Below are 144179 nucleotides of genomic sequence, written 5' to 3' on the forward strand. Positions count from 1 at the left end.
AAAGATCTAAATATCTTTTGAAAAAGAAAAATCTTATTTAGCGAACTGAAGAACCATGTCAGCAAATATCAATAATGACAACATCACTAGAAGATTACATTTTCTCTTTCAAAGTCAATATGGTTAGCTGCAGATGAGCTATGGATGTGGCAAATACTTGATAAGTTCACTGATATTTGTGACAAATGTTCTCGGTTAAGTGATGGGTCATGTAACTAAACACATCACCTGATGAGTGGGAGCTATTATAGAGTAAAAATTGGAAATAAGTAGAATATAATAATGGTAGCACTGATGACACCTGGAAACTTAACATTAATATTTATTCATTTTTGCTAACTTACTGAAAGCTCAGTAAAAACTAGCTATCATTTATTGATTAGCTAATATATCCCTGGCAATGAACTAGGATCTTTACCTACAAATAAGGCAAATGGCGGAGGAAGGGGCCAATTCCACATATTACAGACCATCAGTCTCAGGAAGGTGAAGTATTGTCAGAGCCTCACTTAGCCCATGAGTGGAGAGTCAAAACTTACATACAAAACACGGCAAATCCAAACTCAAAACTCTTAGCATTTTGACATTTTCTTTCAGAGCTAAACAGGCAACATTCAAACTACTAAAATGAGTAAATGCAAAAGTGCTTGTATTTATTAGATACTTAGTAGTACATAAATAAGCTATAACAATTGTCTATCAGTGTATATATAGAAACACAATAATGACACATTTTTTTCTGGAAAACTGACACCCCAAATCAGGTGGTTTTGGCCTAAGGAAATGAACCAGAAGCCACATGCATCTTTTCATCGGATCACCAGCAGGTTATTTCTGCTTTGTCTGTTTCATCTATTTTGATGTCGTATAATATTTCAGTTGTAAAAAAAGAGTTCGCATATTGATGCCATCACTACTTGTATTATCTCAGGTAAATTGCATCTATATTTCATCACCTGAAAATTGGACATAATCATGGTGTTGATCTTAAGGGTGTTGTAAGGATTAAATAATATAACACACGCGGAATGTTTAGAAAGTGCCTGCTACCAAGTGCTCCAAATAGCCAGTAATTTTTATTATTATAATATGTGTTACTATTGCTTACTGCTTAGTGTTACACTACACTCTGGCAAGACAATCATTAGATTTATAGAATTACACTTATGTAATATATTTACGCTTTTATTATAAAATGCTAAAATATTAATCTTCACGTTTCAACCAGTTTTCATCCTGATTAATCGATATGTAGAATTCCTACTTTCAGTTTAGTTTTGTAAAAATGCTTACTTTTGTAAAAATATTCTGAGAAAATACCTAGTGTGTAGATGATTAGAGATAGTGCAAAATATTTCTGAAATGTGCAAACTAAAAAAGTGATTATTATAAATTGGTGAAAAGTGCATACAACATTAAATTTTTTAGAGTTATTATGCCACATTACAACAGATTCAAGTCTGTTCTTTTATTCAAACTAGTTCTTTTATTCAACTTATTTACTTTCAACAATAAAGGAATAAGGAAAAATGCTTCAATATTTTGACTCAACCATTACTATAAAGGGAAAAGTTTGGTTTTGTGTTAAGTTCAGAAGAAACAAAATTCACTCATCACTCTGTGAACTACGCAACAGAGGACGATTATTTCTCTTATCAAAATCTAATACATGTATTTTTATGATTAACGCACGTTTGGAATATGTGTATTTTTCGTTTCCTAACAATTCAGAAACAAGGCCTCGTTCATTCGGTAGGTTGCTCCTGAGGACACCTCCGGGCAGGTTGGACACTGCGCGGACCCTCACAGCCTGGGGCAACTGGCTGGTGCTCCTGCCGCAAAGTGAGCCAACACAAACCCAGAATTACAAACTTCATCACACGCAAGTGGTCCAGGCAGCAGCTGTTACAAATAGCACAGCTATGAACAAGTGTAATAGGAAGGACTGATTGGATCATGGTGTGGTAAGTACAGTGCAACACGAAAACATACTGGTCATTCTCCGCGGGTAAAATGAAGAAGCAGTAGGATAATCAATTAGAGATGTTCTCCTAACTGGTTGTCCTAGTCCATTTGGACCGTTGTAACAAAATACCACCAGCTGCACAACTTATAAAAAAATAGAAACCTATTTCTCACAGTTCTCGAGGCTGGGACATTAAAGATGAAGATACTGGAAGATTCCATGTGGTGGCGGGTGAGGGTCTTCTGCCTGGTTCATAGGTAGAGCCTTCTTGCTGTGTCCTCATGTGGTGGAAGAGGCAAGGGATCTCTGTGGGGTCTCTCTTATAAGGCACTAATCCAAGTCTGGAGGGCTTCAGGACTTCCCATCAGCCACATCTCCTAATGCCATCGTGTTTGGAGATTAGGATTTTACCACATGTATTTTGAGGGGGACACAAACATACAGACCACAACGTTGGTTTTGTATAACTCTTTTAGTCAAAGTTTCTCAACCCTGGCACTATTGAAATTTGCAGCCAGATACTCCCTTGTTTCGGGGGGGTCAACCTGTATGCCACTGTAGGATGTTTAACAGCATTTCTGGGCTCCTCTACTCACCAGAAGCCAGTAGTACTTGGTCGTGACAATTCAAAATGTCTCCAGATATTGTCAAATGCCCTTTTACAGGCAAAATCCTCCTCCTCCTCCTCTCTCTCTCTCTCTCTCTCTCTCTCACACACACACACACACACACACACACCAATTGAGAATCATTGCTCATTGTAGTAAAATGTAACTTACAGTAGTTGAAATCAGTAGGATTTATTTTGCTCACCTGAGAAGAGGCTACTGCTTGCGTTGGTTCAGCAGCGTCACTCTGTCAGGCTTGGGGACTCTAAGATTCTCTTGCATTTTCTCTCACGCTTATAGGATGACTACCTTAGCATCAAGCATCAGGTCTGCATGGGAGGGAAGAAAAAGAAAGTGTGACACAGTGCAGTTGTACCTTTATAAGGTGTGAGATGAGATATGAGTACAGTGTATTTTTAATTTACAATGGTCCTAGCTATTATTTTATTATATTATTATTTAATTTTGAACTTGTTTCCAGATTTTTATCAACTTGATTTTTAGCCCATTCTTTTACGAAAAATCATCCCTGTGTCTATGTATATCTTCAACTAAATGATATCCTCTGATCAAATCCACCCAGATGAAATGTAGATCTAAATCTCTGAAATCTAAATCTCCCCCGTGGCCTGAGTTTATTATTTTTACCACAAACTCTATGCATATCATTTTTACTTAAAAGGATATATTTTTTACACTTCTTTCAATTCCAAGAAATTAAGCACTTTCAATAGCAAAAATAACGTCTCACAAAATGCAGTCTGTGACCTATTGCATAGTAAGGGATCAATATAATCAATGGAATGAATAAATAAATGAGAAAGACTAGAAAAAATCCGCTTGACCGATAGTAGAAGTCTTATTTAGTTATTTTTAAATGTTTATTTATTTTTTGAGAGATAGAGAGAGACAGAGCATGAGTGGGAAAGGGGCAGAGAGAAAGGGAGACACAGAATCCAAAGCAGGCTCCAGGCTCTGAGCTGTCATCACAGAGTCCAGTGTGGGGCTCAAAGTCATGGACGATGAGATCATGACCTGAGCTGAAGTCAGACGCTTATCCGACTTAGCCACCCCGGTGCCCCAGAAGTCTTCTTTTTTTTTAAAAAATGTATATATTCTATTTTTTAGAAAGCACATGGCACCACTGTTGAATCCTAATGGTACCACTTCATAAAATCCAAAACTCTTCATCCAGTATCAAATCCTAAAGCAAGACCAAATGCTGAAAAAGAAACAGGCGAAGTTATATGTGATAGAGAATGTCCTGAAATACAGTAGTACCTTCCTGATTAAAGGCAAAAAGGAGATTGGGAATAATGCAAACACCCTCTTCCCCAGAAGGAAACATTTTGTCAGATAAAGCAACTACTTAGAATGGATATAAAAGATTAATGCTTCCACCAGCTTTCACCACTCAGTATTCCCTCCCATCTTTATGGAGCGATGGAAAAAGAATGAGCAATACACCAATCAAAGGGACTCTGTGAGATGTAATAAAAACATTCCTGAGTTCTTGATTACTTCCTTTTTTTTTAAATGAAAGACAAAGGCTTCCTTTCAGGTGTGTAGGCCTGAGCACCCACTGTTGAGTCCGTCTTACACACTCTGGTGCTGGTCTGAGGATCAGGAAGAGTCTCTGCTGGCATTAAGGTGTTGACAGAGAGATATTTTGTGGAAATGATTCTTTGGCTGGTAGATTTTCTTCAGCTGCCTCTTTTCTCCCGAGGAGAAATTCCATCAGGCCACAAATGTGGAAATAGAAGATGAGGGGGAAAAAAATCTTGCTTTAAGTAATTTTAATTTTGGGTTTTGTGGGTGTTCTTGAAATGTACTAGGGACATACATGCCTGGCTTCCCTGCTGAGCCTCTGCCCAACAAACATCAGAGCAAAAAGGCACTGTTGCAGGGGAAGCTTCTCAGAATTTCCTTGGTCCACAGTGGGGGCCCAGAGGAAAACGGATTAAAGTCCACTTATATATATATATATACACTTTGGTATATATGGATGTAGAATCTTGTCAAAATGCATGTCTCTGACTAGAAAGGCATCTGACATTAATAAGTTTAACATAAAAGGAGTACAAACCCTGGAGTGGCTTTCAATCCATTCGTTCTGCTCTGATACACAAGACCGGTAAAACTCGTACTCGGTATACCAGCCAAAGTCATGCTCTGTATCCAGTGAGAGAGTGATAGGACTAGAAATAATCTCAAATCATTCTTGTTTAAGAAAAGGTAAATCATTTGCAATTTTTTTATGTTTTTAGTTCTCATAACAAAAGACACATAACTTACTCCACCATTACCTGACACATCGGTGAGACTGGAGTAAGATACAGAGCATGGTATCTTGAAGCAACTCTACAATTGACCGTTCTAGTTTCTTCTGGAAACCATAGCCACTCTTGGAAACTCCCAATGACAACCCATGCATCATGCTTTTATTATAAAGGTCAAAGTGGGATTTTGCTTCTGTCCATCAGGCTATACCCTTTCTTCTGGAACGTTAGAGTAGTATGCTTTGCTAGCTTTTTCTGAATCCTGTAGTTACGTTTCTTCTCTGTTAACGTTGTTCCATGACCCTACCTGATAGCCAAGAATGCTTATGGCTTTCTACATTTTTGTATTTTTAAATTTTCTCAAAGTTGCTGTGTGTGCGTGTGTGTGTGCACTCACGTGCATGTGTTTCTTTTCTTTTTCTCCTCGTATGGAGTGCTTTTCTAGAGCATTGAAGAAAATAACTACTTCATACTGGAAACTTCAACCTGGAAAAGTTTTACTCTGGAATTTATTTTTGTTATGAAAGGGAGACATCCATATATTAGATAATTTATTAACATCACACGTGTTTGTGACAGTACCTCTATCATATACCAAGTTGCACGTCTATAAGAATCTGTTTCTAACCCAGACTTCATTACCCCATTTTTCTTCTAAGTGCCAAACTGCAGTGTCTTCATTAGATTCTTGATATAGTCTCTCTTAATGTCTACAAGTACAAACTCCATATCTTTGCTTACTCTTTGTCAACATTATCTTGACTATTTTTGGCACTTTTCTGTTTCATGTGAATTTGAGGGATGTCTTGTCAAATTCTAAGAAAAATAAGGTGTTATATATTTTTATAATTGTATTGAATTATAGATTAATTTTGCTATAATGACAGCTTTATAACTCATTAACATGGTATATCTCTTCATTTTTTCACATCTCTTTGTGTCCTTCAATAATTTTTTATAAAATTTTTTGTCAAGAATTTGCATGGTTTTCTTATGTGTTTTCTAGTTACATTATGCTCTTGTTGCTACTGGAAATAAGAATTTTTTAATTTTACTTTTCCTAGTTGGTAACTAATGATCTATGGTAGCCTAATATTTCTAGGTGAATCATGAGATAAGAATGCTTGTGACATTTTTATTTGAATTATTATAATTTGACACAAGACTGTCTAGCATTTTTATATGGTCATAATATCTGACACTAAGTAAAGTTATTCTCTTCTATCCACATGTTATTTTTCCCTTTTATTTTTCAACCTTCCTTCATTATTAAGTCTTCAATAAAAGAAAGACATTAGCCATTAATTAATCATACTAAAATGGATGTACAGAAGTCATAGGAAAAAGTGTAAAAGATTTTTCATGCTCAGATTATGCTGCAAGCAATATTTAACTTTAGTTCATATTTATTCTTAAAATTATAATTTCCTTCTCTGTCCTCCAGTCAAATTTTTAATTCCATCTCAGACAATTGAGTTGCTGGTGGAAAACTTTATGGTTAATCTTTGTTCTCTCTGAACATTCAGTCCCTGTTCAAATCTGACCGAATCATTGTCACTCAGCTCAGATCCTTACGACTCTCCAAAACTTCTCTGATGTTCTCAGACCAACGTGCTTGCACTCTTTTGAATTTTTACAGCAATAATTTTCTAGGCAGTCCTGTTGAATATTAATTACGCATGATATTAAACAATTATTCCATTGGAACAGCGATATTACGTATAAGTTGTAACTTAAATATTTTTACTTTAACATCTTGTTTCTCAAACCGCTTTCTGTTGTTTTTGTTGGGGGAGGGCAAGGGAGAAGAAGAGAAAGAATCTTTTTTTAACATTTATTTATTTTTGAGAGAGAGAGAGAGAGACAGAGTGCAAGCTGGGGAGGGGCAGAGAGAGAGGGAGACACAGAATCCAAAGCAGATCCAGGCTCTGAGCTGTCAGGACAGAGCCCTACGTGGGGCTCGAACCCACAAACCACGAGTTCATGACCTGAGCCAAAGTCGGACGCTTAGCTGACTGAACCACCCAGGCACCTGGAAGAGAGAGAGAATCTTAAGCAGGCTCTGTGCTGTCAGTGCAGAGCCTGTCATGGAGCTCAATCTCACGACCCTGAAATCATGACCTGAGCCAAAATCAAAAGTTGGTCAATTAAGCTACTGAGCTGGCCAGGTACCCCAAACTGTTTATTTTAAAGGTCTTGAAGTTACAGACTGTTCTTTGTTTACTTCCCACTAGGTGAATGAAAACTGTGATTTTCTCGAATGGATACTCATCACAGGTGGAGAGACTTCTTCCACATCTCCACCTAGCTTTTCAAGGATGGAGCCTACTGGAGCTCTAGGGTTCTGGATCCGGGTAGGGAACCACCGAGAACTCTCCCTAGGGTGACGCTCAGTGAACAAAAGGGCAAATTTGCCCTCAAAAGTTCAAACCTATAGAGTCACAAGTGTTAGATTCCAGCCCAGAAGAAACACAGGCATGGGATTCCAAACTATAAGAACCACAAACAGGCTGTGCTCAGAATTAAAGCTTTGAGTTGGGAACTGCCCGAGGGTGTTCTGAGGGAGGATCCCCATCTCAATGTGCCCAGAAAGTAGAATCATAGCTTTGGTATGTTCAGAGGGCAGGACTCCCCACTTTAGTGGGCGTTAAGGCTTTGGAATTGTTCATGGCCTGTTATCCCTCCCTTTTGGAATGGAATATCTATCCAATGGCTGTCCTGAAGTTGTGTTTTAGAAGCATATCACATATTTGATCTCATAGTTTTGCAGCTTAGATTCTCACGCATATCTGGTTCAAGTGATATTTAAATGAGACTTTGGATGTAGACTTTTGAATGATATATGAGAAGGACATGATTTTGGGGGGACCAGAGTCAGAGTGCTATGGTCTGAATGTCCCCCTAAAATTTATGTTAAAATCCTAATACCCAGTGCAATGTTATTAGAAGATGAGGACTTTGCCAGGTGCTTGAGTTGTGAGGGTAGATCCCTCATGAATGGGATCAGGGCTCTTATAAAAGATCACAGTACCCCATACCCCCTCCATGTGAGGACACAGCAAGAAGTCACTGGAAAGGTGGCACTTGACAACTGGGAAGACGGTCTTCACTCAAACTTGACCATTCAAGCACATTGGTCTAGGACTTCCAGTCTCCAGAGCTGTAAGCAGTAAACTTCTGCTGTTTATAAGTCATTCAGTCTGTAGTAATTTATTATAGCAGCCAGAACTTACTAACACAATTTCCCACTGGGCAAAGACTGTGATTTGTTGAAACACTCACCACATGTGTAGATATTTCTTCTGTATCTTTCACAAAGCTTTTCCAGAGGTCTTCATAAATGGTGGAGTGTTGAGTAAGTACTTCTCTAGCTAAACAGACAGACTCTTTTCTTATTTTCATAGGCTAAAATTACTGGTAGTTTCTAAATACATGAAACTTTGCATTTCTAAAAATTATTTTGAGCATGGGATTTATGACAATCTAATCTAGAAGTAGATAATTTTTTCAACTAGGTGGGAGACTTTTTCAAAGAGAAGGATTTACTCCATGTGCTTCCATTTCTACTCTCAAGTTCCCTTCTTCTCTCTCAAGGGCTTTGTGGAAACAAACAAATACATATTTACATATAAATATAGCCAACAAGTATCTTAGTTTCAGTTGATCTCACTTTAGTGTGTGACCAAGTAAAATTAAAAAATATAAATATATTCCAAAACACATAGGAAAATTAGAAGATTCTTGTGTAAATAGGGTTAAAAAAACAGCCTTTGCAGCCCCTAAACACTGCATTTTGAATTTCTTTCAAATAATAATATGTAGCCCAGGAAAAAATAAGTAAGAAAACAAATTAGAACTTTCAAAACAAGAAAAATGTCAGGAGTATAGGAAAAAATGTAATGGTGTATGGCAAGCAAGGTAAAAAAGGAAACTGGGCAAGGAAATAGTGAAGGACAAGTAAGTCAGGAATGAAGGAGTGGTCAAGAGATCAAAACTGCCAAATGAGAAACATTTCAAAAGTGACTTCTTGTTTTTAAATGTGAGATAATTTGGGTGTTGTTATGTGTGTATCGAATTCTGTTCCCTCTATGGCAGGACCCCGGAATTCCTTCCATTTTATGTGAACAGTGGTGTTGTTTCACTGTTGTCAAAAACGAGAGGAATTATTTTGAGTTTCTGGCAAGGTCTTGTGACTGCCATAAGTTATAAGAATTTTGAATCTTCCCCAGACACCCACACACACACACGCACGTGGGCGTGCGCACACACACACACGCACACACACACACATGCACATGTGCATGCACACACACACACTCCTGTTTGTATATATTTCTAATATGATAAGTGCAGCTAATTTGGAAGATACCACTAGAATATGTCAATTCCACTGATTTTGAAACTTCTATCAAGAGATTATATTTGATCATATTAAATGGATTCTGGAGAAATCCATTTTTTTTTTCATCTTGATGAGAACAGGACTTTTGAGTTGTGTTTTAAAGAATATAGTTTGAAAACTTCCAGAGGATTAAATGTGAATTACCAGATGAAGAGAAATTATAACTAAGTGATGAATCTAATGAAACATAAGCCAGAGGAACCCTTCTCATTCATTCATGCTCTGGTTGTTTAACCAAAAGCCATGTTTTGATTTGCACTGCACCTTCGTTTATTTCCTTGTTTAAGTGAAACCTTATGACACAAATGACAGCTCAGTCCCTCTGCACACCAAAGCCATGAGAAGAGAGAGAGCGGTCTGCCACATTCCCGACAGTGCTGATTTAAGGGTCTAGGTGCCTGGCGCGTTTTTCCTTCTTTTCCCTTTGTTTTAGTTTCCTGGCTACAAACTGACATTTTCCACTCGTTTTAGCCTTCGTGATATTGGCACATATGCTACACAAACCAGTAGCCACAGCTTTAACACATCAATCTTCATTTAATATGAAGCCTTTAAGGGTAGAAATAATATGTTCCAAATTTGCCGTTGAAGAAATGATACTAATATAGTTCTTTTTAAATTCTGAGAGCTAGAAAAGCTTGGGAATGATTTTATAAATTTCACAACTATGTTTTTTTTTTTACTGTGGAAAATAAGAAAAATCTCAGAGCTGATCTCAATTTCCCTTTCTCCCTTCCTCTATTTCTTCCTTGAGAGAGTCCCAGAAGTGCTGAAAGAGACTCCCTCTCACATCTTAGCTTTTTGAGTTTAAAATGCAAATGTGAGGATTAGTACAAATAATGCAGTTTACAAAATTGTTCTTTTCTAATTTCCTAGGAAAAGGTAATTTACGTTTATATTTATTTGAGAGCTAATGATCAGAAAATATGGATGACTCTCTGTAGGAGATGATATTACATGTTCCAAATCCTAAAAGTTAAAGTTTCAATTAACAAATAGATTCTTACTGTTTTCCTATTCTGAACAACTGGCCTGAGACATTTATAGATTCTGTATGTTTCACTCAACAGATACCATGAATTTTCTCAAATATATGTTAGTAATATTTCTGAATTGCCATTTTAAAGTTTTAATTTTTTTTTTCAAAGTTTAGCTTATGCTACAATTTTGAACTTTTCCCCTGGCAAGTGTCCGGGGTACCTTCTCTCCCCAGCTAGTTCTCTTAAGTTCTCTCCCCCTGATGACGGCAAGATCATTTGTGAAGGAGATCCTAGATAATGCCATGTATTACAAAAATCCTCTAACTTTGAGATAGAACTAGGCTGGTGTGATGCTCCCTGGCCCCTGGCTGACAATCTCCCCATCTTAATTCCTGCAATACAGTTTTTACAAATGACAATATCGATCACTTTTTAAAAGACCGTTTAAGAGGAATTTTAGGCTCACAACAAAACTGAGGGGATGATACAGAGATTTTCCATATAACCCCACACATGCACAGCTCCCCCCATTCTCAGCCTCCCCTACCAGAGTGCGATGTTTGTTACCACCGATGAACCGACACTGACATCTCACAATCACCCATGGCACAAAGTTGATGACAGAGTTCCTTTCTGTGTTGTGCATTCTGTGAGTTTAGGGAAAGGTGTAATGACATGTGTACATCATTATTAGTATCATACAGAGTATTTACATTGCTTCTAAAATCCTTGGTGTTCTGCCCATTAGTTTCTTCCCTCCACAAACCCCTGACAACCACTCATCCTTTTATGGTCTCCACAATTTTCCCTTTTCCAGAATGGCATATAGTTGGAATCCTACAGCATGTTGCCTTCTCAGATTGGCTTTTTTTCACTTAACAATGAGCTTTTAAGATTCTACCGTATCTTTTCATGGCTTGACAGCTTTTTAGTGCTGGCTATCTCATTATTTGGACATACTCCAGATTATTTATCCATTCACCTACTAAAAGACATCTTGATTACTTCCAAATGTTGACAATTAAAAACAAAGTTGCTATAAACATCAATGTTCAGGTTTTTGTATGGACATAAGTTTTCAACTCCTTTGAGCATCAAGGAGCGTAACTGCTGGATCATATGGCAAGAATATGTTCATTTTTATAAGAAATAAAAATCCTGACGTGGGGCTTAAACTCACAAACTGCAAGATCATGACCTGAGCTGAAGTCGGATGCTTCACCGACTGAGCCACCCAGGTGCCCTTTAAATATTTTTTAACGCTTATTTATTTTTGAGAGAGAGAGAGAGAGAGAATGTGAGTGGGGAAGAGGCAGAGAGAGAGGGAGGCACAGAATCTGAAGCAGGTTCCAGGCTCCGAGCTGTCAGCACAGAGCCTGATGTGGGGCTTAAACTTATGAACTGCAAGATAATGACCCGAGACGAAGTTGGTTGCTTAACCAACTAAGTCATCCAGGTGCCCCTATATCTATTATTCTTAAGTGAAGATTTTGTGCTTCTGTTTTTATTCCCCTACAACATTAGCAACATGACAATGAACAATGTTTCCTAATGGTGGAGTCCATTTTAATTTTCCTTGTGTGTGTGTGTGTGTGTGTGTGTGAATGCTTTTATTTTTTATTATTTTTTTTTAATTTTTTTCAACGTTTATTTATTTTTGAGACAGAGAGAGAGACAGAGCATGAACGGGGGAGGGGCAGAGAAAGAGGGAGACACAGAATCGGAAACAGGCTCCAGGCTCTGAGCTGTCAGCCCAGAGCCCGACGCGGGGCTCGAACTCACGGACCGCGAGATCGTGACCTGAGCTGAAGTCGGACGCTTAACCGACTGAGCCACCCAGGCGCCCCGAATGCTTTTATTTTTAAAATGAGTTTTATTTTATGTTAAAGATATCCATATGTTTTCATGTTTGTGTCAAATAGTTTCTATTTATTGAAGACCTACTCTGATGGCTAATCTTATGTGTCAACTAGGTTATGGTGGCCAAGTATTTGGTCAAACACAAACCTAGATGTTGCTGGGAAAGTGGTGTTTAGATGTGATTGGAAGAGGGGTTAATGAAAATACATACTTAAAGTAATTCACAGTATTCAGGATTTTTTTGTTTGTTTTTTTCAGCCTTGCACCATCTCAGGGTTTACAAAGCATATTTGTACATTCGTTAATTGCATTGAACTTCAGGAGTACTCTGCAAGGTAGGCTTGGTAGATAGAGTCTCTAGTTTTTACAAATGGAAATGCATTTCAGAGAAGAGAAATGAGGTTAGGATCACACAGCTAATAGATACTAGAGCTAGTATTTTCCACAATTTACTTAGTGTGAAAGAATTTATTAAATATTGCTTAACTCTTAAATAATGCTTATGTCCTTTAGCGGACTTATGAGACAAATAGTTATCTATACCTATTTATATCTTTAAGGGTTTATATGGTAAAGAAAGAGAGGTTTGAAAATGCTAGCTTCATATCGGAATCACCTGTAAATCTTTAGCATATAAACACATTGAAAGCTTTCCCAATGTGCAGTCTGGCGTTGTATGCTGTTTAACTCAATAAGAGTTAAAGGCAGCATTTTACCTCATAGTTTATTTTCCTTCCTGAAAAAAAAAGTAATTAGAAATAACATTATTGGGGGTGCATGGGTGGCTCAGTTGGTTAAACGTCTGACTCTTGGTTTTGGCTCAGGTCATGATCTCATGGTTTCATTGATTCGAGCCCCACGTCAGACTCTCTACTGACAGCATGGAGCCTACGTGGGATTGTCTCTCTCTCCATCTCTCTCACCCCCTCCCCCACTCATCCTGTATCTCTCTCAAAATAAATAAATAAACTTAAAAAAATATTATTGGGAAGAAAAGTGGAGTAAGAGGAAAAACTGACAATCCAATTGAAACAGCAGAATAATGCCTATCTTGAATTGAAGATAGCATATTAATGCTTCCACTGGAATTTATTAAGTAACTTGAAAATGAATAATGAGGGCACTATTAATAATCTACATATAAGTGATTTCTATAACTTAGCTTGAAAAATATTAATTTTCATGAGTTTTTATTGTATTGAATGGTTTCTTACATATACGATAAATCTTGGGATCCTTCTCTCCCCCTTTTCCATGGTTAAGCATCATGGCTCTATGAGGCAAGACATAATTCATGGTGGTTTCTATTAGGTTTCCTCACTGAAAAGTAGAATAGAACAAGTGACACTTTGGGTCTTTTTGCACAAAGGCAGCATCTAAACACCGCTGTTTTTCAAGGCTTGATTTTGAGCTGTCATTTATAAAATTTCATATATTTAACTAGAAATGACTTAATGTTTCCTGGCTGCCTATGTAGAAGGGTCTTTCTTTTGTTAGGCAGGAAAAAGAAGTTCAGTGTGGTCCAATTTATTTTCAGGGACACTGAATCATGTTTTCTTGGACACATTTATCTATGCTCCAATTAGACAGGCAATGATTTGTACACTGAGCACTTGATCAATTTGAATTATCAACGGGGGATGTGAATGTTCTACTCCTATGCCTTTCTTTTGCTTTCTTTCTAAATTAAAAAGAAAAAGGATTTTTATGAATTCTAAATATCATAAGGAAGTATATGTTTAGAGGAATATCTTCATTGCTTATGACTGAACTTAATTCTATTAGTGAAAAAGAAAGTACTTAATATTTGGGGCATATAACTTCCCAGTCACTTAGTAAATTACCTCTCCCAGTGAAATCACCATCAACTTATTCATCAAATGTTTATGCAATGTCCATTATGTGTGAGTCACTGTATGTATAAGTCACAATGAATGTTATAAGGAACTGAGTGTACAAATTAGATCTTGCACAATTATAAAAGATCTGTGGAATTTAAGGTCTGGAAAAATAACTGAAGGCTGTTTTTCTTTTTTTTTAAATTTTTTGAACGTTTATTTATTTTTGAGACAAAGAGACAGAGCATGAACGGGGGAGGGGCAGAGAGAGAGGGAGACACAGAATCGGAAGCAGGCTCCAGGCTCTAAGCCATCAGCCCAGAGCCCCACGCAGGGCTCGAACTCACGGACCCCGAGATCGTGACCTGAGCTGAAGTCGGATGCTTAACTGACTGAGCCACCCAGGCTCCCCTGAAGGCTGTTTTTCAAGTCAATCAGAGAATCCAAGCTCTTTCAGCTACCAAAGTGGAAGAGGGAAACTCATGGGGAAGTCTACAGGAAGCTGTTGACCTTCTGTAGGTGCCTTTTCTGTGAGCCCCAGTCAAGCTCCTGGTGATGGTCCTAGGTTTGCTGTGGTCAACTTGGCTGGGAGTTAGAAAGAAGAGTTAGAAGAGGGGCAGAGGAGAATGATGACAGCCAGAAATTTGAGGGGCATCTTTAAATTTGTTCATCACTGAATCTGAATATGATGGTGTTGAGAGTAATGGTAGCTACTTCACTTTGCCTACCAACCCTGTCTTAATTGTTGACTAATTCTGTTGACTAATTCTGACCAAGAACCCTCTAGGAAATGCCTTCATGAAGAATTATTTTACACGTGAGATAAAAAATATCCCCATTAAACAATTTGTTTATTTTGTTCCTCATATCTTATTTTAGATTGGGTTTCCCAGGGTAGTTTTTAGAAGCGAGATTTGAGAGTGATTTGCTAGGAAGTATCCACAGGAAAACCTGGTAAGGAAGTAAAAAAATAGAGTGAAGAAGAGAAGGTCAAGAAAGTATGTGACATCACTCTAAATTACATAGTGGCACCCCCTGGAGGCGAGCATTGGAGAAAGTAAGTCATATTTCCAATTCTGACTAGGGACAAAGGAATGAGGGTGATTTTATTTCTATCTCAATGAGATAATTCTTAAAGTATGCTTGTGTAAAGGATGTGATATACAATTTATTCCGCATTTACATAAATTCAGGAAAAATGCACTCTGAAAGTTTGAGGTAGTCCTCTAACAAAGAGACACATAGATGTTGCTATTGAAACTGCAGCAGGGAACACAGACTGCGTAAAAATGGCAAAAGGATCCATGGGGGAATGCACAAAGCATCTTGTATACAAGTGACTCTAAATCAGAAGTATATCCACGGTTATATAAATATAAAAAAAATTAAGCATACCTACATAAGAACAAACAGGAAGTTGAAAAAAAGGAGGGAGAAGTACTGTTTTAGTTATTGAAAAAATATGATTTTTAAAATTTCTGTAATATGTTTAATATATCTATAAAAATAAAAAGGGGGGAATGGAGACCTGGGTGCGATGGTGCAAACTTTTCTGAGTATGTGCGAACAGACTTCTGGAGTCCAGGTGAAGAGCTATGCTGCCCCAGCCACATAATGCTCCGGTCAGTCTGCGTATACTGTCAGAACTTCAAGTATAACAGTGTAGTGGCTGTTGATGGTCTCTTAGCACCTGAATATACACACACCTTCACGTAATTCCATCTGGTACTCCGATTATTTGATCAGTTATTACAAGTCTTTGAGCAAAAAGAAGAAAAAAAAATGTTAAAGGAGATCCTTGTCAATCCATTGATACCAAAGCTATCTGGTTGATTGACCCTGATTATTTTAGGAGATAACATTCTACTGGTCTAGGACATTGCATTGAAAACCAGACAAAAATCTAATCGTACTAATCAGATTAAATGTGAAAGTGGAAATCGGTACTCCTTTGAAGCATATTTGAACTTTTTGAAGACTGATTTTATAATTGCTATTCTCATGGAAGTAACATGCGATGCCAAAATTCTAAAAAAGAAAAAAATTGTAAAATTTATGCGACACAATCAAAAACGATTTTTACAGCATGATGATTCTAATGACAGTGTAGGTATCCTACTTGATAAAGAGAAATTGCTATATTCGAAGCACATTTTGGCACGTGGAAGTAGGACTGCCCTAAAAGAGGTTATCAACACATGCACATATGTGTGTGTAGATAATCACATATATGTTATATGTGATTTCAAATCCACTTAAGTGAAGTTGTTGTAACTCACTTGTTTGTGACAAAGACAAACAAAAGTCGTTTTTATCCAAAAAGTAATTAAGTTGTGTTAAGATGTCATCATCTTATGTTCTTACTGATAAGAACTCAGTAGCTCAGCTGCTAAGGGTTGCCACGGGGCTTACCAATACAAGACATAGGAAGAAGCAATGATGACAGGGGACACGTAGGCTGGATACCGAGAGTTTGTGAGGACCATCCTAGAGCGTTTGGTCTAGCCAAGGAAACATTTTGCGGATTCAGAGAGCTCTCCGAAGACCTTGGACAATTAGCTCCTGTCAAGGGAAGGCGATTCTTACTGGCAGTGGCAATAGCCTTGCAGAGGCCCCTCAAGGATCATCTTGCCCATTAATACCAGTGGTCTTATTTCTCTATCATGCTCTAGCTACCAGGGACTTTTACTTCTGCCCTGGCAGCTGGATGTTAGCTCTTGGTTGACTAAGCCATCTGTCCTGAGCTCCAGCTTGTATAAAGGTACACCTCAGCTAAATATGGACTTTATTTCTTTCATCTCCCCTTGCCTGGAACAATAGTGTGATTAATCTATCATTGGTTTGGAGTATGTTATTTCGTAATTGGCTTACTGAGGGACATCATCCTGTATGCTATAGGCTGGTGAAATTTCCACAGTGAACCTGTGTTAAGTAAATTGCTGGCAAAGAAAAACTCAGTCCCTGAGCATAATTTTGCCCCTCCCCCAAGCCCCCAAAACAAAACAACATGTGAAAATAAATAGCCAAAATTTATTTATATAACTTGGAGAAATATATCTTAGTATGTTTGGGCTGCCATAACAGAATTCCATAGACTGCATGGCTTATAAACAGCAGAAATTTATTTTTCACAGTTCTAGATACTGAAGTCCAAGATCAACTTGGTGGCAGAATCAGTATCTGGTGAGGACTGGCTTATTTGTTCATAGAAAGCCATACTCCTGCTGTGTGCTCTTATGATGAAGAAGCAAGGGCACTCTCAGGGGTCTTTTTTATAGGAGCACTAACCCCATTCACGAGGTCTCCACCCTCATGACCTAACACCTCTCAAAGTCGCACCTCCCATGCCATTGCATTGGGGATTAGGTTTCAACATATACATTTGGGGGAGACACAAGCATTCAGTCTATAACGACACGTAAATATGCTGTAAGTATTAAGAGCTCTATTATTTCCCTTTAATGGCACATATTTTTAAAGTTTTAAATAAGTTAGATTAATATAATTTATCTTGAAACAGTTGCTTGCTTTATTGGGATTTTAAAAATGAGATTTAAATTTGGGGAAAACAAATCATACATCTGAAATTTCTAAAGATTTGCCAACATGTTAGGAAACCTGATGGTAAAATTATGATTATATGTCAAGTTTTTACATTTGGATGTAGTGAAGCATTCAGAAAACCACTGCAAATTTAGTTATTTCATTTAGAGAGGGAGATAATTACTTCTTTTAGAATGTATACATAGAATATGGCTTGGCATCCATGATTTACATATACTATTTCATTTAATGTTCATTAGAACATAGGTCTTGCTCATTATAGCTAATACAAATATGATACAAAATTTCAAGTTATAGTTTCTTCACGTTGGAGCCCAAGTTTGAAATTATTTTAATCAGACACCAAACTTAGGACATTTTCATGTAAAAAATTCCTTGATAATCCATGAATCCAATTCTCTTTTTGTTTCTTCCTGCAACAAATGTCTGTTGAGTGTCTAAAATGTGCCAGGTAATAGTCAAAAAACAATAACAACAATAACAATAAACCAAAAAAAACAGATGCACCTGCTTTCACACACACAAAAGTTGAGACTAATGGAGGAAACAGATGGTAATTTAAAAATCAAAAATCTATCATTACAAAGTTTAGTATGTACCTGGCTATATCAAATAAACATGTAAGAAAAAGATGTTCCCTATCCTTTGAAGACATAAAAAAAAATCCCTCTAGAAACAGGGCAAACTTGGGGAATATGTGGGTGAGCCTGGTGACAATCTGGGCAGATAAACTAGAAAATGCAGAGCCCTTGGTGCAGCTTGAAAACTGAGTGTCCATGTGGATGTGACAAAGGAATGGGTCATGGTTGATGAGACGGTGTAGAGTAGCAAGGACTGACAAATGGATGCATTATATGACATACTGAGGATTTTTGCCTTAACCCTACGAAAAATCAGATACTTTAAGTGGATCAAGCTGGAAGAGAGAGTTTCATTTTGAAATTGCTGCATTTTAGATGCCTTTGAGAGATCCAAATAGGGTTCAGTTAGATTTGTCAGTTAGATATGTTGTTCTGGAGACCGGAAAAGAAGTAAGGAATGAAACAATCACAGAGAGTTAATATAAATATAGGTGGCTAGTTATGTATTTAATAAGCATGTGATTCATATACATATTTAACACACATATCAAATTGTTTTGGTGAATATACCTGTGCTGTGCTAAGAGACATAATTAGGAGAATTTCAAAGCAAAACCACTTTTTCAGTATAATGCTATCGTATGACAGATGAATCAACAATTTTATATGATTCTTTTGTTTTAAATACTTTTAAATGTTTATTTAGTTTTGAAGGAGAGAGAGACAGAGCATGAGCCAGGAAGAGCAGAGAGAGAGGGAGACACAGATTCTGAAGCAGGCTCCAGGCTCCGAGATGTCAGCACAGAGCCTGACTCAGGGCTCGAACTCACAAACTGTGAGATCATGACCTGAGCTGAAGTCGGACGCTCAACTGACCCACCCTGGCGCCCCACCAATTTTACACAATTTTTAAGGTTTGGTATTCTGAGCAAAAATCACAGAATATAATGGGTCTTATACATAGTAATATATTTCTAATATGTCATCATTTTATATCTTATACAAAGTGTTGTTTGGTATTAAAGAGTAACATTTGGAACCCAGTTCACGGCACACTAGTATGCATGAGAATAGTTTAGACTACATATGCTTATTTTACTATAATAAAAGTGCTACCAAATATCTACCAAATATCTACCAAATATCAGCTTTGGAAAATATGCTTTTAATAAAAAGAAACAGTCCCGTATATACAGAGGTAGGTATGAGCATTCAAACTGCCAAAAAAGTGTGCTTTCGCTTGGTAAGTACTACCAGTAATGTTAAAAAAATTGCAACTAATTTATCATAAGTATATGAACTAACATTGTGTATTTTGTAAAAGATATTGTAAGAGGCTTCCACTTCTAGAATGTAATAGATCATAGGAGGCTAATGCTTCTGCTGTACCTACTGAAAAAAAAGTTGGATATTTGTTTGTTTTGTTTAAAGATATCAGGGGTCCCGGGACATGCTACCTTCCAGAAATGACAGAGACATTACAAGGTGAGCTGCAGATTCCTGAAAATTCTTCCACTCATGAGGCATTTGGGATTTTAGGGACAGGTAGGAAGCTGCTTCGTGAAATTGCTACCTCCATGATGCTTTTATGCTTTCACTTTACCCTTTGAGGTAAAGTTAACAGCTTTATATCCAGTTAGAAAGTTCTTTATATTAATTTCTTTTTGTTCAAATAACTGCTGTGATTTGTATCTCCTAACTAGAGTGTTACTAGCACAAGTGGGGATTCCGTATGTTGTTTTTAAAATCAGGAATGGTATATCATGGTGGAGGTTGAAGATAGGATCCTGGTGGGTTTCTGTAGTTGTGTATGCTCCCTACTGAGAACATTAGACTTTTACAGAATTAGCCAGACCAGGTGATTAGTGCATAGTGTTTCATAAATTTTCTTCTGTAAACATTTAGCCAAATGTTAGGATTATCACTAGAAGTGACCAATGTTCAGGTGTGTTTGAAAGAAACTGTTCAGCGCTTGTGTAAGGTTCTGGCCCATACTGCGGTATTCTGGGCGTGAGAAAGAGAGACAAGGAAGAAAACTTGTAAGGCAGGAAAAAAGCCATTCTAACATTTAAGTCAATGTATTAATGTAAATACCATTTGAATCATATTCAAAGGAATATTACAAGCATTTTAATTATTATAAATTGCTATACTATTTATTGGTCCATATTGTGATCCACAATGAGTATTGAAGACAATATCCTGATATAGCCTGTATCTGGAGTGTAAGCTTAAGGATGTCTATACATCTATATATCTATAGAACTATAGATACATAGATGTATATATATATTTAAGACTGTAGAATATAGATGCAGAAAATGGGAGAATAAAGACTTTTCACTCTGTTGTATTTACCTTTCCTTAGAAATCGCTTACATAGATTTTCCTGAAAGCATATTTTCAAAATCGTATATTCCTAACTTAATTTTCCCTTCATACCAAACCTCGTCAACTGAAACAATTCCTAAATTTCTTTGCAATATTTAAAGTAGTCAAAGAGTTATTTGTCACCTCTACATTTTTTCCATAAAATAATAAAAAAAATTCTATTAAAATAGAAGAAATCTATGAGCCAGAAATAAAATATGGTTAGCTGTGAGGACTAAGTAGAGAAGCCAATTTTGGCATCCAAGTGACTGAGCTTTCCAGCATATGTTCCAACATCTCATGACTTGTTACTTACAGAACAATTCACTTCACTTGCCCCCATCATAAAAATGAAAATATATAAATCATTCATCTTTCCAGATTTTCAGACATAAACCTGGAAACATCTGTGGCTTTTTGGTTCACTATGCAATGTTCAGACTAGTCATTCAGTGTTTGACTTTTTTTTTTTTTTTTCATCCTGGAATCTGTTTCATAATCACTACTACCTGCTACAAACCCGAATATTTTGACAGAGTTTTTGGTTCCTTTCGTAGTTTTCCCGTGATAAGTTTGACTTTTTCCTCAGGATTCTTAGCTAATGACAACTCTGACCTAAGTGCAGTGAAAAGCACCAGAATGATATTTGAAGCTGATACAACTGCTAGAGAAAAAGCCAAAAGAAAATACAAGATATTTCGCCCTTGAAGAAAATGCAAGTCCTGGGATTATAAACTCTGCTGATGGTAGGAGGTGAATTTAGTTTTAATTTTAGTTTAGTGCAGTTTAGTTTTAAATTTATTCGTGATGACCCTATTCACTGTCCCGAAGTCAATGAGTAACTTATTCACAGAACCTTTTTGCAACGTGGGTATGAATTTTATTTTGGGGTGTTTTAAAGATGGGGGCAGAGAAGCTATAAAAAATAGTAAAAATCCGGGGCGCCTGGGTGGCGCAGTCGGTTAAGCGTCCGACTTCAGCCAGGTCACGATCTCGCGGTCCGTGAGTTCGAGCCCCGTGTCAGGCTCTGGGCTGATGGCTCAGAGCCTGGAGCCTGTTTCTAATTCTGTGTCTCCCTCTCTCTCTGCCCCTCCGCCGTTCATGCTCTGTCTCTCTCTGTCTCAAAAATAAATAAATGTTCAAAAAAAATTTTAAAAAAATAGTAAAAATCCTATTAAAAGCATTTTTCTTTTAAAGAAGATTGCCTTAATGTTGGGATCTTAATGGGATGAAGATAATATGTTACCATATGGTCTGAATTGCTGTTAGGAGTCCTTTTTTTAATCAGCTATTTATTTTGAAAGAGCAAGTCTGAATAAAATAAGGAAATGCTTTCAGATTTTTTCCATTATTTCTTCTCTCAAAATCTCAGCTGTAAATCTGGTTATCTCTCCTAATGAGGCACCCTACAGATTCAAACTTTAGTAAAGATTTCCAGTAAAAAAAAAAAAATAGAAGAGGGTCACCACAGGCAAATATTGTTACTTTTATTTGTCTTATGTTGTCTGAGTCTTAAATGGAAGCAACTTTTCCTCCAAAATTGCAAGCCAGGAAGACCAAGTTTCCAGAAAGTCATGGCGAATGTTTCATTTATACATCATACATTAAAATTTTCAACCAGCGCAACGAACCAACGTTTCAAAAAACACATGATAAGAGCTGAATTTAAAAGATGAACTCTCCCTTCCCTAAAGGAATTCTTATAGAGAAAAGCGATATGCAGATGGCCAGTAAATTATTACACACATCAAAAGAAAGCTGATTATAAGGTAAAGCAGGAGAATAAAGGATATATTGTTGAAGACCTCCCTGGGATATATGATAACAGTGCCTAACTTCAGAGGTAATACTTAACTGAGTCTCTGATGTTGTTTTGAAGGATGGCTAGAAGGTCACCAGCCAAACAAACCAAAGATATTTTGTTAGAGGAAAGGTATATGAATAAAACCAGAAGCATGAAGTGGGATGGCATATTAACAGAACTGAATATTTCTTTAAACTCCTGTCAGATCAGGGGTCAAACACTACTCCCTGTTGGCTGGCCATATCCAGCTGCCACCAGTTTTGATACTTTTTGGAATGCAGCCATGCCCCTTCAGTTACTACTGTTTATGGTTACATTTTTGTTACAAAGGCAGTGCTAGGTAGTTGAGACAAAGAACATAGAGTCCAAAGTATCAAATATTTACTATCTGGCCTTTCACAGAAAAAGCAATTGCTGAGCTTAAGTCAGAGCAAATGCATATATAAAAAAGAAGGCAAAGAGAAATGGCCATGGCCTTGATGCCTGAGAGCATGTAAGCCACTGAGTAATTTGGGTGGAAATGTGTTTCCAAGAGATCCATAGCAGCCATCAGCCATCTTGCTGTTTTCCTCCCTCCCTCTCCTTCTCATTCCTAACTTAATTTAACACCTCTTTACATGCCAAAGACCTATATTAAACAATTGAAGGAGAGAAACCCATTCATGAATTAGTAATGACTTGTACAGAAGGAATTCAAGGAACTTTTCTGTACTTTACAGCATTTGATCCTCATAATAATCTGCGAGCTCAGGTATTGTTGCCTCTATTTCACCGACTGAACACTTGAAATACTGAGAGTTTAAGTATTTTTTTTTTTCTGAACTCAGATAACTGATAAGTCGTTTCAGTATAGGTCTTCAGATTCCCAGAGCACTGATCTGGGAATCTGTGCTCTTTGTCAACACAAAGCAAGGTTTTAGAGCAAGCCTATTCTCTTGAAGACTAATCTAGCCCTACAGTTCTGACCCTTAATTTAAGTTGAATGTAAGGGTTGCTTTTGTTATTTTATCTTAGCCTCGTTGTCCCAAAAGCAGAGCCTGAAAAAGGCTTATGTGTAGGCAGTTTACTTTGAAGTGATTCCACAGAGCAGGAGTGAGGGACAAGGTCATGAAAAAGAGAAAAATGGGAAGGCAATCAGAAGATATGTTTCTGAGTTGACCACTGGCAGTGTTGAATTTTCCCCTGAGTTCTGTGCTCTTGGCAAATAGCCATGGTCAAGACATCTCCAACTTGTTGTGTTTGGGAAAAGACTTACTACAAAAAACAATCCTTCCCTATACAACTTACCTAAGACTTCTGGATGGCTCCTGTGTTTACCTATGACAAGGCCAGACACAGACCCTTCAAATTCCCATTCTTTGTCTCATAGATAGTTGGGTGAGCTGTTTGTCTACACTCACTAATCTGAACAAAAGGAACACTGACCTGATTCAACTTTACTTAAGTTTCTTTTCTCACCTCGGGCCCCTGACCTTTGGATCACCATTGGAAACAAGGTCTTCTTCATAGCCCCTCCTGAAAACGGACTGACCTTAAGGGGAAACACTCTGATAAACTCTTTGATTATACTGCTGGTTCAGCGTACTCCCCTATAGCCAGTTCTTTCTAGCTGGTTCTCAGGAGGGTTTTTATTTGACACCATGTGTGTGGGCTACTAATGTTGTATCTAATGAGATGTTCCGGATAGTCATGTGATATTCTTCTCAAAACTCTCTTCCAGTGAGATAAAAGCAAGGAGAGCATTATTCATCAGCTTCATCTTCCACTGGTTAAGGGTGTTCCTGTCAATGTTAACTCCACATTTCCCAGTTCACATTGGAAAGCATTGTGAATTCACCTCGCTACCACAGTCTCCCTTCCCCGACATTTTGGGGTTTGAATGGGAATATGATGGGAGCCTAAACTTCTACATTTTATAAAAGTTAGATGGTGGTGTTAATCTCATAACTCCTTCTGGGAGACAGTATTGTTTCTGATATACTATGTTGCCAAGGGACTGCAGAAGTCAGTTTTAGGGTCCTCTATTTTACCCTTTCTGCCAAGAATGTCTCACTTCACAGTTTATAAAAACAATGTGATATTTTTTAAACTATTAAATATACCTATCCCAATTATATGCTTGGGTGCTAGAAAATAGAGACAGGATTAGTTATGAATGTATTAGACCCACTGTACAATGGACTTGAGTCAGACTCCGTCTATCACCTCTACTCCTTAAATCATCATTCTATCTGGAAAACCAAGACGGCACTTTCAGTCCCTTGGTATCAGTGCAAATTCAGACACCATGTCCAACAGTGTCCAGTTCAAAAAGTTTGGATATTTACTTTCGCCCCATACATTACAAGGATTTTCCTCTAGAAACTCAGCTTCCTCATAGGTGGACAATGGCTCTGAGGCAGGGAATATTACGTTTAAAAACTGGTTGAAAGGTTGACATGATCACTAATGTCAACTTTTGACTCACTAGCTCTCATTTCTTTTTTCTTAGTTATTCAAGTCAAGTAACACCTATTTTTAACTGTCTATCTTTTCAGGACAAAACACCCGGATCCATTAATCATCTTCACAGATCCTGCAGGTTAAAGCAACATAATTACCATTTGGCCCTTGTGATCCATGATGGTCATTAATCCACCTTGTCCTTGCTCATGGAGTGTTGCCATCTGGCTTTTGCCATTCCAGAGTTTACCATCTCCCATTCAAAATAGGGGTCCCAGTCAATAGGTATATCCCTACATTTAACCTTGCCCTGGAGAAGAGTGCTTTCACCAAGATTTTTTTAAGATGCCACTACTCCTCTTACCTATACATTTCTCACTGCTTTAGCAAAGGGGCCATTCTCCATTTCCTTCCAAGAGACTGATTTTTATTTTCTTGAGCCTTCTGACTCCTTCCTCAATAATCTCTTAAGCCATCTTCACTTTATTTACTGTAGGCTGGTGTTTCTTAAACTTAAATATAATACAAACTATCTGGAAGCTTCATAAAATACATATTCTTACTGAATACATCTGAATTGACTTAAAATTTGTATTTCTAATATGCTCCTGTGTGATATCCATGCTATTGGTCTACAGATAACAGTGCCATAACAATGCTACAGGTAGACAGTTATTATGTTCACGCTGCAAAAAGCCATCTCATCTAAGACAGATTCTAAGTGCTTCAAGACCAATAAATCTTTTAAACTTGTACCCATTGGGCCAATACCCACAAGACCCATTCCACATTTTTTCTTGTTTCTTTCTGATATGTATTGTTGGTTTGCTAATTTCTTCATTATGTGAACAATTTCCTGACAGAACAGAGACCATATTTTTCTGTTCCACTATGCTGAGCCTGGGTCTCTTGAAATAGGAATGAAGAACAAAGATGGGGCACCTGGGTGGCTCGGTTGATTAAGCGTCCAACTTTGGCTCAGGTCATGATCTCACTGTTTATGAATTTGAGACCTGCGTCAGGGTCTATGCTAATGGTTCAGAGCCTGGAGCTTGCTTCAGATTCTGTGTCTCCCTCTCTCTCTGCCCCTCCCCCATGCCCTATCTCTCTCTCTCTTTCTCAAAAATAAATAAATATTTAAAAAAAACTTAAAAAAACAAGGAATGAAAGACAAAGAGAGCCAAACAGAAAGAGAAAAGCCAACCAGTGCTCAATGCATTGTGATCTTTGGAGGAGCATTATGAAATGCTTCTCAGACCTTTGCACTCCAAGAAAGAAATAATTTCTTTTTAAATATGTGCGTGATATCTCCGTTCGTTTGAACTTCCCTGAACTTCTGACGTACCCAGGTATAAAGGCTGACGAGGTTTCAGTGGGCATCCCATGCCCTGGCTTCAGAGAAGCCCGGGGATAAGAGGTAAGGAGCTGTCACAGTGCACAAAGCTTTCACAAAACGAGCCACTGCAGTACCGGCTGACGCAAGAGATGAAGCCAGAGTACTTGAAATGGCACAAAACAGTTGTCCATTATATCTTCCATCTATCTTTCTGATCCCACCTCCCTGTTTGTGTTCCTCCCTCCCCATTCTTCCTTTCTACTCACTGCCCAGTGTCATCTGCCAGCAGCAGTCAGTTGATTACCAGATACAGTCTCTTAAATCTCTCTTTTTCTAACAAGGAGCCTGCAACTTCCAGCCTTTGCACTCAGAAAATGAGTTCTTAGCTAATCCTGCTGAATCAGAGGTCTAGATACCAAAACCTGCAAACCTGCAATCCAGCCCAATTCTACCTCTCGTTCTCTGGGCTTCAATATATTATTCTGTGTCCTCATCTGGAAAGCAAGGGCAATGATAGTACTTGCTAATGTGCAGACATTTCACTGTGACATGTGCAAAACTGTTCTGAAAACAGCAGAGTCCTAAACAAAACATAATCTGTTGCTTTTATGTGCTAACTAATTCATAATACCTAATGAGAAAGGCCTATGGAATGCTTAAAATACATATTCCTCCCAGAATTATTTGCATTTCAAAGGAAAAAGTCTAATCAAAATGAATAACTGCTTAAAGGTAGAATTTCTAACATTCTGATGGGATCTTCTGCTGCTTGTTCTTTTGTTTTTTATTAGCTTCTGAGTATCCGTGCATATGTATAACAACCCTCTTCTGAACATTCACGGGTTGCCATGACCCTGCTGGCTGCTTTAAAGATCTTATTGTAGGGGTGCCTGGGTGGCTCAGTTGGTTAAGCGGCTGACTTCAGCTCAGGTCATGATCTCATGGTCCGTGAGTTCGAGCCCCACGTCAGGCTCTGTGCTGACAGCTCAGAGCCTGGAGCCTGTTTCAGATTCTGTGTCTCCCTCTCTCTGACCCTCCCCTGTTCATGCTCTGTCTCTCCTTGTCTCAAAAATAAATAAAACATTAAAAAAATTTTTTTAAATAAAGATCTTACTGTATTTATTCCTCCCTATAAGCCCAAGAGATTGGTGTCATTATGGTTCCATGTAACTTATAATAACCACTGTCTTTAATGTCTTAAATTACGTTATAGTTAAAGCAGAATCAGTAAGTGCCATGGCCTGGGTTCAGATCCAGGTTTGAATGAAAAGTCTTCCAAGCTCTTTATTCCACTGGTTTGATTATACCTTTTGAACTGTCTTGGATTTCATGCCTGTTATCCTGGTCTAATTATTAATAACCCCATTCACTCCCTAAATTATCCCAATTTTCACGATAAGTTACTCAAAGATGTTTTGTCTTATTGGTAAATAAAGATTACCAGTATAGCAAATACTTCATATTTTTCATTCTGCATTTTAAAATTTTTTAAAATAATTTTATTTATTTTTTAACATAATTAACAATCTCATCCTGTAAATCTTACACACTATGCTTCCAGTGAGCAGGCACTTGGCTTCTTAGGCTCACTCGTGCATGCATCATGCTACAAAAATACTTGGCATAAAGTAACGGGCATAATTGATATCTTAAAACAGTCAGCCCAGGTCTGGTGATGAAACAACACCACCATGACTGATAACAAAAACTAAAACAGACAAAACCCAAATCAACACATTGATATAACTCATATTTCTAGTACTTACATAAACTTCTCACATTCCTCCAACATTCCTCTCTAAATTTGTTAGTGCAAATATTCAGTGATGACAAGTCAAGGTTTTTTTTCAAAGCTAAGCATTTCTATACAGGTTTGTTTCAAAAAATCTTTTAACTATAAACAAAAGAGTTTGGTGGGCACTTGTGGATGATCCTTCATTTGAGCTCACAGTATGCTATTATCTTGGGAAGAATTCAAAGGTTTCCACAGCATGTTCAAAAGCCAACTTTCTGCTAATGGCTAATTTGTGTAGCCAAACCCCAAGCATGATTTGGGGGCTTCTGAATCATTTTGATGAGCATCCTGATAGAGGGGAGAAATATTAACAGATTATTCTTTTTCTTCTTTGTCATCTGTAAATGGATTGTGTCTAGTAAATTCTGGTTTGCAACTATTGATTCCAAAGACAGGTGATATCAATAGATACAGATGGTTAACTCAAGACTTCAATCGAGAACTCTTAGCTATTGTATTGTGTTAGTCATTTGGACCTGAATTAAATTGAAGAAGAGACCTGATTAGAAAATGGACACATTTTATGGATATTTAAATTCCTATGGTACAAAAATTGCCAACATTTTTACTTGGATGATGAAATTAGGAGTACATATTTCTTACATGTTTCGTGATAAATGTATTTAAAGCATTTAGTTAAAAAGAACCTCTATAAAATAGATTGATTATATTTTTAATACACTGCTAACTTAATATATATATTGTGCCATTTTAACTTGGTATAAGATATATTGGAATTTTTCAATTTGAATAAATGTTTTCTATATAGGCTCACTCATAATGTGGTCATTTGTATCCAGAAAGTGAAAATGGAGGATAGTAGCAAGTAATCTTATCTTATAAAAATATCTAGAATTAATCTCCATCGAAGCATTGCTATTAGCTTTAGTTGTTCCTTTGTTTTAATATATAGTTTCTTATTCCAACAAATTTCCCTGGTGATGTGACGGTACATTGATCGTAAATCTTTCATTGCAAATAAATTTTAATTAAAAAAATCATCATGAACAGGTCTCCACTTCTGCCCCCACCAAATGGATATTTTAACAAAATGGGCATGGACTGACCTTCAGAAAAACTGATTACTGCTTCTGACTGTCCCACTGCTACTTACCAAATGTATGACTACAGACAAGTTCTTTAAGACTCTGGGGTTCAGTTTCATCTTTGTAAAAGTCCATGACGTTGGTCTAGATTCCTGGAATTGCACTTTCCAGTCTAAAAATTTAAGCTCACTCTTCCATTACTTTATTTTAGAAAATAGGGCAACTCTGATTATTCCTTTCCTGACAAACTTTTATTTTAGGAATATACTAAAGGATCAAAGACTTCAGAAATAAATGTTCTTGGGACATCTGGCTGGCTCAGGTGGCTGATGTCTGACTTTTGGTTTGGGCTCAGGTCATGATTTCAGGGTCGTGGGATCGAACTCTGCATTGGGGTCCACGCTGAGCATGCTTAAGATTCTCTCTCTGTCTCCCTCTACCCCTCTCCCCTGCTCTCTCTCTCTCTCTCTCTCTCTCTCTCAGATTAAAAAAATAAATAAATAAAAGAAAAAATGTTCTTCCTCTCTCCAAGCTTTAGGAATGATTTAACATCTAAGCTATACCCTAAAAGCCACATTTGTTTAGAATCAATCTTAATTTTACAACCTCCATTCATAATTAGTGTCGAAAGGATAAATTATATGTAGTAGACCTGTAAACCTCAATTTATATCTTGTGAATAGTGAATAGCATGACTCAGTTAAATGAAATGAAAACCCAAATCAAAATGTCGTGGGTATACACAGAATAATGACCTTTCAAAGATGTCCACAACTAATTTCCAAGCCCGTGAATGTGCTATTACGTGGCAAAGAGGAACGGAGGTGGCAGATGGAATTAAGGTTGCTAATCATATGATATTAAAATAGGGGAGATTATCTTGAATTATTTGGCTATGTACCATGTGATCAAAAGGGCTCTTAAACATGGAAGTTAGGAGGCCGAAGAGTTAGTCTAAAAGTGATACAATGTGAGAGAGTTTTGAAAGCAGTTGCTTCAAATTGTTTGAAGGTGACAGGAGACCATGAGCTAAGAAGGGGGGCAGCCTCTAGGAACTGGAGAAAGCAAAATCTGGGATAATCCCCTAGAGCCTCCAGATTAAAACCTAGCCCTGACAACTTGATGGCAGCCTATCGAGATCCATAGACTTCTGACCTCGAAGACTATAAAATGCCAATAAATCTGTGCTGTTTTAAGCCAATAAACTTGTGCTAATTTGTTACAGATGTCATTGGAAACTAATAGTCATTAACGGAAAACGAATACAGTCACTGCTGAACAGCTACTTTGGTAGCGTACAATAGGATGTACAGTGAATTTTTAAAGTGGGTTTTAAACGTTTTTCCAGTGTCATAATAATCTTTTAAAAAATTGTAACACACATCTCATTACAACACATTGTGTATGCAGCAGAATGAAAATCATGAAGACTTTAGAAACATGGAAACTATAAATACACGCATAAAAAATACAAAGCAGCATGCATTATTATTGCAAATCTATAAATATGAGTGTATGTGAAGAAGGTTTGGGAAAGAACATAAAACAAATGCAATGGAAAGGTTGAAATATCAGTTTTTAAATCTTATGTATTTTTATTGTTAAACTATATTGAGGTTGTTATTTGCAAAACTGGCATGAAAATAAATAGGTTGGTCCAGCAGGGAGCTAAGCCTCCGCAGCCACCCGACATCAATGAGGCAGTATTAGGTGGTACGAAGTGGATCAAGACTCTGCTGCCCCCTTTCCAGATGTTAGCCTGGCCCGGTGGGGAGCTGCTCTTTTACCCAACCCAGTATCAACAAGGTGGAATGAGGCAGTTCAAGGTGAGCATAGTTGGCATTCCACATTTCCCTTCCATTCTAGTCTGCTTCACTCTACATCTGATGCCAATGGGACCCAGTAAAGTGTTGAGTTTCCATGTCAGGCGGGCAGCAACAAAATAATGAGAATTTGCTTTCCACTTACTCTCTCCCTGGATTTGGAGGGCCTGTGTAATGAGGAGCTGCAAACTGGCTTTGCACTCTCTCTGGGAAGGTATCAGCAGGGCTGAGGGGAGACGAAATATCACCACATCTGTGTGCACTGAGGCACTGTGAGTCAGGGGCTCTACTCCTGTCGAAGTGTGTGGGTACGGTGGGAAGTTAAACATATGAACCCACCTGATCCTTGCACCTCACTTCCACAAGGAAATATCCTGCTTAATAATAGAAAGAATCATTAAATCTGATCCAGGGTTTCCTACTATAATATCCAACATGTTTAGAATATAACTGGAACAGTGTTCATTATACCAAGAACCAGGAAAATCACAATATGAATGAGAGAAGATAAACAGATACCAATAGCGAGACAAATCAGATATCAGGATTATCTGGCAAATCTTTTAAAACAGCCACCATGAAAATGCTTCAGTGAGCAATGTAAACTCTCTTGGAACAAATAAAAAAATAGCAAATTGCAGCAAAGAAGTAAAAGTTTAAAAAAGAGCCAAATTAAACATATATAACTGAAAAATAAATCACAAATAAATAAACAAACGAATCTCACTGGTGAGCTTCAGATGATGACATTAATGAACATAATGACAGCAATAGAATTTGCTCAATCTGAATATCTGAGAGAAGAACAGCCTGAATGAAGTTAGTGGAGTCTCAGGAACCAGTGAAACAATAACAGAAGTCCCATTCTGATCATTGGAGTCCCAGACGGAGAGATGGAAAGAGTAGAACTGAAAAGGTATTCAAAGAAATAATGGTTAAAAACTCCTCCAAGTTGGCAAAACACAGAATTTACAGATTCACAAAGCTGAATGAATGCCAAAGAGAATAAAGCCACAGAAGCTCAAGCAAGAGATATAATTGGACATCTGAAACTAAAGACGAGAGAAAAATCTTAAGAGTAGCTGCAGATAACCAACACATTACTAATAGGTAAGAATGAAAAATCACTGGTTCAAGGATGGAAGATTTTGCATCTAAAACCCTGGAGGCCAGAAAGAAATGGCACATTTTGGAAGCAGTGAAAGAAAAGAATGATGAGCTCTAACTTCTATATCTGGACACAACGTCCTTCAGGAATGAAGGGAAAATAAAGACGTTTTCTGATAAGGAAAAACCGAAAATTTGTAACTAGCAGACTTACCTTTAGAGAATAGATAAAAGTAGTTCTCTAAATAGAAAAAAAAATAAACAAAGGCTTGAAACTTCAGAAAAGATGTAAGAACCCCAAATGGGTAAAACTAGGAGTAAACAGACTATCCTACTTGTAATAAATTTCTTAAACCATATTTGATGGTTGAAACCAACGTTGAATGAGGTATAATACCAGTTTGTTCAATTATATGTAAAGAAAATACTTAAGACAGTTGTATTTAAAAAGTGAGAATGACAAAAGGACCTAAATGGAAATATTTTCTACGTTTCATACAAAGTGGTAAAATGTCAATACAGGTATACTATAGTAAGTTAATTAAGCAAACCTCAAATACAGTAAAGCCAAAGGAATCTATGCCAAGAAATATCAAATTAAACTTTTTTTTAATGTTTATTTTTGAGAGAGAGAGAGAGAGAGAGAGCACAAGCAGGGGAGGGACAGAGAGAAAGGGAGATAGAGAATCCGAAGCAGGCTCTGTGCTGTCAGCATAGAGCCCAACATGGGGCTGGAACCCATGAACCATGAAATCATGACTTGAGCTGAGGTTGGATGCTCAACTGACTGAGCCATCCAGGTGCCCCAAATTAAACCTCTGAAACTGAACACAGAAAAAATAATCTCAAAAGTAGTAGTAAGCGATACACATGGTAATGCCTACAGCAACCACTAGAAAAACTACAAAGCAATAATATACTCTAAAACATAATAATTAAATCAAGATGGAGTCTTAAAAAATGCTCAAGTAACTCACTGGAAGATTAGAAAAAGAGAGGGAGAAACAAAGCAAAGCAAAAAAAAAAACCAAAAAACAAAAAATATTATTCCAATGAAATAAGAACTTACGTTTGCACACACACACACACACACACACACAGACACGCACACACACACACACAATATAGGGAGGTTCATAGCAGCTTTATTTGTAGTAGCCAAAACTACAGACAAGTTTTAGTGAATGCTTAAGACAAATTGTAGTGTATTCGAACTATGGAACACTACTCAGAAATAGAGTGAAAAAGCTAATGCTGAACTGTTACCTAATATATGATTTCATCTACCTAATATTCTTGAAATGACAATGTTACAGGCATGAAGAAGAGACTGGTTGCTAGTGGTTGTATGTGCATGGGGTGGTGGTGAAGGTTATGTCTATCAGCAGGTAGCACCAAGGATCCTTATGATGGAGTTATTCCGTATGTGACTATGGCAATGGTCCCATGAATCTACAGATGTGATAAAATAGGACTCCAAGCCACCCCCCCGCCACCACATGCATGCAAATGAAGGCATCAAACCAGGTAAAATTTGAACAAACTCAACAGATTGTATCAATGTTAATTTCCTGCTTGTGATATTGTACCAAAGAAATGCAAGATATTAATATTGGGTAACACCGGGTGAAGGCTCTGTCTATATTATTACTTAAAATTGCATGTGAAGCTTTAATTATCTCAAAATGAAAAACTGAAAAACATAATCCAGGTAGGTTAAATTAAGAAAAAAAAAACGCTATCTCTTAAAATAGAATGGTAACATTTTAAGATTAAAATATCTTCAACAGTTGCTTGAATAAATGTAGTGATTGTCTATTATGTACTAGGCATTACACTTATGATCAATAGAAATGGAGTTTGTCACGATAATATTAGAATTATTTTCTCAAGAAAACTTGTCAGTGCTCCTTCTAAACATAATCATGTAATTCCCATAATCTTCCAAAGACAATGATTTATATGCATTTTCTTGTTTAAATAGTTATTTAATAGATACTGTGTTGAGGTTATTTTTCCACCACGCACACACACACATGCACACACACACACACACACGCACACACACATGCACACACGCACACACACACACACACGAGATCATGGTACGTTTCACTATTTGGCTTTAACTTTTCAAGGCAGTCCTGGCAAAATGAAGACAGTGGTTTTGAATTCTTGCCATTAGTGGTTGTTAATACATTTTGGGTAAGCATATTTATTATGCTTAAGAGACAACATTTCCTTTCTGTCCATTGAACCAGCTCCTCCCACATTCCTTTCACCTCAGTAAATGGCAATTCCATTTGTAAATTGTTCCATTTCTTCATGCCAGAATCTTTAAATTACCTTGATTTCTTTCTTTCTGTTTTATTTTTTAAATTATCACTTAAATTTTTTTTAATGTTTATTTATTTTTGAAGGAGAGAGAGAGACAGAGTGCAAGCAGGGGGAGGGGCAGAGAGAGAGGGAGATGCAGAATCCGAAGCGGGCTCCAGGCTCTGAGCCATCAGCCCAGAGCCCGACGCAGGGCTCCAACTCACCAGCCAGGCCGTGAGATCATGACCTGAGCCGAAGTCGGACGCCCAACTGACTAAGCCACCCAGGTGACCCTTAAATTATTTTTTTTAATGTTTATTTATTTTTGAGAGAGCAAGGGACAGAGAGAACAGGAAAGGGGCAGAGAGAGAGAGGGTGTCAGAATCTGAAGCAGACTCCACAGTGTCAGCGCAAAGCCCAGTGTGGGCTTGAACTCAGGAACTGTGAGATCGTGACCTGAGCCCAAGTGGGATGCTCAGCCAACTGAGCCACCCAGGCGCCCCTCTCCCTTTCTCTTATTTTCAACAACAACAGCAACAAAAAAACAAACCCGGTAGCTCTGCCTTTAAAACAACTTTCCATCACTTCACCTGCCACTTGAGTCCAAGCCATCACCATCTCAACACCAGCTCTCCCAACATCATTACCTAATGTATTTCAAGTGTACCAAGGTGACAGAATCTCTCATGTTCAATGACGCCTGAAGGAATTAGAGTAACAGGATAGTTTCTGGCCTTGAACAGCCTCTTGCTTTTCTCCTGTGACACACAGACATTCTTAATTTCTATATGGGCTTCCTGCAGTGGAGAAGATTGGGGATAATTGGGGTGAGTCTATTACAATAACTTTTAACAGTTTTCCTGTTGTATATACTGCCTTCCTCCATTGTATATTGCACAGAGAAAATAAGATATTTTTTTATAAAGCCAGAGTCAAATAATAACTACACCTGCACAAATACTCCACAGGCTTACTACCTGTTATGGCTCTGCAAAATTTGGTTCAGATGTGGGGTGCTTGGGTGGTTCAGTTGGTGAAGTTTCTGATTTCGGCTTGGGTCACGATCTCACAGCTCCCGAGTTCGAGCCCCATGTTGGGCTCTGTGCTGACAGCTCGGAGCCTGGAGCCTGCTTCGGATTCTGTGTCTCCCTCTGTCTCTGTCCCTCCCCCACTCGCCTGTGCTCTCACTGTCAACAATAAACATTAAAAAAAAAGTTTAAAAAATTTTGGTTCGGATGTAAACACTGATGGTGCTACATGCACCAAGAGAGTTGAAAAAGGTTTATCAGTCACATAAAGAGGATTTCTGGAAGAGCAGAAATCCCAAGGGAGTTTGAAAATATCTTGAAAGAGCAGCAAAAGGAGACTGGCTTGGAGTTTTGTGGCAATAGGGCCGGGGTGAGGACTTCTGCTTGCAGATAGGGGTTTGTGTAGTTTGGCACCTCCTGGCACCAAAAGAGAGAAGCTGTCTTATCAACTTGCCCTGATGTGAGGCAGAAGGGGAAGAGAAGGAGCGAAGCTAACAAACTCTCAGCAAATTAAAAAAAAAATGGAGTCGGATTTTTCCCTACCTCATCTTACTGAAACTCTTTACCACAGCCTCGCATACCCTACAGGCTCTGTTCCCTGCTCCGTCCCTGAACCACATTCACCCCCTCCGCCATCATCCACTCTGCCTCACTCACAGGGGCCTCCTGTGTCTCCAACAAACTACGCAATCTCCTAGCACCTAGGATATGCTTGGTAAATATTTGTTGAGTCAAGAAACACAATCTTTTTTTCTAACAAAATTAAATTTATTCAGTCCACCTCTTCTTCTCTCAAACAGAATAAGATTCTTGCCAAATTTAACTATTTATGAAATTTGGGTCTATCACGGTTCTAATTAATGGCCTTCGGCAAGTTAATCATGAAGTTATGATTCTAGTTTCTAGTTTATATTTGATATTTAACTAAAAGAGATCATAGATTTTACCATTTGCTGAACACCCAGTTAGGTTTCTGCCCTCCATTTCTTTTTCTTAAGATTTAGTTAGTTCTGGAGCACCTGGGTGGCTCAGTCAGTTGAGCATCTGACTTCGGCTCAGGTCATGACCTCAGGGTTCATGAATTTGAGCCCATAGCACAGAAGCCTGGAGCCTGCTTGAGTTCTGTGTCTCCCTCTCTCTCTCTGCCCCTCCCCTGCCCTTGCTCACACTCTCTTTCTCTCTCTTTCTCTCAAAAGTAAATAAACATAAAAAAAAAAACAAATTAGTTCTTACCTAAGTAGTCCCATATTAGCTCTTCAGCAACATCTGTCCAGATACACAAATAATAATCTCTTCATATGCGTACACAATTTTGAAAAAGTTTACCTACACTTTTGTAGTGTACTCTTTTGTGGCAGTAATTTTCCGTAAACACTTTGAAAGGATATTCTTTATCTTCCATGTGTTGTTTCTGATGAGAAGAGAGTTTGCTAATTATTGCTCAGTTGGAGGCAATCCATCTTTTCTATGTAACGTTTCTTTTAAGAGAAGGATAGGTATCAATTTATTTGTTATTTGCTTTTAATCCATATCTACTTTTTTAAAAAAAATTAATGCTTATTCATGTTTTGAGAGACAGAGATAGACAGAGCGAGAGCAGATGGGGGTGGGGGGAGCAGAGAGAGAGGAAGACACAGAATTGGAAGCAGGCCCCAGGCTCTGAGCTGTCAGCACAGAACCCGACGTGGGGCTCAAACTTGCAAACTGTGAGATCACAACCTGAGTTGAAGTCGGCCGCTTAACTGACTGAGCCACCCAGGAGCCCCAATCCATATCTACTTTGAGTAAATTGTTGGTTGTTTGCTTGTTGTAAAGGTTATTTTTTTTTCCCTTGGCCTGTCACCAAACTGCTCTAAAACTTCTAGTCGCTTCCAGCTAGAGTTCTAAATGCATACCTCGGTCTTATACCGATGGTTTGGGGCTCCTGTACATTGGTGTTGTTTGGAATATGCAGATTCAACTTAGTGCAAAAGCTGGTTATCAGCCTCTATCTTCCTTTTCTTGCCTCTCTGGGTATGGAATTTTAAGTAGGCTGTGGGTCCAGAAAGAAGGAACAGCAGTTTCAGCCTCTTCGCATTCCCAAGTTTTATGCAGTGATCATAGCTCTATTTAGTTTCTTTCTGTTCATAGGATTCTTCTCATTTCTAACTCCATCCAGTCCAATTCATGTCTCACTCTCCGGACTTCTACACCTAGGTTCCAGAAGGTCTGCAAACTCAACCCTGCTCATGGTTTTGAGTTACTTTTCCAACTAGCTATATCTTGGAAGATAGCACATAATATTTTTGTTCAGTGAACATTTTTTAAAGACTGGCAGATATATAAGAGCACATATAACCAATTTACATGTTGTTAAATCATTCCAAAGAGAATACACCCACATGATGGCTAATCAGATCAAGAAATAGGATGTTACCTAGACGCTTCCCTCATTTCCCTGCCTAGTTACCGACAATACCTACCTCCCCAAAGATCTAACTTCTTCCAATTTAGTTGATGAAGGGCTATGACTTTTCAATTCTTTCTATATTTCATCTATTGGTGCTAGCAGTTTGTTGCAGAAATGGGAGGGAATATAAAGTGAGAACAATCATGATACTTCTCAAGGAAGTAGATCCAAATAAATGTTTCTGAGACAATTCTTGCCATTGAACCTTTCCCGGGAGGTTCATGACCAAGTCTCAGACTTCATACCTGTGTGCTTCCACTTATCTAAAAGACCTAGTACCCTGGAACCACTCTTTAAAGACAGGAGCCAGTAAGCAAAAAGTTAACTGTGTTTTGTGCTTATATAGATTGAAAATATCAGGTTTAAGAACATTTACATCAACATGAACAATAATGATATAACTGAGTATTAAATGCTCAAATGTGCTTTTAGCTTCCACCATAAAACTTCCTTTGGCCTCATTTTCAGAGATAACTGAGGGCCAGGGATATTGATTTGAGTCTTGTGTTTCTCAGGTTAGTCATGTCAGTCTAAACTGATGCCATTTCTGTCTTCCAGATTACTACTAAAATAAGCGACTGGGGACATTGCACGTGTGTCTGTGTGTTTTTTAAATGAAATCTAAAACTGGTAAAATTATTTTGATTTGACTTTTTTTTCTATGTAAACCCTAAATGGGGCTCATGAGTAGTGTCAGGTGAACTTGGCCCAAGTTTTCAGAACTCACTCCTTCCCAAAGGATATAAAGAGAAGATTTATGACTCCAGGTGAAAAGCATAAGAAAGCTGGTGACTGTAGATGACTTTAGCTTTGGGTTTCTGGTTCACTGGGAGTCTAAAATGAAACTTGGCGATTGCAGGGGGCATGCCTTCTTAAATGAGAAGAAGTCCTTGTAGAATCTGTGCAAAATGAACTTCAGTCCATGGCTGTCTATTCACATGCACTATGTCTCCAAAGACCATACAGCTAACTTGTAGAAAGTAGGCTGCATTTTTATCTCGAGTTTAGATGTTGTCAACAATACTTTATGAATAGTTTGGAATTCCCAGTTTCCTCAATTACAGCAAATCTTGATAACATTTTGCATTACTCACAAGTATGACTGAAACACTACCCTGAAATGGACTTAGTTCACATGGCAATATGCACTCCAGTATTTGGAACAGGAAATCAAGTTATGTCTGTCTGTATATCTCGCACCACGTACATAATTCATTAAGGAATTAGAGCTCTGAGTTTTTGGAGTATTTTTTCCTTTACTATGGAATTTTTAATATGTAAGCCTGAATCAGAGTGTGTGTTTGTGATTTAAAAGTCCCCAAATTGAAGACTTTTGCAGGTGCATGTTGGCATGTGGGTGGGATCTAGACCATGGACGAGCTCACATTTCAGCACCAAAGTAGAAAATGGGCACGGAATGAATCCTCCTTTGCCCCATTAACAACTGGCCTCATAGGCAACATCTGGAGTTCACATAGGTATTTTATGACTAAAATAGCAGAAGTCACACTACCATCGGCTATAGTACTCCTAGGCTAAGAACGACAAAATAGTCATTGAAAGAACAGTCCCCTCATTGATTAAAAATGCTCAAGTATATTTCTCTTCTAATTTATGAGGAATTGTGCAAAACTACCCTTTATGGACCTGGCTCCACCTTCTGTTTCTAATTTAGTGCATCATAGTGCTTGATTGTCCCCATCATGCAGGCAAAGATAAATGAACAATACTTACAAAGGGAGCCTTCTCTTTTAGTTGGTTCTTGATTCTTCTTCCGCTTCTGTCTCTCCATCCATGATGTAGTCTCACCATACATGGGCAGATCAGCAAAACTGATAGATGGCCAGGATACGGATTTTTTGCTGCACCATGATCAAGGCAGGAAGTGTATTATGAAATAGGCTTTAAGGCAGTATTAGGGCTGTGTAGTTCCTACATCAGCTTTATTAAACAAATAAAAGACCCATTTCTCTATTGTTCAGATCAATTGAGCTGTGTGTGATAAAGCACCTGAGGAATACGGAGAAATAACTGTCATCTTCAGGACAAAATTAAATAGAAAGAGGCCCCTGCATGCTTGAATTACTCCTTCTTGCTGAAGGAGGAGGTTCCTGTGTTTGAAGAGAGAAAATAGAAAGTGTTTTCTCAGTCTGCCGATAGCATGTCAAGTATAAATACCACTCAGGAGATTATCACTACCATGCTGTTAGAGTTAATATATACAGAATGCTTCAAGAAGCAATGTCCTTCTTTCACAGAGATCCAAAGACTGAATCAAAAGGAGATGACACATGAGAGAGGAGCCCAGGAGCTCTGCATCCAGAGCAATCCAGTTCTAATGAATAAATAAGGGTCATCGTTTCTTCTTTTAATTTATAAAGGCAAAATCTACATCTCTTTGAGGATTCATAATATTTCAGTCAGAATGTTAGGCTCCACATATGTATATAAATAAGCATGATGTGTGATGTCATTAGCCTCACTGAGTTTACAGTCTGTGAAGGGACCAGTGAGCAAACATCAGGGTGTGTTTAATGAGTTAAATTACCATGGTGCTCTGAGAGAGTAAACACAGAAGTGGGAATAGTCAGTAAAGACTTCTCTGAAGAGGTAATAATGGAAGAAAGAGATGTTAGTTTTTCAAAAGGCACAGAAAAGAAATCTCAAGGCAGATCAGCATGTGTGTAGGCCCTGGGGCAGGAAAGGCTGGTGTCTAAGTGATTGAAAAAATACTGGAGCTAGAGCCTAGTGAGGAAAAGAGAAAGTGTTAGGAAGTGATAGGTAGGCAGGGGATAGATGTTCTTTCTTTATCTCTAGAAGTTGGAATTTGTAACATAGAGGATGCAAAAAACCAAGAGTCCATTGGATTTTGCAAGTTACTAAAAGATTCTGAACACTTAGTCTGAATAATTTTCTCCTGAGTAGTGACAGGATAACTGTTTCTTTAAGAATGTATATGGGGCAGAAGATCATTCTAATAGTACTTTACATTTGCATAGATGTTTGATTTGGCAAGTGTTTCTCACAAGGGTTCTTTTCCTCTTCTACAAAATGTTTCTAAGTGGGGAGGATTCCGGTTAACGGTCAATTTCTCCAAACAGATATGAATCCTTGAATACGCAGGACATGATGCCAATTAGTAGAGAGTATGTTAGACAACTTTTATTTTAAAAGTTCCCGTGATAAGTATTGACCTAACTTCTGAAGCCCTACAAAATCTGAATGGGGGCTAAAGAATTATGTTCCTCTAGTAATGTTCTGTGCACTAGTAGAGAAGGATTGGTTGGAAAGGGGAATTAAAGAACGTTCTGGGGTGATGACAATTTTCTGTATATAAAATAACTAAGTTAAAAGAATTGTGACTGGGTCCCCAGGAGATTTTAATACACGATCAGATTTGAAAATCCCAGTTCTGGAGAGAGTACCTTGATAAAACAGATGACCTGGCAGCACAGAAACGGGAAAACAAAGCAAATAACGCAATCACTAATTGTGGGGCTATTTGGTCAAATTCATTTATTCAGGCAGAGAGTGCCAAAAACAGTACTATTTCCATTATCTGGAAAATGTTAAAAAGGCAAATTTCTAGTTTCCACTTCTATGTTCCTGACTTAGTAAACATATGACTAAAGAAGCCACCTTTCTCACAGGCATCCCAGTGCTTGTGTTAATGAAAAGATACTGGTTTAAACCTTTACTGTAGTTGAGATGATGCCCCAAATGGCTATGTATGCCTAAAGAAATGTTTGATGCTTTGCTAATTAATATCGAGTACATGGAATATAATTACCAGGAGTTTAGAAATGAAGACTTGCACTTTATTGATTAAAATATATTTGGTTTGTCTGTGTAATGATTTATTTACATTCATTGCCTTTCATGTTGGGAGTTGAGGAGGGAGTATAAAGTGTCCTGAACAAAGAGAGCTCATAGAGTAGTTGGAGAATTTAGCCGTGTCTTAACATAATACTTGTAATAATTGCCAGAAATATATCTCTAGCCACAGCCACCAGAAACCTGTTGATATTAGGAATATGATTCGGTTATTTTAGACTTTTCACAATGTAATGAGAAATTGTTATTCATTTTTATACCTGTGAACAGTGCATTTTCAATGTTTCCTTAAAAAAAAAATCTCTCCTACTATTTAACAGTGATGTATCTCACAGATAATCTCACTCTCTACAGTGACATAGCATTTACATTTTAGACTTAAACTATAAATCAGGAGAAAACAGTTCAATAATCTGAAATCCATTTTTGAATCAGAAGTTTTTCAGACTGCTTTTCTTCGTGCGTGTGTGCCTCTAGGTTCATTTGTCTGTGTTCTATCTCACTGATTTTCATTCAGAAAGTTTCCAAACACTGATACTTCATTAATTACTCATTTCAGAGCCTCAAGAAGTTCTGATGTTCAATTCTAAAACAACTAACCGAGACAGGAAAGAAAGGAGTCATGGAAGACATCTTAAAAATGCTTTCAAATGTAGGTCACAAAACAAATTTGTTCCTTCAGTGTAAACCTGCTGGTGCTTCATCTGTAGGCTTTTGTGGTCTCCGCTCTTCGGAAATAGCAGGAAATGTTTTAACAATTAGAGTGAGCAAATTGTAAAGGGAAATATGGTAGTGAGTTACCAGCCGAGTCCTTAAATAAAACATTCCTTTCCTAATGTAGTCCTGATGCTGCCCTGTCTTCTATTAGTTGGGGCCACTGCATTGCCATCGGCAAGAACTGAATATACAGTAGTGTGATAATGGTAGTGCAGCCAGCAATAGAACAAAAACACAATTATGATAGGAGCACAGAAGACGTAAACTGCATTTACCCTTAGGCATCTTTTTTGGTTTCCCGTGAACAAATTAAGACACAGACTAATTTCGGTGACGTGTGTTTGTCTCATTTGCTTTTTTTAAAATGTTCTACCTTTTCTAAAATCAAACGTTATGTTTATTTCTTTATTGGATCCAGCTTGAAGAAAGAAATATTTGTATATGAGTTATAGCCACTTACTTTTTCAATTATGGTGAAGACAAGGGTATGTATTTGAAACTAAAAATGCTCAGTGAGTAGAAAGAGAGGATGTTCAGGGGAATATACCATTTCACATTTCTCATAAAATAATTAGAAATATTTTAAAATTATGTTTCGTGTATTATTTTTCAGATGAATAGACTGTTCAAAGCTCTCATCCAAAACATGACAAATTTCAGTGGTTATCCCCCTTTAAATATACAATATATATACATAGTATATATATATTACAATACATATATATTACAATATAATATTGTACAATATAGAATATATATGTATATATATTACAACACATATATAATACAATATATATATATGTGTGTGTGTGTATACATATACACATATATATATATATACACATATATAAATCCATACCTTTTATCTCTAGTTATATGTAGTGTTAGATGAGCAAGGCAATGATCTTTGTGCAAAAGTCCAGTGGAAGTAACTTCATCAAAATATTAGAAGTATTTACTGTATGAAAAAAAATATGATCCCCGTTTGAAAGTTGTTCTATAAGATGCTCTTGATATTAGATTTTATTATTAATAGTACTTTTAATCCTAAACTAATTATAATGTGTGATTTTTGACTAAGAATTAGCATCATAAGCAACATAGGATTAGATTTCTGTGGAATCAAGTGCAGCAACCAAAACAAGCTCAAAAAAAACAACTCCTTAAATATATACACGGATCTTTTTTTGAATATGTATAAGTATACAGAAAGATTCAAAGTTGGTAAACTTGAATTCAAATATGCCCCATACTCATATCCCATTATAGCATATTTGTTAAAAACCTGGGCCCTGGGGTCAGACTTCATTGGTTCAAGATTGTTCTCCATCACTTTACTAACTCTTTGACCTCATGCAAGTGTTTGTATTATAAAAGGTCACTTTTTTAATTAAAAAAAAACTGGGGTAATAATTTGATCTGTGTTATTGGGTTGTATGAGGTTGATAGGAGAGGCTTCATCTAAAGCATTCCATAGAGTATTTGCTTTCATGTCTCAGTCAGTTAATGCTCAGCTACTTAAAAGCAAAGAGTTACGCATTTTGTGCTAGCTGGTTCACCTCCCTCTACGCCAGCCTTCATTTTTAATTATTTTTCTAATTTGGGCATGTTCAGAAGCATTCTGAAGAGAAAGAGAGAAAGAAAGGAAATGCAATTACAACCAGTTACAGTCCCTACTTAGTACCAGATTTAGTAAGGAATTAAGTAATGTTAAATAGAATGAACCTCCGAACACCGGAAAGTTTGGTGATCTCTTGTTCCTTTGAGTTTGTCATATTACCTCTAGGATATCCATTGTTTTGTACATTCTAGTATAGAGTACAAATCTATGAATTGTTCTTCAATATCCCGTGCAGCCTAATTTGCTAAACCTGCAGATACCTTGACGTATTCTTCCTGGATGTAGTTCTTTGAGCCCATTTTCAATTATTTAAATCCAATTTTTATAAAATTTGAAGTTCAGTTCCACTCTTCCTCAAGGCTATTTTCCTTGCTAGGCTGTTTTCTCCATAACACTCTTACCTTTATTAAGTAACATAAATTAAGTACTTATATTTATCTTTTATTGCCAGTTATAAATGTGTCTTCTGCTATATTTTAATTTCCACTTTTTTAATTCTTTGAATCCATATTACTTAGCACCATTCCAGGCATCCATTTAACATTAAATAAATGTTTGTCACTAATGATAGATATGTGATTATAGAATATCTGGTATGACGATAACTCTAACTTATGGTTAGGTGAACCATTAAGTTTACACAGTGTCTCAACTACAGCACTAAAAATGCTAATAAATTCTAGAAATGTTAGTTATGAGGAATTTCTAGACATGCACAATGTCAATGATTTTATTTGGAAGAAGATAGAGGTACCTGTTTGTTGTATCTGGAAAGATAGCTTCTATTTAACCATTCACGTGAAACAAGTAGCTGTATTCACTCACAAATAGCCAATTTATCCAGAATTCAGGTACATTTAAAATAGTGTCGGAGAGGAGAAACAAATACAAGGTGCATTAGAAGTTTAACAAATCTGGCTCAGATCTGAACTTATTCTGCATGTGGAATCCATCAAACTGACTTTAGTGGCACTTGCAAACTTCCCTTTTCTGTAACTGTTCCTCATTAAACTCACAGGGATCGAGGATGACTTTTTTCGGTAATTTATGACGTTTGTGTCTATTTGCAACAGTTGTAAAAATACAGCATAACCAGGAAACATCATAAAACACTCATAAACTCTCCTAAAGGCAGTCAAAGAGCGAGACTTTCCACAGCAGTTAATGATACAAATGTGAGCGAATTATCCCTCGGCAGAGGCTGTGTGAAATCTGTGAACTATGTAATGCTAAAATGCATTACAATATTTAAAGCAAATATTCAAAGCATAAAAATAAAAACAAAATCAGTTTTGGATGAAGGAAAACTTATATAAAGGAAAATTTCTCAATAACTCTGTCAACCTCAGGTATGAATTATTATGGGAGAAAAATCCGTATTACTGTAAAGTATCTGGTCTTATCACAATATTTTAGAATATAGTGTTCTCTGAGAGGTTATAATTTACTTACTTCTTAAAACCAATGAGTTCAGTTTATTATAGGTGGAAAGTGAATTGTTTTCCATATGGCAAATGCAGACTAATATTCTATTAATGGACAATTTTGTAAGAAATTGCAAACACAGGAAATACGTATTTATAAAATTACAGATACATAGATATATGAATATATCATCTTAGTTTAATTTTATTGTGAATGACACATCTTGTACAACTTTTAAAATAATATCTGAAGGATTTGGGTGCTTTCAAAGTTCATATTTTATAGTTTCTTGCACTACTCCCTGTGAAAATAATTCCAAGATAATGTGGGCAAAGAATTTTTGCTACCCAATTGATAGTACTTGCTGAATTCAATTTATTTTCTGTTTTCTGTGTTTCTGATATATTTTTGTATTGATTGGAATGTGTGAGACCTTTCCTCCCCAAACCATACAAGAAATGCCTTAGACCTGATTGCCATTGTCAGGCAGATTTTTTCCCCAGAAACTAAGCTGTTGAGAAGATTACAAAGATATGAAGTTTTCATAGTTATGCAACTAGTTTGGATTATTCCTACTCAACATAATAAAAATCAGGTCACAGTCTAGGTACACCTGGCATGGCAACACAATTCCCGCTGCTATTATTGGCTGGATCTTTTGAGATTCCTCTTTCTGGAATTCAAAGATTAATCAAACTCTTGGCACAGAGAGCTTTACTAGTCACAATCTGAGAAACAAAACAAAGCAAAATGGTGGCAATATCTTGGAAGAGTCACTAACCGGACCGTGCTTGCTCTGGAAGAGCTCCTTCCCAAGAGATTCAGAAAAATGAAATTTTAAAAGGAAATATAAACATATTGTCATCACTATATGCAGTCGGTTAACCATAGTAAAAGTCGTATGATCAGTCTCTTAGTGATGGCCCAGAGCAAGATAAAACAGGCACCCTAAAGACAATGGCCCTTAGGGAGAGTTCTGGTCAATGAAATATGTTTAGTTGACCTATCTTTCCAGAAGTCTGAACATCCAACAAACCCTTCGTTTCTGAGCACGTGCTGTCATCATCTATCACTGAAGATTTTAAGATCCAAATTGTAGCGTCAAAGAGAACAAAGAAGAATATATCTTATTTTAAATAATAAGAGGAAAAAAGGAGAGAGCAGAGTAGTGAGGTTGAAATTTCTGAGAAGCGGTCAAGGAAAAGAAGAGAAAAGACGAAAGAATAGAAAAGGAAAGAAAAAAGAAAAGAAAAGAAGAGAAAAGAAAAGAAACAAAAAGAAAAGAAAAGATGCAAAGATAATGTCAGTTCCCCTAATTTTCCTAAATTGGAAATACTGACTGTGTAGATCACATCTCTTTCCATGAATATGTCATCACAAGTATTTATATCAACAGCTATATTAAATATACAAGCACACACCTATATGCATGTATGTGGGTTTAAAATGAAACTGCTTAAGTGGATTGAATTTAAACTTATGATTTTAGTGAAAAACATGACAAATAGCAAAACTAATTGAATACTAGGATGGACACAGTCCAAATGTCCTCTGTAAACTTGGTTTCTTTGTTCAGGCACCAGCAATATAGAATATTGACATTACAGAATGTAAACACACTCATGACACTTACATCATTATGTCACATGCTGTTAATCACCTAGCATGCTGTGAAATCTGCTAACCTGCTATAAAATACACACTTTTTTTTTTATTTGGAAATGTTTCAACTTATTGCCTTTCTTTCTAAAAATGACCTGAAATTGATGTTTTCAAGACATGGCTAAACATTTATGACACTAGTCACAGAGGAGCACCACGATTGTGTATATGCTCACTAACATCCACTTAATAGCTTTCTGTTTGTGTATATGGTGTACATCTAAATTGGAATCTGAGAGCTCTATTAATAGTGGATTGAGAGAGTTCTGTACTCTGATTAATCAAAACTGTGCTGAACATTTCAAAGACAAAAAGGCAACAAAGAGGTCATCACTGGTGAGATTTGGGTCTTAGAATTTGCTAGTTAATAACTTACATACCACTCTCCATTCCTTCATTAAGATTATAAATACCTGGTGAAAATGTGAGAGCAATGGCTAAGGTACTTATTAGCTATGAAGTTTGTTTATTTCTTTGATTCTTTAAGTCTTGCCTGTATATCTCTAGATGTGATCTTGATTCTCTATCCTTTGAAACATGAAAGTGTCCAGAAAAATAGTTTTGATGCATTTTGTTTTTTCAATAGCCTGATATTCAAAAGCAGGCTTGATATTACACTCTGTTTCCATTGTCTTTCTAGCTTTTTTGAGCTACCGTAGAAATTGTTTAACAAGATGATTTCTGATAAGATCCTGTCACATAACACAAGTTCTCATCCACATCCTCAATCCATGGGTGCCCAGTGGAACAGAGAGTCTCTTAGTTTTCTTTTTCTTCTAAATCTGTGGAATCTTGCAGCAAGAAAACTCTTAGTCACTACATGCTAGTCTTCTTTTTCAAGTGTCAAAGTTAGTTCTTTCCCCAACCACTATTTATTTAACTCTTGGTAATAAAAATGTAGCAATGTCAGATGATTGCTTCTAAATCCCATTTTGTGTGTAGTGAAGAAGTGGAAATGGAGCAAAGTTCGGGGCACAGCCGTCACATGTTCCTAAAATCCTTTACCCGTGATTTCGGGTAACAGGGTCAACAATATGCAAGTCAATCTCCTTTTCCATATTTTTTCTGAATTTTTCTTCTATGACTACATCTCGCTGGGAGGGAAGATTGATAATGTAAAGGATTAGATCACATAACTATTTTGGCAGGAAAGATGAGAATTCCCTTCTGGGAAAAGCATGTTTAATGGACAGAGTTATGTTGCTTTTTTCCCCCATAGCCCGGCTCTGTCGTACACTGAGCAGGTCGAATGAGCTACTCCATTACCTGGACGGAAGGCATGCATCCTACGATAATGAGTAGGTAAAGAAAACAAACAATTTCCACCTATATTTGGAACTTATAATTTCAACTCAATTGAAGGAGAAACTTTGTGATATATAGTTGAAAGATAATTTATGAAGCATTTATTGGCCTTCAAATTATTTTCAGTCAATTAAAGATGTATTTCTTTGTCAAAAATTACTATTCTCAATAAACTGGTCCTTAACAGAGGGAGTGGGGAAATGCATCAAGTGGAATGAGTTGTTAAAAATTTACTACAGGGCACCTGGTTGGCTCAGGAGGTTAAGTGTCTGACTTCAGCTTAGGTAATGATCTCATGGTTGTTGGGTTCAAACCCCGCATCAGACTATCTGTTGTCAGTGCAGAGGCCCCTTCAGATCCTCTGTCCCCTTCTCTCTCTGCCCCTCCCCCACTCCTTCTTTCCCTTTCTCTCTCTCTCAAAAATAGACATTTAAATAAATAAAAATTTACTATAAGAAAGTAATATCATACAGCTTCTATAAAATGACCTATAATTTTACTTAAATCATATCTAGGTGTGATTGCAAAACGATGTGAGAGATATTCTTGTGTCCATCTTATAAGTTGGGCAGAGGAACATAAGCATACATTTTAAGAAATCCAAGAAATTAAGGATTATTATAATTTTTAGCTTTGTCATTTTGATAAAGTTTAGTGGTATTTTTAAGCAAAACATAGGGTCCATAATGAATAGATTACAAAAGTGTTCTATTTTTTTCAAGACTGATCTTAGTGTACAAATTGGAATGCTTTATTTAGGAGCTGGTATTAATCTTTCCAATATATTAAGTGAAGTCCATTCCCTTTCTAGAGTTTAATTAAAAATATATTGATGGAGAAGCAAAACAACAATAATGGTAATGGGGAGAAAATTGACTCAGTGAGAAAAGCAGTATTTAGAGAATTTCATTTTAGAGAAGAAAAAGATGACTGAAAAAGTAATAGGAAACAATAAAAGGTTTATAAATTATACTGGGTTTTTTTTTTCATTGAAAAATGGGGGAGAGAGAACAACAAATTTTAAACTAGAATAAATCATTTAAAACAGGATTGATATTAAAAAAAAGTCCCTGGGTCACAAATACATATTGAATGTCCTTTTACCCTCCATGAGAATAACAGTTATTCTAAGATCACTCTCTACTACATGGATAGATGAAGCATCTTCATTTGAATCAATATTGCCCAGTGTAGTTAATTTAAATCATGATGTAGTAGATGGCATGTAGGTCCCAGTCAGTGTTGGTTTCAATATAGCTCCTACTACTTATTACTTAAATAAATCTTGAAAGACAGTATTGAACATGTGCCACTAGTTTTAGCTATAAAATGGGAACAGTAATTCCTAAAAAGGGCTTGATTAAAGATCTTAAATTAAATGAGATTAAATGAGACATGCGACATGACCCATTTTAGATTCTCATAAACCATAAATTCTCTTCTTATCCTTCTTAGGTGTCTCTTGAGATGTAAAAATATAACAGTTTAAATTGTTTGAGAAACTTTTGTTTTTATCTATGATAGGATAGCAAAACCAAAACTCCCTTTAGGAACTAGGAAAGCTTGATATGTCAGAACCATCTGTTGGAAAGTGTGTGAGGACTGCTGAGGTAGCCCAGGTTTTTGAGGCCAAGTTAGAAAGGGGTGTCATAAAGACATGAATACATGTTTTGTTTGTTTGTTTGTTTGTTTTTTTAATTTTGGGTTTTTTTTGTTTGTTTTTCCCCCATGAGGGCATTTGTTGATTCTTTGTGTGGACCCAACATTGGACAACCCAGGAAGAGTGTAAGAAGCCAGCAGAATTTCTTTCTATGTTATGGGTCTAGTTTACACAAAATGGAAATTTTGCAATGCAAAGGTATATATTCTCTGAGCAACCATACTTTGGGCTATAAGGAAGCATGGAGGTATTCAAGTCTTCTCCCCCTGAGACACTTGGTGAATTCTTAAACTTCAAAGGGCAAGAGTCTAAAAAGTCAACCCAGGGCACCTGGGTGGCTCAGTCGGTTAATCCTCTGACTCTTGGTTTTGGCTCAGGTCATGATCTCACAGTTCCTGAGATCAAGCCCTATATGAGGCTCCATGCTGACAGCACTGAGTCTGCTTGGGATTCTCTTTCTCTGTCTCTCTCTCTGCCTTCCCCTGTTCATGCCATCTCTATCTTTCTCTCAAAATAAATAAATAAATAAACATTTAAAAACATAAAAAAAGTCAACCAAAAAGCCACTGAAAGCACAGTCAAGTGTTCTGGGGTCTCATGGTATAGACTAGTCCAGTTAGGACTTCAGGACCTCCCAAGAAGTAAAGGGTCTTAGAATTCTCCCTGTTCTCCCAACTGAGAAGTCTCGTGGGTTACACCTGAAGAGTGATGCATATATAGACAGACCGAGCATTGCAGAGAATGCTCCCAGACTCAAATATATTCAGTACTTGTTTGAATTAAGGTAATTTTTCCTATTCTGATTTTGGAGAAGAAAATATACAAAGAAACATAGAGTTAGCATCATTCAGAGATTCTTCACTTTTTCATGTATAGAGTCTGGAATTCTGTCAAGAATAACCAGGCACCAAGGGGCACCTGTGTGGCTCAGTCGGTTGAGCATCTGACTTCAGCTCAGGTCATGATCTCACAGTTTGTGGGTTCGAGCCCCGCGTCAGGCTCTGTGCAGACAGCTTGGAGCCTGGAGCCTGCTTCAAATTCTATGTCTCCCCCTCTCTCTCTGCTCCTCCCCAGCTCATGCTCTGTGTCTCTCTCCTTCAAAAATCAATTAAAAAATTTAAAAAAAATTAAAAAAAAAGAATAACCAGGCACCAAGAGAAGAAAAAAAGAGGATAAAATCCACCCTATGTGTTACACTGTTTGCAATTATGAAATACATTTTTTCATTAATGTTATTAATGCAAAATATAGATGGCAAGATGAAGAATTCCAAAAATTTCAGTCTGAAAAGTTTTCATGTAATCTTTTTATCTTGGTTCCTAAATTTAACCTTAGTAGGCTAAATTAATTCTGACAAATGCATTTATTTTAAATATGCAGAGATTTGGACATCATAAGGAAACAAGTAAATAAAATTTGAGAATTGTAAAAATGTAGTAAATGAAATCAATAACTAAGTAGATGGATTTAATGACAAATTAACTCTAAAAAACACAAACACATACATACACACATACAAGAATAAAAGATGTATGAGGCATAGTGGAAATGTATGAGATGTTTAGAAATGTGTGAGATGTTTAAATTTAGTGTTCTACGAGGACTGAAGAGAGAATATTAAATGAAATTCATATTTGTATAATAGCCTTACATTTGTTAATACTGATGAAATACATCAACCCACAGATTCAGTATACATTACATATCCCAAGCAAGGCAGATCCAAAGTAAATGATACCTACGCACACTGTACTTGGGGACTGAAAAGCCAAGGATAACTACATCATCTTAAAAATGACCATAGACACATTATTTTTATTTTTATTATATTTTAATTGTTTATTTATCTATTTTTGGGAGAGAGAGAGAGTGCACACCCATGCAAATCAGGGAGGGACAGAGAGAGAGCAAGCGAGAAAGAGAATCCCAAGCAGGCTCTGAGTTTTCAGCACTGGGCCCAATGTGGGGCTGGAACTCACAGCTGTACGATCATGACCTGAGCTGAAATCGAGAATCAGATGCTTAACCACCTGAGCCACCCAGGCACCCCATAGATATATTATTTTTAAAGGAGCAACAACAAAATTGATAATTCAGCCATCAATAGCAACAATGGAAGCTAGAAGATATTGGAAAATATACTTTGAAAAAATCTATTATTTAAAGGGTGGATTCTAGTTCTTTTGTATACTCTATTATCTTGGGTTCAGGCTCGCAAGGAATTAGAATGTTTCTCACAGGCTTTAAAAATACATTTTATATTTAACAGATGATAGACCTTTGTTTCTCTAACTTTGAAAACCAACATATTCTTTAGTGTTCTTAGGAAAATTTAATTGCGGTCATAGCCCTGTCATTAATAGTGCAATACTTCTCTCTGGGTCAGCTACTATGGCTTGTTCCTGTAACTGGTTCACTTTTCAAAACTTCTGAGTTCAGAACAATATGTGGAATGCTTGTTGGTATTCAACTGCTTTTTTTTCTCTTTATGTATTCTATGTTTATCTTGGTGTTTTTTTAAAAAAATTAATCTGTTATCAATTTTTTTAATGTTTATTTTTGGGAGAGAGAGAGAGACAGACAGAGCATGAGCTGGTGAGGGCAGAGAGACAGGGATACACAGAATCTGAAGCAGGCTCCAAGCTCTGGCTGTCAGCACAGAGCCTGACATGGGGCTCAAACCCAGGAACCATGACATCATGACCTGAGCCCTATTCCCACGTTTAACCATCTTATCTACCCAGGAGCGCCTATCTTTGTGTTTTTCAATCATAGAAACAAAGGGTAATCTATCAATTACTTTATAAAAGACTGTTTTAAAATGACAGTTTAAAAAAAGTATGGTGGAGAGTATTTATTAAGACTTAAATATAAATAGAGATTGAATGTTTCAAAATATGGAATAAAGTCAGTATTTCCCTGTTCATCTATGATTTTTTTCTTAGAATCAGCTTAATTTGAAACTTAGCCTTAATGTTTCATTTCATAAAATAAAGAGTAAATATAAACATAGAATTAGTATGAAAAGATATATTCCAAAAATATATCACTGTCAAAATGGCAATGCTGGAGGGAGGCATAATGCATGAACTATATAGTACATTTCATCTTTGTAGAATTTCTCCTACTTGCATTTTGGTGAGATATTTACTTCATCTTTGATTTCCAAAACTTTTCTTGCCCCAAGAAATGTCTTTGGTCCTTGTAAAGGTCATACTTGCCTCTTGTATTTTCTACCAGCCTCCCTCCAATAGTCATTAATTTAGCTATAACTTAATAGGCAACTTCTCCATAAATGTAGGGACTGACTCAAAATGCAGCCAGATGAGTGCTTAAAGCACATCGGAGGGATCAGGTTATGTGCTATCTCCCCCTTTGATAGTTGTGTCTATGGTTTGATACATCAGTGAAACCTCAACCACTTCTATAGATTCAATTGGCTCTCATTTAATGCTTGATGGATTAAACTTGCGACAGTCTTTTCTAGATCTAGGCCAGCATTACTAAAAAAAACTTTGTCTTAGAAGTTTTAATTGCATGATTGCTGAAACACCACTCATTCCACAGAAAACCTTACGTCTGTGAAAGCTTAGACCTTGTTAAGGGTCTAAATTTCCATTGTGTTCATTGTAAACATCTTATTAGTAGATACTACTGCATTTGAAAGTTGCACTGTTATTTGAACCTTGTTAATAAGAAAGAACTAAGGCCATTTAATTTGGTAAATAGAAACTATCAACATCTTCCATTTGTAAAACAAACCAAGTCAGACATTGATTTAAAAAATAAATGAGGTTCACAAAAGACAGTGTATTAGTGCTTTTAGGGAAACAAAACCAAAGGGAGATAGATACAGATGTATAGAAAGAGATTTATTATGAACGTTTGGCTCATGCAATTATGGAGGCTGAGAAATTCCATGTTCTGCTGTCTGCTATTGGAGGTTCAGGAGGATGGATATCCCAGCTCAAGCCCAGAGCAAATCCTTCCTTCTTTTGTTTTCATGTCTATTCAGGCCCTCAACAGATGGGATGATGCCCATTGGCATTGCTGAGGGTGATCTTCTTTACTCAGTCTACCAATTCAAATGCTAATCTCTTACAGAAACACACACACAGATACATCCAGAAATAATGTTTCGCCATCTATCTGGACATCCCTCAATGTAGTCAAGTTGACACATAAAATTAACCCTCAGGATCAGGAAGTTTGAAATTTGCTTCACAATATACCTTTTTGTAGATAAAACCAAGCCAAACCAACCAACCAACCAACCAAACAAAAAACACAGGGAAACAACAATGATATTCAATACCGAAGATAAGGACTTTCCACATGAGAGTGATAGCTTGTGAGACAGGAAAGTATATCATCTGCGAGACAGTGAATAAAAGTACTAGTGACATTTTAGTTGGGAAAGGTAGTTAGAGAAAATAGCACATTCAGTCAGAAAAATAATTACATGATGTTGACCTGGTTGGCGTAAATGGAGACATTGGAGTAGAGAACAAGACCATCTATCTGACTGCCTTTGCCTGAAGCAGGAAAGCCCAGACTTTCCTTATTCAAACTGAATATAAATATCTCTAACTCTTTTTTCCTTATTGATAGCGTGTGCTACAAACTGTTTTGGTTGGATATAGGGATGAGTTCTTGGCACTATGTGAGATCAGAATAAGTTTCAAAAATCATTTACAGTTAAAGATCATATAAAAGATGATGAGTTTAACAGAATAAGTTCCTGTTTGAAAGGGGAAAAAAACCCAACCCTTGCTTTGCTAACTTTTCACTAATTATTTTATCCTTTAAAAAGTGTACCTTTAGATGATCAGTCTTGAGATTGAACTTGTCTAATAAACAATTCAGATTGAAACAATAAGCATTGCATAAGGTATGTCACCACTCTTGTGACCAATAATTTTGAAAAATTTTTTTCAGTTTAGTAATGATATCATATGAGGTTTACAAAAGTACAAATACTGAGATTTGTGTAGAATATAATTGATCAAGTCCTACTAAATTAAATTTAAGATAGCTATTGCATATTGTGAATAACTGCTTAATAAAATCTAGAATATTTGTGCAATCTTTTCTTCTTTTCCTCTGTTAAATATTGGTAGATATATTGCATCCAAAAAACGATAATTTTTTTACTCTTTACCTCCCTCCTAGGGGAGAGGGCTTGTTAAATATATCGTACACTTGGTTTTATAAACTTGCATGTTAGATATATTACCAATACCTCTGTGGTGAATAAATGTTCTACTGATCAAATGTAAAAATTCACAGCTGCTCTTCCATAGCCCCCAGCTTTCTCATATTTTTCCTGTCATTGCTAAGTCTAATTGTTTGCACATTAGCTTTTAATATAAAACCAGCCAGATACAGCCAAGTAAGATTTAATAATAATGTTTGGATTTATAAGCCCTTCAAGAGCCAGGAGCTCTATGGCATTCACATTCCCCAAACTGCATAAATGTGGATCCTGGGAATGATTGCAGGACATGTAGTAAGTTGATGGCAAATCTGGACAACAATGGCATTTTATATGGCTATAATTTTTACAATTCTCAAAGCACTTTCTCCAAATTATCTCATCATATCCTCATGATAACTCTAGAAATTAAGTAGAAATTAAGTAGGATACATTTTCTTTATCTTCTTTCTTTTTACAGAAGAGTAACTTTGGGGATAGAGAGTCTGCAAGACTTAACCAAAGTCCCAAGTATACAACCATAATTTCCTTGGGAATAGCCACTATTCCCCTCAAATATTTTCTGAATTCCACCATAGGCCAAACATTATTTTAGGGATACAGCAGTGATTCAAACAGACTAAATGTCTGTTCTTTTTATGACTTTATATTCTAATGAAGAAGGCAGACAGTAAATACATTAATAATAGAATATATAGTAAAATTTCTTATAATGATAAATGTTATACAAATTAAAGTATGGTAATGAGGTGGATGGTGATGGCAGCAAAGGTGATAGAATGATGAGGGACAGACTATCTGATAAGGTGATAATTACATAAAGACCTAAGTTATGGCATTGAATAATTGGAGAATCTTCAAGAAGAATGTGCTAGGCAAAGGGAACAGCATTCATGCAGGGGGAAGAAAGTATCTGAGTTATACTGGAAAATGTGGCTTTGGACAACAGAGACTGCAGGAGAGTGGAAAAGATGGGGGCAGAAAGTCAGCAGACAGGTGATTTAGGTGCAGCCCTTGGATTTTATTATCAGGTGAGTTTGGGAGACACTTCGGGGTTTGAGCAGGGAGGGATGCGTTTTAAGGAGATTGTTTCAAATGTTATTTCATGTTTTCCCTAAGACATAATCTTCATATCATTTTATAAGACCAAAACTAATTGCAAAATATATTTTATCAAGGAAAAGTATGGGCTTTAGCTTCAGTTCTGCATTCAAATCTTGACCACAGTTTTGTATGCCTTGCCGTGTTCCAGATTCCAGTTTATTCATCAGGAAGTGGATGAATAATGAGGATCTTAGAGGACTCGTGAAGCACGTGGACTTGTAACATATGTAGCAGTCATTGGTATTTTTTTAATGAAGTAGCATTATTAGCTTAGAAAAAATGTATTAAAATTAGGTTCTATTGGTTAAATACAGGTCTTACCAAATACATGTAACTATCCTGGATGTATATTTGTAAGTAACTATTTGAAATATAGACGGACAAAGGACACAAAGGATAAGGTATATAAACTTGTCCTTTATATTTTGGTCTTTAATTTTAAATGAAATGGGAAATCTTATGCTGTAGAAAACACAAAATTATACCAGATGGCAGTAGCATACAGGTGTACCTCTGAAAAGCAGAAAGATATAACACATATTAATAATGCAAATTCTCCAAGAGAAAATACTGCCTTTGCTCATTTAGAATGTCAGTATGTTTGGTTATGAACTTATACACATCTAGATGTTTTTTAAAGATCATTAATAAAGAGCTAGCGAGAGATGGCATCAGTGGGAGATGGCATTTATAAAAGGTTTTAGAAGATAATGGTAAAAGTCCCAAACACAAAATTAGTTTTTTTCACAATTTTTAAATGTTAATGAGTATTCCAAACTTTACCCACATTGCTTTGTAAAGGCAATGGTTCACTTTCTGAAGTTTTCCTCTCCTATGAAAAAACACAAAAATAATCTTAAAAAAAGAAAAGATTGCTCCCCAAAATCAATAGCAACAAAGGCAAATACCTTGGAAGAAACATACGATTCTCATTGAGTTTCAAGTTTTATAAACTAATGCAGGTATTTTGGAAGATAAAGAGAAACAATGCTTTTTTTTTTTAAGAGAAACATATTTTTATGAGTGCAAGTATTTATGAGCCCAGATGAGCTAAGGTTCATAGTGAGAGCCAATAGTCAAAGAAGAAAAAAAAAATCCTGGGTTTGATACAAAACAAGATAATTCATTGTATACAACACATTTTATTCAACTGCATTCTAAAAATATTTTATACAGTTAAATTACATAAGACCTTGGATAGTACACATATATTGTGTAATATAAATTATAGAAGTGTTTAAATATATTGTGTTGTGACCAAATTAGTCAGTCACAAAAGAGCTGAGTCAGAAGGAAAGTCAGAATTATAGGCAAAAGTAGGAAATATAAGGGGGCTGTTTTATATGATATCTATAGTCAGAGAAAGAATACCCTGGTGTAAAGATAGAATAAAAGAAATATCCAGATAGCACACTGTGGATAGAAGACCGAAAACAAAATCATGACAAAAAAGCAAATAAGATAACAAGCTTGGATAATCCACTGTTCTGGGCAGTTTTCAGAAGTTGGCTCAAACTTCAGTACAGTCATTCAACTTCAAACACATGGCAATGACAAAGATCAAAAGAGAAAATCTCAGCAATTAGACTCACAGCTCTGTGGATTAGGAGCTCAGTCAATGGTGCTGGAATAAAGCCAAGGCTCTCTAGAGGTAGTGCCTAGGAGTGCAGTGTTTGTGGGGTAAAGAGATTGTGGCTAGTAGAGAATTAGTGATTTTGCAAAAAAGATGTGGAGCCATCACAAGACACAAAGCCTGAAGCCAAGGGCTTGGGTGGGACTCCCAAGCGTGTTGACTTAGGCTGAAAAAATAATGGCTTTTAGGTGGGTTTCAGTTTTCAATAAACTGACGACTGAGAGCATAGAGAGAAGAAGGAGTAAATACATGTCCTGATGACAAGAATTGAGCCAAATATTCCACTAGTTATGTAACTGGACCTGGGATAACTTCAATATCATCTTTTGGACATACTGGTCCTATGTGGAATTTTCACTAAATAGCAGGTAAAGGGTACTATTAATTGCTCCCAGTGAAAGAATATAAGGTAGTAAATTCAAGAGAGGCTCTTCTGGTCAGCAATGCCTCATCACAAAAAAGAGAAAACAAAACAACAGCACAACCAACCAATACCTTTGAAAGAGACACCAGACAAAATTATGAAATACCTTACATTCTTGTAATCTAAATAGTGAGGAAATCAAAAGTGTAATGATGGTCTAAAGACCGTCATTTTAAGTTTTAACCAAAACTACACAAATGAATACTATATTTTGTCCCAACTTTCTGACCCCTTTTTGTTAATAAAATTACAAGAAGAAAAAAAGTTATTTCTTTAAATAAACAGCAGTTACCACTTCTCTAGTCAGTTCTACTTTGGGGGAACATCTAAGGAGAATATCAAAAGATTTTGTGTTTCAGATCAAGAAGGAGAAGAGAGTTGCAAAAGGCTAATTTGCAACTATGTGTTAGACATAGGAAATATTTCACATTGCTGCTCTATTCATTCCACCACTAAATGGTTGGAATCAAAGGTAGGAGATAAATGATGTGATCTCTAGTCTGTTCTGGCATCAGTGTTTGGAAGAAAATTACTGGAATCCCATCACATGGTTTGCTTTCCTGCATTTACCATTATCCCCAGAAGGTTGGAATTATTTAGAGTGTAAGGGACTTGAAGAAGAATCCAAGGTTGCCGTAGAGGATAAACTTCAAATGCTACCATATGACCGATTTCTGGACTGGGAGATCAGTTATCCAGCTTAGACAACTGCAAAATTTAGACAAAGAAATGAGAGAAATACAAACAAAAAACCACATAAACCAAAAAATCCCACTCAAACTGAACTTGAAACCTAAATTAAAAATTTTATAAGTGGATCTAATTTTAACAAAAACAGCCTATGGAATCAAAGATTAGAACGTAAATTTACTCTAAAAAAAACTACAAAGAGCTTAAAATAAATCTAGTCTAATAAACTCATAGTCCAGAGAGACACATTGCAGGTGAAATAGACTCTAGCTTGAACACAGTGACAGAGTGGTGAATTTCAGGAAAATAATTGACAGGAAAATCTTGCCCCACCCCCTCTGAAAAAATATCAAGAGTGATAAGGATATTTTTTTAAGACAACAAGGGGCAGTCAACAAAAGACAAATAACATATGATTTCACTCATATGTGGAATTTAAGAAACAAAACAGGTGAAAATAGGGAAGGGGAGGAAAGTTAAAATAAGATAAAAACAGAGAAGGAGGCAAACCATAAGAGACTCTTAACTATAGTGAACACAGTGAGGGTTGCTAGAGAGTAGGTTGTTGGAGGGTTGGGCTAAATGGTGCTGGGCTTTAAGGAAGGCACTTGTTGGGAAGAGCATTGGATGTTATATGTAAGTGACGAATCACTAAATTCTACTCCTGAAACCAATACTACACTATATGTTAACTAACTTGAATGTAAATAAAAACCTGGAAGCAAAAGAAAAAAAATGTAAACAAGGGACAGACTTTGATATTCCAGTTATATTTAAAGAGAAAGTCACAAATACTATTTGTATACCAAGCAGTGATATTTGTATAGATAATACAATTTGCAGACCAAACAAAACAGAGCAATATTTGTATAGAAAGAATATATGCAAAATTTGAGAAAGACAGCAATTCATAGATTGAATAGTCTGCGAAATAGGCAGGGCAAAGATAAATATACAACCACACATTTTATAGTAAATTTGCATGTCATGACTGATAAAGAGAAACCATTAAAACCATCTGAAAGAAAGGAACGATTATGCACAAAGAATTAAGTCAGGCTGACCACAGATTTCCCACCTGACAGATGATAAAGATAAATATCCTCAAAAAGCTAAGAGAACACAGCTTCAAAATTATATCCCATCCAAACTGCCACTCAACACTGAACAAAATATTAAGAGACACAAAAATAAGAGAGTTAATACCTTCTGACCCAAACTAAAAGAATTGATTGATAAATGAGAAGATTGTAAACAGGAGAGAAAATGACATAAGAAACATGGTAGAGCACAGAAAGTATATACTAGATAACTTTATTAAGATTGGTTGAAAATTGGTAATAATTATCTTGTGTTTAAAACTATGTAAAAGTGAATCTATATAACAAAATAAATGAGAAAGAAAATTCACAATGTCATCAATATTCAAGAAATGTGACAAAATTCCCATAACTTTGTTAAGTAAGATTTACAGGTAACTATGTATGTGAAAATGTAAGTCTCACTACGAAAATTACTGAAATACACTTTGCATCCTCCCGACCGGAAAAGAGAAGAGGAGGGATGACAAGAACTTTATCAATCCAATCAGCATTTTAAAAAAAAGGCAGGGAGGTGTAGAGAGAAAGCAAATAAATAGGAAACATACACTAAATAAGATGCTATATAACATATATAGGTGGTGCCTGAGTGGCTCAGTTGGTTAAGCGACCCACTCTTGATTTCGGCTCAGGTCATGATCTCATGGTTCATGAGTCCTGCTTTGGGCTCTGTACTGATAGCCCAGAACCTCCTTGGAATTCTCTCCCTCCCTCTCTCTCTGCCTCTCCCGCGTTTGCACTTTCCCTCTCTCTCAAAATAAGTAAATAAACTTATAAAAAGATTTAAGATGATATATAACATATTTTATATTTATAACATTGACTTGTTATATAAAATATATATTACATTAAAAACATCTCCAGCAATACAAAATCTACTATATTCTACTTATGAGGCATACATACAATAATCACATAAAGATGATAATAGAAGCATGAATGTAGATATGCCATATGAACATTGGTAAAAAAAAAAACCCACAAGGTAGAGCAATATTAATATCAGATAAAAGGTACTTCACGGTGAATGAAGACATAAATGCACACTAAATATCTTAAGGGTGCTTAAAGAAACTTCAAAGACAATTGCAAAATATATACAAAATAGAACAAAACTAAAGTATTATACATCGAAGTTTGTGAAAAACAGCTAATGTAGTAATTAGTGGCAAATTTATAATTTTCAATGCATTTATTTGAAAAACAAAATTAAGAGAGGCAAAAGAAAAAAAGACTGCCTTTATAGTAGAAACCTAAAAATAATGGTAACAAGAGCAAAACTTAATGAGTAGAAGAACATTAGGAAAGAAAAGATCAATATATTTGGTACTTTAATATTACCAATCAAGGAAGAAAGACCATGTTTTGATATAGAACAAAAGAGGGATATAAATTTAGTTATAGTAGTTTCTAAAAGTCAAAAGATATTAGTTTGAACATTTTTCTGTCAAAAAATAAAATTGAGGGGGCACCTGGGTGGCTCAGTCAGTTGAGCGTCTGACTTTGGCTTAGGTCATGATCTCGTAGCTTGGGAGTTCAAGCCCCATGTTGGGCTCTGTGCTGACAGCTCAGAGCCTGGAGCCTGCTTTGGATTCTGTCTCCCTGTCTCTCTACCCCTCCCCCACTCACTCCATCCCTCTCTTACACTAAAAAAATTTTTTTAAATTGATTAATAAAATATTGAGAAAATACAGAAACTATAAAGAGGCACTGCAAAGTAATAGAAACTGAGTACTCCAAAAAGAGTGTGAACAAAAATTGAATCTGTAATCATAAGCCTTTTTACTTACAAAAGACATACTCGGCCCAGATGACTTTACTGTCAAGGAACAGATGTTCCTAATTTTATATAATTTCAGACAATAAATTTTTTAAAAAAGGAAAGCTATTCAGTTTATGAGGCTAGTATAACTCAATAACAAAACCAGACAAGACCAGCAAAGAATATTTGATACCAATTTCCCTGAACAATGAATGCAAAAAAATCAAAATAAAATATTATCAAATTAAGTTTTATATTATAACCATATATATGCATATGTGAAAGCATACACATATGCAGACATTTAAACTGTTTTCTAACAAATTAGTGCTTAGTCCCAGGAATGCCAAGCAATGTCAGTTTCAGATAAAACGATCACTATATCTTGCTGCATAGTTTTAAATGTACATATGAGCTCAAAAGAAGCAGATGAAGTATTCAGTAAATTTCAATACTTAAGTCATGACAGAAACTGAAGTGACTTTCAACTGGAAAGGATATTTCTAAAAAAAAAATTTAATGTTTATTTATTTTTTGAAAGAAAGAGAGACAGAGTATGTGCTCAGAAGGGGTAGAGAAAGAGGGAAACAGAGAATCCAAAGCAGGCGTCAGGCTCTGAGCTATCTGCACGGAGCCCAACACAGGGCTTGAACCCATGAGCCATGAGATCATGACCTGAGCTGAAGTCGGGTGCTTAAATGACTGAGCCACTCAGGCACCCTTGGAAGGGATATTTCTTAACCATCTGAAGGATATTTATCAAGAACCTACACAGAATGACATATTTGAGGCCCAAGTCAAAAACTAGATTTTGTTCATCCTTCTAATGGGAAGTCTCAAACATTGCATTTAGAGAGTAAAAGACAGAAATGGTGTAAAAAATATAAATTGTTTCTAGTTAAAATGTTATAAATATTTTAGCAAAATATCCAGGAGAACCAACAAATTAAACTATCAAATGTATTTAGAAATATTATTGACTTTTCTAGAATCAGAATCCACATGAAAATTAATAGTATTCCCAGTAGTAACAAATAGAAAGTATAACAGAAATAAAAAGACTGCATTTATAAAAATAACAAACCAATAAGGTACCCAGGAATAAAACTTAAAAATAAAATATATTACTTAATGGATAAAAGTACCCATAAGTATTGTAAAACTTAAAAAAAGAATTTACACAAAGAGTTAGCTATACTATACTCACGGATGGAAAGAGCCAACATTAAGATATCAATTATCACCTATTAATGTACAAATCCAGAAATAAATAGTATTTTAATGAATTTGATATATTGATATTAATGTGCATATGGAAACATAGGGTCTATAAACATAAATTTTGAAGAAAATATGGAAGTGTCTGAAAAGGTAAACTTTTTACATTTCTAAAGACACTGTGAAAGCCACAGTTTTATCAAAGCGTGGCATTGGCAGAATTAGAGCAAGTAGACCAATAATTAGATTTATTAAAACTCCCTATAATTTTATATGCATCAAAGGTAATCACTGCCAGTTGATGAGGAAAGGTTGCTATGTTCAAGTAAAAATTCTGGCACGTTCATTGTGAGAAAGCTAGATTCTATTTTATCACATGAACAAAAATAATTCCAGATTTCACACTGAGATATAAATTAAAAAATGAAATTTTAAAATTTTAAATAAAAATACATAGAAAAATATTTTATAATGTTGAGTTTGGAAATTCTTTAAACAATACCCAAGAAATATAAATCATAAGGTAGATACATTTGGCTACATTAAAGTTGAAACTACCATACCTCCAAAGATGGGACAAATGCTATTTAAGAACATGGTAGAACACACTGCAAAAATACTTGCCATCCGTTAACCAATAAAGGATTAGTATTCAGATTTTACAATTAACATTCAAAAATCAAAGAGATTGGGGAGCCTGGGTGGCTCAGTGGGTTAAGCATCCAAGTTCCGCTCAGGTCATGATCTCTCCCTTGATGAGTTCAAGCCCCACATTGAGCTCTGTGCTGACAGATCAGAGCCTGAAGCCTGCCTTGGATTCTGTGTGTCCCTCTCTCTCTGTCCCTCCCCCACTCATGCTCCCCCCCATCTCTCTCTGTCTCAAAAACAGATAAACATTAAAAAAAATTTTAACAAGAATCAAAGAAATGGATACATTTGTAAGTAAAAGAAAATTACAGAAATTTGTTATTAAATAGAAAAATTAAGAAGCAAAGTACATTAATAGATGCTTAACTTAAATAATTAGAAATTTAAGTCAGTAATTAGAAAATAATCAGAAACCACATAAAATAATATTTTATATTTACTGGAGTAAAACCTACATACCTCCAAATATTAAGAAAAATGTGAAAAAGCAAACTTCCTACTCTTTTAATCATCTGGAGCACAATTTGGAAATATCTAATGCATTTAAAAAAAGAATACCCTTGTCATCAAAATTGTACTTTTAAGTAGAGATGTCACATATACATGCATGAAGAGAATAAATATGTTTCTACAACTTTTGTAATAGTGAGAGCTCCCAAGTCTTTAAAATACCCATTAACTGAATAAGTATTAAATATGTATATAAATAATTACATGTACATAAATTATATAAACACATATATAAATAATTATATATACATACATGTATGTATGTATGCACACATTTATACATATATATGTAAACATGGTATTAATTACTTATATGTGACATTATAAATAGCTCAAATGGAGCACATATTTTACATAAAAAGCAAGCCACATTAAGATGTACAGTATAGTATCATTCCTACAAAGCTTTACAAATACAAAATAACATAATGTTTTCAATGCATACACATATATGATGTGATAATATAAACATGAATAAGTTTGATAAACTTCAAACTTCTAATACCTACAGGTATTAAAGAGCAGTATTCAATAGATTTACCCAGTGCCTGTAATATTCTATGTCATTAAAAATATGAATTGATTTTAGCAACATATTAAAATCTAGTAGAATTATAAGTATACAGATGATCTATATATTTTAAATTTTCTTTTTATTTTAGAATAGATTTAAGATTTATTTTAAAAATTGCACAAATAGTACAGAGAATTCCTGAATATCTCACTCTGTTCTTCCTATTATTAACTTATAATAGTATGGTAAGTTTTTAATAATTGATTAACCAATATTATTTTATTATAATTTTTAAATACTTTTTATAATTCGTAAAAATCAATTTTATTCAGATTTTCTAAGTTTTTATTAATTTTCTGGAATCCCATCTAAGATCCAAATTACATTTATTTGTCATGTCTCTTGACGTTTTTGTGTGACAGTTTCTCAGACTTCTCTTGTTTTTGTTGACTTTACAGTTTTGAAGGATACTGACAGGGAATTATAGTATAATTAACCTATACTGGTAAAGTTTTCTTATGACTTAGAATAGATTATAGCTTTGGGGAAGGAAAATCATAGAGGTAAAGCACCGTTCTTATCATATCATTACAAGGATACCTGCTATTAAAACAACACCACTGTTGGGGCTCCTGGGTGGCTCAGTTGGTTAAGCATCCGACTTCGGCTCAGGTCATGATCTCATGGTTCATGGGTTTGAGCCCCGTGTCAGGCTCCATACTGATAACTCAGAACCTGGAGCCTGCTTCACATTCTGTGTCTCCCTGTCTCTGGCCCTCCTCTGCTCGAGCTCTATTTCTCTTTCAAAAATAAAAAAAACACTAAAAAAAAAAAATGATGCCACTGTTGACGCAAATTTGATCACTTAGCTGAGCTGGTATTTGTCAGCTTTCAACACTATAAATTTATTATTTGTTACCTATTCCCATGCTGTACTCTTTGGAAGTTAGTATGTGTCGTCCACACTTAAGAAGTATGGAATTATGTTCCACCTCCCAGAGTGCAGAGTATCTATATAAATTATTTGGAATTCTTCTGCGTAGGAATTTTGTCTATGCTCCCCATTTATTTATGTATTCAATCCCTTATTTATATCAGTGTAAACTCATGAATATTTATTTTATTCTTTGGGTAATAATATTATACTTTTTTTTTTTTTCAAATGGCTCCAGCTTTGGTCATCAGGAGCTCTTTCGTTTGGCTCCTGTGTCCTTTGATATATCCCCATCATCATTGTGTGCTTGTAGGTGCATGACTTGGTACTTCCTTACTATGGTGGCTATGAAAATAGTGTAGGTTCATCATGTCAGCCACAAATACTCTCTCACTATTATGTATTCTCTCTCACTACTCACTACTACATTTTTGAATCAATGAAAGTCTTTGTTAGTGAAATAAAACCAGAAAAGTAAATTTAAAATATTCACATTGGAAAGAAAGAAATAAAACTGTACCTCTCATTCACAGATGATCTATGAAAAACAAACAAAAATACAACCCCTCCAACAGTAAAATAATTCCTGGCACTAATAAGAAATTGCAACATCATGTATGATTAACACACAAAATTGCTATATACCAATAGCAAACAAAACTTTTTATTTAAAGTTTAAAACTTTTTAAATACCACTTGCAATACAATTTAAAAAAATTACTTAGATGTAAGTCTAACATACTAAGAAGTAAGCAAGTAGATATGAATAGATCTGTTTGCAAAAACTAAAACTCTACAGGACGAAATCAAAGCATATATAAATAAAGGGACAGATAGTCTATGTTCCTAGTTTGGAAAACCTTCGATAGACTCACATGTAAAAGCATAACACACTTGTGGAACTAGAAGAAAACTGTCATTCCAAATCACCCATTGAGCTCGCTCAGCCTTCAATTAGATAGAATGATAGTACTTATGACACTTAGAAGTAAATATGGTCTTTTTTTAATTTCTAGCTAGCTGGAAAAAAATTGTTTTACTTTGAATTACTTTTGAGCTAATTATTAAGATTCCCCAGGTGGGCAATAGTTATACGATGTATTCTATACTGAGTTTTAGCAAAGAAGATTAATGACGATGTGTACACTTCTATCAGAATTCACTTAGTTTATAAACTATTATTGGAAAAATATTCACATTTCGTTCATCTGACAAACAGCTGGTGTTTCAGAATATATTTAAAAATTAACGCAGTTTAATAGTGAAAGGAAAAATAAGGGCCGCCTGGGTGGCTCTGTCGGTTAAGCAACCGGCTCTTGATTTCAGCTCAGGTCATGATCTCCTGGTTGTTGGAATCGAACCCCATTTTGGACTCTGGACTGACAACACAGAGCCTTCTTGGGATTCTCTCTCTTTCTCTCTCTGTTCCTCCTCTGTTTGTTCTCTCTCTCTCTCTCTCTCTCTCTCTCAAAATAAATAAACATTAAGAAATAAAATAAAATGAAAAATAAAATTGAAAACTAATGGAGAAATTGAATACAGACTTCACAAAAGAAACCATGTGACTGGCCAATAAAATCATTAAAATTTCTCAGCATCATTATTCTCCAGGGACAAGCATAGTCATGTATTCCCATGATATGCTGACTAGAAAGAATAAAATTAAAACTTTGGAAATGCTAAATGTTGGTGAGGACATAGGGCAACTTCAGTTCTCATGCTTTCATAGTAGGATTGTAAAATTGCATGACCACTTTGGAAAAATGTTTGAAAGTTTCTCTAATGGTTAAATATGAACTACTCTGTGATCCATAATGCTTAAAATCTGCTTTGATGTGTGTAAATTATACTTCAATTAAATAAACTATGTAGTGGGGAAAAAAGGAAGAAACCTCTCCCAAATACCCTGTCCAACTTTTCCTAATTTAATTTCCTAAATCACATTCCTTTAGAATAGAACTTAAATAAGATATTGTATATAAAAAGTGTGTACGTAGGGGTGCCTGGATGGCTCAGTCGGTTAAGCATCTAACTCTTGGTTTCAGGTCACAATCTCATGGCTTTGTGGGTTTGGGTCCCTCATTGGGCTTTGTGCTGGCAGCACAGAGCCTGCTTGGGATTCTCTCTCTCTCTCTCTCTCTCTCTCTCTCTCTCTGCCCCTCCCCCACTGGTGCCATCTCTGGCTCTTTCAAAGTAAGTGAATAAACATAAAAAAAAAAAAGTGTGCACTTAGTAAGGAGTGAGCAGGTAGTACATGTTAACCTGGATTTGCAAATTTGGTTCAAAAAATAAAAATTTCTCATGAATTGTTTTAATTCACAAAATGTAAAGCCTGGTGTTAATTACGCTACATTCAGAGAATAGTTAATAAATATGCAATGGCAATAGCTTTGAGTTTCCATTTACTTAAAATTCATTTAAAAGTAATAATGATGAATACCTTGTTAAGTATGATTCTAAATGAATCGTTTATACCAGTTCTCCTAAGGTGTGAAAGAGGCAGTATTTTAGAAGTTATAATTATTTAAGTAGGTCCATAGGCTTTGAACACAAAGTTAATATCATAAGTGGTACTCTCAGATTTGACCAGTGATAGAAGCTTTATTTTATTATAGTAACAAAAATAATTCTACCCATTCCTATGTGACTAATCCAGATACCAGTTCTCACTTTTTCTTCATTATTTTACATATTTAAACAAAAAAAGGAAAAACAATTCTACATTCATAAATTGTTTTCATATGCAAATGCCTCTTTGTCTTTAAATGTTCCATGAACTTATAAATTATAAAATAATTTTCTATATATTGTTTTATATTTTGTCAGTAGTGTGCATCATGGAATTGAAGATTAACTTCCTACAGGGAGGAAAGGTCCTAAGAAGATGTAGCTTGTGGCTCATGTATTTCTTCAATAGACAGTAACTGGGCACCTAGTGCTATGATGTGTACAGCCAATATAGAGCAGACCCCTAAAATGTAGATTTTGGATTTAGCAATATAGTGATATGTAAACAATAACAAATATGGACATGATAGCAAGTTAGGACAGAAGAGAGTTTGGTTAATTTTGAGGGTAGGGAGTTGGTGAAAGCCATCTGCACAGAAAGGAAGAAGAGATAATTGTCAAACAAGGAAAGTTCATTCGACAACCACTCTACCTGTTGAGGACTAGGGAGCCAGAGTCCCTGAAATCAATGTGCTTATAACATGGGGTATTTTGGAGAGATTTCTTCCTTTTTTCCCCATTACATAGTTTATTTAATTGAGGTATAATTTACACACATCAAAGCAGATTTTAATCAATGTACTTATTTTATAGGATAGATGATTGTTGCAAGGGCCCCATTCTTCACATGTGTCTCCCAACGAGGATCACAGAGTTTGGAACATGAGAATGATTTGATGCTATTTGAATTAGTACATCTAATCCTTCCCTTTGGGTCCTTGGATATTTTCATCAGATAATGAGATGTAAACTGACATATCAGTAAAGTTATTGTCTCTAATGACAGAAACTAAATAGAAAATTTCTCTGCATTGTTGTAATGCGGCTTATTCCAGATCCTCACTCATTTTCAGGAAAACTCAGACTGGTTTGAGAGTGATGATCTGTTGAGAGAGATCCAGGAAGGCACAACTCTGATGGGCAATTAGGTGCGAAAAGTGTGGCCGGGTTGAACTTCAGAGACTTGAGTGGTTTGTAAGTAGAGGGTGTTTGATGGTCGAAAAAGTCTCATTTCACAAATGTTACAGCAAAATTCAAGTCCTGAAATGTTCGTGGAGTTTTTCTTTCCCTTTTTCCCAGAATTCCCCAAAGATTACCTAGAGGTAGATTTTGATCTGTCAAAGACTTTGACCTACGACCCTCTCTCGCTTTTAAGCTTTCTCTCTCTGCCAGCAGCTTAGACATGCAAGGAGAATACAATGAATTTCTAAAATGAAAACAAAAACAAAAACAACCCACAGTGGTTGTTCTATTTACACTAGTGTGTTATTGCATAGACATTTGGATTTGAGAAGCTTTCAATTCTCTTCACAGGTAAATACCAACCTGTTCAATCAATGTTACACCACGAAGAGGGGCAGATTTTGATAGAAACCTCAGACTGTCTGGTTTTAGGTCTGAAAGTTGCTTGTAACCACTAACTTGGTACTGCAATCTGGATCTTTGAGCTATCTATTAAATTTCAAAAGTTTGTTTATATCGTCCATGAATCATGGCATATTATCCAGTGTTTAGGGGCAAATGTTATATGTTTATAAAAAGCATATTAAGACTATTTTTATTTCAAGGAGTGTTTTTAGATTTTCTCTTACTTTGGAGATAAATATCGTATTCAGTTTCAAATCTCACTTTACACATGTAGAATAAATAAGCTTCCCTATTCAGGCAGTCAACACAGTGGGACTATTTAACAAAAGTTTCTGCCCAGGATTGTGAAATTAGGGCCATTTCACATAGGATTTGTCTATCTGCAAATCAGCATTTGCTAAACAAACACGGATAAAGGAAATGGAATCTAGAGAAACGGGAGAAAATCATGTGTCCCTCTGTTAACTCAAAGTTGATGTCATCAATTTTCCTCTTTCTTGAACCCACAGCTTGCAGTATTAACTTATTTCTGGAATAAACGGATATTCAGAGGTTCTACGCAGAAGGTAAACTGAAACTTTAATACTCTCCGTACATGGTTTAATCCAAGGATCTTGAAAAACAATTTCTAGGATTTTAGGAGCTTTCTCCTTTTTGAGTTTTGATGACGCATATTCATCTGCCTTACCACAATTTCTGCTCTCTCCAGGGATTTATTTCTGCCATTTTCCATTAACTATTTCCTAGTCATCCTAAGTAAGGACTTTGAAACATTTTCATTTGTCAATTTTGTCAGAAGCAATAGACCCAGAGGGGAGTATGTGGCTAAAACAACTTTTCAATTGCTAAAGAAAGTTCCCTTTTGATCATCTATACCGGATTTGTCCTTCCTAAATTGCCTTTATAATATTTTTATATATAATACAAGATACTTTCTCAGATTTTTGAAATGACTTAAGGAAATTATGTAGCTTTAATTTCCTCCTGAATGTGTATGCGTGGGTCCAAAGAGAGCATATAATTTCAATGTTAGAAACAATTTTTTGAAATTGAAGTTGGGTTCCCCCAAATTTTTATGCAGGAAAAGGTTTTTAAATCACAGTAAGAACTCAAATGATTTGGCTTTTTCTTTTATTTTTTTCTAATGAAACATAATGTGCCATAGACCTAAGTGAAATTGATATTTCATTGAGTATCTTCTACATACTGTGCTCTGTATTAATCAATCTCCTTTAACCCCACAACAATATTCTGAGGTAGGTATTATTATTTTTATTCTGTACTTGAGAAAATTGAAACAGATAAATCCAGTGATTTGCTAAACAGTATGGGATATGTGGCATTACAGAAATTCAAACTTTTTATTTTAGTGCTTGCCCTTTGTGCTAAATCTTCTTCTTGATAATGGCTCAAAAAATTACTGGCAGATACGGCAAACAAAAATAGCATTCTGAAATACTCTACTTTGAGTCTCCTTTACTACCATGTATGTATATCCTTCCTAAAATTACTTCTTTAAGTATTCAGCTACCAAATGATCTAGACTTATTCATCTCCTATTCACTCTTCAACTTAGAATTGTCTTCAGTACTTATCACTGTAGTGAAACTGCTCTTGAATGCCGTTTTGTGTTCAAATATCATGGGTAATTCTCAGTCATCATTTGTAACTTCTTACATCTTGAAATATTTTCTGCAGTATGATTATGACACCACACTTCCTTTTACTAACCTTCTTGTGTAGTATCTTTTTATTCCCATGAAAACCAGTGATTCTGCTATCTCCACTAAACCTGGAGATATTGGATGACACAAGTCTTGGACTTGATGATTCATCTTCCACTTATCTCTCTGGATGCACACATCCAGTTCTAGAATTTTAAATGCTCTTTATAAAGGGGTCACTACAAATTTACAACTCTAATCAGACATCATGTTTCAATGTTTCGGATCCAGTCCGAGTGGCAAGGTTGCTTAATATTATTACTTAAATATAATAGATATCATATCATGCACATGCTCCAAAGCAATACAAATACATCACTGCCCAGTGGTTTCTATAGAAATTAAATACATAGCCATTTATCCAGTTATGCAAACTCCAAACTCAAGAGTCTTCCTTGATTCCTCTCCTCTCCTCATCCCATATATCCAATTCATCAACAAATACTTTTATTTTGTATTTCCAGAATGTGTCCCAATCATTTTCACATCATCTTCAGTGCCACTGACACATTTCTTGTTCAAACTACCATCATGTGGCCATGATCAGCAATTGACAATAATTGGTCTTCCTGTCTCGTTTCCTGCCTCGTTTTCTATTGCTGATGTGACAAATAATCACAAACTTATGGTTAAAACAATACCCATTTATTAGTTCAGAGTTTTGTAGGTCAGATGTACAGGAAGGACTAACAGGTTTTTCTTCTTACCGTCACAAAAGGTGGAAGCTAAGGTGTTGGTCAAACTGGGATCTTATCTGCAGGCTCCAGGGAAGAATATACTTCCAAGTTCATTCAGATGACTGGCAGAATTCAGTTACTTGTGGTTGTAGGAATGAAGTCCCTGTTTTCCTGCTGGCTTCAGCCATGAACTGCTCTCAGCTTCTAGAGACCCATCTGTATTACTTTACATATGGTCCCCTTCATCTCTAATTCAACAAAAATAACCCCAGAGGTAACTCCTTCTCATATTTTGTGTACCTGTGACTTGCCCTTTGTGGCAAACCAGAGAAAAATGTTTTTAAAGGGCTCAAATGAATAGATTAGGCACACCTATATAATACTTTTATTTTAAAGAGAATTTATTAATAACTTTAATTATGAGTAGAAAGTCCCTTTGGCCACATACCAAGATAATCACAACAACAATGGCCAGGGGCAAAGGTTATGGGACCCTCTAGAATTTTGCTTAGCATACTTCTACTCTTGCGTCTCAGCTACATGTTTATTATTTACAGAGCAGCCAAAATCATAAGTTTACAATATAAAACATATGTATCATTCTCCTACTTTAAGCCCATTGGTTTCTTTTTCAATTTATTGTTTCTGAGCTCTAAAACAAGCCCTCTTTTTTTTTTCTTTTTCTCTAGTGAATAAAATCCCAATTAGATAAACATAGGTTTGTAGCTGATATGCTTTGTGAGCTTTGACAGAGAACAACCTGTCTGAATTTAGCTTTGGCCATCAATACAATTTTATGCCATGTGGTTATTTGGGGACATACAGGAGATAATGTGTAACACATATACAGCAATTAACAAAAATTCTGGCTTACTGCACCCATTCATTAAAAGTTATAATACGATCCAATCATCCCAAACTCTCCCCAACTTTGTTTATCTACCTGAGACCTGACATTGATGATTTTTTTATCCTCTCTATATTTGTCCAAATGGCTGTCTAGAATGAGCTGTCTAAATAGTAGATATAATATTGGGGAAAGCAGGTATTCTTTCAGTAAATATAGAGTAAGTAATTCTCTGAAGCACTGTTCTAAGCCCTGTGAAAATCACAAAGATGACACAACTGTGCCCTTCAAGAGGTTGGACTATAGTGGTAATGAAAGCAATTAGAGACATTGTGAAATAAAATTGACATCTCTGCGTAAGCAGAACCATGGCCTAGTTTCAGACAATAGGCATGTCTGTCTCCAAAAGGCATCTTCCCATATGTGGCCATTTATTTAATTTTGATTTGTGGTGGAAGAGATTATCTGAAATGAGATTTATTAGAGATGTAATAGAATAAGCAAGGTAGTATGAATATACCCTACTGTTTTCCAAAAAGAAAAATGTCACATGAGCTTAAACCACCATTGTAGATAGTCATTGGGAAATGATGATTCTAATTCATTAAATATGTTTCTCATAATTGCTGTTTAGTTAATGACTGTAGTTAAATAAGACACTATCATAAGACACGGTATGTTAGATACTCATTATTTAAAACATATGTTTTAAGACTAAGCAATTCTAAAACAAGCTATTCACCTCTTAAATAAATAGATACATAATAATTCACGTGTGCATAATTAACAATAATCAGTTTAGTAAGCTATATTATAAGGTCAAACCAATAAAAATAACCAAAAAAAATGCCGTGTTCAATTTCCCAGATGTTATTTATATGTTCCGACTTTTCTCATTGAATTCATCATAAAATAGAACACACTCACTTGTGATTGCCACATTTGAACTGAATACAAGCACTATTCAGTGTTTATTCACAACAATAGCTCTTAAAAGAGATGCTAAGTAAAAACATGTGTTCCAGAGATTTAGTCTTTGACTATTTATTCATCCTTAAAGTTCGTCCTTAAACTTAAGTGACAAAAATGTCAGCAAAGCTGGTCTTTGAATATAATTACTTGCAAGTCAAAAGTTGATCATGATTTCACTGGGGTTCATACTCATCCAGTCAGTGAAAAGTAGACCTATTACTATCTACTCCCCCTTGTGGCCTTTAACTTTATCGTGAAATTAGGTGCTATGTGTTAAAGGTGATATTACTACAGTGGTTAAGTTCTTGGAAGGCTCCAGAGGATGATTACAATGTGGCAAACTGCATAATTGAAAGAGAACTATCAGGATAATTGAAAGGGTTCCCTATCAGGTCAGACTACTATGTACCCCTATTTGTGCTCTCCCAGTACCTTGGTTTAGCCATGTATTCAAAATGATCATTATGATTGTATCATTATTTGTTTGTAGCACCTACTAAAGTATAAATACAAGAACCATGTCTTATTTACATACATAATTTTAGTGATTTAAAATGCATCGTTGGAGTTTTAGCAGGTACAAAATGAATGTTCATTAAATGAATCATTGAATGAAGCATGTGGTCTTCTCATTTGGAAGGAAAGTGGCAAATAATTTAAACTAGTTGTGTCTCAGTTTTAGCATCTATTAAAAAGGTAGTTAAATCAGTAAGCTTTAGCTTAATGCATCTGGAGTAAGATTATTTAATCAAGTCACATATCTTTATGAATTTTCCAGCTTTAAATAGACGTTTCTCCATTTTATTTATTCACATTTCTAATACCCTTGCATTCTGAGATTTCTTTTATTACTTCACAGACAGATGGTGTCTGGATATTCACAATTGGAAGAGATTGTCCTTGGGTAGGATCTTTGCATTAGAAAAACTAAAATGATCCAGGGTACTTTTATGAGGAAAATATTAGGCATATTGGGAATTCCTATTGTTTTAATGGAAAGATTTATGAAAAAACTTTAGGGTTTTTTTTCTATTTTGCTTATCAGGGTTGATGAGTTTTAAAAAAGATACAGTAATTTAGGGGAGAAATATTTCTAGAAATAAAGTTTACGTTTGGCTGGAGAAATGTTTGTCTTACATCCTTTAGTAAGAATGGATCTGGGTATCCAATCGATCTCATATTTCAATTACTATTATTAGTAAATTGTCGATTGGGAGATACAGAGTGGCAGAATAATATCTTGGTCTATATCATTATACTCTTAGATATCAATAGTACTCTTCACTTGTCTGCCTCCAGAATTCCTCCCAACTGATACTCAATACCCAGTATTCAACCAATAGCAGCAGTTACCTTCTAAGAAATCTCAGTTTCTCCCATTTCTTAAAACAAAACTGCTCTGCTGATTTTTAGCACATTTTGTACCTAATGCTTTTCAGTAAATCTGAGTTGGTTTCCCACAATATGGTACTGCACACCATTTGCTTACATTTGTATTCGCCTAATTATAGCATCTTGCTTGAATCTGCCCTTAAGCCTTGACTTATCCTATTTATTTCCTTACTTTAAATATTCTCATTTCTCTCTCTTACATACTGAACTCTCACTTAGCCAATAATAGCCTATTCAACATCCACTCTTCATTTAAATAATTTCTCTATCTAAATCAGTTCAATTCTTTCTTCAGTGCTATCTCATTCAGAACCAGATGGTTGACACTTAATATTTCTCAATTTGTTAGGAAAAATTCCTGAAGACATGAACTGAACCCTGCCCTTACAATTGTTTGTGTCTCTCCCATTTTTTTTCTAAATACTCATGAAATACTCTGTAATGAATGACAATTAGCAGAAATCATAATAACCCCATCAAAGAATCAATCTCTATTATTATTTATAATTGACTGAAAATGGGAAAAGTGCAGCACTGGTGTTTATTCAAACTAAAATCTCTATTTCATGAGTTAAGAAAGAAATATGTGTCGTAGTCTAGTCAAACTAACAGAGAGCACTTCAGGGAAAGCTTTGTTCAAAATTACATTTTATCATTCCAAATTCCCCCCAACCTTGTGATTTTTCTCACAGAGTTTTGAAAAAAAATTTTTTTGTTTCATGTAGGTTTCCTTTTTAATAGATTCAGCTAATGACACCTTTGCGAGCACACATACACTAATTCACAGACATATATACATAGACATTCACAAATTAAGAGGAAAGAAATCCAAAAGATATTTACATTTTTTCCCATTTGAAAATTAACCTTTACGTACATACATGATTGCATCATTAGCATCTTCATTATCATCATCATAATAATCATCGAAGCTAGCATTTATTGTGGGCTTACTGTATGTCAGAGTCCCAATCCCCTTACTCATATATCATCTTAATTGATTTTTATTTTGCTTATGAGGCAGACAATATTACTATACTTATTTCATAATAATGAATATAAAAACAAGAGGTCAGCTTTTTGCTCAGGATCATACAGCTATTAAGTGATACACGTGGATTTAAATTAAAAAACAGTTGTAAAGGATAGCTATTTTGATTATTATCGCTATTGTTGTTATTAAAATTCTAATTTTTGAAATTCCCAGAGGCATCACTTTAAGAGGCCAGACCTATGTATCTCATGTTTATGTATCTCATGGACACATCTGCTACATGTGTGGATATGATGCAAAGAATGACACCCAATACCTTGAAATTTCATAACATTAAAAATTATCATCTTGGCTGTGAAGCATATTATTACAGTAAAATGAGGCCTTTTAAGAGAAAAACACCCCTGATGGTTGATTTGATTGTTTTTGCAAATTTTTTTCAATTCCATCTAAGTTTAGGTCATATTTTAAATTTTTTTTTAAACTGCTTATCTTTAGGGTGCCTGTTGGTTGAATGTCCAACTTCAGCTCAGGTCATGATCTCATGAGTTCGAGCCCTGCATCTGCTCTGTGCAGACAGTTCAGAGCCTGGCCCCTGCTCGAGTTCTGTGTCTCCCTCCCTGTCTGCCCCTCCCCTGCTTGCACTCTGTGTCTCTCTCTAAATAAGTAAACATTAAAAACAAATAAAAAAAATAATAAACTGCTAATCTTTTATGCATTTTGCACACCTATCACTTTGCTCTACATCAATCTTAGTAACCACGAATACCTCTTTCAGAGAGGAAAACTTTCTTTTCGTTTTTCGTTTTTTTCTTTCTTTTTTTTTTTTAGATTTTTAAAATATTTATTCTTGAAAGAGAGAGAGAGAGAGAGAGAGAGAGAGAGAGAGAGAGAGAGAAAGTGCAAGTGGGGGAGGAACAGAGAGAGAGGGAGACAGAATCCGAAGCTGACTCCAGGCTCCCAGAACTGTGGGCACAGAGTCCCAAGTCGGGCTCAAACCCATGGACTGGGAGATCGTGACCTGAGCCAAAGTCAGATGCTTTTACTGACTGAGCCACCCAGGCGCCCCATGGAACCTGTCTTTTCTCCTGCCTACAGTAACTTTCCCGTAAAATCTGTGTTGTTTTCCTTGATTGCCCTTTCCTTGACTTTAATTTTAGGGGCACCTGATCATAGATAAGCCAAAGCCAATCAATTCCTTCCCAGGGGCACTGACACCAGATAGTTGTCAGAGCAGTGTTTTCTCCTATTCAAAAGGGGTTGGTGTGCGGGGAAAATCAAGCCTACACAAGCTGAGAAGAAAAAGAGAATTCTGAAGGCATTTAAGTCCTTCAGGGTACTATTCATTTGGGTCAAAGTAGCAACTTGTGCTGTGTGGACTTTCACTGTTGAGCCTTACCTCATGGTCTGTGACACTTTTCAATATCCTAATTCTATAGCATTCTTTACCTCTCATACTTAACTGCATTTTTGTTTTAGTCTAATTAAATTGATTTTTTATTGCCTGAAATGATCTCAATTTTTAAAATGCTTAAATGAAGGACTATGGTTTATTCTATTCAAACCTAGATATCAGATGCTTAACACAAGTTTGTTAAGTTGAATTTTTTAAAACTGATTGGCTTTAAGACTGTGAGATTTACTGGGGTTGAAGGGGCTGAGGAAGGAGAAGACCTAATAGTTTTCTTTGATTTATAACTTTCTTTTATTTCCAAAATAACCTTAACAGAAAAGGAAATTACAAGCTTGTACAGAAAGACACTTGACTATTTTTACTGGATTGCATTGCTATAGCTCAGCAATAAAAAGGAGGCTTTCAATCTATTAGGAAAAAAATAAATATAAAAAAGAACTGTTGGAACCTGAGCAGTTACACAAAGCAGAAATTGGCTTGGCCAGTCCACTCAAATGCTGTTGCTTTTATTGGAAATGGTTTCTTTTTTCAGTAAGTGCATTTTTCAGTTGCTGAGCCTAGACATGCAGCTACAGACCTTTGGTTGAGAAAATGGTCACACAGAGACACTGCCAGGGAATTTTTCATAGGAGTGAATCTGGGGAAGAAAGCATGAGCATCAAGCAGTGGGATTGTTTATATAAAAATTCGCATGCACTGCTTTATGCTGTCAGTGGTTAAAAGCTTTTCTCTGTAAGAAAATCCATCCACTTTGAGCCCAGTATCTTTCTTTCTTTGTTAGAGAAGGGAAAAAGAAAAAAAAAAAAAAAGCAACAAACCCAAAATCTTGGCTCATTTTCAGACATATTCTGGTGAGCTACTCAGTGCACTAGTTTGAATGGTAACCCACCCCTGGACCACAAATGGCAATTCAGGAACTGATCATTTTGAATTATTCATAGAGCAGTCAAACTTGACATTCTGCACATTGTGTTTGAGAATAGAAGAACTGAACAGGAGACCTGCAGCGGTCATTACTAAGAAGCAATTGCTGCTGTTCACATGATTACTAGCCCCCACCCAGAAGGAGTAATCAGGTCTCAAAAGGGACTGCTTTCCTTTTGAAAGCGTTCCATACAAATGTCTTTGTGAAATATAACTATTTTAGGTGCTATTTATTTTGCATTCTTTTCAATTTATTGGGCATATTACAGTGGATTTTCTTATCATATTACATTCCAGGCCGACCTTAGGGTGTGGTCGCAGATGTCTTTTGGAAGCTATATCCTGAATGAGACATGTGTGAATCAGTTAACTCCTAATTGTCCTACATAGAGGTTGGTGAATGTCTTTCTCTCTTCATGTACTTTCTTCATAAGGTTTCAAATAAAAGGTAGAAAGGAGAGAGGAACTGTTATATGAAGAAGAACAGTATTCTTAGCAAGAAACTTCCAAAGTGCTGAGTTAGAGACATTTCAGCAAATCACTAAGGACATCTGGACTCAGCAGCATACACATCTCAATAACATTGGATTGCATGATATATAATCTTAATGACTGTGGCTTGAATTAAGCACACACACAGTTTCTTACTCACAAATCTCAAGGTCCCCCGGTAATTTACTCAAATAACTCTTTCAGTGTAAGGTGACTTTTGGTTAGATGCCAGGTTGTATCAAATAGGGTACTCCAGGGGCCAAAGTGTTAAGTTTGCTATGTAAAAAGATTCAGAGATTATGGTCAAATTTAGGTACTCAACCAAATCTCCTGCACTTCCACTGTTGTCTGAAAAACTAAAAGCTTAATGCCTTGAGACAGATCTGATGCCTGTTTAATGCAGCTCTAGATTGTGCTTTTTAAAAAAGTATAAAAATCTATACTTTTGGATTTTGGGGGTTTATAGTAGAATGAGGATGAGGCCTGATGTAAAATGGTGTACATGAACTTTGGATTTACCTAAATGCTCCTATCAGCTATGACCTCTGTTAGCACTCACACCCAGCTCAGTTCTCCAGCTCCAGGGGGGTACTTAAAACTTAGAAAGTTTTGAGAGGCCAACATCACTTAGGAAAAATATATATTTTTCTACCAGTAAGAGTAATCTTTCCTTAGTTTATATCTTGAGATTTTATGACATATATATTAAGATTGCAAGTACTTTAAGCAGCTATCGGTCATTTATTTATACTATAGTTAAAATGAATTCCAGATCTTTTTTTAAAAAATAAATGCTTATAGTGGAAAACCATGGAGAGGTCTTTTTATTTCTTTCTTTTTTTTTAAGAGTTTACTTATTTATTTTTGAGGAAGAGAGAAGGCGTGAGTGGGTAAAGAGGCAGAGAGAGAGGGAAAGAGAGAGAATACCAAGTAGGCTCCACACTGTCAATTCAGAGATGATACAAGGCTTGAACCCATAAACCATGAGATCGTGACATGAGTAGAAGCTGGATGCTTAACCGACTGAGCCACCCAGGTGTTCCTGGAGAGGTCTTTAACGAAAGACAAAAAGGGAAATTTAACAAGGAAGAAAAACATCAAGGAAAAGATGTAAAGACGATTCGGAAAATGTCCTAAATCATAATTGTTCCTCCTTAGAAACTGCACACATGTGATTATAAATCTATTGGGTTTGCTTTTATTTCTATTTAATTAAAAGAAATAGGTATATAATGATGAAAACTAGTGAAAGAGTATACCTCTTTTGAAAAGGGAAGCATAATAATATGTAACTCTCCTACAGGTGAGGAGCTGGAAACATAATCTTTTATTACTTGATTTACCCTGTCCTGAAAGACCTTGGATGTTTCCTTTCCTCACAAAGTTCATCTCCTTTCCCATCATTCTTTCCCATCATGCTCTACCTCCACTTTCTCTCTTTCTGCCTTTCAAATGCGCAAGAGTCATCCTCATTTATGGTCCTTTGTGTTGCTTGGCTGTCTGCTTAAAAAACTGTACTCCATCATCAGGGCATCAAGCCTACCGTTTTTTAAAATGTATATATCAAATCAGTGTTGTCTCCTAGGAGACATCTCTTTTTGATGACTCTAGTTAAAACACAATCTTGAGTTCCTATGTCCGACTGACATATTTTATTTTTTAGAAACCGTACCACTGTTTTGAAGTTAATCACTTATTTATATATAGAAATGTAAGCATCATGAGAGCATTCTTAAAAGATAACCTTTTAAATTGATAGGGTTTTATATTATTTTAAACATTAAATTGATAAGAGCTTATTTGAGCAAAACTTGACACAAATGGGGTCGTGCCAAATGGAAGGTGGTTGGTTCGTCTGCAGGAACTTGCAGAAAGACTTTCGTAGAGAAGAGGTGACAGGAGGCAACACAATGGCACCATTTGAGTGGCTGTGGCTTACATGGTTGCTTTATTTGGGAAAGACTAGTCGGTTGTTTATAATTGGTTGTCTTTAGGTCTTGATTACTTACAATGGAAGCATTTTAGGGTTATGTTTGATTTTACTTACAAAAGGCTACAAGGGCATGAAAGCCAACACAGCCCAGTGGCCTTTTTGTTTAACTGATTCAGCAAGATAAAGTTTGCCTTGCCTGCTAATGTATTTCTAGTATCGGAATGCATGACAGACTGATATTAGCGACTCGATAAATGTTTGATAATGAATAGCGGTTGTATTTAGATTCATGACTCTATGATTAGATATTGGGAAGATTTTGGAAGTATTCGTGGTTAGCATTAATTGTTCATCTTTCCTATTTTTTAAAAAATGTTTTAAATGTTTATTTTTGAGAAAGAGAGAGACAGAGACAGAGCATGAGCAGGGGAGGGGCAGAGAGAGAGAGGGAGACACAGAATCTGAAGCAGGCTCCAGGCTCTGAGCTGTCAGCCCAGAGCCCAATGCAGGGCTTGAACTCACAAACCGCAAGATCATGACCTGAATGAAGTCAGAGGTCCAACCGACTGAGTCACCCAGGCGCCCCATTCCTGTTCTGTTTATTTAAATCATTATAAATTATTAAATCATTATAAGCATGATTAAATCATTAATCATTATTAAATCATTTATAAGACTGTTTACCTAGAACTAAATTAGTACCACTAATGGGACTATATTCTGTATGCCATGGAGAGTCACAGAAAGATTGAAATAAATAAATGAAACAGTTATGAATGTGTGTATACATATATGCATGTGGACGGGTGTATATGCATGTGTGTGATTTTTTCTGAAAGGTGAATTTGAAAGAGTAAACTCCAGTCTTTGTAGTAGTTTCAGTGATTAATGATGAACAATGAAATGAAATGTAGTTTCAGTGATTAATGATGAACAATGAAATGTAGAGGTGTGCATATCCAAGATATAATTTAGGGGTAAAGTTAACAGGATTGTTAATTGATTGAGGGGGTAAAAGAGGCTTTATAGGTGGCTCCTCCGTTTTGAATGACTGGGTGGATGATAGTGCTTAAATGTATTAAATGGATTCAGGTGGTTGATATGGGGAAGGTAGGTTTGAATTTCGTGTTTGACAAGTTCAGCTGAAGTCCTACGGAACATCTATTAGTGATGGCTATCAGACAGTTAGATACAATAGTTGGAAGTTCAGGAAAATTGTCTAATGAGAAAATATATATTTGTGAGTAACTGGTTGAAATCACAAAAGTATAAGGAAGAAAGAAGAATTTTCAAAGGAAACAGGAAAAGAAATTCAAGAGTGATAAAGAAAAGAGTTTAAGGAAAACTATGTGAGTATAGTGTCAAGAAAGAGGACTCAATCAACAGTAGCAAACGTGCTAAAAGTCAAGGGTAGGGTGCCAGGGTGGCTCAGTTACTTAAGCTTCTGACTCCGGTTCAGGTCATGATCTCATGGTTCATGGGTTCGAGCCCCACACTGGGCTCTCTGCTGTCAGCACGGAGTCCTCTTCAGATCCTCGGCCTTCTCTCTCTACCTGTCCCTTACTCATGCTCTCTCTCTTTCTCTCTCTCAAGAATAAATAAACACTAAAAAATTTTATAAAAATCAAGTGTGATGAAGAGTAAAAGATTATTAGAAGATGCAATTATATTATTTCCAGGGGTTATAGGATCAATAATTCATTATGAGCAATTAATATGAGGTATTTTATAGAATATTGTTTTCCTGGACATGGGAAAAATGTGTGTATGCTCTTTCATCTCTCATAACAGGTACGAAAACTTAGGATTTGTATTTAGCTATTCTTAGGTAGAATGGATTTCAGGTATAGAAATTTTCTGCCTGAGGAATGATAAAGAATAAACTAAGGCTGTGGGACACCTGGGTGGCTCAGTCGGTTAAGTGTCTGACTGTGGCTCAGGTCATGGTCTCACGGCTGGTGAGTTTGAGCCCCGAGTCGGGCTCTGTGCCGACAGCTCAGAGCCTGGAACCTGCTTCAGATTCTGTGTCCCTCTCTTGCTCTGCCCCTCCCCTTGCTCATGCTGTCTCTTTCTCTCTATCAGTAATAAATAAAAATTATTTTTTAAAAAGAGAATAAACTAAGGCTGTGAATATTAGTGTCTTCCAAACAGCATAACCCAATAATAGCACTCCAATATAGTGCTGATATTTTCTTCTGTACTATGCAATACTGTACTGTACATAGAGATTTCATTTATTTGACCATCTCTACAAGAGAAAGGTATTCCCAATAGTAAAATAATTCCTAATGCCACCATTGACAACACGCCTCAAACTTCTTATAGGTTTGCTATCTTTCCCATTGCATTGTCTCCTCAAAGCAAACAGTATTCTCCTATAAATCTCATCCTAATAGCAAAAGAAAAATGGAGTCAGACTCCTCTGAAATGAAAAAAAAGTAAACCCAACACAAAGAAGGAGAAAGTAATAAAGACAAGAGTAGAAATTAATGTAACAGAAAATAGAAATTGAGAAAATTAACAAGCTGAATGTCTAACTCCCCTACAATGAATGTCTATTTTTCCTTGAAACCTCCTGTTTCACCCTTTTTTTTTTTTTTAATTTCCATGACTGTTGCTGCTGTTCCCACATCCTCTGTTTCACCAAAGCCAAGAAAAGTCCATCCTTTGGCTCAACATCAACATGCAGCCAGTCACAAAATCTTATTGCTACTACCTCCTTAATAGTTCTGACACCAGCGGGTTCTCCCATTTTCCATAGACAGCTTTTTAATGGACTTTGGTCCCTTTCAGATATAGATTATTAAATGATTTCCTGTCTATTCACTGCAAATGGATCTGAAATAAATCCATAAATCACTCCGCTCTCAGAATAATCTTCTTGAAATGAAAAATCTGATCCTACTTCTTCCCTACTGAGAACACTGCAATGACTCCCCAGGGCATTCGATGTAAAGTTCAAGCTCCTGACCTGTGTACACGGTACCCTTTCTAATCTGGAACCTGTGTGCTTTCTTACCTCATAGCCTTCCAGTCTTTACATAAAGCCTGCTCTCTGGAAACTTGGGTTATTGATTTTAGATCTTCTTTTTTTAATATAAGTTTAATATAACTTAAAGTTATGTATTTCCTTTTAAGCAACAGTTAGTTTTACTACATTCCACAAAAGTGGATATGTTGAATTGTAGCATTTGCTTAAAACTTGTTTTTACTTTTTTTGTGATTTCTATAGATTATCTACAAGTATTTTGCATAATTTCCAAATATTTGTGTTTTCTAGATATTGTATCATGTTTGCTTTAATTTAATTCTATTAATAATAAACAACATACTATATGTTATTTCAATTCTTTGAAATCTATTGAAAATATTTTTTGGTACACTTGTCTTGATATAGAATTGTTGAACCATTATGTTGTATACATGAAACTAATATAACTATATTGGAATGAAATTCTTTTAATTTTTTTAATGTTTATTTTTGACAGAGAGAGAGACAGAGAGAGAGAGAAACAGAGCATGAGGGAGTGGGGGGGGGGGGAGCAGAGAGAGAGGGAGACACAGTTTCCAAAGCAGGCTCCAGGCTCCCAGCTGTCAGCACAGAGCCCTACGCGGGGCTCGAACTCACAGACCACTCATGATCCGAGCTGAAGTCGGACGCTCAACCGACTGAGCCACCCAGGTGCCCTGGAATTAAATTCTTTTCATGTTTGTTTATTTTGGGGAGAGAAAAGAAAGGGGAGGGACAGAGAGAGAGAGAGAGAGAGAGAGAGAGAGAGAGAGACAGCAGATCTTAAACAGGCTCTGCACTGTCAGCAGTGAGCCAGGCGTGGGGCTCGAACTCACGAGCCAGGAGACTATGACCTGAGCTGAAGTCAGACGCTCAGCCTACTGAGCCACCCACGTGACCCTGGAATTAAATTAAAAAAAAAAAAAAGAAAAAGAAAAATAAAATATATTTATGGGGCAGCATATAGCTTATTTTGGTAAACGTGCTCTGCACACTTGGAAAAATATGTAGTCTTCAATTGTTGAATGTATTGCTCTCTATATATCAATGAGGTCATGGTAGTGGAATTTGTGTGTATGTGTGTCTAGTTCTATCAACTGCTGAAAGAGATGTGTTAACATTTTTAACAACATTTGGGAAATGGTCTCTTCTGTCAATCTTTGCTGCATGATTTGAAAGCTCTGCTGTCCACTAATGGGGTGCCTCTGTGGCTCAGTCAGCTGAGCGTCCCACTGATTTCAGCTCAGGTCATGATCTCACGGTCATGATGTAGAGCCCCTCATCCGGCTCTGCTCGGAGCACGGAGCCTGCTTCAGACTCTCTCTCTTTCTCTGTCCCTCTGCCCTCCTCTCTCTCTCACTCTGTCAAAAACTAATAAATAAATTAATAATGAATTAAAAAAAATAGAGCTCTGTTACTAAGTAAATAATAGATTCCTGAATGTTTTGTGTTCTTCTTTTATCAGTATTCAACGCCCATGTTACATCTGATCATTCTTTTGTCCTAAGTGGACATAATTGATTTGCTCTCTAATACATACTGTTTGCATATTAAATATTTTTTCATCCACGTAGTTTCAATTTGTGTTATATATATATGAAATGGATCTCATATGTAGTGCAGAGTGGATTCTTAATTAATTTTGACGTCTGTGATGTTTTAATTAGAATGTTTACCTTATTAAAACTTCATTTAATTATTTATGTAGTTGGATTTAGGTCTAACATTGTTTTCTACTTTCTCTCTTTTGAATTTGTTCTTTTGTTCCTCATTTCCTGCTTTATTTTGTATCATTTAGATATTTTTTAGTATTCCATTTTAACTTACGTATTGGATTATTAATTTTGCATTTTTTGTTAGTAGTTCCTTGAAGGATAACACAAACTAAAGTTTTCAATCTACTTAGAGTTAAATCTTGTAACTGTTTATATCCCTTAATTTTATGCTACTGTGTTCTATTTTTACATATACAAACATAAAAATGATAATTCAATGTTATAATTTTTTTTAGTCATATGGATTTTATTTTTTTAAGTTTATTTATTTATTTTGGGGGAGAGAGACAGAGAGCATGAATATGAGCAGGAGGGGCAGAGAGAGAGAGAGAGAGAGAGAGAGAGAGAGAGAAAGCGAGAAAGAGAAAGAGAATCCCAAGCAGGCTCTACACTGTTAGCACAGAGCCTGGTACAGAGTTTGAACTCATGACCCGAGCAAAATCAAAAGTCTGATACTTAACCAACTGAGCCATCCAGGTGCCTCAGTCATATGGATTTTAAAACTAAGGGAGAAAAATAGCATTTTATATTTATTTCAATATTTACCATTTCTGATGTTTTTCACTTATTCCTGAAGATACTATTGTATACTATGTCATACCCCTTCAGCTTGAAAAAGAGCTTTAAACGTTCCTTATAGTAGGGGGTCTGTAGATAACTCATCTATTTGTCTTTTCTCTGAAAATATCACACTATCATTCTGAAAGATATTTATATAGATATAAAATTCTTGGTAAGCAGTTTTTTCATTTCAGCACTTAAAGATGTTTTGCTGTCTTCTGGTTTTTATAATTTCTGATTAGAAGTCTTTGATCATTCTAATTGTTTCCTCCCTGGATATAAGTTGCCATTTTCCTCAGGCTTCTTTCAGAATTTTCTCTTTATCTCTGGTTTTCAGCAATTGACTATGAAATAGCTTGTTGTGGTTTTCCTTATATTTATCTTGCTTGAATTTGAGCCTAGCGGATCGGTAAATGTATAGCTTTCACTAAATTTGGGAGGTTTTCAGGCCAATATTTCTTTAAGTGTTTTTCCTGCTCAGTTATCTATGATCTCTTTGGGAGTCTAATCACACATATGTGGGTGGTTTTCATTTTTGTCATCCCACTCATCCTTGAATCTCTGTTCATTTTTTTTCCTCATTATTTTTCTCTCTTTTCTTCAGATTAGATATCTTCTATTAAACTATCTCTCTTTTTAGTGACTCTTTTTAAAAGTCTCTACCGTTCTTCTCCTAAGACTATCCTGGCATTTTGGATTATTGTTATTGTATTTTATTGTATTGTATTTTTTCAATTATAAAATTTCCATTTGGATATTTTTATTCTTTCTATTTCTCTTTCAACATCTTCTGTCTTTGCATTCATTAGAAGTGTATTTTCCTCTTTTCTAATCAAGCATAGTTATAAAATTTACTTTAACATCCTAGACTAAACATCCTGACATCTGGGTCATCTCAGTGTTGGTTTCTGTTGAATTTTTTTTTTCCCCTTGAGAATAGGTCACATTTTCCAAGTTCTTCCAATGCTTAATATTTTTGAATTGCATTCTTGAATTGTAAATACCTCCTTCAGAGGCTTGGCATTTTCTTATAGTAGGCAATGAACAACGTTTGACCCAATTCACAACCCCATCTTTTGGGCACGAGCTTCTCTATTTAATTCTTTTGTCTTTAGCGGGGTTGTTGGAGGCCTGCTCCATGTTTGCGTGTTTCTGGCTTCGGTCAGAGATCTGAGAAAAGTGTATACATAAAATTTGGAGTTCTCCTTCTCTGGCCCTGGATCCTCCAGGATTAGCCTCTCACTCTCCAATGATTGTGGTTTCCTTGAACTATGACTTTTGTTACTTTAAGCCAGAAAACTTTGTGTTTTCTTTCTGAATTTTATCCACCCTCTGGGGAGGTGACTGTATTCTGTCTTCTAGCCTAAAGCCATAAGAATGAGTAAATCGTTCTAAGATAGTTTATTTTTTTTTATTTTTTCCCCCTGTGGTTCAACTCTCCGTCAGAAAACTTCCTTGCTTTTGTGTGTACTTCAGAGCCTGTAGGTGGTTTTTTGGTTTGTTTTCTGTTTGACTTTTATTTACTTGTTTCTTGGTTTAGAGTCCATAGGCATGCATTCAAATATAGCAGAAGTAGAACTAATATGTTTAGTTTGTATACCGTCATGTACGTTGGCAACAAGGAAAACAAAACTCGATTGGAAATACAGACATAAAACCTATTAGAATCACCAGTTTGCTATCAAAGAGGATTTTCAGATGGATAAAAAAGACTCTTTTCAATTGTGAAGCTATTTTCTTATTTCTGAGTTTCTAATAAAATACAACTATTGAAATACAGAAGAAGTAGTGAGGCCTTTTCTCCGAGGTCATTATACAATCACTTAACCATCTTTTACAGTCTCAAAAATATTCACGGACAAAACAGCTCTTGCTAGCCTTGTGCAAATTCACAGGGTATCCTGCAAAGCATTTGCTTCTGTTTACCTTAAATAAAGATTAGCCCTTGATTATATTTGCCATTTATATTCCTAACGTAAGACCCGTCTCATGAAAAAATCATGCCATGATATATGGCCTCAATATGATCATCTAATAGCTGTTGGTGATGGAGAAGGAATAGTATATCAATACTGTGGATCCTGTGAACCTCTGATAACATCTTCTTTACACTCTAAGTTTATTGAGTGGAAAATCTGAAGTTTCACTACTTTTGTATCTCTGGCATCTGGTTCCATGACTTGTACACACTGTGCATTTGGTAAATTTTCAGAAAGTAACATCAAATGAAAAACAAGTTTTGTTCTTTCAATAATCATTTCTTGATGGATATTGTGTAAGGAAGAGCATGACATTCACAGTCTGAAACACTTTATTTGCTACAAGGTTTTGGAATTTCATAACTATAGTCAGGTAAGTCAATCCTTTTGACTCTAAGTGACTTATTCTACAAAATGGCAATAATGTTAGCTAACTCATGAAATAGTGAAAGTCATATAATATAATGTAGATAAAATTGTTTTGAAATAGTAAATTGCTAACAAATGTTAGTCGTGGTATCCCTATATGACACAGTATGTTATGTAGTGTAATAAACATAAAATAGTCAAGGTAAAGTTCATTGCAACAAAGAAGCTGTAATCAAGACTTGGATGAACCTGTGAGTCTGTACTTTTTTTATTAAACTTCTAGTATATGTAAGATTCAGGTGTCCAAAATAAAGGGTCTAGGCAATTCTGTGAAATATCTACAAGCTTTAAAGATAACATTTATGATGTCCCCCCCCTTTTTTTTGCCCTTAGAGCCCAATGCTTTCCTTTCCTGCTTCTTTCAAGGAAATGGAATAAACAAAATATCATTACATGTATTTATATGCTTATTATTCATTGATATGTTAACTCACTTATTATTAATAGCTTATATATTGGTAGGTATTATGATTTAACGTAGTAGAAAAACAATCCATTTCATGAGTGAATGTACCAGTAATGGCTCATGTTCTCGTTAGTCTTGTACTCAGAGAGGAAAGCAGAGTATGGAAAGAGGCATGCAGTTCATACACAGGAGGTGCAGGTGTGGAAACGAATCCCCTCTTTTGGCTTGGAGGCATTTCTCTCTGTTGAGTTCCCCTTGGAACTCCCTTCTCTCTTAGTAGTTTCATATATAATTGCAGCTAAGCTTCTTTTGGGAATCCTTAAGAAAAGAAAACTGGATTCCTATTTTATGAAAAAAAATTAAGATTTATTTATTTATTTATTTATTTATTTATTTATTTTTGAGAGAGAAGGATGAACAGGGGAGGGGCAAAGAGAGAGAGGAGAGAGAGGATCTAAAGCAGATTCTGCACTGACAGCAGACAGCCCAATGCGGGACTTGAACTCACGCACAGTGAGATCATGATCTGAGCCAGAGTTGGACACTTAATCAACTGAGCCACCCAGATGCCCCTGGATTCCTATTTTAAAGTAATAAGTTCTATTGTTCTGATCCTAAGTTAGAAATAAACAATGTAAAGACTGGAATTTAGAATTTGATTCTAAAAATACCTTCTCTGTGACTAACACTTCTTTCTTTTCGCTCTTAAAGACAGCTGAATACCTTTATTTAAACAAATCAAGAGCTATATAGCACTAATACATTATTAAATACAACAATGGACTCAGTGAATATGTTGAATTAAAGTCAATTCTGTTCTGAGGATGTTAGCATAGCCCATGCAGTACCACCAGAACATTAGCTTGCCTCTTTTTCCTAACTAGAGCTTGAAAGAGAAAATTTATATATTTTTTTCTGGCTCCCTACGTAGTAACAAGACATGAAATCCAGTCACGATCTGCTTTCTAAGGTACTCTGGTGTCTTAGACCTTTCTATCTGTCCTTTGGAAATGGTTTGGATCTCTCTCTGCTAAAGATTATTTCCGTTTTTCATATTGAAGAAAAGGTCCTCCAATTTCATCGTGACATTTACATCATCTAATAGACATCTCATTGCTAAAGTAAATTTATACATAATATATCTCAGCTTTAGGGTTCTTGGATTTTAATTAGAGGATGAAACATAAATCATGATTTCAAGCCACAGTGGTTAATAGAGCTGTCCCCTTGCTGTCTAGTAGACTAACAGTGCCAATCAAAATATTCAAAAACAAATATGCCAAATCCCTGCTTGTTCTTGGGAAATACTTCACAAAAATATGTCCTCCTTTATATTGTATTAGGTAAAGGTGGGATTTTCAGCATTTACATATTCTGCAGCAAAACGTGTGTGCATTAAAGTGACCCACTAAAAATAAATTCAAAATCTTTTTCCTGTCTTGTTTCCTCCTTTTTCCTTTCATATTACTATGTGGTGTGGTAAGAAAAGCAAAAACCATGACTTGTGGTGCGCATGTTTTTATCCACTGTACTTTTAGGGACTTTAAACACTTGTTTGCCTTTTGCAACACATTTAACTCCTCACAAATACATGAAAACGTGCTTACATTTAGTGGTTTCTAAATTTAATGGTGATTTTTGGAAAACCAGGGAAAATGTGGAATGCCCGCTTCTAGAAGAGCCTGTTAATGTTTTCAGTTACATTCTTAGGCATCTAGATAGCCACCAAATGCAGTGGTGTATGAAGAACCACAATGTATTTAGAATTATCCACAAGACAAATAAAGTCTCCAACCAGGTAGCAAACGCTTAATGAGAATCATTTATCTCATTATAAATCATTATGCTCTGTGGCTATGTGAAACTCCAAAGCACAATTAGTGCTAATATGCCCATGATTTTCTGCCAGACAAGTAAAAACTACTGAAAAGTATCTTCTTTTAAATAGTGCATTCTATTTTGTTTGGTAGAAAATTTCCTGGAAAGCATTATTAGATAATATCACTGTATTGTTATTGTTAATGTAAGTCATTTGTGATAAGAAGATTGGAAGAATAGAGAGAGGTAAAGGGTGATTTTAATACATTTCTTTGTATACTTTTAATTTTTTCAATGGCATATCTTTGAATTGTTTCAACTTAATTTCATTTTTCTCTTCTCTTCTCTTACCTTATCCTATCTTATCTTAGAGAGGAGAGAGTGTGCAAGCGGAGAGGAGCAGAGAGAGAGAATCTTGGGGCTGAATCCCACAACTCTGGGATCAAAACGTGAGCTGAAATCAAGAGTCATACACTCAACCATCTGAGCCACCCGGGTGCCCCTGAATTATTTTAATAATAAAAATTTTGACTTGTACACATATAAGCATTGCATCATGAAAGAGTACATATATTGATTTTAACATATTAGAAAAAGGAATTGTAATTAATTATTTAAATCAACAGGTTTTTCCTAGATTTCCTCCTACATGCTGGAAAATGTGACCGGCACTAAAGATATATTGTTAAAAAAAATAGCACAGGGCCGTCTTAACCAATGATCTGTCAGTCTGGTAGGAAACACTGACGAGTACAATTTGATGCATGACAGTGTCAGTACTGCTTATTAGAGGTATTCATAAGTGTTTAGGAAGCACAGAGGAGAAAGATACACAGCAGGTTGGGGTAAGCAAAGAGGCAGTGGCATCAGCTATGTTGCTGTGCATCATGGACTAGATGCTACAGGGAGGTTGAATACAAAATGGGAAGACAGTCTAGAGAGACAAGAGCATGTGTGAGGCGTGGAAGGGAAAAAAAAATATTGCTGACAACTTTTTCAAGAGCAAGTGGCCCATCCCAGAATGAACTAAAAAAACATATTTTCAGGGAAGTGATATGGAAGGAGACCACACACAAAGATCAGAATCTTTGTACATTCTGTGAATATCTTGTATTTACTCCCAGGCCAGAGTGTGAGGGACTATAAAAAACAGGAAGTTTAAGCAGAGTAGTAAGTAATCAGATTTATATTCCCCAGTGCTGGGGATCAGAGCCAACTATACTCCCAGCATCTGTCTACACTTCATCTAATGTATTTAATATAAGGTAAAATAGAGTATATTTAATGTATTATAAATTAGTGATAATTTCAAATAGTCATGATGCCACTACCTGGCCAATTACTGGTGACCTGTTGCTTGTCTGCCAAGGATTATCTGTGATCTCTTTAAACATGTGAGCAACTTAATCCTAGAATCTTTTTTTGAGTGTCCATTTCCTGGGAGTACTCATGGAGCCCACAGGAAAGAGATGACTCAATCAAAGGAAATCATTTGTAAAGGCACAGACAGGTCTAATAGAAATAATAATCAAGCATCATAGTTCTAACAACAGTGGACAGATGTTACCACTCACAGTTCTAAAGGGGGAAGAGAAGGCATGATTAGAGCACAGGTAGAGTACCTGTAGGGAAATGCCACCTGGTAAGAGTTTTAGTTTTTGGCATAGGGACATAGCCAACATGTAGTGAGTGATCCTGTAGGTAGACAGTCAGGGTAATATGTACTAGACCTCTTGCCCATTCTCTGAATTCCTGTTGGTGCCAACCTTTAAGTAACTTGAAATCAGAGGGCAAAGCGCTCTTTTGTGAAGAGCTGGTCAGCCACTTGGGGAAGCAGTTTGGAAAAAGCATAAGCAATCTGAAGGGGAGGATAGAGAAAATCAAACACAGCACACCTCTGTTTATCAGCCAATGGTTGTGTTTGGAGCACCATATCTTAAAAATGTTTCATAGAATGCTGATTCTATAGCATTTTAATAATTTCATTTGAAAATATTCAAGTCGTCAAGTATGATACATCAAATGTAGTTAAAAATATGTCCATACAGCTGAGCCACTCAAATCTTTAATATGCTAATGTGCAATGTACTCCTCCAAGTGGGCATAGAACATGCAGTGTTCTCATATGCATCTGGATATTAAACTTCCTTTTAGAGTTTAAGATGGAAGGCTACTTATGAGCTTGTGAAGCTGCTGCTATGGTTAAACATTTGGCCAATTCAGGCAAAAATGTCACGTGAATACATCTTTGCATTATTTTTTTTTCAGATTTATTCAGTGTGTTGACTGTCTTAAAAGATTCATCTGCCACAGATGTCTTATTTAAAATACTCAACTTTTTTTAGTCTGTGTCTTTCATCATGGAAGACATCTCCTCTCTGACCAAAACTTATCGGCTCATTGAAAATACTAAAAAAATTTTTTTACTCAAAAACTATGTATTTGTACACCATTCTCCAATTTTATTTGAAATAATATTTATAAAAACTTTACAATTATAAACCTATCTTTTTCAAAAACTAGATCCTTTTAGTTTTGGGCTAGCATTAGGCAGTTTTTTTGCCCTTTATTTATTTAGTTTTTTCTGTTAACATTGTGTCTTTTAATAAAAAAATCTCCTTGACATTTTAACTGCAAATAAGTTACTTAAGAATAAATATGGCTTCTGAGGGTTGATGGGGAGTGGGAGGGAGGGGAAAGTGGGTGATGGGTGTTGAGGAGGGCACCTGTTGGGATGAGCACTCGGTGTTGTATGGAAACCAATTTGACAATAAATTTCATAATAAAAACAAAGAATAAATATGGCTTAATTTCCTAAATTTGGTTGTGGAATCCCTTAGGTATTTCCTAATGATTTGTTCCTTAAATTCTCAAGTGTATGTTATCTTTCTTATTTCTGTTCCAATGTTTACTTTGAGACCATTCTCACATTCCTACTGTTATTTTTTTAAATGATTTTTTTAAATGTTTATCTATTTTTGGGAGATGGAGGGGCAGAGAGAGAGGGAGACCCAGAATCCAAAGCAGGCTCCAGCCTCCAAGCCTGTCAGCACAGAGCTCGACGTGGGGCTCAAACCCACCAAGTGCTGGACCCTGACCTGGGAGGAACTCAGGCACCCAGCCGACCAAGCCACACAGGCCCCCCCATTCTTATTGTTCCTAAAAGAAGAGTGTATATGCCCAATATGTTTGTCATTGTAATTTCAGCCTTTCAATACCAGAAATGAAACTGTATTGTAAATTACAACATAAAATAATAAGGGAGTCAAGGAAGCTGCACAATTAAGTGCAATAATTTGAGATAATTCGTCAGTGAATATGTCATATTATTTTGAAATATTTTACAAATTTGATTATAATATCTACCTTGACATTGTGATTTATGGAAGATAGTTGGTTTTTTTTTGGTCAATGATGGGCACACTTAACCTTTTGCAGTTATAGCTTCATTTGGTATCTTGAAATCACTTATACGAATACAGTAGAATTCAAGCATTCTGTCCTCTTTTTTTTTAATGTTTTATTTTATTTTTTAGAGAGAGAGAGAGAGAGCAAGTAGGGGAGGGGCAGAGAGAGGGGGTGACACGGATTCCGAAGCAGGCTGCAGGTTCTGAGCTGTTAGCCTGACGTGGAGGGGGGCGGGGGGACGTTTGTGGGGTTCAAACCTACAAACCGCGAGATCATGAGAGCCAACCAGGTGCCCCATGTCCTCAGTCCTCTTATTCTTTCTCTCTATCTCTCATTCCAGTGAATAAAATAATATGGTTAGCTTAATTGGGAGCAACATGCATTCAGAGATTTAGTTTTTGGTGTAAAATTTTATTCTGATAGTAAGTGTTTATTTTGAATTTATTGGTTTTTTTTCTTTCCTCTTTTGATCTCATGGTGGAGTTAAATAGAAAAGTTAGGCTAGGGACCATAGATCATTTAATTCAAAATTTTTAGTACATAATGCAGTTCTTAGAATTTGGAAGCCTTAACTGAGTTAAAAAATATATTCCTGATTATAACTCTGTCCTGTCGCATGTAAAAAAAAATTAAAAATGCAAAACAATAGGGAAAGATACTCTAAAATCACTCATTGCTATGGAGCATGTCAATGTTCACTATCTCCCCAAGAAAGTATAGAATTTAGCAGAGGATGAGTGGAAAGAAAATCTTTGATTTGTTCAAGAGGTTAAGATGTTATTGGGGAGGATGGTGCATCTATGACCGAGACAGATTAATTTTGTTACAGAAGTTCATTATCATTTGTGAAGTACGGATTCTCCAAAACTAAACTATTGAGTCATAAATCCTTCTATGAGTATTTTGAATTCCAGTCACTGAGGGGAGGAATCATGGACCCGTGCCACCATAAATAAAATGGTATCGGCATGTCACATGCTGAGTGGCTTTAGCACCAGTCCTAGTAGGCTGCAGTGCTCCAGATGATGATGGAATGACTTTGGTGAAACATCATTTTTGACTTAAATTCCCTTGAAGAATATTTTCATAACTCGTTAATTAATCGAACTAAACAAAACATCTCGTGGTTACAGTCACTGTTTTTACTTTTTTAAGAATATGTTTCGTCAAAAATATGTATTAAGAGATAATTAAGCTAAAGCTTTTAAAGTTTCTATGTGAGTGTGCATGTGTATATAAAAATGCAAATTGCCTCTACTTGGTGTAAATCAATCATTTCTTTATGATAAATACTGCTGGTATGCTTTTGGTGTGAAAATGAATATGTCACTCTTGATTTGGTGTTATGATGTATTAATCTCCTGTGGGTAATAGTCTACCCACTGTATAAAAGAGTGCTTCACAGTACATCAAAAATTGCAATCAAAGCTCTTTCTCCAAAAAGAAAAACATAAAACTAAAGTGGTCTGTGGGCACCTGTTCTCCATGTGAGAACAGGTCAAGGCCATCAGCTTGGCTCATATTTAAACCCATATTTTGCAATGGGACACAATACAACAGGAAGAATATTTGTTTAATAGAGTGATCAATGTAGCCTGATGATGAAAATGAACAGGCACACAAAGGGCTTTCCTGTCTAGAGAATCAGATCTTAATTAAGATATGGTTTATCAAAATGTCTAGTTTCAATATATTTTTTAAGAGTAGATAAACATGGTTGTAAGTGATGGTGATGTTTGGAGTTGGACGAATGTGTGTTTTAGCATAGGTTCACATAATATCGACGCATTAACTTAATCATAATATGAGTAACCACGTATGAAAGCTTGCTATGTGTCCGATAATAAATTAAAGATCTTATGGACATTATCACACATAAATATGATGGGGCATTTCGTAGATCATAAAAAAAATAAGATGGAGAAAGGTTATGTATTGGATAGCGAGGAAAAAATAAAACAGAGTTTAAACCCAGTTCGGTCTAACTATAACGTTTGTACTTCATATCTCCTGTGCTCTGCATCCTTCCAAATCACATAAACTCTGTGAGTTTGTTCGCTTATCTATAAAATGGGAAGCCCCATTCTCTCATGCAAGGCTCATGTGAAGATTAGAAAGGGTCCACGTAATATCCTTTGCATAGACTCCAGTGCATAATCTGTTAAAAACGAATTGCAACTGCTATTACTTCAACATCTTTTGGGAAAGATACTTCCTTCTAAATAATTAAAAAGTATGATTATTATGGTTTTGTTGTTAGAGTCGAGTTGCCAATTTGTTCTCTTTCACATTGGATGTGCTGTCCTTCAGAGGGGTGGCAACAGCCTGCCCTGTTCTCTCCCTCTGCAAGCAAAGACAAATGATTGAGATTTTTTTCCTTAAGGCTTCACTGCAGAAAAATATTATAACTAAGTTAGACAATGAATCGTGTGAAAATGATAAAATTCTTAGAAAAAGAAGTTGACTATTAAAGTGGACATAGGGTGTGTATTGTAAATAAATTATGATGTGCCAAATGTGATTTTTTTTTCATCAAAGACTTAACCTTTTCTTGACTTTGAAATGGGGCTATCTAGAACAAAAGTGATCTAGACAGTAGCCGAAAATAACGGGCTAACAACAACAGCTATCGGTTACCAAGTGCTTATTCAGTGCCAGGTGCTATTCTGAGCTCTTTCTATGTAAGATCTTGTCATACTCACAGAAATCTTATGAGATGGGTAGAATGATGATCACCTTCTAATAGTTAAGGAAATGGAGGTGCACATAAGATAAATATTAGTCTCAATATTACACAAACTACTGAATACAGGCTGTGTGTCCAGAGAATCTATAATTTAAATGCAAAAATAATTGTATATATATATTTATATTCCTATCTTATGTACATGCCTTTTGTTCTTTGATGCCTACATAGACAAAGTGACTTCAAATTAAATGTATATTTTACAAATAATTGTAAAAGCTAGTTGACAAAATATAGCCTAAAGGAGAAAAGCAATGGCTTTGGAATAAAAACAAAGAATAAAATGCCAACACTCTAATGCATTAGTCATGTGACCTTAGGCTATACAGAACTTCTCTGAACCTCAGTCTCTTTGTCTAAAAGCTGGCAGGACACTACTTGTTTCTATGGTTTATAATAATGACTTAAAGAGATGCCTATATTACAGGTTGGCATAACTTGGCATATAATGTCCTTGACAACTGTTCACTGAATATGAAATTAGGAAGCATCTTGAATTTTGAATTCTAAAATATTAGTCCTTAAACTTTTTTTTTTTTTGTGAATTAATCTATCCTGTGTGTTCTTTTTAAAATTAGTGATTAGACCAGGTTGCCTGGGTGGTTCGGTCTGTTGAGCGGCCGACTTCGGCTCAGGTCATGATCTCACCGTCCGCGAGTTTGAGCCCCGCGTCGCGCTCTGTGGTGACAGCTCGGAGCCTGGAGCCTGTTTCGGATTCTGTGTCTCCCTCTCTCTGACCCTTCCCTGTTCATGCTCTGTCTCTGTCTCAAAAATAAATAAACGTTAAAAAAAATTTAAAAATAAAAAAAATAAAATAAAATTAGTGATTAGATAAAATTAGTGATTAATTTCATTATTTTAAAGCCTTATTAAATTAGAACTAAAACAATGTTATAACATAAAGTAATATAACATCACTGAATGAACTATCATAAAGGTCTTGAATTAAATAAAGAGAAGAGTATGTTTCTTTCACCAGCTTTTCCCTTTCCTATTAAATAGCTCAATAAATTTATTTCATATTATTTTATATGATTACATGTTAAATATGTATTTAAAATCTAATGATTTTAAAAAAAGAATGGTACCATAATCATAAAAAAACACCTCATTTTGTCATATACAAAATGCTTTCATATACATGATTATAATTTATTCTCTGACAAATAATAGCTCCCCGTTTTACAGGAACACCTGAATTTCAAAGAAGTAAAGTCATCTTCTAGCTAGAAAATGCTAGCAAGCCAAGTTCTAAGTCCAGGTTTCTCCACTGGAACAAAATGCCGCTCATTACCAGTAGAGTTTTAACAGCCCCTGATGATTCTTACTAAACATTTGCAATGCAGCATCAGATTCATTAACATAATATAGATCTGGTCTTACATTTCAGGTAGCAGAGTGATTTACAATTTATCATTAGCTAAATGACTTCACAACTAGGCAATTGCATTAATGTTCAGGAACCAGAAACCCAAAAGCTGCTTTCTGCTTAGTGCGTCTGTTTTCAATTATGATGTTATCTAGATGCCCAGTTCAAGTCAATGCACTGATTTGGGGTTTTTTGTTGTTGTTTTGTTTTGAAACAATGCTGTTGTTACGGCTTTCTTCTTGAGTTCCTTCTTTCTGAAATAGTTTTTGTTTTGTTGTTGCATACATTTGCTATTTATTAAGAAGTCTTAAACCATGTGTATACAGTCAAACCAGATCGATTAGAGACAAGTGAACTTTGACTATCCCCAGATAGAATAACTAGTGATTGCAGCAATTATTACAAGCTCATTCTTGTACTAATATTTGGCCAAAATCAACAGACATTTTATTAAGCATGTATTGGTTTTCTGGTGAGGCTACAAGTTCAATTACAATACTGTAATATGTTCATTGGAAAGCTAAGTACAGTATGGAACGTACCGTAAGAACATATGTTATTTAACCTGTTTCAGATTTCAGTGAGCTACATGGAAGGCTCATGTTGCATTTGGTGATGGAAATTTATTGTGAGAATTTATAAGATAAGGCTGAAGCACAAGAAACATACATCCACACATTTTGATCTTGGAGAGTTGAAACTATATTGTAGATATTAAAAGGTCCATGGATGCTTCTTATAAGTCAGACACTAATGCAAGGTGTTTATATACATTATGCTTTAACTATCCTGATAACTCAGGGAAGATAATACCATACCCATTTCATATATGACCACACTCAGGTTTAAGAGATAGAATAACAAACTGTCCCACAGCTAGTAGGTGTCATGGCTGGAATTCTAACTTGAGTTTTGATAAGGATCAATTGGGGCTGGGGATAAAGCCAAACAAAATAATAGTTTTATGCTAATGTTCTTGTGCGCCCTACCATCCACCCAAACGTATGCTATTTTCTTGACGTTTTTACTTTTTCACAAGGGAAGATTAATGATATTTGAATGTGACTTATATGTTCCAAGAATATCAGGAAGATATTAACAGGAGTAATTTCCTGCTATTTTCAACAAAACTGAAAGCAGTATTGGTGTGGGTATGAGGTTTGGATTCTGAATTCTGCCCCTGCCTAGCGTCTTCAGGCATGATTTGCCCTGCTGCTTTAATGTCCAGATTTCCCTCACATACAATGTAATTTGACCTTAATATCGCGCTATTCTATTGAATCCCACACGCCTAATTTCTAGCATTAGAGACACTGTATAAATGTTCACTAAATCGACATATGAAGAGGGGATTGAATGTAAGCCTATCAAATATGATAAATAATTGTAAATGATTATAAAGCTTTAAGATTCTAACATTGTTTGAGATGGTGTTGGCACTGTGATTAAATTATTAACAGTGTATTGTTATGCATCTGTGTGCTCCCCATCGCAGAGCAAAAATGACCAAATATTGATGCAAATCCCTACTATACTTGACATTTATATATTGAAAATATAGTTAATAGCTACTAATTGCATTGTAGGATGATATACTCCAGGTAATTCACAGTTCACAAAGTCAGTTACCAATCATCAGGCTTTCGGAATCTTCCAAGAATATTACCTCACTATCTTTTAGAGATATTCATTGCATGCTTAGCAGCTTAGATAAATTATATCCTTTATCAGAGTAATTCAAAGTGCTAAACCCTACTACTTTTATTATAAAATACTAGTCACAATAAAAACACATTTGTAGTTTAAAATGTGGAGTAGGTATTTTAATTCATATTTGCAATTTAAACTCTTTGGAGAAGTTTGTTTTGATAAAAAATATGTTCAATTTGAGGAGTATTTATATCAAGCACTGGGAAAAATACTTTTTGTTTGTCATTCATTTACTTTACATAAAATATTCTTGTAGAACCAAAACAATCCTATCTTTAAAGAAAAGGATTATTTTCTTTTGGGCGATCCATCATCACAGGGAGGCATTTCTTACCAGTCAGAGTTGAAAGTTTTTTTAGTCTATATGCTATGAAGATTTAATATCAAAGGTCACTGTCCTGATCATAGGATAGTTTATGAAGAATAAGCTTATGAGTTTAGTCATAGTCTCTAATATAAATAAATCTTCACTTACATCTAATGTTTAGCACATCTCTAGTTTTATACTAAAATAATGGGACCAAATGAGCATTTCAGTGGTCCTATGGAAACTTAGCCACCCTCAAGAAAAACATACATACATAGACACATACCTACCTATACATTTTCAAGTTCATAAGTGTCTAAAACTTATCCATGGACCACAGGTTAAATAATTATCTTCAAATAGATAATTAAAAGTAAGTTGCTAATGAGTAAATATCTGCCATTGTACTATGAGATGAAATAAATCCAAGATAAACATGAAGTTTGATTCTTGCCTTTGAGGAGCTCATTACTATAATTCCACATAAAGGGCTCATACAAATGAAAAATATCTAGCTAGAGAATAATATTAAGGGTCAATAATACATGTACAGTGAATATTTGTTGAGTGAATAATAAAACAACCACTCAACAAGAAAGAAAAAATGTAAGGTAGAAAAAAACGATAAAAAATAACCCTTTAGAGAAAAAAAGCACACATGACCAATATTAAAAAGTTGTCAACCTCAGCCATAATTACTAAAATATTTCCAAAATAATTGTTATTTATTTCTTATCATTTAACAAGGGTTAAAAAGATTGATATTACTACTCATGGGAAAACAGAAGAATAATTTTGTATTGTGTTAAATTTGAAAATATTCATTCATCTATTTTTCTCCTCTTACTTCTTCTTCTAACTCCAACCCTTTATGAATGAACTCTTTAGTCTTAAGGATTTGAAATGAAAGAGAACAAACTTGTCTGATTAGGAAATGAGAGGTTGCTTTGGCCCAGAGACAGTAGTAGGGCGAAGAGGACGTCTCTACCTAAGGGTCAGTGAGGGTACGCATTTAGCTGGTGTCAAAGCCCAAGTAGGAAAGGAAAACATCTGCATGGAGGAAAAGGGGTAGTAAATGTATTAGGAATGAAGAGTCCCCCACTAAAAAAAAAATTTACAAACATAAAAATGGAGAAAAAGAGAAAATTTGTTGAGTTGGATTGGAACTGCTTGTATCAGTGTGAATTCATAGTTTTCAGTGCATACAGATAGAGAAATAAATATAGGTGGAGAAATATAGAAATAAATATACTATAAAAGACTTAGGTACACATTATATATAAACAAGCATATAATTGAATCTAAATGAGAAAAAAAATTTTAATGTTTATTTTTGAGACAGAGTATGAGCAGGGGAAGAGCAGAGAGGGAGACATAGAATCTGAAGTAGGTTCCAGGCTCTGAGCTGACAGTACAGAGCCCAACGCAGGGCTAGATCTCAGGCCCTGAGATTATGAACTGAGTCAAAGTCAGATGCTTAACCAACTGAGCAATCCAGGCGCCCCAACAAACATATAATCTAGCTCTGCTTTTGAGAGAGCTGGAAAGTAGTGATACCTTAACAGCATTGATAATGTCTAGCCTCCAATTTGGCTTTTATGTATTATCTTCACTAAAAGAAATTAGGATTCTTTGGAGAAATGGCTTTTAGTGGGCTTGTAAAGGAAAAATAAAAGACCTTAGAATTCCTTGTACCAGAAAGCAGAAAAATCCACCTCCCCCCAAATGATGAGGGCAGTCATAAGGGCAGAGAAAGATTGAAGTGCTCCCACTAGCCAAATATGGTACAATTGAACATTAAAATAATACCTACAGACTGGTTCAAGTGTAGTGGTGTTTACAATTAATTGATCATTGCCAGTTACAGATTTCTTTGTTCCTTCTCTACTCCCACTGCTTCACTTGACTAACCTTAAGATAATAATAATAATAATAATAATAATAAATAATAGTTACAGACTATAAAATACTGAATAAAATAAGAAACTCTGAACCCAAACTAAAGTAATAAATTAAGAAACAAATTTCATAAGGAAAAGGATATTTAATAACTTGGAAGAAACTCGTTACAAAATGCAAAGTATAAAAGAAAAAAAAATCACTACACTGGAGAAACCTGGAAGAACACTTATCAAATAATTAAAGGGAGTATCATCAATAATTGGACAAATGAAATGTTTGCCAACTGATAGGATGCAGTGAAAAGAAATAGCATGACCTCTATAATGTTTCTGCCAAAGGTACATGACCTGAATCCATTCATGAGAAAACCTCCGACAATACAAGTGGAAGGACTTTGTACAACATACTGATTGGCTATTTTCAAAAGCGGGGAGGTCATGAAAAGAAAAGAAAACTATTTTAGGCTTGAGGAGACTAGAGAGAAATAAGAAATCCATGGAAAACCTAATTCTCATCTAGATGCTTTTGTTGTATAAAGGACACTAAATGAATAATTGGCCAAAGTCATGGAGGGTCTGACAATTAGATGGTAGTAATGTATCAAAGCTACCATCGCTAGTTTTATGGCTGTACTATGGTTATGTCATCGGACAGTGTCTTTATTTGTAGGAAATGTGCACAAAAATATTTGGGAATGGGGGACATGAGGTAAGTAACTTACTCTCAAATAGTTTAGGGAGATGATTTGGTGTCAGTTCCTTCCAACTTCTCTATAACTTTGAGATTGTTTAAAAATTTTAAAAAATGAATATTTATATATTTCAACTTAGTAATTTCATAGCAAATAATTTGTATCCAAAGAAATACTTCAACTAGTGTTTAACAATTATACAAACACACACATACACACAGGCACACACACAACTGTGCTGATTAGAACATTATTTATAACAGGGAAACATTTGAAATAATTTACTTGATCGGTGGCAGAATATTGGGTTGACGGGATCTGGTACATAAACGAAATGGGATACTACGGAAATATTTAAAGTGACAGGATGAAACAGAGGAACACAGAAAGTGGAAGTGATACGGATACAGAGACAGAAATGGTAAGAAACAGAGATTATTTGTTAGGTCATAGAACTGTGTAAATCATAGTTTTTAAAAGTAACGGTGGTAATGCATTTCAATGTACACTATTCAGTTAATTTTTATGATACCGATAGAGATTGTGAATGCAAACTTTAAATTTTGCATTATCTCTATAAATGTCAAGTATGTTTAGAATTATAATTAGCAGTATATTTGTAAATGTGAAACTAATGCTACGAAGTATCTGCTTCTCTCTGAAAAGGTGTAGTGCATATAAAACCAACTGTCCCACCAAGAACAATCATACAAAATTGGTGAAAGTTTTAAAGCAGCTCTTTAAAAGCACTGAGGAGAAATGGAGTCATTTTATACTTATGAAGTGGAGTGAAGTTAAAAATTAACAGTTCCCTTGGAAAACTGATGTTATCTAGCACAGATGAAGCTATGAGTACTCTATTCCCTAACAATTTCACTCCTAAGTTTAGGAGTTTAGGAGCAATACGTATCTGTAGACACCAAAGTCCTTGTAAAGATGGTCATAGAGGATAATTCAAAACCCCAGAAACAACCTGAATATTTCTCAATAATAAGAACAGTTGATTAAATGGAGTAATATAAAACAAGAAAAAAAAAAAGACTGAACCAAGACTTCTTGCTTCTGCTGAGGGCGTAGCAATCCAGAAAGAGTATTTACCCTACCTGTATAAAAAGGAAAACTCTTAATGGTCTTAAAAACTCATAATTTTCACAAATTCATCCGGGGACTGAAGGGGCAGGAGCAATCAGCAAGCCTGAAATCGAAAGACAGACAGATGCCTCTAAGCAGAGAGAGGTCGCAAGCAGTGACTCACCTGGGGCAGAGCACAGGATGAAGACATATACACAACTAAAAAAAAAAAATCAGCTATTTTAAATGAATGGCCAAGGACCAAGTGTGGGTAGTAGGAAAGTACAGAGTCCCTGGAACTACAGATACAAAGATCGGTCACACCTACTACCCAGCTTTACTCCATGAATTTTTACGGTGCTCATGAGAATCTTGGAAGAGTTGGCAGGGGTCTGAAGACCAAAAGAATTTCCCGTAAGTGGTTCAGGTCTTCGGGAGAGGAGGGGACACAGCTGTGGGAAAGGCAGAAAGTACTTCCTGGAATGGAACAAAAGAGTTCTGGGAACACAGGGGAAACCCTAATGCTGCTGGGAAAGGGGAAGAAATGAAAACCTCTTGCCTACCTGGGATGGGCTGGAAACATTCTTGAGTGCAGACATCCATTAGAGAATTTGGGGATGGCTGAACCTGCTTCCGATTATAAAAATAATTACATGATTCTGTGCATTTGTCAAAAGTCATAGACCTACACATTAAAAAAATATAAATCAAAATAGTGCTGCGGCACCTGGTGGCTCAGTCGGTTAAGTGTCCAACTCTTGGTTTCAGCTCATGTCATGATCTTACGGTTTGTTAGATGGAGCCCTGCATAGGTCAGTGCAGAGCCTACTTGGGGGTCTCTCTCTCCCTCTCTTTCTGCCCCTCCCCCGGTCTCTCTCTCTCTCTCCCCCCCTCCCCGTCTCTCACTCTGTCTCTCAAAATAAATAAATAAACATTAAAAAAAAAAAAAAAAAAGAAGAGTGATTACCTTAGATGCAGGTGATGGTGACAAAGACCTGTGAAGACCTGTGACAGAACAGAGCCTTTGGCTCTTATTAATACTCTATTTCTTTATTTTTTACATTTTGTTTTAATTATTCATTTTTGAGAGAGACAGAGCACAAGCAGGGGAGGGGCAGAGAGAGAGGGAGACACAGAATCTGAAGCAGGTTCCAGGCTCTGAGATGTCAGCACAGAGCCCAACGCGGGGCTCGAACTCACGGACTGTGAGATCATGACCTGAGCTGAAGTTGGACACTTAACCAACTGAGTGACCTAGGTGCCCCATCTTTTTTTTTTTTAAGTTAATTTTTAATTATTTTTGAGAGAGAGAGAGAACAAGCAGGGGAGGGGCAAGAAAATGTCAAGCAGGCCCCTTGCTTTCAGCACAACCCGATGCGGGGCTCAAACTCACGAACTGTGAGGCTGTGACCTGAGCTGAAGTCAAGAGTCTGATGCTTAAAAGACTGAGCCACCAGGTGCTCCAGTACTCTATTTCTTGATGAGATGATGGTTATGCCCAAATTTAATGGGCCATACACTAATGTTCTGCATATTTTTCTCTATTATTTTATACCTAAATAAACATTACATTAATTATTAAATGTTAATAATTGAAATATCAATAATATCATGATAACAATAATTATAATGTTAGCCACCCAAATAATATTCGTCAATGTTAAATATTTAAATTTCTAGGAAGATCTGGAAGAGTTTATTGAAGAGATAGTATTATGACAATGTTTTATCAATATCACAACTGGGAGAAGCTGCAAATTATATTCCTACCTCATTCATCACTTGCACGTAATCAGTCATTTTAGTGAAAAAGAAAAACAGTGGTTTACGAGGAGGAAAATCCGTTAAGCTGAGATTATTGGTGATGCCCAAGTGTAGTTGAGAATGTATTTGATGGCATGCTCAACACTTCAACCTCTGTTGTCGTCATTCTTTGTTAGCTGTTAAGATAACTAACTAGGTCCTAGTCTAGTAAAACCATATCCTCCTGGGGCAGAGGGGAGTGAAGACATGGAAATAGGAAAAAGAAGACAGATAAATTTCTCCATTGGTGTCTATTGATACTCTTATCTATAGAGCTTATTGAAAAAAATACATATGCTATAGGTATTTTATTAAAACATTTTAATGTTTATTTATTTTTGAATGAGAGAGAGACAGGACATGAGCAGGGGAGGAGTAGAGAGAGGCAGACACAGAATCCAAGGCAGGCTCCGGGCTCTAAGCTGTCAGCAAATAGCCTGATGTGGGACTCGAACTCCCGAACTGTGAGATCATGACCTGAGCTGAAATCAGACACTTAACTGACTGAGCCACACAGGTGTCCCATTATAGATATTTTATTAATTTAAAAGCACTACTAACTGTCAGGGCAGAGTGGCTCAGTGTGACTCAGTCCCTTAGGCGTTTGACTCTTGGTTTTGTCTCGGGTCATGATCTCACTGTTGGTGGGATCGAGCCCAGAGTCTGGCTCTGTGCTAACAGTGCAGAGCCTGCTTGGGATTCTCTCTCTCCTTCTCTCTGCCCCTCACTGCCTCTTTCTAAATAAATAAACATGACAAAAATTAAACGCATTAATAATTGTTAAAAGAAATGAAAGGATGCTAATGACACTGATGAATGTATCAGACAAATATCAGTTCACGATGGTGATCATTGTGTCTGTGAGTTTGAAGAACTCAGTATAATTTCAACAGTGACTATGCAGTTTGGACTTCCAGCCTCATTTTTCCCCGAGAGCTTCTCATTCATAATCGTACCTGAATCACCAAATTAAAATTTGAGTCCCCTTCACATTTATACCATCCAAACCACTTCCTTTCACATCCACATTGCACCATTTCTCCTCCCCTGGAAGAAGACAAACTATTTCCACTGCTCAACCTCGAAAGCAAAAAAGAGGGTATTTCCTTCATGCTTTTGTTCCCAATTTACACTTCTCCATCACCCCACTGTATCGGTGGATCTCAAAGACTGTCGCTTTTCAGCCATCTGGGAGAGAAGAGTGTGAGTTCTTCTTGCAAAGTCATTGCTCTCAAAACAATTAGAAAAAAAATTTAAAAATTAGAAAAAAAACAACAAAACAAATAAACGAAAAGCCCCAACTGCTTCCTGTAAAGAACATGTCTATAGGGATGGCAATAAAAGAGAACAATAGATAACTGAATTTCCTCAAGTTTTAGCAGAAAAATTCCTGTGGTGAACTTGTTGGCTTGGGTACCTGCCACGTGATTTGTCCAGTTACTTTCAAATAGCCCTCCATCTCTTTAGTTTATCACAGGGCTCTGTGCCCAAGAAGCTGGTTAAATATTAAAAGGTCTCTTTCCACTTTAGGCTAACCTGTCATTCTGACCTTCATATTGACTTTCCGCATGTATTTAATTGGGACATTAAATTAAAAAGTTAACACAGTAGATGATCACAAAGATGAAATTGTCTTTGTTTTCACATAACTTTGCATTTAAACAATATTATCATGCTGTAGTACATTATACTTAGTTTTATATTTGTCTATTTTCTCTGAGCTCTGTTAATAATATCATAGAGAAATCCCCTATTGCAACTATTCTATACATTTGAGACTTTTTTCACAACAATGCCATTATCTGTTAATAGGATTATTAACTACTGTTGACTTTTATATATGTTTTGCCACCTATAATTTTATTTTTATTATATTTTACCATCTAAGACATTTTTGCCTCAGGCTTTACTACTTTTTAAAAATTTTTATATATTTTATTTTGAGAGAGAGAGAGAGAGAAGGTAAGGGGCAGAGAAGGAGGGACAGAGAGAATCCTAAGCAGTACTATAAGGTCTATATATGTTTTAATGGTTAATTCTATTGAGAAGTGTATCTCAATTTTGTGTGGGGATATTTCTTATGGAGGTGAAATCTCTAGATATTCTAATGCCCATACTACTGAGTACTTTTGCTATTGGTCTAATCTCCTCTGGAAACTACCAAAAAATATGCAACAAACAAAACCCAGATTTTTGAAGGTATCAAGGAACCACTGAGGCTGCCTGGATTTGAGAAGCTAAGATCCTTGAAAAATGGAAAGAGGCACAGTGAAGTAAACCTGACCTTCTCTATAAATTTTTCCCAAAGACACTTGATGATTCACAGAAATTGACATTTAGTCTCAGCAGAAAGTGGCAACCTAGAATATTTGTTAGTGTCATGGGACTGGAGAAACCAAAATGGGAACTCAGGTGCCGGGACCTTGGAGAAAAAGGGAACAACAGGAATGTGAACATCTAATTCCATGAGATTTTGCTTTTGGAATATTTGTTAATCCTAACATCCCCAGAGGTAAGAAGCAGAGAAATCAAGCAGAAAGAAGCTGCTAATTGCTAAAGAACTAGGCAGAAAATTCTAGCAGTCTCATGGTGCTGGACATTTAAAAAATTGAAATTCATGCCTGGTCCAGACACAGAGATCCTGGTTTGGACCCAGGTTTTCAGCTGAGACTCTTATAACTTTAACAAGTGTTGACTGGAAATATACTGATGATGGAAGAGATCCTCTAATGTAGAAGCAACTCTGTAGATAAACAGTACCATTTGGAACCACTACAGTTTTTCATGCACTATGTCTACCGAATATTACATAATGTGCCAGTGTGCAGGGAAATAAATTTAAACAACACAAACTAATAGAAAAAATAGTCAATAACAATAGATATATAAGTAATCCAGGTATTGGATTTTTTAGACACAGGCTTTAAATTAGGTATGGTTAACGCGAATAATCGTATTTATGTGAATGATTAGATATTGTATTTGGAATAAGAGGGATGTGAAAAGTTACATATATTGATTGCCTACAAGATTTGAAACATGTTCAGTGATTTTTCTTGTGCTATAAAATTTTATCTTCACATTAATCCACTAAGGGTTATTATTATCATCTCACTTACAAAATTCAGAGAGGATATATATATATATATATATATATATATATAAAATTTATCTTCTAAAATATACAATATATTCAACTCAACCTAAAACAAGGACAATAACTATTTTAAGAAGATTTATAAAGCAAGAAATTGAGTACCCACGGCCTTTATAATATGAAAGAGTGCTAACAAGGAAATGAATCGGGAATAGAACCAATGGAACACCACGTATTTTTTGAGCATTTACAATGGGGACCACAATGGGCAACCAAAACTGGTTATCTAATCTTAACCATGGGAGAATTAAAGTCTATGTAAAAAAGATTCCCTTTGTTTCTCAGAATGTTCATTCCCGCCCTCCCCATGGTCATTAGGCTAAAAAAGAATGAGGTGGTACTAAGATCTGTCTTTAACAGCCCAGTGAACACAATTCAGGGAGTGGCCCCTTCAGCTGATCAACAAATGTAAGTATTGTTGACTGTTTCCACTCTGAACACTGGGTCTGACCACAAACTGTTTTGCTTCCCAGTTCGTCTTCTATTTTGGGGGGAAAGATTATTTCACACGTTATAAAACTACTATAGAAGCTACTAAGTTAATACACTGTGGCCCTACTTCCTTGGTTGATTTGTACAGAAGTGGGAACTGGCCTTAGAAGGATGAAAGAAAGAAAGAAAAAATAAATCTATGAAAGAAAAAGATAAATCTATTTCTTTGCCAACAAAATGGCAGTTTGTCAACTTTGAAGGCGCTCACAACCATTTTCTGCCATATAGATTAAGGGAAAACAAAAAAAACCCACAACAAAACAATTAAAGGGGCTCAGCAGGTTAAGTATCTGACTTTGGCTCAGGTCGTGATCTCATGGCTCGTGAGTTCGAGCCCCGAGTCCAGCTCTGTGCTGACAGTTCAGGGCCTGGAGCCTGCTTCAATTCTGTCTCCCTCTCTCTCTGCGCCTCCCCTGCTCTCACTCTGTCTCTGTTTCTCAAAATAAATAAAAGTTTAAAACTTTTTTTTTTAATAAAAAAAACCCCAAAACAATTAAGGTTTCTAGATAATGAATGACAAAAATTCTCTCTCTTGACCAAACTAGTCAGGCTCCTCTGAGCCCTCTTCTAAAGTGGGCCTCAATTCCGGTCGATACACAGATGAGAAAACACTAAATGTTTCTAACGGCTCAAGATCACATCCCTAGAATGACCCTAGCCCCTCTAAAGTGCCTGCCTAAGAAACTCAAGTCTGCTAAAAGAACTCAGTGTTTGTTCCAGCCAACACTTGATCTCCGGGTGGTGGGGAGAAGAGTAGGAGCCTAACTTCGATAAGCATCAGTTAGTAAACCCAGAGAAGTTTCACAGGGAACCCCCACTTCCCAATTTTTATAAATTTTCACTTTTCTTCCCCCCCCTTTTTTTTTAAGTAGGCTTCATACCCAGCACAGAGCCCAATGCAGGGCTTGAACTCACAACCCCAAGATCAAAACCTGAGCTGAGATCAAGAGTTGGCCACCTAACCAACTGAACCACCTAGGCACCCCTCACTTTCCTGTTTCTACTGAGCTCATTCTCACTCCCTTCCCTACTTATTTATTCTTCCTTTAAAGTGCCCAGTTATATGCTAACTAACTTGGATGTAAATTAAAAAAATAAAGTAAAGTAAAGTAAAATAAAGTAAAATAAAATAAAATAAAATAAAATAAAATAAAATAAAATAAAATAAAATAAAATAAAATAAAGTAAAAATAAAGTCCCCAGTTACCCCTGCACAAATCTGAGTTCAGTTCACACTGGACTCTCTTCCCCATTGCAATAGTATATTAATGACTAAAATCTGTCCTTACCACTTTAACTAGGAACTAGTTTTGTTTATTTTTGACAGTAGTTAAAATAAAGACTTTTCTCTCAGAGCTTCTGGCAGTCATATTATGCCATATGGATATAGGGAAGAAAACAAAAAAAGGTTTCTAGGTAATTAAACTTAAATTTTCTCTCTTAAAATAGAGAAGAATGTAGCTGGAAACAGGAGAGAATAAAGACAGAGCCCTCTTTGGGTCTCCATATCATTTTGGTGTCACCTCCAGACACAATTCATGATCTTGTCTCCCATGAGGTAGTCAAAAATTACACCAATAATTTTCCTTTTTTTTCTAAGCAAACCAGAACCCAATTCAATTACTTGAACCAAAGAGTTTTAATTATTACATTAAAAATGTTAAATTCAGAATTTTAATAAACATCTCAGAAAAAATTATATATATATATATATGTTTAAACTACAGCATGTTAAAAGTTAGAAATTTTTATAATAATAATTTTCCAATACATTGAAACTTTATTAAAGTTTAGTGTACAGTAATATATACATGCAGTGTTAAAATTATCTGTAGGTAGAGTATATGGAAAGATTTTTCACGTGATAGTTCATAAAATTAATATATTAAAAAATTTAAACCACTATTTTTAATAGTCCTATCATTTTATGCTCTTTTATGAACACCATGCCCCAGAAGAAAGTCTTCACTAAGATGTGCTTTACTTCCATGAAATTCTTGAAGAAGAAGGGTTTCATCTTAGCCCATCATCACAGTATTGTGAAAATAAACCAATCATGGTGTTAAAAAAAAAATGTTGGGAACTACCTTTGTATGCTACTTAACACGTACAAGGAACAATGGTCTCAATAACAATAACAGAAACCGTGACAATAACAATACAGGTGAATAATTCTTAATCACAGAAATCTATTCCCTGTTTATAAGGGGAAATGTAATTGGAATGTTTAGTCCCGGTAACGTGATGGATTCCCAACATAAGGAGTTGATTTAAGCTAGTGCCTACAAAAGTTGAACACTAGAGTCATCTTTCTGTATTCTTTTACCATCTGCTATGAAATGGCATCAGTCTTTTTCAGGAAAAAAAGCCATCGCAGATAAATCTAAGTTCACTGGGAAAGAGTTTGTGTTTACGACAGTGCCCAGCGTGCTGCTATTGCTTAATAAATGTCAAATCTGATGGATAATATTCATTTAGCTGTTACATGGCTGCTTTTATATTTCCCATTGCAAAGCTTTGAGTTATAGACAGAGCTGTTAAATGTCCTTATTCTAATCTAATTTCACAATACCTAATTATGGTAGCTCACCCTTTTCAGCTAAAGTGTCTTAGGACTAGGGAACCATTACTCATTTTTTTCATTCATATGTACACGCATTCAACAAACATTTATTGGGACCTCTTTGAAAGCAGACATGAAGATGTATGAGATACAATCCCCATCTTCAACAATATTCATATCTGGTAGAAGTCACAGATATAAAAGTAATTAACTTAACCAATATATTAAATATTACACGGGGCACATATTTTGTAATTTATCTACTTTGATTTCATCTGCCTTTAATAATGATTTTCTCTTTCTTTTAATTTTGGGATTTTTTTTTTCTCATGCTGTATTTTTATTTTGTACTTTACAGCTCTTTGTGAATCTTATCAAAATCCTGGTTTGGAACACTTTTAGGAATGTTAAATAAAAATTGGATTACTAAATAAATAAATAGATAAATTAAATAATTTACCGTGTGCAATGATAGCTAGTAATGTTCTGTGTAAAAAGAAAAGCAAAGGTAAAAATTCACTGTATGTTGTAACTTAGGGAGGTTGCATGAAAGGAACAATTTTCACTATTTTCAAGAATGAGTACAGCTCTATATTAAGGACAATGGATACCAAAATAAATATTACCAGTTCTTTACCTATGAATCTTAATTTTTTTACAACCTTAATATTTTTTTCTCATTTTACCATTTAGCATGATTTTTTTGGAAATAATCAATTAATTGATTTAAGGTATATTGTGTTTGCGTCTTTTTTTAAATATCATTTTTGGCATAAATACCATTAAACAGTGGAATCTCCTCAAGGAAAGAGAGGGAGCAGAAAATGTTTATAAAATTGGCTACGTAAGTTTTATGAGATGCCCAGTTTTCCTTCCTCAAGAATAATGTCAGGGAATAGAGTGTTAGGTAAGCCCCGAGAAAATAAAAGTTTTAAACTTTTCATGGGAATTGTTTTTATCTTCCAGGGTTAAAACATCACAGTGAGTTTTATGGTATTTGCTTTGATTCATTCTATTTGGTCATCATGTGAAGTAGTAATGAAGAATTGTGCTTATAAAACACTAATATTAGCAGGTCGTTCTTGCTCGAAAGCCTCCATAGACTTTTCATTGTGGGGCTAAAGAAAGAGAAAAAGAAAAAAAAAATAATATTGGCCATGAGATCCTATAGGGCCTGGCTTCTGCAATATGCGTCTTTTGCATTCTGAATTCCCAATATGTGTTTGGTTCTGTTACAATTAATAAAAGGAAATCTCTTTCAGAATAGAGGTAGGAGGGTGACAGGGAAAGCTCTCATGTCCTACCACTCATTTTCAATTGCAGACCCAATGTAGACACAGGGAACTTGCACATGGCCATCACTTCATTATCCTGGCAGGAGGGAAAAAGGCTCTCCCCCAGCCACTCCTCCTAACAGCCCAGCCAATGAGAGCCTATCGCAACTCGGCCAATGAAAAGCCACTATACTTTTACCTCATGGTTTTTTTCCAAAGAACTTTTGTTTCTAACAGTCTTCCCAGGGCCCTCTCTCCTTTCCAAAGACCATTCCTCTCCTTTCTTTCTGTGGACTTGCCTATGGTTCAGCCTTAGCTCGCTAGTCCCAGATTGCAATTCTCTGCTATTCCTGAATAAACACATTTTTGCTAGTAAAATAACTGGTGGTTATTTTATTTTCTCAGGTTAAGAGTTCCTTGAAAATATCATGCTCTTTATCATGTCAGGGACAAGTGATTGCCTTTGAGTGGATGTATTACTCACACATTACTTAATACCTAACTGTGCTCCACTTCCCACATCCGTTAGAACAGAAACAATTACAGTACCTATCTCAGAAGGTTAGAAAGAAGTCTGTTTATAAAGGAAAAGCACTTAGAACTGCACCTACCTTATAGGAAATGCTCAAGAAATCTTGACTACTGATGTCATACATTCATTATTCTCTGTTTCAATGTCAGTGTTCCCTAAAAATGTTCTCTGGTATCTCTAAATGAAAATACATCACTTTATCACAATTTTCCAAGTTAAAATTGCCTGTTCTATGTAACTCTTAGACTGTTAGATATATGAAAACAGAAACTGTTTTCTTTTCTTTTACAGTCAATGCATAGCACTATGCGATTATCAGTAATTCTTGAACATATCAATGAACGCCTGAGGCAATGAAATCATGTGTTTTTACTTCTAGACTATTAAGGTTTACTTCATCGGTATCTTGGTTCAATGATGACATGTGGTTAATTTGGTTGAAGCTCAGGGGTTTTTTTTTGTTTTGTTTTTTTGTTTGTTTTTGTTTTTGTTTTTGATGTTGTTTGTTTTGTAGTGAGAGAGAAACAGAGTGCTGGAAGCAGGGAAGTGGCAGAGAGAGGGAGAGAAATAATCCCAAGCAGTTGGTATAGAGCCGTTGGTATAGAGCCGGACACAGGACTCCATGCCATGAACCATGAGATCATGACCTGAGTCCGTATCAAGAGTTGGATGTTTAACCAACTGAGACACCCACATGCCCCGATGCTCAGTTTTATAAACAAGCTCAATAATATCGTTCCATAAATAACTTCAACGTCTAAGTTTTGGGGAAAAAACACCCAAAATGTTCTTTTTACTATTTTAATTATAATAATTTATTCTTATTATATGCTTATATGATAACATGCTTATATCACACTGACACTACCTTTAGCTTAGGTTATTATGGGCTTATTATAAATAGTTGAAATCAAACTGAAAATACTTTTGAAAGAAGTTCTTCACAAGGTAGAGTAATATTAATGTTTATAATAGAAAAATACTAGATAAGTGTTCGGGGAAATAGTGTCAAGGTTTTTACATATTTTATAGTTTCCACTAATTATTTACTCTTTATATAGTGTTTTAGATTCTTAAGATAAAACTGAAAATATAGATAAAAGGTATGCTAAAGAAAGAAGAGCTGAAATTTACCTGGAATATGGCAGTAAAAGAAGTTGTTTTTTAATATAATCTTTCTCATTTAATAAGACTAGAATATGATGATAACTACGGTGATGGGAATGCAATGTGGAAATTTTAGAAGGAGGGTTTTACTTGTGTAATAGTAAATGTAAAGTAGCAAAGAAAAGAAAAAGAAAGAAAAAGAACAAAGACAATACAATGCATTCAATTTAAGATGTTCTATAGCATAAAAGTTAGCATTATGGCACACATACAGGACTTGGAAACATTCCAGGAACTCTAAAATTTCATATATTTTTAAAATAATAGAATAAGACAAGGTAGATAAAATTATGTTCTTGTTTAGCAAATAACTCAATGATAAGAACATACCAAATGAGAGATACTGTGGTGGCTCAGTTGGTTAAGTGTCCAACATTAGCTCAGGTCAGGAGCTCACAGTTCCTGAGTACAAGCCTCGCCTTGGGCTCTGTGCTGACAACTCAGAGCCTGGAGCCTGCTTCAGATTCTGTGTCTCCCTCTCTCTCTACCCCTCCCCTGCTCACACTCTGTCTGTCTGTCTCTCTCTGTCTCTGTCTCAAAAATAGATAAACATTAAAAAAAATTTTAAAAATGTATACCAAATGATAAAACTGGTGTCTTTTTTTAAAGAATAGACCAGTAATAGCTATTGGCAAATGGTTTCTGTGTTCGTGTGCTATATATTAAATATGCCAACACCTGGTGAACCAAGAAGAAAACTCATATCCCCAACTGCTTTGTCCCTCTGGCTATCGACATGCTTGTATGTATAAAACATCAGAATATATTATTTCACAATCATTGAGTAGATTTCTCTGGTTTTGATGGTGTTTCTTAATTTCATTTTTCCCCCCCAAAACATTGGCTATATTAACTTTGTCCCCCTTTTTTCAAGTTATTTTGGATTAAATTCAATACAGAGCCTAAGTTGTTTTTATTTGTCATAATTATATGCTTTAAAATAAGCAGATGCTAATATGCCAACATGAAATGTTTGAGTGAAATTGCAAAGTTAGAAGTAAAAGAAAAACAGGCAATCAGATAAAATGTAGTTCCTAGTCTTGATGATGGAGGAAAAACAAAGTGAAGATATGATAAATACAGGTGTTTTTATTCCTATGATTAGACATTGAGAAAATATTGAAGCCAGATGGTATTTTCAAAATGATTAGAGAGCTAGTAATTTTTTAAGTAATATGAATACTCTTTTTAAACTAAGAAAAAAAAAACTGTTTTAAGGCTTTTGAAACTAAAATAAGAAAATGTACACATGTAAGTGTATAAGAAATCATAATGTGGAAGAATTACATTTAAATTTAGCCCAACGTTACAATTAGACATTTCAATGTGTAGGTAAGAGGGATAAAATAGAAGAAGAAATATAGTTATAATATTTATTGAAGGTAACCTTAATATTAGGTCATTGCATAAGTATTATCTTATTTAGTGCAGAGAATGATTAAGTTAAATCTGACAGTAGGTAAAATCTTTCTTTGTTATTATCCCACACACTCCTTAATCCTTCTTGTGGATCTGTTGATAACTCATCTCCTGACACAGCATTGTGTTCTTAACTTGTCACCAAGCTGTTCTATGTTGTGATGTGTTTGAATTTCTTCTCTAGATCTATTCCCTTAGCATCCCATGTCTCTATATAACAACATTAAGCTAATTAGATGAAATAATCCCCAGATAAAAATTGGAAGAATAATATATTACCCATATAGTAGAACAAAATATCTTTCCTTTTGTTAATTTTTATTTATTTTTGTTTTAATTTTTTTTACATTTATTTATTTTTGAGAGAGAGAGAGAGAGAGAGAGAGAGAGAACACAAGTGGGGGAGGGGCGGAGAGAGAAGGAGACACAGAATCTGAAGCAGGCTCCAGGCTCTGAGCTGTCAGCACAGAGCCCGATGAGGGGCTTGAACCCACAAACCGTGAGACCTGGGCAGAAGTCAGACACTTAACCGACTGAGCCACCCAGGCGCCCCGAACAAAATATCTTTCTTAAATGGAGGATAATTTTTCAAAAACTTCCATGGCATGGATCATGCAGAACTAATATAAATTAAGCAGCTATTTATTGAACTCTTGAAATCAAAGACGAAGAGATATGCCTTTAGTGTTCATGGAGAATACATTTTCTTTTGATCATTAATAATGGGTAGAATATCCACAGGAAGATCATTCAAGGCAGAAAAAACATGAGAAATGGAAATTGGGGACAAGAAAATACATGATGTCAAGGAGAAACATAATTAATTTGATACTAACAAACAGAATATGGTTTACCTGGGACAAGTTCTGTTAGATGATGAAGAAAATAAGTCTTTTTAGGATGGCTAAAGATAAAACTCGTGTCAGTTTAACAATTATTTATTAAACTCTGGGAAATTCAAAGATGAGGACACAGTTTTAATGTTCTTGGGGTAATTTCTGAGGTGGCAATAACTGCAGGATAACCATCAAACTACTTTCTTTTCTTTTGGAACTAGAGCTAGACTACATTATTCAGATTCAATGCAGGCAATTGGCTAAGTAGAAACAATGTTCAATGTTACCAAGACATGTATAACACAGCTCTCCACACAGGATCCTTGAGGATCTTCTAGTTCTGTGTGGTGACTTAGAGGTCATAGAATGAAGATGGTGGGGCCAAAAGATAAATAAATTAAGGCCCTGATCACTTCTTGAATAAATGGATTTATAAATGGAAAAACGCTATTGTTTTCACTCACTGATATTTTGAGTGTTTTTCTGCTCATCAGTTAGTAAAGCCTAAAACTGCATAATGCAGCAATGCATGCCGTTTACCGCCATTTGAAATACCATGTAAATCATTCAAGGTGAGAATTTAAACATACATTGTAGACTTAGACTAATGCTAGATTTAAGACCAGTGGAGAGAACAAAGGAAGAGTCGAAGAGGAAGAAAAAAAATCTGATCAAATGAATTTTCCCGGAAACTTAGGAAATTTAGTATCAAGGACAACTGATGTATAGGCTTCTAGTTATAAGTTACTAGATTTTATATTAAACAGATCTATAATCAACAGCCATTTACCATTTGACTTTTACAGTGATCAAGGATAGGTTTGGAAACATTCTACCCAGCAAATTTTCTCAAGCCGGAAACTTTATCTAAGTTACAGATTTAGCTTAGAAATAAAGTATATAATTCCATACCTTCCAAGATACCATGACCAAGAAACACTGGCTGAGGCAGGTATTTTAAGTGAAGGCTTTGAAGAATACATTTATCATGATGACAAAAATAATCAAGTGAAAGCTTTAGGAATGAGAACTCATCCTTTCCATTGGTAAAGGAATTCAGAGCTCTTAATATTTCATTTAAATCTTCCTAAAAATATAGTGAGTATTCTAATCTTACATTATGTAACTACACCCCCCCCCCCCCCAACAACAACAACAAAAAACAACTTAATGTCTTAAAGCCAAAACAGTCATTTGCTAAGCTCACAAATCTAGAACCTGGGTCATACTCAGAGGGAATGGTCAACTCAGCTTCATGAGCCACCAGCTGGAGTGGCAAGAAAGACTTCATTGGCTGCAATCATGGGGAAGACCCCTCTTTCAATGTATGGCAGTTGATGCCAGACGATGGCTGACACTTTAGCTGAATGGTGCTGTCAGCTAGAATATCCACCTGTTTTTCCATGTGGCTGTTTGGGTTCCTCACAGAATGGTGGGGAGGGTCCAACAGGAAGAGTTCCAACTGAGATGTCTAGGTGGACGTTCTATTGCCTTTGATGTCCTGGACTCAAAAGTCACATGCCATCTCCTCCGCTTTTACTGTCCAGTTAGTCTCAAAGCCTGCCCAGGCTCAGGAGGTGAGGATAAAGCATCTACTTCTTGAGAGACTGGCTAGGCTCTGGAAGAATTTGTAGGAGGGGAAATGTTACAACCATTTTTGGAAAAAATCCTCTGCCAAGTAAGATAGATATTATCATTCTCATTTTTAAATCAAGAGACTGAAACTTAGATTATATAAGTGATTAACTGAAGGTCACACAGAAATGGAAAAGCTGAAGCTTAAATAAAGTTTCTTTAAGGGAATTCTGTTTCCTTCATGGTTATTCTTCACTGCAATGTCAATTGCATCCTTATAAACATCTAGAATAAAATGTGTTTTTGGGGCATATAACATTAGATATAATGTTAGCTAAAAGTTTTATGTAAAATAAAATTCAGTGATGAATTAAACAAATAATTCTTCAGATAGTAATAATCCATAAGTATTTCACAGTCAGATTTCATGTATCATCTTATGGAAATTATATGGTATAATCATCTGTGCAACTGAATTTGCATTAGAGTAAAATATATTATTATTGCAATTTCTATGAATATTTAAATTTTAAATTTATAAATTCAAAAAAATTTTTTCAAATCAATGGAGCACGGATACTAACATTTAAGACATTTCGAATGAAACATTATAACTTGACTCCCAATATTGCCAAAATGCTCCCAGCATTTTCTTCACAGGTGAATGAGTCTAACATCCATCTGGTGGACTAAATATCCATCTTAATTAAATATTGCTTAAATTTTTCAACAGTTCTTGTTCTTCCTTCAATTATCAAAAATAAATGTGTTTTCCTTGTATATCTGGAGCATTTCATCTGCATTCTTCTTGTCTTCTGTCATGGTCATTTTCTTCCCATTGCATTCTGAAAACTACTGCCAATGTGACAGTGGTCTTCTTTTTTTTTATTTTTTAAGTGTTTATTTAGTTTTGAGAAAGAGAAAGACAGAGACAGAGAGACAGAGAGAGACAGAGCATGAGTCGAAGAGGGGCAGAAGGAGACTGAGACACAGAATCTGAAGCAGCTCCAGGCTCTGAGCCGTCAGCACAGAGCTGATGTGACACATCTGTGCTGACAGCTCAGAGCCCAAAGTGGGGCTTGAACCCATGAGTGGCGAGATCATGATTTGAGCTGAAGTTGGATGCTTAACTGACTGAGCTATCCAGGCACCCCTGATAGTGATCTTATTAAAACACAAATATGTCCCTTCTATTTTTTTAAAATTTTTTTTTGTTTATTTGTTTTTTGAGACAGAGAGAGACAGAGCATGAACAGGGGAGGGGCAGAGAGAGAGGGAGACACAGAATCTGAAACAGGCTCCAGGCTCTGAGCTGCCAGCCCAGAGCCTGACGCGGGGCTTGAACTCACGGACGGTGAGATCATGACCTGAGCCGAAGTCGGACACTTAACCGACCAAGCCACCCAGGCGCCCCATGACCCTTCTATTTTTACAAATGTTGCAAAGAAGATGAAGGCAAAAGCACAAGGGATTGTAAAATAATAGCAAAAAACATCACCAGCACGATCACCATGACAATTCCATGAGTCGTCTTGAGCCAAGCCTTCACAGATGAACTACCTGTCACATAATCCTCATTCCAAATTAGGCTAATATTCCAGTTTTACAGAAACTGATATTAATTGAAGATTATTAACTTGCCCAAGGTAATACAGACTAAAAACAAATATGAATTTCTGGGTTTAGATTTTGCCATTCCCACCAAATCATTATAAGTTTAAGGTGCAATAAATCTTTTTCATATACTTAAGAGTTATGTTTTTCACATGTTGTTTCTCTATTTCAAATGCCAGATGGAGCATTCAATGGGAAATTCTCATTTTTTCAATAACTAGATAGAGAAAATAGATCTTATTTTCTCAAGATAAAAGATTATTTTTAAAGTTATTCTTAATATAAGTTATGCTCTTTAATTATTTATTTGATGTCTAGGACTCTTATTAATATTAAACGTATTTATTTAATCCTCTATGACATAAAGCTATTATTATCCTTATGTAAAAACTGAGGGGCAGAGACTGACTTGCCCAAGGTCACAAAGTGAGATCACTCCAACATGTTTTTCTAACCAGCTTGATTTTTGTGAGGATTTATGAGCTATTCTATGGGAAAGAGTATATCACTGGTTGACTTATAACTGATACTACATAAATGTTTATTTACTTTTTAATTATACACTTTATAGATAGATGATGATAATTGATGATAGATAGATGATCCCCACTCAATTATGAGTCTGATATCATCTACAGGGATTTTCTACTTTTGTGTCAATATCAATATCTATCTATAACATTTTAGTTCAGAATCTGAAGCATAGGGTTTTTTTCTTCCAGAAATGTTAGTTGAAATAGATGTGTCTCTTTTTATCCTAAAACAGTTTTAGCTTTCTTCAAAAATTTGAAAAGAAACAATATTTCTTGATCCTTTTATATTTTATTCAAAGTTATGGGTATGTATTGGAGTTTTTTCAAGATGCTTTCATTAATCGACTGCTGGTTATCAAAATATTTTAATGAGCTACTGAGAAAGAAAGAAATCTGTAAATTTATAATAGCTATCAGAATGTTATGTATAGTATTTCTACGAAAGTCTAATTTCATTGAGTAAATATATATATCACTGAAATAAAAGAAACCTTTCACAATAGATTCTGAATGCCAGAATGCTCAGTGGTTGTAATGATTGAAATTCTCAGGGTCAGCAAGCAAATGTTTTTTAGATTTAGGACAAGGGCGTTGGAAGGGGTTGTGTATTCATGCAGCATATGATGGATGGGAGCAGATATCAAGACATCCTTATGTGAGAGATTTATGTTGCAAAATCCTCGGATAATGTTGAGAGGTGCTCTTGAGACTGTTCTTTTCTTCCCACTCACACTACCAAGGGGGAATAAAGTGCTGTTCTACCTCAGGGTCCCCAAAACAACTAACTTTAGAAGTGTTTTTCTATTTTAAATTATTTAAGACTTTTTTGCCTTTTTTTTTTCCCATTGCACACACAGAGGAACACAGAAACCATTTTCTGCAGTGTTACCTTGTACAATTTCAAAGCTTTAGGCCTTGCGGAAAGGAGAGCTGAAGCTGCCAGCATAAATTCATGCCCCGAGTCCCCAACACACTCTGGTATCCCAGTGCAATTCCTATTTCTGGCAATACATACATCCTTTGAAATGTGGAGACTTAATTTATGCACCAGGTGTTCCTGCATTCAAATTATACCTGGGTAATTGCATTCCTTGACTATCATCAGGAGTATGGTTACCAGTCAAAGATCAGGGCAAAGAGCCTTCCCAGGGGATCCCATAGAATTCTTTTCTTGACTTATAACTATGTGTATTACATTTTAAAGAAAGTGTTTTTACTTTTGTTTTTCTTACCAGACCATAACGTTCATGAGGAGAGGGACATTTCAAATCAACTTGTTGGTACATTGTCAACACTAAAAATTCTACTTTGAAAATATTTGGTGGCTAAAATGGTGTTGATAAAAAGCTTATGTGCAACGAAAGAAACAATCAACAAAACTAAAAGACAACCTACTAATTGGGACAAGATATTTGCAAATGGCATATCCGATAAACGGCTACTATCCAAAATATATAAGGAACTTCTTCAACTAACCCTGGAAAACAAATAACCCAGTTAAGAATGGGCAGAAAACATGAAGAGACATTTCTCCAAAGAAGACGTGCAGATGGCCAACAGACACATGAAAAGATGCTCATCTCTTGCCGTCAAGAAAATGTAAATCAAAACAACAATGAGACACCACCTCACACCAGACAGAATGCCTAAAGTCAGAAACACAAGAAACAACAAGCATTGGTGAGGATGTGGAGAAAAAATAACCCTTATGCACTGTGTGTGGGTATGAAAATTGGTTCACCCGTTGTGGAAAATAGTATGGAAGTTCCTCAAAAAATAGAACTACCCTACAATCCAGTAATTGTTCTTTGGAGTGTTTACCCCCAAAACACAAAAACTCTAGTTCAAAAGGATACAAGCACCTCTATGTTTATTGCACCATTATTTACAGCAGCCAAATATGGAAGCAGCCTAAGTGTTTATTGACAGATGAATGGATAAAGAAGAGGCAGCACACACACACACACACACACACACAGAGTGAAATATTATTCAGACATAAAAGAGAGTGAAATCTTGCCATTTGCAACAGGATAGATGGATCTAGAGAGTATAATGCTAAGCAAAATAAGTCAGAGAAAAACAAATACCATTTGACTTCATTCATATATGTAATTTAGAAACAAAATAAAGAGAGAGAGACAGAGAGAGAGACAGAGAGAGAGACAGAGAGAGAGAGACAGAGAGAAACCAAGAAACAGACTCTTAACTATAGAAAACACACTGATAGTTACCAGAAGGAAGGTAGGTGGGAGGAATGGGTGAAATAAGTGAAAGGGAATAAGAGTATGTTTCTCATGATGAGCACTGAGCAACATATAGAAATGTTGTATTAGTCTAATTGTTATATTAGTCTGAAACTAATATAACACTGTATGTTAAGTATACTGGAATTAAAATTAAAACCTTAAAAAAGAGAAAATAAATAAAATGTTGTTGGACAAATGTTTTAATGAGTGGATGGATGAATGGTTGATGTAGTTTTTTCTAGTTCTATCCATGTCGCTATCCTATTCTGCCCAGTAAGCAATATTTTCAGGAAGTGGTTATTTCTAGAGGCAACATATTATAGTTTATGAGATCATGAATTCTGGATCCACATCATGTGGATTCATATCCCACCTCTACCTTGGACAACTTATCCATTTGCTCATGGCCTCAGTTTCTCATCTATAAAATAGGGGTTTTGTAAGTGTAGAGTGAGTTAAAAATATCTGCAGAACATAAAACTGTGTCTTATAAAGTAGAATGTGATGGATACATGTATCCTGTTATGTGTGCTTCAGGTTATCACTAAAGGAGATAGGTTATCTATAGTCCAAAATTCTCTCAGGAAAAAAAAAAACATATAAACTTTATCACAGAGGGATTTATATTGTGGAAAATGGAAAACTTAACCATAATACATAACAAACAGACACCTGTTACCTCAGAGGAAATCAAAACATTTTATGTCAGAATTTGAATTTTACATCAAAAACAAAAGATTGACTAGCTGCCTTAAAAAGAAAATAGTGGACATGCTTGGGCTTAATTGCCTCTCCTAATGCTAAGAAAATTGACTTAGAAGAAACAAATTTGAATACTAATATAAATGTTAATGACAAGAAATATGAAAATTTTACATTTTGAATTTTGGACATAACTGTCCATTAGGAATCGTAGTTTAAGTTAAAACTTAATAGTCACTGATATATGATAAATTTTCAATGACTTTCAGTGAAATGAAAAAACTTTACTTGTCCATGAAGTTTAAAGGTGCAAAAAAACTTTTAGCATTGTTACTTCATTACGGAAAGCAATTTGGGAAGTATGGTGGAAGGTCTGAAATTAAGATGCAGCTCTAAGAGCTTCCTGGAGAACTTTGAGCCTCACAGGGCCCCATGGCCCTGCGAACCACGATTTGCAGCTCTCATCAGATATGTCCCTCACTCCCCACTTGGCTTGTTACCCTGTCTGCTGGGAACTGAACTAACTTCCCTGCCAGCCTCGAACAATTATCCAAACAAGCAAATCACATCTTCTGATGGGAATCAGAGGTCACCCAACCACTTGTTACTCTACAGCTTGGCTCCTACAGCCCCTGTACATTTATTTTGTTCCCAAGTGCAACGTCTCATGGCCCTGCATGGTGTGTGATGCTCTTCTCCTTCAGAGTATGAGCTTATGTGGCTAATGAACTGCCATCTGACTCATCTGTCTAGTGTCTGGTGTCTTGTGTGTGGCCATCTCTAGAATCCTGTGGTGGGGCTTAATGCCTCACCAATGCACGAAGGGGAGGTGAACAAAACTGGAAAATGATTTTAATTTGTGGTCATTGTTTCATTGGCTTATTTAATGTTGTTATTATCATGTGATGAAAAGTAGAATTCCCCTTTTATTCCATAATCTTCATTTCATTAATTAGTAAGGATTTCCCCCCAGATTTTCACTCTTACCAAATAATGAAGAAACAAAGATTCTTATGCATTGTATTCCTTGTTTTCACTGCTGCCTATCGAATTCTTACAAACTTATTTCCTTAAAATGGCACAAATTTATTAGTGCACAGTTCTGCAGGTTAGAATCCACTGCATGATTGGATTTTCTGCCCAAGGTCTCACCAGGCTGAAATCAACAGGTTGGCTAGGTTGCATTCTTGTCTGAAGATTGGAATCCTTCTTCAAGGTTGCTGGTTGTTTGAGAGTTTATTCTCTTGAGGTTAGACTACCAAGATCCTTGTTTATATGCAGGCTGATGGCTGGGGAACCACTGTCACCTAGAGACCTTCCACGATTCCTTGCCATGTAAGCCCTCGCTCCCTAAGCAAACATAATAAATGTTTGCTTTCTTCTAGGCCAGCCAAAGCACACCTCTCAAAATCCACTTTCTGCCATCGTCCAGAAAAATCTCTCTGCTTTGAAGAGCTCACATGATGAAGCAAGCCCCACCTAGAATAATTTTCCACCTAAAGGTCAACTAGACTGGGGTTCCCCAGAAAAAATATTATATATATATATATACACACACACACACACACACATATATATGTATATATATATATTTAATCAAATACATATATATGTATTTGTATTGTACATATACATATATATATTTGATTTATTTTATATATATACATATATATGTATGTATTTGATTTATTATAAGGTATTGGCTCACATGATTAGGAGCTTCCTGAGCTTTATTCTGTTCATGAGCATTATGAGGATATTGACATCTGCCCTGACTTTCGCCAGAGTTATTTTGAAGTTCAAATATCCTAATCCTACATTTTGTACTGTGTTAAGCACTCTATGAAGATAACACTACTTACGACAAATATCACTTAAGTAGTGGCTACTATAAGTTAGACTCTATTATAAAAACTTCAAAAGAATTATTGCATTTTATCTTCACACTATATTGTAGTCGTTTTATACATAAGGAAACAGGGGTCCAAATACAACCAGAGTTAAAACCAAACACACTCCAGAGGCCAGATTACTAACAAAGTTGTATTTATGTTAAGGTTCTATTTGATTTTAGTTTTGTCTGATTTTTCTCATGTTTTCTTCACTTTTCATTTACATTCTTTCAGATCACACCCAAATCCTGATTTTTGCCTCTTACCTCTTAATAATTTATCGCTTATTTCTTCCTATCTGAAATTTTGCTTCAGTTCACATCAAACTCTGTTTTCCCCTTGATTATATTTCTATTTTTACATGATGCTTTTTCTTTCTGCTCTCTTATGCTTATCTGCAGAAAAAAAAATAATGAAAACTACACTTTTCTGTTTATACATCTGTCCTTCTCATTGATGGAAATTACCATCAATGTCATGCTATTGTGATGAAAAATAAAACAGAATACACATTTAATGTTTTAAACTCCCAATTTCTAACAAGCAAAGCTTTTAATAGACTGTGAGATATAGCCTTAGATCTTAAGCAAGTAAATTATGCAGAGAAACACGGAGTGAATCAAAATCGCATTTAATTTTGGGATTTAGTTGTATCTGTGCTTTATTCAATTTGCGTTCAATAGATTTATTGGGAAAAAGGAAAATCTTTGAATGTTCTAGTGGCTCAGTTGCAGCATTCTCTTGGAATTTGTTCATTTTATCATTAACAGGGATCCTAATATAACTATCAATCCATTGGACTGGACCAGTTATTATTATTTGTGGAGTTGAACACAACGAGTTGGTGCTGGAAGTCTTTTTTAATTGTCTACTAGAGTCCACTCTCAGGTGCGCGACTAAGATAAAAAGAGTCTGCAACATTGGCTTGAATTTGTTGTGTAAATCATAGTTGAAATGACTGAAGGAAGTTTCTAGGTGTCTAAGTAGTTTCACTGAAGCTATGCAAGATTAAACAAGGGAATGGAATTCCAGTTAGGTCTTGACTGTTTTGGCCATATGATGGGGAAATTTGGGATATAGAAGGACATGAAACGTGTGTGTTTTTTAAAAAAATTCTCTTCAAATGGTATTAAAGCTGTCCAAGTAGACAGCAGTCGTTTCATATAATCTAATTTACATAGTAAGAGACACTCAAGATATATATTTTTAATTGGTCATGGGTGTCATAAATTGAATTAGAATTTATTTTATACTGATTATGAGACTGAAATCAAAGCATATACTTAGAATTCTTTATTATGCTTTGTTACTTTTATGGTGTAATTATGATCATCGTGAAATCTTGACAAGGAGAATTTGGTTTTCTCTTTATATTTCCTGATCCCTTTCTGCTCAGTCTTATGCAAGAGACAAAAAAATACAATATTTTCTCTGGTACTTCCAGGTTATCACAAAATGTAGCAGCTCAAGTGTCCATTCATAGATGAAAAGATGAATAAAGATGTGGTATATAGATAGAGATATCTATAGATAGATGATATATAGACAGATAGATAGGTAGATAGATAGATGATAGATAGATAGATAGAATGGGATATTACTCAGCCATCAAAAAGGATGAGATCATGCCATCTATGACAACATGGATGGACCTAGAAAATATTATGCTAAGTGAAATAAGTCATACTGAAGAAAACAAATACCATATGATCTCACTTACATGTGGAATCTAAAAAACGAAACAAGTGAATAAACAAACAGCAGAATAAGACCTATAAATGCAGAGAACAAACTGATCGTTACCAGAGGGGAGTGGGAGATACAAGCTTCCAGTTATGGAATGAGTAAATCATTGCAACAAAAGGTACAGCATAGAGAATATAGTCAAGAGTATTGTAATGGTGTTGCATGGTACCAGATGGTAGCTATTCTTGTAGTGAGCATAAGTTGATGTATGAAGTTGTCGAATCACTACATTGTATACCTGGAACTAATGTAATATCATGCATCAATTATAATTAAATGAAAAAAAATGAAAACATTTTTAAAATAATTAGAAAAAAATTAGAATAGAAAAAATGTAGTTCCTTATAATCAATAAGTGTTTATATTTCCAAAACAAGTTCTACAATACAATTATAATAAAAATAGATATTTCTCATGAATTATAAGATTTTGTGACTTCTTTCATCAGGGCATAATTATGAAAGCATATTTAAAAACTTCGGAGTACTCTTAGAATAAAAGGTTCCATGTCCCAATGTTTAAAAATGAAAATGTAGGGGCACCTGGGTGGCTCAGTCAGTAAAGCATGAGACGTCAGCTCAGGTTATGATCTCGTGGTTCATGAGTTCTAGTCCTGCATGGAGCTCTGTGCTGACAGCTCAGAGCCTGGAGCCTGCTTCAGATTCTGTCTCCCTCTCTCTCTGCCCCTCCCCCACTAGTGCTTGTCTCTGTCTCTCTGTCAAAAATAAATAAAAACATTAAAAAAATTTTAATGAAAATGTAGATCATGAATTACGAACAAATATATTTTTTCTTCTCCTATGATACCATACAGGGCAAAAAAATTGCAATTCCCAGAATGCTAAAAGATTATGTCTCAAGGTGATACCACCTTTTAATACTCACAAATTCTTGCATGTTTAATTTCATGGCAGCAAATTTAAATTCCTGAAGAAATCACTGTAAGTTTTTCCCATAGTTTTTTCATCATTGTTAAACCAAGTGTCATTCATAGAAAGACAGCATATGCTTATCTAATTATATCTAACATGTGTGAAGAGCCATTCAAAATATTTATTTTAACTTTTCCAACTTTACTGAGGTATAATTGACAATAATATTTATATACATTTAAAGTGTACAACATAATTATTTAATACTGATTTACATTGTTAAATGATTACCACAATCGACACAATTAACATATTACTTCATATAGTTACTTTTTTTGTGTGTGTGTGAGGTAAGAACATTTAGGATCTACTCTTTTAGAAAATTTCAAGTATAAAATACTGAATACACATTTTTTCAAAGAAGACTTACAAATGACCAACAGGTATGTGAAAATATGCTCAACGTCATTAACAAGGAAATGCCAGCAAAAACCACAGTGAAATATCATCCCACTCCTATGAGAACAGCCATTAACAAGGACAAGACATAAAAATGCAGGAGAGTATGTGGATAAAGGGGACTCTTGCACACTGCTGTTTGTTTCTGACACTTGGACAATTACTGTCTATCAAACCTTAATGCTCTTGTTACTTGTCATTATGTTTTATCTAGCATTTTCATGTATTTATAACAGCCTTAATTCACCATCTTACTGAAATTGTTACAAATTTTTTATCACTCATTTCTTACATCCAACCCATCAATAAACCATATACATCTTAAATCCATTCCACATTCTTCCACATTACTATTAAAATCTAATTCACTAGTATTTCTGGTTTGGTCAGACAAAATAATCTATATAGAATATAGGAACTGGATTTTGTTTGTTACCATCCAGAATTAGCTAAACAGCAAAGCTTTGAGCCAACTATCAAGTTTAGAGGGCATGGAGTCCTCCAGAAGACCACTCTCACTTTTGACATCAACTGCAAGCTCGGAGTACCCGAAAATCATCCTCAGATTCCGTAATCTATGAGAAGCGTGGACAAAAATCAGTGAAAGATATTATATTCATGGTTATGCTTTATCGCAGGGTTTCAGTACAAATTAAAATCAGCCAAAGGAGGAAATTCATAGGATAGTCTCAGAAAATTTTGAATTCAAAGCTTCTGTTTCTTCAGAAGATATTACCCTCTTGAAATTGATGCATGGATATTGTTTTAGTGTTCAGTTTTTCTATTGGGCTTCCAATATGTAGGCATGATTGACTGATTGATTTTGCATATGATTGACCTCATCCTCCAGGTAATCTGTTATCTTGTGACCCTAAACCCCCATCTGAAATCACATAGTTGGTCTTTCTGGTTTGGCCAGTCCCATGCTAAAACCTTTTGATAAAACAGGCCCCACCCTAAAATACAGTATGGCCAACTCCTGACCTAAACAAAGATAATCCCATCGTGTATGACATAGATTACTTTCAAGAAGCCAAGGGCAATGGACAGACATCTCTGGATAAATTTCTTACTACATACTCTTGAATTTTTTCCTTTAAAATGGAGTCAGAGTGAAATATTTTAAATTAAACATATTGAATAATGTCTGTACTTAGAGTAGTTTCTTTGTTAGCTTTCCCATTAACACTGAGTATGAACTGCAAATATAAAAGCATGACCCTATAAGGCTCTAAATATTCTTAAATTTGTCTATATTAATCAGTCATTCATTCAATTATATATTGAGCCTCTATGTGCCAGAGACTGTTGTCAACAAATGTAAGAAGTATTTTTGGATTCTCAAGAAATTTACACAAGATTGAAAGGAACCATACAAGCAAATAAAAGATAAAGTAACTTTAGATAGTAACTGAGACTTCTTTTAGATTTACTGATATAAAAATGTATTTATGAAGACACACAAATATATTGAATGATGGGCCATGCTGAGTTCTAGAGAAAACACATTCTCCACTGTGGGGGATATTTAGTGAAAAGACATTGACATGGAGATTATCTTTAGGAAATCAGAAGTGACCTAGTATGGCTGGAGTAAGTGTGAAATGTGTATGAGATAAAAGTAGACATGTATTCAGGGGCCAAGTTATGCCCTTATAGAGAAGATTAAGCAGTCTAAATTTTATTGTAATGTGATAAAAAGTTATTCAAATATTTTAAGTATAACGTTAATATCTAATTTTAAGAAATGCTCAGACTACTGTGTCCAGAATGGATTATATTAGAGAAAGGTTGAAAGCAGGCAACATAATTGGAGAGTATATAAATATGTATATATATTTGCTTGGAATATGGAGAAATTGTAGATAGCATTACATATATAGACAGCAATAGATACAGAATGTTTTTGAGAAACATGATTTTATCATTGGAAATTGTATATCATTCTTGGATTTGCTGAGATGTTGAAGCCTGAATAAGAAAAATATTTTGGGGGATAGGAATCCAGATTTATGTCTTTAATGATAGATTTGTAATATTTCTTACATATCAGTAGAAATTAACAAAGAGAAGTTGTATCTCTAATCATGAGCAAAGGTTTACAGTTTTGAAATATATTTATAGATGATGTTTAAGTCAAGAAACGTTAGTAAGTTAAAAAAAGAGATGTGCAGAAGCCAAGAATTTACTCTTGGGCACTCTAACATTGAGACTTCATTTAAACTAACAAAGAAAAAGATTTGGGAAAAGAGACTAAAGAGGACCAACCTGTAAAATAGGATGACAGCAGAGTCCAAATAAATTCAAGTTAAGCAATGATCAACTACAAATATGGTACATTGTGGGTAAGAAAAAATAACACTGGAGAGTAGCCACTGTAAGGGCAATAGAGGTTATGCAGAATTACACAGTTAAACCCCAAAATGTTCCAAGTAAAAGACTAGATTCAAGAAACTATATATTATACAGCTACATTTATACAAAACATCTACAAAAGTTAAAATATGTAGTAAGGTCACATTTGTAGAAAAGACAAAGCTCTAGAGACAAAATGTGTTTGCCTGAGCTTGGAGTGGGGCAGGGATCCACTACAGACAAGCAGGAGGAAATCTTGTTGTGGAATTGTTCTAGAATTATGCTGATGGTTGTACAACTAATTTACTAAACAAACAAACCAACAAAAACCCCATTACATTCTACATTTTTCAATGGGTGATTTTTATGGTATGTAACTCATGCTTCGGTAAAATTAAGTATATATAAACAAACGCACAATCAAACCCTTGAGTGGTATTTCATTGTATGAATAGACTACATTTGTTTATTCATTCAACAGTTGATGAGCATTTGTATATTTTGTAGGTTTTGGCTATTGCAAATAAATCTGCCATAAACATTCATGCATAACCCTTTGTATGAAAACATGTTTTCTGTTCCTTTGGGTAAACATGTATGCATGAAATGTTATTGATTATATGGTAAGCATATATTTGATGTCTTAAGAAAATGCCACATTGTTTTCCCAAAGTGTTTGTACCATTTTACATTGCAAACAGGTGACACTTGGTATAATCAGTTTGTTATTGATTTTCATTGTATTTTTTTTAATGTGTGTTATAGCATCTTATCGGGATTTTGATTTGCATTTCCCAAATGATTAATGATGATAAGCATCTATTCATATGCTTATTTTCTATTTATCTTCCCTGTCAAAGTGTCTGCTCAAATAATTTCTCCTTTTATATATTTGAGACATATTTTGTTAGTTTTGAATTCTGAGAGTTTTTAAATAAATGTTGGGCAGAACTTATTTATAAGACATATGATCTGAACATATTTTCTTGTCTGAAACTGGTCTTTTAATTCTTTTATCTGTGCATTTTGAAGAGTTTATAGTTTGGACAGATTTAATTGAATTGTGGTCATGACTTGAATTCTTTTGAAGTTAATGAGAGATGTTTTATGGTCAGAATATGGTTCCATGTGAGCCTGAATATATATTCTACTGCTTTTGAGTGGAATGTTTTATAAATGTGAATTAAGCCAAGTTGATTGATGGTGTTGTTTAGGTCTTAAATCCTTGCTGTTGCTTTTGCCTACTCATTATATCAATTATTGAGAGAGAAGCATTATCATTTCTTACTATAACTCTGAATTCTAAGTTGTGTTGGGTTCTATTAGGTGTTTTGTCTTGTTTTGTTTTTTTATAGCTATGTTGTTAGGCGCATAAATGTTTAGAATAGTTAGTGTTCTTGATGAATTGACGCTTTATTATTATTTTTCTTTGAAATCTACTTTGGTTTGCATTTAATATAGCCGCTCCAGCTTTCTTTTGACAGGCAGTATATTATTTTCCATATTTTAACTTTTAATTTATTTATCTATTTATATTTAAATGCATGTCTTATAGGCTTCTGTTATAGATTGAATTCTGTATCCAAAATTATATGTTGAAATCTGAACCACTGGTACCTATGAGTATTACCTTATTTGGAAATGTAGATGTAACCAAGTTAAGATAAAATCCCACTGGATTAGGATAGACCTTAATGCTATGACTAGTGTCATTTAAGAAAAGAAAATTGGACCATAGATGTACACATATAGAGGGGAGAACAACATGTGAAGACAAAGGCAGAGACAGAAGTAATGCATCCGCAAGCTAAGTAATGAAGAATGACAGAAACCACCAGAAGCTATGAAGCGGGATACAAGTTTCTATGGCCCTTCTGACAACTTGACTTAGACTTTTAGCCTCTAGATCTGTGAAATAATAAATTTTCTGTTGTTTTAAACTCTTTAGTTTGTGGTACTTTGTTACAGCAGTTCTAGGAAACTAATACAACAGTATATAGACCATGTTTTTTATCCAATCAGATGTTGATCCATTTATTGTTTGAGAATTTTCTTTAAATCTCTCTCATCCTGAAGGTTTTCTAGTGATTAATTGTTTCAGAGCTATCTATCTATCTATCTATCATCTATATATCTCTATCATCTATTTATCTATCTACCTATCTAATCTATCTCTATCTATCATCTATCCATTGCCATCATCTATATATCTATTTACCATGTGTCTATTTTGTTGTTTTTATTTTGTGTTGTTGTTGATTTTCTTTTTCCTGTTTCTATTTATTTTAGAAAGATTTTTTCTCTGTATATAAAATGTTCTACTGACCTCTCACAGTCTTTCTGTTGAAAATCTGTGTCATTCTTACCTTTGTTTCTCTGTAGACATGTGTCCTTTTTCTCTGGCTGCTTTTTAGACTTTCTGTTTATCATTTGTTCTGAGCAATAGCTTTTAATGCATCTTAGTGTGGTTTTCTTTATATTTCTTTATCTCCATGTTTGCTGAGCTTGAGTTAATTAATAGATTTAGTGGTGAGAAGATAAAAAGTTTTCCTATCATTTTGTATCTACTAGTATTTTCTCATGAAGTATGAGGCCAAGTTTTCTGTTGAGAAACATTAAGAAAAATACGAAGTAAAAAGAGATTTATGTTCAGTTTGAGTATGTAGGAGATGATGTAAATAGTGATCTCTAAAAATGAGAAAACAGGTATACTCAGTGACTTTGATAGGATTATTCACTTCAAAAATCTTTATTACACTTATTTATTTATTTGTTATTTATATTTTATAATTATATAACTGTATATAATACATATAATTTTTTCATATTTATATATTTATATTACTTATAAATATACAAATATTTTATAAATATTTCATTTATTATTATTTATTTATTTTTATTTTATTATACCTTCGTTACCCTTTATTACACTTCAGTGATGCCAGACTTCTTCCTCCAAAATATTTCAAGTATTTCTTCATTTTAGCTTGTTACTTCCTTAGAAGTTTGCCTCTACTTCCAATCTAAACCTGAACTATTATTATTTCTAATATTCATTTTTAGCATTATATAAGTATTTGCATACATATCTATCTAGTGTCTTTCTTTTCAACTGAATTGTAGACCCCATGAAATTAGAATTCTGTCAGTTTTGCTCACAATGCCTAACATAGTGCCTGGTCCATAGAAGAAATCATACAAAGGTATATAGGGTTTTGAAGAATGGTCATAAATTTTCTAATTCACCTATGTCAAAAAGAGAATTGTTGTAGCTAAAGTGCACAAAACAGAGAGATACACATATACAAAAATACGTATATTTTTATATTGTAGGAAACAATGAAATACCACAAATATTTCATAATTTACGAGATATTCTTTAGAGACTATCAGTTGAATGAATTTAGGAATAATGTTTTGTAAATGGAAAGTAAGTAATCTAGTTATGTATAAGAATGGGTTTCATGTTCATTAGTGTTTTTCAAAATCCTGTGTTCTGTGAAATGTCAATAGATGTTCTTGTGTTACAAATCATTTTGTTATCAAAAATTTGGGGGTAACTAGAGTTAAACACATTCCTTTATTGAAGTATGTATCCAAACGGGATGGCACAAAACATATTTATTCTTATTTAGCTCTTGAACTCTTTATCACTGAACACATATTAACTGATTAGTAAACATTACTGGTTCTAATATTCTGTAGTGGTAAAAAAATAGCATGATAATTACCAAGGTTATTTAGTATTCATTTAAAATAAAGGCCTAATTTTTAGCAGCTACCTTGTTAATTTCCTTCCTCTTTTCCACTAACTTTTGATTCACATTTAAATCACTATAATTACAAACCAACCACCATCCTTAAAACCTTTTCAGGGCTAAATTAAAAGTTTTAAGTAAATACTTTTGTTGGAAATGGAATTTCTACTCTCAAACCTATTTAAGAAAGCTTAATTTTGAGTAGGTTAAGCACTTAAAGTGTGGATCAAATTAATGTACTAGATCGATGATTTGATCAGAACAGTCTAAAATTCAAGGATATCTTTAAATCAGTTATCTGTATCCATTCTTATCTGACATTCCAAATTTCAGACTTTGACTTCATATTGAAAAAATAAAAACAATAATAATACTCTTTAAGGAAAGCACAAATAGTCATTCTATTTCAAGTAACCAACTGATAAATAAGCTTAATATGGAACAAGTTCACTCAAGTTTCTGTTAAAAACATATAATATGTCTAGGTTCCTGCCAGTGATGTTTAGGATAAATGTAACTATGCTTCTGTTCTTTGGTTTTGTTTTAAACCCATACCCTCTTAGGTTATTGAAGCTGAAATTCACATGTCATAGTTTCTTATTGAGTTAGCAGTGTTACATATCATCTTGAATCATATTGCACAGTCCATTTTTCTAACAAAACTTTAAACCATAGGGCTATTTTTAGGATAAATAAAAGCTTTGAACCAGGAATGAGTAAGACTTTTTCTACAGCTTTAAACTAGGAATTCCAAATGGTGTACTTAGATCCAATTATAGACTCTCTAGCCTTATATATTTGATTACTTAGGTAGTTGATATTTCTAATACCCTTATCTCTCACTTTTAACCACACTAGAATTCCTTTGTTGTGTGTGTGGATTTCTTAGAATAAATGTTGAATTTATTTTGTTGAAATCTGGCATAGTAGTCATTTTGAAATATTCAAAGCAATATATTAAATAAGCCTTCACTCAAATATCAATCTCTTGGCAAATGTGATCACTTAGTAAGCGAAAAAGGATATCTCTTCGGAGATTATTCGACTTGATGGTTTAAAATGATATACTGGGAGCTTGGGAGGAAGGTATTATGCAAGTAAGCACTGGGTTGGATAAATAAGCTATATTTTACAAGATATCTAATATTGAAAGTTCTTTTTATTTATTTCACATTTTAACTATGTCAATGTATTTATGAATATATATGATATAAATTATGTATGTATTAATTTAGAGAACATGTTATTTAACATATGACAATTTAGAATTGTACACGGAAGTATTCATTTTACTCAACTCTATTGAATATAAGTGTAGTTACACGATTTTTTTTTTTTTGCCAATAAATATAAGCGGAATTGATATGTGTTGATATGTGTCCCTTCGGGTCAGAAGATCTAAGAGACAGTGTATTGTGTTTGATTTGCCATGTTCTTTTCCAACTACTGCAGGGGCTGTGGAAGCCAGTGTTGGGACAAATCCTCCTTCAACCTGGTTTTCTTTTTTGTTTTGTTCCTTTTCTTCTTCTTTTTTTTAAATGTTTATTTACTTTTCAGAGTGAGAGAGACAGAGACGGAGACAAAGAGGCAGAGGAGACAGAGCATGAGACAGGGAGGGGCAGAGAGAGGGAGACACAGAATCTGAAGCAGGCTCCAGGCTCTGACCTATCAGCACAGAGCTCAACATAGGGCTCAAACTCATGAGCTGTGAGATCATGACCTGAGCTGAAGTCTGGCGCTTAACTGACTGAGCCACCCAGGCACCCCTATGGTTTTCTATAATGTGTCTGTACTAATTTTGTTTTACTTTCTGTTCTTGGCATTATCTTGATTTATTCAATCTGTGGGCTGATTTCTTCAGTCTGTGGATTGTTTCTGTTTTGAATGCTATTTTATCCAATTTTCCCCTTCCAGTCCCTCTGGAATTCCGATTATACTTATTTTTGACCTTCCTCTTATATCCTCAATGTCTCTCATAGTCTTTCATGATTTTTTATTTTTGTGCCACATTCTATATAACTATTTTGAACATATTTTCCACTTCTCCAGTTATTTTTTAAAATATGTCAAATGTGTACTTAAATTCATCTATTGACTCAGGATTATTATATTTTCTTGTAACAGAATTTATCATATTTACTATATTACTTTTGTAGTTTCCAATTACCTAACAATTTCTTGACTCAGTTTTAACTTCTTTCGACTAATCCTCATTTATTCTAGATTCTTGGCCTAACAATCTCGATATATCCAGACATATGGGCTGCTTCTATTTATGTTTCATCTACTGACCCTCATTTACTGTGTCTTATACTCTAGTCTACGATGTCTTTCCCATTTTAAAAGAATTAATTATAAACATACTACAAAGCCTGGGATGATGGTATTATCCTATGAGAAGATTTTTGTTTACTTGTTTTGAACAATTCAAGTACAGTCAATGGAAGACCATCCTAATCTAAATGCAAAGCTTTCTATCCAACCAAGATTTTTGGAAGTCCAGCTTCAAGTTCACTCAAGGGTTGTTTTATCTCCTTTTGACTCTTATTATTTGGGATTTACCCTTGATATCCCTGCTTTATTGGAAGTTGTTTAATGGGTACTTGACTTCAATTTGTCCCCTTGCTTTGTGATGTCTCTGAAGTCAGTTTAGTCATGGTCTTTATTTTTTTTTAAATATTATCAGCAAGTGACTTCAGCACAAAAGGAATTCTGAGTACTAGTGTCATTTTTCCAAGTTCTGGTTTGATATGCTTAAATTTGTCCTAGCTATGCCTCAGTACCTTAATAATGTTTTCCCATTTTGAAGATAATTCTAAATATATTTTGTTTAGATGTCTTAGCTATTTTAGCAGGACCATTCTTCTGAATTACTACCAACTTTACGATTATTATTTGCCCATGTATTTCTGATTTTTATCCACTGTTTTATTACATCTTTCCCTACAGTCAAACTTATCTGAGATTTACTACATATTTTGAAGAAGATAATAATTAAGGTGACATTTATTTATCCTAGTGAAACATGTATGGCATGGGGCAATGGAAATTATTGAGAGGTTCTCAGGAGGATCACAGTAGGTGAAGATCATAATTTCAGAATTCTGCTGTTTTCCTCTTGTGCAGATCAGCCTTCCTTTGCACACCATGGAAAACCATGACTTTAAGTGTAGTAGAAAACGCAATGTTAAGTCATCAGAAAGTTCACAACATCCTTTTCCTTCTATAATCCAGGAATCACTATTAATTTCCTATTCTCTTCCATGTCTCAACCTATACTCTTAAGAATTTAGGGAAAGACTGAAAAGTTTTTTCTCCTCACATAAATATTTGAGAAATGTATAGCAAGGCAGATAAATGTCAGAGTTAGAAGCTTGAATCTCAAGATTCTGTGTTTTTGAAATATTTATACTAATTGAAATGTGTTGGGTTTGAGATTTGAGTACAATTCAGGTTTGAGTATACACAAGAGAAATTAATATAAGTATGGGGTGATTAGAAATAAAATAGCCAATATCCCTGATGAATATGGATGCAAAAATTCTCAATAAGATACTAGCAAATCGAATTCAATGGCATATAAAAAGAATTATTCACCATGATCAAGTGGGATTCATTCCTGGGATGCAGGGCTGGTTCAACATTCGCAAATCAATCAACGTGATACATCACATTAACAAAAAAAAAGAGAAGAACCATATGATCCTGTCAATCAATGCAGAAAAGGCCTTTGACAAAATCCAGCACCCTTTCTTAATAAAAACCCATGAGAAAGTCGGGATAGAAGGAACATACTTAAAGATCATAAAAGCCATTTATCAAAAGCCCACAGCTAACATCATCCTCAACGGGGAAAAACTGAGAGCTTTTTCCCTGAGATCAGGAACACGACAAGGATGCCCACTCTCACCGCTGCTATTTAACATAGTACTGGAAGTTCTAGCATCAGCAATCAGACAACAAAAGGAAATCAAAGGCATCAAAATTGGCAAAGATGAAATCAAGCTTTCGCTTTTTGCAGATGACATGATATTATACATGGAAAATCCGATAGACTCCACCAAAAGTCTGCTCGAACTGATACAGGAATTCAGCAAAGTTGCAGGATACAAAATCAATGTACAGAAATCAGTTGCATTCTTATACACTAACAATGAAGCAACAGAAAGACAAATAAAGAAACTGATCCCATTCACAATTGCACCAAGAAGCATAAAATACCTAGGAATAAATCTAACCAAAGATGTAAAGGATCTGTATGCTGAAAACCATAGAAAGCTTAAGAAGGAAATTGAAGAAGATTTAAAGAAATGGAAAGACATTCCCTGCTCATGGATTGGAAGAATAAATATTGTCAAAATGTCAATACTACCCAAAGGTATCTACACATTCAATGCAATCCCAATCAAAATTGCACCAGCATTCTTCTCGAAACTAGAACAAGCAATCCTAAAATTCATATGGAACCACAAAAGGCCCCGAATAGCCAAAGGAATTTTGAAGAAGAAGACCAAAGCAGGAGGCATCACAATCCCAGACTTTAGCCTCTACTACAAAGCTGTCATCATCAAGACAGCATGGTATTGGCACCAAAACAGACACATAGACCAATGGAATAGAATAGAAACCCCAGAACTAGACCCACAAACGTATGGCCAACTCATCTTTGACAAAGCAGGAAAGAACATTCAATGGAAAAAAGACAGTCTCTTTAACAAATGGTGCTGGGAGAACTGGACAGCAACATGCAGAAGGTTGAAACTAGACCACTTTCTCACACCATTCACAAAAATAAACTCAAAATGGATAAAGGACCTGAATGTGAGACAGGAAACCATCAAAACCTTAGAGGAGAAAGCAGGAAAAGACCTCTCTGACCTCAGCCGTAGCAATCTCTTACTTGACACATCCCCAAAGGCAAGGGAATTAAAAGCAAAAGTGAATTACTGGGACCTTATGAAGATAAAAAGCTTCTGCACAGCAAAGGAAACAACCAACAAAACTAAAAGGCAACCAACGGAATGGGAAAAGATATTCGCAAATGACATATCGGACAAAGGGCTAGTATCCAAAATCTATAAAGAGCTCACCAAACTCCACACCCGAAAAACAAATAACCCAGTGAAGAAATGGGCAGAAAACATGAATAGACACTTCTCTAAAGAAGACATCCGGATGGCCAACAGGCACATGAAAAGATGTTCAGCGTCGCTCCTCATCAGGGAAATACAAATCAAAACCACACTCAGGTATCACCTCACGCCAGTCAGAGTGGCCAAAATGAACAAATCAGGAGACTATAGATGCTGGAGAGGATGTGGAGAAACGGGAACCCTCTTGCACTGTTGGTGGGAATGCAAAGTGGTGCAGCCGCTCTGGAAAGCAGTGTGGAGGTTCCTCAGAAAATTAAAAATAGACCTACCCTATGACCCAGGAATAGCACTGCTAGGAATTTATCCAGGGATACAGGAGTACTGATGCATAGGGCCACTTGTACCCCAATGTTCATAGCAGCACTCTCAACAATAGCCAAATTATGGAAAGAGCCTAAATGTCCATCAACTGATGAATGGATAAAGAAATTGTGGTTTATATACACAATGGGTACTACGTGGCAATGAGAAAAAATGAAATATGGCCTTTTGTAGCAACGTGGATGGAACTGGAGAGTGTGATGCTAAGTGAAATAAGCCATACAGAGAAAGACAGATACCATATGGTTTCACTCTTATGTGGATCCTGAGAAACTTAACAGGAACCCATGGGGGAGGGGAAGGAAAAAAAAAAAAAAGAGGTTAGAGTGGGAGAGAGCCAAAGCATAAGAGACTTTTAAAAACTGAGAACAAACTGAGGGTTGATGGGGGGTGGGAGGGAGGAGAGGGTGGGTGATGGGTATTGAGGAGGGCACCTTTTGGGATGAGCACTGGGTGTTGTATGGAAACCAATTTGTCAATAAATTTCATATATTAAAAAAAATAAAAATAAAATGTTAATAATCAGAAAAAAAAAGTAATAAAATAGCCTATATTTTCATAAATAGCTTAATTTTTTTAAAAAGCATGTTTGCATACATTTATATATCTATAATTACCATAAGAGTTTTGATTCCATTAAAAAGTTACAATGGTAATATATAAATAAAATTATTTATCTTCTTATTATCTCTGTGACATAATTCCATAATTAGGTTTGTAACAGTTGAAGAGAGGAGAAAAAGTTTGCTAAAGACAGAATTTCATATTTTTAAAATTTATAATAAAGTTTCAATCCTTGATTATGCATTTTTCAAAAGTTAAGGCTGATCTAGGGTTTTTGTATAGATATAATCTGCCAATCCCTCAATCTTCCTCGCAAAGAAAAGCCCCAAGCTTTTCTTCAGAATTGACAAGACCTTGTCTGGTTATCATGCAGGAAAGAGCTAAAATTCAAACAATCTATATTTTAAAGCTGTGTTAGAGCCACGAGAAATAAAAATAACAATGTAAAAGAAAATCTGAACTTTTTCAATTTTCCTGTATAAGGATAAAATGTGAGATAATGATTACAATTAAAAAAATATTAGATATATATGGAACTATACATATTCAAGAAAGGCTGCTACTCTGTAAATGGTTCTGTGAGAACTATGTGGCACCCAATCATCACAACCATATATGGCAGGTGTGGGCATGGGAAATTTACCTTAAAAAATCCCCAATCTTTAAGGTCAGTTCCAAATCCTTAAGCAAAGCAAAGAGAGAGGATATACATTTCTCTGAGTAAAATACACCGGATATTTGGCCCTGTATGGTTTTGGGTAAATATTCTAGAATGAGAGTCAAAATGACATTGAGATGTAAATGTTTTGTTTTAATGATGTTGATCAGTAAATATTACTCGGTTGTGTCCTAATTGCAATCTTTACCTCATAACATTTTGAAAAGGAAATGGAATGAGTGAATTAAAAAAAAAAACATACTTGGGAGGCAGAATATTGGTGATACAAAACAATTGTGATGAAATGTGTTATTAGTTTCAAATAGTTTTTATGGCCCAAAAGTTCTTTCAGAAATATAGAAAGGTACTTTGAAAAGCACAGGTCAAAAGACAGAGAAAAAGAAGTTAATATTGGGGGGTGGAATCTTTAATACCATGTCATATAATGAGAAGCACTGACTAGGTAATATACAACTAATTAAGGATATACAAGAAATCAAACGTTTGTTAGCATATACTTGACAATGATCATAGAGTTATCCCATCTCAAATTTAACATAGTTATATGTGAGAATAATTGCTAATCTGTAATTGGAATTTATCACCTGTCAGTCAGAATATTGACATGACTTTGTGTGTGTGTGTGTGTGTGTGTGTGTGTGTGTGTGTTTATTTATTTTTGAGAGAGAGAGAGAGAGAGAGAGAGAGAACGTGAGTGGGGGAGAGGCAGAGAGAGAGAGGGAGGGAGGCTCTAGGCTCTGAGCTGTCAGCACATAGCCTGATGTGGGACTTGAACTTGTGAACTGCGAGATCATGACCTGAGTCGAAGTCAGATGTTCAATGGACTGAGCCACCCAGACGCCTCGACATGACTTTCTTAAGAAAACTTAATATAAATATGAGGAGGAAAAGGGTTATTGAATTTTCTGGCGAATAAGTGATTATTTATATTGTTTTAAGACTCTCCATTTCAGTATAAAATGAGTATGCTTAGAGAGTAAAAGAAGGAAGATATGAAGAAATTCAAGTATTAACTGTACTAAAGTAAATAGAATATTTTCAGTTTCTATGTTGCCTTTTTAAAAATGGTAGACAGGTAGGTAATTCAGATAATCTCTCATTTTAAAATGAGAGGGGGCACCTGAGTGGCTCAGTCGGTCAAGCATCCGACTTCAGCTTAGGTTATGATCTCACAGTCTGTGAGTTTGAGCCCCACGTCTGGCTCTGTGTTGACAGCTCAGAGCCTGGAGCCTGCTTCTGATTCTGTGTCTCCCTCTTTCTCTGCCCCTCCCCTGCTCATGCTCTGTCTCTCTCTGTCTCAATAATAAATGAAAACATTAAAAACATTTTTTTAAAAATGAGAGACTCTTTTTCTTTCCTCCCTGTCTACTTCTTATAAGAGCAAATCTGTATCTTTGAACACCCCTATAATGGCTTAGATCTTTATATTATCTAACCTTTAAATGTGTGTGTATTCTCACTTTTAAAATCAGTATTAATGCCTAACCCAGAGGATTGTAATGGGAATTAAATGCCATAATCTTCTTGAATAGCATGCCATTCCAACAATTATTTCCCAATCTTTTTTTAAAGAAATCTTATGGAATTATATGTTATATAATTCTATTCTCATATTATTCTATATGTGCAAGTTGCTTGATAAATCTTATGTTGTTGAGGGTTCGATTTTTGTCTTTTATTTATCAGCTATGACAGACACATAAGGCTCATTAGCTTGTCATATTGATTTTGTGAAGGAATTCTGGTATCTTTTACTCATACTGTGCATTCAGCAGATTATTGAAAATTTTATTAAGTGCTGTTAAACAGTATAGAGAACTGGAAAATAAGACTAAAACTTAGTGTAGCTTTACTCTTCAAGATCCTTCAGCCTGATTAAGAAGCAAATCAACATGAGATAGACTAATAGGAGAAAATCAAAAGTAATTTCTTACATAAAGGAAATCCACACAGACATAGAAATTCCAAAGATAGTAGGGCAAATGAGGTATATATGCCATTCTGAACTAAGGAGAAGGAAGTAGGGCTCTGGGACTTCAAAGGGAAGGAATGCAATTCACAGGAAGATGAAAAAGAGTAAATATTTGGTAAACAAACATTTGTAGGGGTGCTCAGAAACAATGGGACATAGAGGGCTTTGATCAAACAGGCCTTGCCAGGTTCTTCCCTGTCTACCATACCCAGTTCATTTCACAGTGTGGTTACCTACAGTGATAGATCTCTTCCTGGAGCAGGTCCTCTAACT

Source organism: Prionailurus bengalensis, chromosome B3 (assembly GCF_016509475.1).
Source record: "Prionailurus bengalensis isolate Pbe53 chromosome B3, Fcat_Pben_1.1_paternal_pri, whole genome shotgun sequence".
In the NCBI taxonomy this organism is placed as follows: domain Eukaryota; kingdom Metazoa; phylum Chordata; class Mammalia; order Carnivora; family Felidae; genus Prionailurus; species Prionailurus bengalensis.